Here is a 143,525-nt window from a genome sequence, read left to right on the forward strand (position 1 = left end):
AACACTATCCAGCAGAAGTCCCAGTAACTACCACGGTTTTGATGAAATGATCCAAATAATGTTATTTTGTGATTTTTTCCACCAGTGAAATAGGAAATGAGACTATCTGTGATTACCATTTGTGACAGTCTCAGATAAAGCTACTACACTGTGGGTTGTTGCCAACATTTGCAACAGAAGATCACATAGATGTTGGTGAAAATTAAGATAAAGATATTTTTTCTAATTCCTAATTCAGGGAGCCCCTCAATTTGATCTACAGACTGCAGGTTAATGACCTAGCTCTAGCTGGGTGTGGTGGTGCACGCCTGTAATCCCAGCGGCTCTGGAGGCTGAGGTAGGAGGATCATGAGTTCAAAGTCAGCCTCAGCGCAACTTACCAAGGCCCTAAGCAACTCAGCAAGACCCTGTCTCTAAATAAAACGATATTAAAAAGGGCTGGGGATGTGGCTCAGTGGTTAAGCACCCCTGGGTTCAATCCCTGGTAACTGAAAACACACACACACACACACACACACACACACACACACACACACCCTGCTCTAGTCTCACTTAGCTGCCTCTGACCTAGTACATGGGGTTTCTGTTTCCCCTTCCCTCTCTTCTCTCCAGGCTGGACTGAGACATGTGGGCACTCTAAGCCAGCACTGCTCTGGATCTGCATTGTCCCCTCAGGGTCACGTATTACAGACTTGGTCCCCGGTGCAGCAGAGTTCAGAGGTGGGGCCCTTGGAGAGTGACTGGATCACTAGGGCTCTGACCTCGTCAGTGGATTAACCTGCTCAGAGATTCCTAATTTGAATGGACCTTTAAGAGGTGGTGGAAAGTGTGAGAGGTGAAACCTAGTCGCAGGCAGTGGGTCCTGGGGGCACGCCCTTGGGGACCAAATCTTGTCCCCAGCCCTGTCCCCCTCTCTCTCTGCTCTCTGGCTGTCAGAAGCTGAACAGCTTTCCTCTGTCCTGTCCTTGTGCCATGAAGTCCTGCCTCACCTCAGCCCAGTACGGTGGAGGCTGCCACCTTGGACTGTTTTTCTGAGGGGTTTGTCTACTGACAGGAGGGTTGGGGGATGAGGGAGGATGGAAAGGAGGTTCGACCTCTGCTGGGAGCGCCCAGCCTCAGCACAGCTCTGCAGCTCGGTCAGGGTCAGCCCAAACTTCCCCCAGTGAGATCCCCACACTCTTTAGAAAGTAATTTGTGTTTCTAAATTGCCGCTTCCTGAGTTTGATCCTTACAGGTCCAGCAGTGGAGGGTGTTCTAGAAGTTTATTTCTTCTGAGGCTATGTCTACTTCCCTAGTATTCAAATCACCTTCCATTAGCCACCCAATGCCTGCCTTTCCTTCCCGACTGGAGCACCGGAAGACGCAGGCCTGGAGGTGGGAAGGATAAATCGCAAAGCCAGTGAGTTTTTCTTCATTTTCTTTGTCATAAGATGGGTCTTTCCCTCCATCTAGAGTGACAGTAATCACAGATCTATAGCTAGTTCTCCTCTGGTGGACTGAGGTTAGATCCCAGGGAACATGTTATATACCTAATATTTTGGGAAGAAAACCTTCTATGGAAAAGCAACAGTTAATGGTGAATATCTCAAGAATGAGGCCCTAAAATACTTGACGAGGCAGAGAATGAAGAAAAAATTCATTTAGCCACCTGAGAGGGAAGAAAATATTGGTTTTCATATATTTGTTTTTACCACCAAAAGGTCTAAAAATATTTACAAATGTATGCAGCTTATTCATAGTTTTAGCACGGGGCCCCTTTCACTCAGGCACTGGGGGCCTCTTTGGTTCCAATTTAATTTGGTGACTTTTGGACATGCTGCTCTTGTTCCAAGGATGCATTGCTTTCCTCTTGGAGCACCTGGCTCATGGGGGTTCTAGCTGTAGACTTTGGTTTATTGATGTTGGGAGCTGTAGATTGTGGGGTAGACCAGATGTCCTAGCAGGTGGCCGGTTAATTCTTCAAGATATTTAAAACTTTGAGAAAAAGAGGCCCATTTTAACATGTCAGGGAACTTTGTGGCAAAAAACTCTATATTTCTAGAGTTTTTGAGAAACAAGTAGGCTTGGCAAATGTGGGCTCATTTTGCATGTTCCAGTGCCTGACTGGTGTTGCGTGGAGGCCACCAACGTTTTCAGATGGGTCATGATTCTCTGCTGGCTGTGGTCACCCTCTGCCCTCGATGCTGAAACCCTGCAGCCTTCCCTTTGAACTTGGGAGACAAGGGAGCATTCTCTCTCTGGCCCACAGGCCTGAACAGTCTGACTTGTGCCTGCCTCTCTGATCTCCCCTTGGGCCAGCCACAGTAACAGCAAACACACACACTGTGCCCTGGGAGGGAGGCACCATTACCGTCCTCATTTCACAGGGGAAGAAAGTGAGGTATGGAGGGGTCACAGAACTTGTTCAAGGAACACGGCTGGGAAGAGCCAGGGCTGGGATTCGAACCCAGGCGGCCAGTGGCTCAGAGGCTCTGCCCTTCACCAGGCTCCTCCCTCCCTGTGTTCTAGTCTCTCAGTTCCAGCCTACCTCAGGCTTGTGGCCCCTGATCCCCCTTCCCAGCTCTTCTTCCTGCTGGACCCCGAGCTCTCGGCATCTGAGCTTCTAGGTCTCATTGTTTAGGTTCCTTTTCTCTCATGCAATGTCCTCTGACAGGGGCTTCTGTGATGATGACAATGCTCTGTTGCACCATCCAGCGTGGTGGCCATCAGCCACACTGGTCATGGGCACTTGACTGGTGTGATCAAAGAAGTGAATTACTTATTTTGTTTCACTTTAATGAATTCAGTTATATTTAAATAGGGGCCAGGGACAAGAGGCAACCCTACTGGACAGCCCAGCTCTGGGGTGTTCACCTCATGTTGGAGTCACCTTCCCTGGGGGGGTGCTGGCGGATTTTTCTGCTTCTCTCAACCACAGCCCACAAACCCCACAGGGTAGACAAGGCAGCTCCTGCTCCCTGGCCCATCTCAGAATTGGCCAAGTGGACAAACTCACGGGCTTTGGACTCCACAGAGGAGAAGGTGTTGTGGGGGGGGGTCACCTGACACCCTAGGAAGGGGCCGACATGCAATAGCATGGACATTGGGGTCAGACCTGTATTTGAACATGGGCTCCCAAACTTAGGAGCTCTGTGAGCCTCTGTTTTCTAAGAATTTTTCAGGAAAAAAAAGGAAAGCTTTCTGCCTCCGAGGATTGTGAAGAATCACTGAATCATTGGCGGTGATAACAGTCAGGATTCTTTTGTGAGTTGATGGTTCTGAGTTTCCCTTGTGCCTCTGCATTTGGCAATCTCTACGAGCTGTGACACAAGGGGTCAGGGCATGGGGGCGTGTGGGTGGCCCGCGGTGGCCGTTGCCTCCCCAGCACCTGCTCTCAATTACGAGTCTGAGTCATGAAACGCTGTGCTTCACCCTCCCTGTCCTGGCCCTTGCTGCCAGCTCTCCTTTGAGTCCAGCTGCAAGAACAGAGCCCACCCCACTGTGGGTTGAGCCCCTTCAGTGACAGCTCTGGGCAGCCGGGGCCTTTGTGGCATCCAGGGGGCCAAGCCCAGCAGAACCGGAGGACACCTCCTTCACAAGAGCAGGGCACCAAGTGTCCCTGAAGGGGCCGGTGACCCTGCCAATCGCTCTGGTGACCTTGCTGCTGCCCCCAACCTTGTTCAGCTCAACTGGTCACTGTGAGCCCAGTCCAGCTGTGAGAGGTCACCTCTCTCCCCCGAGGAAGGAGGCTTCCATTCACACTCCTTGGAGACTCCTCTTTGAGGGTCTTAGACTCTGAGGCCAGCAGGGGGAGGGGTGGAGAGGGGTGTGCAGGGGGAGGGGTGGAGAAGGGGGAGAGAACAAGCTCTGGGGGAGAGGGGTCGTTTCTGTTCAGGAACCAGGACATCTGGGGATTTGTAACCTTGAGGCAGCCCTTGGTTCCACGGTCACTCATACCAGTAGTGATCACCAACATTTGTCAAGCCTTCAGAGAGTGCTGGGCACGTTTAAATCACTTTATCCTTCAAAATAGATTCTATGATTTAATCCTATTTGAAACCTAAAGGAACCGAGGAACAGAGAAGTGAAGTAACTTGCTCAGAATCACACAGTAAGTGGTAGAGTCAGGATTCCAACTGAACAGTTGGACTTTGTAACCCAGGTCTTTATGAAGTGATAAAGCCAGATCCTCTTACTGTGTGGGTACTTATTGGGAGCATCTTTGAGGTTCTGGCACACCCTGCTCATTTCCTAGCTGGCACATTAGAATTCTAGAGAAGGAGTTTGGAGGATTTGTTCAAGGAATTGCTCAAGGAAACTCATGCCTGGAGATTTGATTGAGCTCCTGCTCCTGAAGGAAAATCAGGACATGTCTATGCTAAGGCAACCAGAATTCTGCCTCCAGGGTGCTGGCCAAGAGAGCCTCCAGCAGCCTGCGGGGAGATGCTCTGCAAAAGAAGAGTCCAGAGGGCAGGGAGGCTGGACAGCCTCTGGTGGACACACACCGTGCATTAATTGCTGACCAAAGGCGTGTTCTCTGCATCGGCCGGATCATGCGGTTTTGAGATGTCTGATCCAGGGAACTTACAGAGCGAGAGAAGGGTTAGCTGCAGCCCCTTTGAGAAAGATGGGGGTGGAGAGCTCAGAAAACTGGGAGGAGTGTGGTGTAGGGAGAGGCCGTGGACTCCAGAGATGTCAGTCTTGGGTACAGAGCCGGCTGCGGGGCTGAGGGTGGACAGGTCATTAGAGACCATCTCCTCGTGTGGACAGTGACAGCTGCCCCCGTGTGTGAGCAGACCTGGGTGGCGAAGCACCTAAACCCCTCAGGTCATCTCCACCTGGGGTGGCTAAAAACACTCTTAAAATGGTTAACTGTGGTTCAAAAGCGTATCAGGTGATGTAGACGCTGTGTGAATGAACAGGTACGACTTGGCAGAAAGATTAGAGAAGGCTTAATTAAACAGATGGACACAGATTTCTTTCTGCAGGACTTTTTAGTGTCTTTCGGTTCTGGATTCTTCTCTAACTCCATCTCCAGTGGAGTTTCTCAGGACTCCCAACTCTGACCTTTTTGAAGAGGACACTTTCCTTTTTATTTAGGTTTTGATAACTATTTTCCCCTTTATGTTAGAATCTAAGTCCTTGGCATCTCTTAGAGCACCTTGACTGTTCACTCCTGAGGTGTCTAAGCGAGAGGAACGGTGTGTGTCCCACAAGGTGCCCTGTGGATAGAACAAGCATCGGCAGAGCTAGCCCAACCGTGTGCGGGTGACTTCACACACACGACCTTATTTTATTTGTCCTGCGACCATGTGTCTTTGTGTTATCCTCATTTTGTAGACGGGGAAACTCCTGCTCAGAGAACTCCTATATCCAAAGCTGCCCGGGTGGTGTGTGTCCCTGCTGGGCTCAAAACCAAACTTCTGGTGGACTCTGCAGTCCACGCTCCTGGAGTGGTGGGCGAGACGTAGAACTTAGGGAGGCTAGAAATGAAAAGTGACCAAATATAGAAACGAGCAGCTGTTTGAGCAATGAAAAGCAGAGGAGCCCCAGAGAGAGAGAATGAGTTGCTGGCCCTGTGCGCTCTCCTGGCCAGAGTGCGGGGGCTGGAAAGAATTGAATAAATGAAGTTTATTCAAGTTTTCTAAAGTTGACAAGCCAATAAAATGACAACCTGCATCTAGATTAAGGGATGGAAAATGGGGGTAATTGAAAGAAATTGGCTCTTTCTGTCTCCTTTGGCTGCGTCCTGGACCTTCCATGCGTCCACTTGTGATCAACTGTGATATTCCTGCTCTGTTTCTAGTTTTTTTTTTTTTTCTCCTCTAATTTCTGAAAAATGACTTTGAAGCCATTTTCTGAGGAATGACTTGTTCCTTTTACATGGGGATATTTTAATGATTTAATATGACTTAGTGTCATTGACAATAATCCCTTGCATACTGGAAATCAACTCCTTTGGGGACAAAAATCTTGCTTTCTCTTCCATCCAGGGCTGATCATTCTTCTTTGTAAGAAGAATGAAATGGAACTTAGGAGAATTAAGAGAAGAGAGGGAAAAAATGGGAAATGCTGGAAGTCAAAGCCTTTGGGTCTAATCCTAACAGAGAAAAGATCAGAGGCACCACCTAGCTGTGTGTCATAAGGCAAATTTATTAACCTCTCTGGGTATTGATTTCCTCATCTGTGAGACCATCTCTTAAGATGTCTCTGTAATAGTCCATAACTATGAGCCCATTGTGTGTGCACAAGATTAAAAAAATTCCACAATACAACCTTAGGCAAGAACGGGGTCAGCGTATTGGGTTGGGGAGGGTTTGGGGTGGGGCTCTCCATAATAGCCCTCTTAGAAGATTAGTGATGCTCCCCAAACTCTGGGTCCTTTGCCTTGCAGAGGACACTGGCACAGAGGTTACAAGAAGGCTTAAGTCTCAGCCTGGCCACTTTTCTTGCTGTGTGACTGGGCCAAATGACATCATTGTGCTTTTAAAAAGTATCTTGAGTAAATAGACAGGATTCCTGCTGCCTATCAACTCTCAGGTGTTTTCTATCTCTAAGATGGCTCTAAATCAGTTATTTATTTTTTGATGCATAAAACTAAAATAATCAAACTTACTGTGTTTCGGGAAGGCTTCGGTGAGACCATATGTGAACAGTGCCCTGTGTGTAGCAAATGTTCAATAAGAAAATAACAGCCCAATGTAGGTGCTCAACAAACACCTGCTTATTGCATGTGTGTTACTGTGGCTTCCCACTCCTCCCTTGCCCCAGGCCCTTTCTGTACCACAGGCACCCACAAAGACATTCTTCTCCCTTGCAAATGTCCCTATGGCCCACTTGCTGTCTCCTTTGAGCCTTTGTCCCAAAGCAGCTGCCCCTTCCCTGGCACCTGCCTGCCCAGCTGGCCATTTGGTCTGGCCAGTTTTTCCGACATGCTCTAGTTCCCACATTCCCAGTGAGACTGGAATTCTGGAAAAAAGACAAAGAAGGAAAACATTTCAATCTTCATGAGTCTAAAACTAACAGCCAAATTCAGTGCCCATAAGTGCTTAGGTCATATTTTCTCCCATTCTTTATATCTACAAGAAATGTGTCGAAACCCAGTTGGGGTCACAGGACACTGATAGTTGTGCACCCTGACTTTTCCTATACTGTGGTAAGAAGCCCTTCAGTGTGCATGGTGGGCATCCACTACTCCATCAGAATGGATGGCCCACAGCTTCTCAGCTTTTTCCTTTTTGTCCATCTGGAATATGTTTGTGGAGGGGCCCAGACGGAGCCAGGCACCACTAGACACTTAGGATATATCTACTATTTCTAATATCATGCATGATCCTGGGTTAAACCATCTTGAACATAAGAAAAGTTTTTTCCAAGTTGGAGATTATCTTCTTAGGAGAGGTTCCCAGAATTTGGAGGCAGCTGACTATGGTTAGTGCAGAGATCAGAGGTCTCTGAGTCAGACCCATGGGCTCTGCCCCACTGACCAGGAATGGAACTCAGGGGCAATTAACCACTGAGCCACATCCCCAGCCCTTTTTAGTATTTTATTTAGAGACAGAGTCTCCCTGAGTTACTTAGGGCCTTTCTAAGTTGCTGAGGCTGGCTTTGAACTCCCAATCCTCCTGCCTCAGCCCCCTGGACTGCTGGGATTACAAGCATGCACCACCGCGCCTGGCCTAAGTTCTTCATGTTACACCCTCTTGCCTTCTTTTGAGATTTCTTGCAGCTGTCACCTCTTCTCGAGTTCTGCTCCCTGCCAGCCTCGTCTGTGTCCCCACACTCTCTGTTTCCCTCCGTCACCTCCAAGCATCACTTTGCATTAGCTTCGTGGGCCGCTTGCCTATCCCTCTCTCCCATTTGTCCCTGAGCTATCCATAGGGTACATTCCAAGACCCCAGTGGATTACTGAATCAATGAATATTACCAAGCCCTACACACAAGCACTGCCATACTGAGACAGTAGATCTAGTAACTAAGATGGCTACCTAGTGACTAACGGGCAAGTAGGGATATACATGGTGGACTCACGGGATGAGAGGGTGAGTCACATCCTGGCAGGACAGAACAGCATGGTGCAAGATCTCCTCACATAGAATGGTGTGCAATTTGAAACTTATAAATTATTTATCTGGGATTTTCCACTGAATATTTTCAGACTACAGTTCCCATGGGTAACTGAAACTGTGGAAAGAAAAATGGCAGATGGGAGGGTGCTATAGTTTGGCTCTTGAATGTTTCCCCCAAACCCATGTTTCAGAAGGTGTGGTTACCAGCCTGTTGTGTTGTTAGGAAGGGGAGTAGCCACTGGGAGATGGGACCTAATGGGCAGAAGGTGAGTCATTGGGCCATTCTCTTAGAGGGTGCTATTGGGTCCCTTCCACTTTCTCTCTTTCCTTTTAGGCCACCAGAGGTGAACAGACCTCCTTGGCCACATGCTCCCACCATGATGTACTGTGCCACCATAGGCTCACAAGCAATAGGGCCAAATGACCATAGACCAAAACATCTGAAATTGTGAGCCACAATAAACCTTTCCTTTTTATAAGTGGATTATCTCATGTATTTTGTCACAGTGATGAAAGCTGATCAATACAGGGGGACTACGTATAGGAAAGAGAGCAGCCACCTGGCCTGACTCCTTCAGTTTCCTTGGGTCTCCCACAGGGCTGGGTTCATAGAAGTGCACCCCCCCCCCCCAAATGTGTAGAATGTATTGATGAACCAACTCATTGATGAAGAGCAAACTCAAGGACTGAAGCAGGAAGAGATGTTATGATGGGAGCTTTCGAACTCCAGGGCCAGGCTGGTTAAAAACAATAACAAAAATCCCTGAAGCTGACTGCAGTGGGATGCCAGATGCCAGATGGTATTGTGAGCATCTCATCTCCGTCCCGTCCTGTGGGCAAGCAAACAGCCCAACAGCACTTGCCCGGAGGCTGCTATTCTGCCATCCTGTCATGTCTATGAGATTGTCATGCTCTGCTAAGTGAATAAGCCAATCCCCCAAACCAAAGGCTGATAAGTGGAAGTTGGTCCATAAGGGGCGGGGGCAAGGGAAGAAAGGAGGAACTTTGGATTGAGCAGAGGGGAGACAGAGGAGGGGAGGGGAAGTTGTGGGGGGAGACGGTAGAATAAGATGGACATTATTACCCCTATGCATGGGTATGATTGCACCCTACATCGTGTACAACCAGAAAAATGAAAGTTGTGCTCCATTTTGTGTTAAAAAAAAAAAAAAAAAAAAAAAGAAACAAGATTGTCATGCTCTGCACAATAGCTGTGCCCATGTACAAAGACAGGAAGAAGAAACAGGATACACATTACATTCATTGTTAGGACGGTCAGGATTCCCGTGAGGTTCTTTCCATTAAAAGACATATTATCATTATGATTAATAATTCTTTCTGTTATATTTTGATATTGCAAAAATCAGAAAGTTACAAAGAATATACTAAACCCCCACGTACCTACCGCCTTAGATTACTGTTAGTATTTTATCTAATTGGTTGCAAATGTCATCATACCAATGAAAGTTTAAAAGTTGAAGATAAAGTCCAAGTCCTCTTTCTCCTTCTTTCTCAACCCTGTTTACCCCTCTCCTCCCTCTGCCTTCCCCACCTCGTGTACCACGGGCACCTGTAACAGGCCCTTCGGGGGCTTCCTTCCCATCTGTCTTTTATACCTGACCAGTATACTCCTGTACGTCTTCTGCACTTACCTAAACCATAGAGAGAGTGAGAGAAACAAATAAGGTACTTTTCTAAGCTCCATTCCTCCTCTGTTAGATGGCAGAATGAGAGGCCACAAATCTCAGTTTAAGGGTCTAGAACTTTCCAGTAGGCATCCCTAGGAAGAGACTGATTGCTAGACCTGGAGTTGCCTCATAGGGCGGGGTTAACTGTCCAGTTGGAGTCCACATGTTGAGCACAACCAGACAAATGACAACACGATTGGCCCTCCGCATCCGTGGCCTCTGCCGTCTCAGATTCAACCAGCGTCAGACTGAAAATGTTTGAAAAGAAATCCCATCTGCACGGCACATGTCCTCTTGTCATTCTGTTCCCTAAATAATGTCGTAGCACAACATTTACATTGCATTGGGCATTGTAAGTAACTTAGAGATGATTTAAAGCACACAGAAAGATGTGTGTTAGTTATATGCAAATACTACCCCATTTTATTTAAGGGACTTGATCATGTGTAGATTTGGGTATCCATGGTGGGGCATGTCCAGAAACAAATCCCCTTCAGAGGCTGAGGGATGACTAGATTTATAGTTTACAGAATCTGGGGTACCTCCTTTATAGAATCTCACGTAATCTTCCCAGAAGCCCGTGAAACAGAATTTCACCCCCATTTCCTGGATGAGGAAACTGAGATTTAGGTAAAGTGACATCTCAGATTACTCCGCCAACATCAGGCACAGCTGGTTGTGAGCCTTTGGCTCCCAGGGCTCCTGAGATGAGGGACAGCAGCTCACTCGGGTCTGCGGGCCAAGGCTCTTGATCTCATTAGCGAGGGCTTCTATTTGATGTTCTGTTTTCTTACACTCACTCATAATTTTTCTGAAAATCTTTCTCCTGAGGGCAACATTTTCCATCACGAAAGGTGATTTGTTTTGGAAAAGTCTGAGCAAAAACAGCTCTTCTATTTCTTGGTTTTCAGAGAATGGAAAAACACATGCTCTTCAGTTGTATTTTTAATAGCTACTTTAAGAAAAAAGACACAGTCCCTCGTAAATTATTTCTTCTTTGTTAATCACCCCAAATGCCATCCAATTGTGTTTCCAGAGAATAACTGGGAATGTGAGTTAAGAAGCTGACTACTTTTTCAGCATATTTACTGTCCGTATGAAATCCGCATTCTCTGTTTCAGAAAAGCAAACGTGCTGTTTCTCAACTTTGAATTACTTAACGTTGTCCCTGGGCCAGGAGACTTCTGGGTGCTTTAGGGCATTTGGGTAGACACGGTTCTTACCTATGACATTTTCAACTTCCAAATCTGGTAAGATGGGCAAAGCCGTAGAGAGCTGCCTGAACTAATAATGACTAGTACTGGGATAGCGCTTTGCGACTCGAAAAGCCTGTTCACATAAAGGATTTCATCAGACAGCTCTCTTGAAAGGTAGGGGAGGGGCCTTTGTTGTCCCCATTTTACAGAACAGGCAAGCAGGGTGCTCAGGGATGGAGTGACTGGATGCGGTCACCTGGCACCCCCCAATGGAGGTCATCTGACTCCTGGATCTCGCTCATGGGGCGGGGAGGGGGGCGGATCAGGGTTGGACTCCTGTCTCTGATGTGGACCAACCGGGCATCCTTAACGAGATGGACACTCACCTTCTGTAAGCCACACGTCCTCATCTGTGGAAAGAGCAACTAGAATCCTCCCAGAAGGGACGTGAGAGGAATCAGCCATCTGGGGAGAGACCCCAAGAGCCAATGTCTCCCATCAAATTCAGCAAGTAGGGGCCTTCTGTGGGAGGACCCTGGGGTGTCTCAGGAAAACCACACGTGTGCACCCCTCCTCTCTCTCCTCGTCCCTTCCCTTCTTCTCTTGCTTCCTCCTTCTCTCTTCCCCTCCCCCCTTTCTTCTTTACTTCTCCCGAGGACCCTGAGGCCTCTCATCTCTGCTTCTTATTTCCCCCGTATTCTTCCTTCCCGCGAGTTTCGCCTGCTTCTCTGGACACAGGATACACAACTGCCACATCAGTTCCCTGCCATCTTGGCTCAAGGGCCAAAAGTGAAGAGGCAGAATTTCAAGTGTCAATGACAAAGGAAATCTCAGTTGACCCAGCTTGGGTCGGGGTTCATGGAGACGTGGCCAAGGTGGTGTGGGGCCGGCCTTCACAATATAAGCTACAGTGACTTGCTTTTGCAAGTCAGGTACCCTGCCTGCACCCCCGGGGTGGCATTTAGTCTTCACAGCGACCCTTGGAGCAAGCACAATGAACCTCACTTATATATAGGAAATACATATGCAAAACGAGGCTCAGAAAGATGAACCCATTTACCCAAGACACAAAGGTAATAAGAGGCAGAACCAAGATTCGCAGCCTGGTCTGTGTGACTCCACATCAGGCTGCGCTACCTAGGAGATAGTTACTGCTCATTTGAACATGAATGAGTGACTCCATCACATTATTTGAAGATTCCAGAGACCAGGGGCACGCCATGGTCCCTTCCCAAGCCGAGTGTGTTCTGATTACAGACGGGTCATTCTTGGGTCCTAGTTTAAAGCATCTCTCAAGCCTGTCTCAGTTCTGTATCTGCTGGCTTTCCAACTCCCCCATTCAAACTCCAGCACAGGACACCCACAGCTGGATTCTGCCCCCCAAAAGCTCTAGAGCTGGCACTAAAGTTCCAGGTAGCCTTTCTTCCCTCTCTTCCCCAACACAACATAAGTGACAACACAGGACTTCACCCACGGGGGGCTGTGTCCTGTGCAGACCCTCATGTGATGGGAGGTCTTGGAGGGACGGCACATGAGAGGCCTGCTCCTGACCATGGGGGGGGGAGTCTAAGTGGGCTGTGATGCTCACGGTTCCTGCTACGGCCCCGTCCTTTGCTGAGCTCTGCTTGGGTTGGGGAGTGAAGAGCTTGGCTTTTTACTTGCTTATCTAGGAAACAGGTGAAGTGTGTTATATCCAACCTGACAGTAGGGGGCGCCAAGACAGCTCCTGAAGTTTCCTGGACCCTTGAGGCAGAGACAGAGACCATGAATGAATGAATAAGTCCCTGGAAATGCGCACATAGGGACAGCATTAGCATCCTTTGGCTGGGCTTGCGCCTGTGTGAAGCAACCCTACAAGGACCCCAAGGGCTGGGGAGGCCTGTTTTACCTCTGGGTTGGAAACACAGCCTCTGCCTGGAATGGGAAGACCTAGCTTCGGCCTCTGTGACTCTTGCTAGTTGTGTGACCTCTCTGGTTCCTCCTTTGAAACGGAGACAATGACAGACACTTTACAGATGTGTCCTGAGGATGGAATGGGATAATGGCTCTCCATTCCCTCGCACAGGGAGGACGCTTTCTTCCCTCTCCTGCGATCCCTCCCCTTCCAGCCTCACTTTAGGGACATCTTCTCTCTCTCCCTGAGGGCCCAGCTCCAGTGTCATCACCTCCAGGAAGCCTGCCCAGATCTCACCACAGCTATATACTTCCCCTCCTTGGGGGCCTCCTGGTGAGGTATTCTAAGAGAGGCATTTGTCTTCCTGTCAAGTTCCTCAGAGTGATCGAACTTGATTAACAGTCCCCATCTTAACAAGAGGATGTTTGCCTGGTCAGGCCCTGGGCTCTCCAGGGTAAAGACTTCTTTCTTCAACCTCCTCTGCAGCTAGTGTGGCCGAGTGACCTCGTTATGTTATGGACAGAAGTTATGTGGGAAAATCTGGACCCTTAGTGAGGAGGGTCTGTCCCTTTCCCCTCTGTCCTTCTTCCTACCTGCTGGGATGCACATTTGGTGGGGAGCCATGTTGGATCACCTGTGGGAAGACCATGCCATCTCCAGGTACCAGAGACTGGGGGCCTAACGACAGAGACTCCTTGCTCCACAGTTCTGGAGGCCAGAAGGCTGAGGTCAAGGCGTTGGCAGGATTGTTCTGGGGGCTAGGATGGCTCTTGGGTGCTCATTTTCTCCCTCTGTCTTCCCTCTGGGCCAGTGTCCTCTGGGACACAGGCAGGTTGGACTGAGGGCTCATCCACTCTGGTCTGACTTCATCTTAACCCGAGTACACCAGCAATGATCCTGTGATAAATAAGATACTGAGGTACGGGGGTGGGGTGGGGACATACGCGTGTTGGGGCACAGTTTAACCCATGCTGGCCTCCTAGTAGAATCTGCTGTACCCCTGGGTGACTTCTCGGGGACCAAGGTCTTATTCTGCTAGCTCTGGGAGCTGCCTGGGCTGAGAATAGCTCAAGGTTGAAGGCAGTCTTTGGATCCGAGGTCAAACCCCTGTCCAAGGACTCATCTCTGTATGTTTGAGGTCTTACCTGATCTTGGACATCCTGGGCATCCTGGCTTCCTGGCTCCTCAGGTGTTGGCTGGGACCTGGGCCAGCTCAGCCCTGCTCCTCCCTCTCCTCAGTCTGGCCGCATACCCTCTTCCACAGGTGTGCATCCTGAGCACGGTCATTAACACACATCCTGCATGCGGCTCTCCGTCCACTTGGGGTCCACTTCTTGGAGCCCAAACTGTGACATACCATGAAGAACCCAAAGCTGAGACGCATCCTGTGTCCCTGACACCATGGAACAGCAGGTCAGCCCTGTACGGATCACATCCGGGCTGTAGTGTGGGGAAGGAAGACGGCTCCTTTGTTCAGGTGGTTGCTCTTCTCGGTCTGTCCCTGAAGGCCAGCAGGGGCCATGGGGACTTGTTGGAATCTGCAGACGGTCAACTGCAATCAGCAGATTGCAAAGACTCTGACGGTTTTCCTGACTTGGATTTTCCAGTTTTTCATATTCTGTGAATGCAGCACAGTGGACAGAGGTGTTCCCTAAGTCCCTCTGGGCATCTCTAAAAAATTCTCGTTTTGGGGTTTTATCTAAGACATCTTAACCCCAGGGGGTGACCCTGCAGCGAGCGGGGCCCCCATCTGCAGCAGGCATTTGGGACACACTGTGCGGGGGAGACTCACTGACCCTTGGTTGGGGCGTTGGTCCAGCTCTGCGGGCACCTCTTCCCACCTCGTTATTTCTCTGGGCTTCAGTTTCCTCATCTCTAAAACAGGACCGAGCTATTTGAAAGTGCCTTGCTCTGCCTGCTTCAGAAAGTTCCATGAGGCCAAATTGAGCCCAGATGAGGGCCTCGGAAAGGTCAGTAGCCCTGTCTAAATACACAAGGTGCCATTATCATGATTGGTTTTGACATTAAAAGGCTGTTTTGGTCACAGGTTGTGCGAACTGATGCTTGACAGATGGTGCTCCCAAGCGCTCCCAGGGGCCTGGTTACTGGGGGATTTTCCACTGAATGCAGTTCTCTTTCAAAGTTTTGTTTTGTTTTGAAACCAGAGAGCCAGCGAGGAGCCTGGGTTAATCCTGGATGCGGGCTGAGCAACTCAACTGGCTGAGTGGGGGCAGCCTTTGATTCAGAACAGAGCCTTTGGTTGACCTGGGGAGAGATGGTCTTTCAGTCCCTAAGACAGCTGGCCACATGTGAGCTGCAGGCTTATTGAAGTTCCCAGAAGTTTCTGGGCTGAATGGAGCTCAATTCTTTGTCTTGATATATTTTTCTTTGGGGCAGGTGTCAGGGAGGGTGAGATGACAGCATATTGGAGTAGGAGGGGACTTTTAGCTACTTAGCTACCTTACCCAACTTTTTTCATGTCACTAAGCATGACACATGGACCAGAGAGGTTTAGGATCTTGTCTAACATCACACAGAGAATTTGCAAAAGAAGAGGGGACTTCTTCCAGGCCTGGGGCTGTTAACCACCCTACAGAGGTTGTTGATGGCAGGTACCCAGAGGTCTCATCAGAACTGGGGAGGGCAGGACTGGGACTGGCACCTCCCTCTGGTGTGGTAGATCCTTGTTAGATGAGCTGATCCCGGGAAGTGGCCATGAGCAGTCACCCGGCTGAACCTGCTGTGAAGTAAAATAGAGAGTTGATGATGGTCTGAGGTCACGCCTGCCTGCAGATGCCCCAATGTTGACCTGAGATTCCTTTATTACAGCCCCTCTTTCGCTGCCTTTCTAAGATTCATCTGATGAAAGTGCAAACACACAATTTTTAAGTCATGCTCCAAGTAGGTAGGATATGTCCACACACATTCTGCTGTCGGATAACTCAAAAGAACAATAAAAATAAAAAATAAATAGATACAAAGAAGAAGAAGGAGGAGGAGGAGGAGAAGGAGAAAATCCAAATCCCTCTGGGAGCAGCAACTCCCCGCCCTGCCCCTGTCTATGTACCTCAGGATCACGGAGCAAGTCCTGCGAGAATCAGCCTGAGCACCTTTGGGAGAAGGTGGGTGAGGGGAAGAGTGCAGGTACGAAGAACTGGGTCGTGGGGATCAAACTTCTCCCGTGATGGCAGGCAGCTCTGTGGGGTGGCCCCGCCTGGGTGAGGGGCATTTACCCTCTCTTTCCTGGTGACCTTGGCCTGACTTCTAACTTGGTCTAGGAGCCCGGGGAGACCAGGTGCTCCTTAGACCTGCTTTGACTCCTTCCACAGATGTGGGGCAGAGCTTCTGGGGATCAGGGCATCTCCAAGCAGAGAGACCTCCTGCCCAGTCAGAGGGTCAGCTGACCATCTGGCCTTTTCAGGGGCATGGAATATGTCTTAAGGGCCCTTCCTAGGCACGAGGCCTCAAGGTGGCATTGGCAGAGAGCAGAGGTGGGGCTCAGCTACAGAGAAGGCCAAGAAGGGTGTGGGGGAGGGTCCTTACGGAGGTGGAGGAGGCCCCTGCCCCTTGGGTGATTTCAGGGGAAAAGAGAAGTGCCTCTTGGCCTCTAAATAATCCTGCCGCTGTTACCGCTGTTGACCGGTGACGAGTTCTTGCTTCCCCAATGTTGAAGAATAACACCAAAGAAGCACGCCGAGGCAAGGTCAGAGTAGAAATTAGAAGTTTATTAAAGGACAGCAGAAAAGACTTCTCCCGGAGGAAGAAGGGGACCCAAGAGGTGGAATCCGTGGAAGGGATGTTGTCTCCCCTTTTTATAGTTCTTTCAGTGATGGAATGTAGGTGGGAAGGACCGAGGGGTGGGACACGGGTGGGCCAAAGAAGTAATCTGGTCAGGAAGGACTTCTGAGTCAGCACCTTTTTGCTGGGGGCTGTTCATTAACATTTCTTTGAGGTGGACTTTGGCCTAGGGCCTTTTCGGGACTTCCATGAGTTGTCCTGTGTTTTCCCTGAGTCATTCTCCGCATGGTCTCCTCCATTTTAGATTTCACTCGATATTAGACCCGGATTTATCTAACTACACTGACTACCTAACTTTAAATCTGGCTTCACCGCTACCATGGGCTCTGCCTTCTTGTCAAGGGATAAGCATGTTTTGGAAAAAGAAAGAACACTAATAAAAATTTAAACTCATATATAACATAAAAAATTTAGAAATTCACTAAGGAAAAAACCCAATCAGAAAGCAATCTCCTATAATCCTGTTGCCCATAGAAAACCACTGTCCGCATTTTGGTTTGTTCCTCCTAGTATTTGTGTTGGTGTGCTTGAGTCTGACAAAAACTGCCTTTTTTCCTGTGCAGGTCTGGTCCCTGGAGAGCCCTGGCAGGAGGGATCCCAGGGCAGAGTGTCAAGGGATACAGGCGCAATGGAGGTGCAATGGCATCACCCCTGGGCTAGCGACAGTCCAAGAACTCACCTTACCTAAGGATGTGAGGAAGGTGGAGAGGTTCGATGTGGACAGGCTGTGGTCACACAGCAGGCCACAAGGAAGGCTCCATGGCCATGGAAGGAAGCTGCCAGCCATGGGCACTTCTCAGCCCCTGCTCCTCACTGGAGCCTCCCATTGACTGTGCAGTCCATGGGGACCGGCCTCTCTGGCTGGAGGAAAGAGAGGACAGGGATTGGCAAATGAAGAGTCAGCATCTTCTTTCTCTCCTGGGAGGAGCGCGTGAGGGGCCAAAGGGGACAGTGCCTTGGTGGGGCTACTCCACACTGAGTACAAGTCAAGGATGGAGAGGAGGCCCCTCCCCCAACCGCCTCCATCTGTCCGTCTCTCTCTATTGATCATGTGTGTCTGTCTATAAATCCTTCTAGGAGAAACTCAGGCAGCACAGGTAGCAGCTAAGTGCAGCCTTTGGAACCAGAGCTGGTGAGTCCTTGAGCGCTGGCTGGACCACCTCATGGCTGTGTGAGTTTGATCCAGTTATTTACCTCTCTGTGGCTCAGTTTCTTCACCTTGCAATGGGACCAGTGCTGGCTGTGAGGAAGAGATGAATGAACACTGAGAAGAAGAGCACCGGACACAAGGGCACACGGACACACGGACACACGGACACACGGTAGGTAGCTCTGTCAACAATTCGTCTTGTTCAGAATCAGCCAATGGTCGAGTACTTTCTGCTTCTCTCTCTCTTCTTAGGTCTCCCCCCAGGTTAGATGCTGCCCCCTTCACCTCCTCCACGGCCCCAGGGATGACCCTTCAGAGGGTCTTTCTTTGGACTTTTTCTTCCAGGTCAGCCTTTGAAAGTCCTCCTAAGGAAGGAGTGATTCTCACATAGGTGCCAGGAATTTGCCAGATCTTGGCAGGAAGGAGATATTTACTTAGCTCAGAGCCTGAAAAGAGAGAAAGGGGAGGGAAGGAAGAAAGGGGAGGAGGAAATCACAGTAAAATGCACTGAGGGAAGGTGGTGTTTGAGACCAAAGGGCCAGTTTGCCGGGGCCACCTGTGCACTCAGTTGGCCCCCTGGCTCCCTTTCCACTAACCCCACTCTCCAAACCGCCGTGTGGCTTAGGGGACCAGCCATCCTTGCCTCAAATCCTTCTCTCCCCCTCCTGGGTATGCCCTGGGGAAAGTTATTTTTAAAAGCCTCAGTTTCCTTACCTGTAAAATGGGAATAACAACCCTTCATTTGCTTCCAGCAAGATTAAACGGATGATGCATCTATGTAGTTGCTAGAGTGCCTGATTAAAAAAATGTAAAAACAGTACACGGCCATGAGAAATAAAGCCAAGTGACTTGAATGACATTTCTTAAAAAAAAAAAAAAAGAAAAAGAAAGGGCCTATGAGCATGTGACAATCTGCCCAACATTATTCATCATTTGGGAAATGAAAGGCAAAACCATAATGGACTATCACTTCATACCTGCTCAGATATTAAAAAAAAATAAAAAACAAAAACAAAACCCCTCCACAAAAACACAGAAAATAACAAGTGTTGATAAAGACACGGAGAAATTGGGATCCTGTGCACTATTGGCGGAAATGTAAAATGGTGTAGCCACTGTGGAAAACGGTCTGCTGTTTCCTCAGAAAAAAAAGAAAGAAATATGGGATGACCATATGATTCAGCATTTTGATTTTTGGGTACACAGGTACCCTGACGAAATGAGAGCGGGAACCTGGAGAGATTTGGCCCACCCACGGCCACAGCCGCGTTGCTCACAGTAGTCAACAGGCAGAAGCCTCCCAAGTGTCCGCGACGGATGATGCATAAACAAGATGTGGCTGATGCGCAATGGAGCGTTGTCCATCCTCGAAAAGGAAGGACGTTCTGACAAATGGAGGAAAGTCAAAGCTATGACGCCAGTTGATATAAACCAGACACCAAAGCACAATATGGTGTGACTCCACCTAGTGCAGGTGAATCCATGGGGACAAGCAGTTACCAGGGGATCAGGGGAGGGGCTGGGAGGGTTATTGCCTGATGGATACTGAGTTTCACCTGAGAAAGATGAACAAATTCTGGAGGTGGATCGTGATATGTTTGAACATCAATATGAATGAACTCACTGAGGCTGAACCTTAAAGATGTCCGTAAACATGGCAAACTTTATGTTGTGAATTTTTACCACCAAAAAGCAAGCACAAAGCAAAACCAGGAAATTATAATGATGATGTTACTAACAATAATTATGACCTCTTTGAAAAGCAGATCCTGTTTTATTTTTGCAGGGGCGGGGACCAGTGGCGGTGGTCCTGGGGATTGAACTCAGGGGCACTCGACCACTGAGGCACATCCCCAGCCCTATTTTGTATTTTATTTAAGAGACAAGGTCTCACTGAGTGGCTTAGCACCTTGCTAAGTTGCTGAGTGTGGCTTTGAACTTGTGATCCTCCTGCCTCAGCCCCCTGAGCTGGGATGACAGGCGTGTGCGCCACACCTGGCCTGATCCTGTTTAACGTTCTGTTCTTTCCCGCCTGGTGCCAGGCTGTCAGTACATAAAAGCTTAAAACAAGGCAAAACGAACTCCACCTGGCCAAGAAGCAGAGGTGCAGGGTAGTTATGTGGGTTCTCTCTTCCCCTTGTTCACATCCTTTTTTGCGTCCTTCTGAATGCAGATCCTGTGTCTTCTCACCATATGATTTCCTGGGCCTAGCCTTGGGGCAGCTTACCAGAATTTTTAAAATGCATAAACGACAAAGGGCTCTTCTTAAGAGCTACTTGAAGAAGAAAAAAAATGCACCTTGAGGTTATTGACTTGGGGTATATAAAAACAGTGCGGCAAGGCAGAGGCTAATAAAAAAAACCAGCCCCTCTTTCCTGGAGCATGGGAAGCCACCCCCAGTTTATTGAGATATCCTGTTGGGGAGCCACTCAGGCGGAGGAGCTGGGCTTGAGACAGCAAGGTTCTTCTGGAAATGCAGAGTCAGGTTGCTTCCAAAGGGACCAGCTTCATTCTGCTTCAGTCACCTAAGAGGCTTTCCTGGTTCTTTGCTTCCTTCATTGAACATTCTTTTGAAAGGTTCTATTTCTGGGATACACAATAGTCACTTCCTGGTAAAGCAAGATTTGTCACAGGTTTGAGAGCTGCTGCATTAAAACCCTTGGAGATGGAAAGAGAGACCCCTTTGCCTATTTGGAGCCTTCTGGGGTCCTTTTGCAAATCTTTTGCTGACCAAGAGACTTTGGCCACCAAACTTCTTCATCCTTAAGAGAGTCTCATAGCAACTTTCACGCCATCCTTATGCAAACCAAAGTTATCGTTTGCTAACGAAGGACTCTAAAACTTAGTGGCTTAAAGAAGCAGCCATTCATTTAAATCATGAGACAATGTATTGATTGATTGTTTTTCTTATCTGGGCTCACACACCTGCAGTATGACCCAAGGAATGGCTGCAAAATTGAACCATTTTAGGTTAATTGTGGCCATCAGGTCAAGGTCATGGAGTACAAATTTACAGGGGACCTCATACATATGTGTGAGATGGGAGGTCAAGAACAGTGGGTAGTTACCCCAACACTTATCTGTGTGGTATCTTAGAGCAGAGGTCCACTGGTTTAACAGGGACCTTAAAGAAGAGTTTAGATTCCATGTAACGGTCCAGTTATAGGAAGCATAGACTTGAGAGAGTAAAGCCACAGTACCAGTACCTGGATAAAACCTTGGTGGGCTGGTGTCTTGACATCCACCATCCTTAGGATTTTACCTTCCTCCCGTGGAGCATTATGGTCTACCGCAGCATCACCTTCCAGTAACAAGGTTGGGGACGGCTAAGAGAGAAGGAATATCATTCCCTTTAAGGGCATGACTCCGAAGCTGCCTGTATCTCTTTTGCTACATTGTTTAGAACCTAGTTACCTGGCTGGCTGGGCAGCAGGGAGACTGGGGGACACAGGCTTTATTCTGGGTGACCATCTACCCAGAATAAAAATTTAAAGTCTGGCATTCTCCCACTTGGAGAAGAGGAGAAGGGGAAGCCTGTGGGAACCATGAAACTCCTGCTACAGCATAATAATTCCTACAAGTTGTTCCGAGGAGCCATTGTTGGGGTGCAGAGAAACCAGGCAAGCACAAAATCAGTGCACCCCTCAGTCTTGGTTTTATGAGCCATGAAAAGCCTTCTTGGAGTGTTTTTAATTCTAAGGCTGGGGTTAAGAAGCCTCACTTCAGAGTCCAAATCTCACCACTGATTATTCATGTGCCCTGGGGTGAATCATTTAACCTCTTGGGGCCTCAGTTTCTTCAGATAAAATGGAGCTCATAATAGTGGCTACCTCACGCTGTTGATAAAATCAGCTAAGACAATCTGACTACAGTCTGGCGTGAATCAGCGTTCCACATGTTGTCATTATCTGTGGTCCCCACTACCTGACGGCCTTCAGCGCCTGATTCCCTAGTCAGACCCTAGCTGAATTTTAACTTCGAGTGGAAACCAAATCTCTGAGAACCTTTCTCGGCTGCCTTCCCATCCCCAACTCCTTTCCTCTTTCCTGCCTCCCACTGTGGGGCCTGGATATACAGGTACCCAGCCTGCTTTGCAGCTCAAGGTGGCTCTGTGATCCGGTTCCGTGGGGAATGCTGGGAAATGTTTCTATCGCTCCTAGAAGGACAGAATGACCCAGGAAGGGAGATACCCTCTGTCCTGGATGACCCTCAGCCCTACCCCTTCTTAGTATGAGAATGTGACATCCGAAACTATGGCAGCTATCTGTAGCCATGAGATAATGACCAAGGGATTAAGAAAAGCTAAGAATAGTAGAGAAGAAGAATAGAAAGAGCCCAGTGTCCTTGACCTCTTTGTTGAGCTGCTGAGCCACCTCTGAAACAATTTACCTCCGGGCTCCTTGTCCTGGGAGACAATGGCACCATCACGGTTTCAGGAACTTTTCCTTGATCCCGCTGGGCCTGGTTGCTAAAAGAATTCTGGGGTCCAGGAGGAAGGTGAACTTTTCCTCAGGCTGCTCAGAAGAAGTGCCTTACATTAAAAAGGCTCTTTCCTCAAAGGACCCACCAAGTGCACCCCCTTTTCTGGTGACTGTTTCAAAATGGACACCAATGGTTTGGATCTGTGCTTTCTGAGGTATTAAAAACAATTTAGAATCATACTTTTGGGCTTCAGTTCAGCTTTGTTCAACATTTATTTAGCACCAACTGCATCAAAACGGCAATAGCACTCGTGGTACACAATGAACAAGAGACCCAGCCACCGTCTTTAAAGAGCTCACAGTCTAGCTGGGAGAACAGGCAGAGAAGCAGATAATGCCAACAGAACATGGTGTCAAAATTCAAAGGAGGGGATCCCGCCGCAAGGCAGAAAGTGAGGGAGCAAATCAACGCAGGAGAGAGAACAGCTATTGAGCATCACGTTTTGGTGTAGATTGTGCCTGTGACATTTAACTTGAAGTCCCAGTTCTAAGACCAATATCAACAGGTGGGCTGCCTGCCTCCTGTTTGATCAGCTTCAGCCTTTTAAGGTAGCCTGATTCACACATCCATAAGGGAGAAAGAGAGACAGATGGAGACAGAGAGAGGGATGCGGGAACAGGGCCAGCAAGGGCACCAATCAAATGATTGATCTAGGATCAACATATTAGGCTTTTCTTATTTGCATATCATCAATCAGAGCAAGAGTGTGAACAGCAGTGCCCCAGGAAGCCAACTATAGGAAGCCAATTACAGGAGAGAAATTCCTCTCTACAGAAGCCCTGATGGCAGATGGCTCCAGAGCAGGGGCTGTGCTGACCCACCCCTTCACTATTTTCCTAGGTAACCCTTGAAGATCTTTGGCTAGAGACTCTGGATCACACTGCGGTAAGAACTCATCCTTATTACGAGATTCAGTCTATAACGGGGGCAAGAGAGCGTCCATTCCTGCAGTGATTCTAGAAACCTTCCTGGACATGAAGGCATGGACACGGCCTTTTACCCCAAAGCAATAAACTGGGTCTCCGCGTCCCTGGGTTGTACATCCATGGATTCAACGAGACGTGAATTGAAAACATTTTTAAAAAATCTATCTCTATAGAGTATGTACAGACTCTTGTTATTATCCTTTAAACAATGCAGACTAGTGATTTTTTTTTTTTTTTTTTGCATAGTGTTTACACTGTATTTCGGTGAGACCTGCAGGAATACTTAGGTAAAGATAGTGAGAGCCCAAGCTCTGTGCTTGCTGCATCTGTGCTGGGGCAGGTACGTGCCAAGGGGACTGCTCACCGACCGGCCTCTGCAGTAGGTCCTCGCCTGTCGCATGAACTACCTGGGGAACTGTCCACGGCCTCCTCTTTCTCAGTGCAGGGACCCGATCCCCGGGACCAGAGTCTATCATCACTTGCCCTCGGCCCCATAGGAGTTGCTGGTGCTGCCTGGAAGAGAGGGCTGTCTGCACACCCCGAAGCCCAGGAGTGAGAGCTGGGCACCAGGCTGAGGGACTGAGCTGTATGGACATACCCCAGGGACACATTCAGTTCTCTCAGTTCCCTTCCAACATGAGGAAGGCCCTGAGGTGGCTACTTTTTTTTTCTAAGTGTAGTTGTGTGATATGGCGGGAAGTATTGGAAGATCACTAATCTAATAAATAAGAATGACTGCAACACGGTTAGTCCTTCAGAGTTGGCCAAAAGTTTTTGCATCTGACTTTTCAACTCATTGACCTAACAAACCTGTTGGGGAGTTCTACCCTTACTCTGGTCTTACAGATCATAGGTAGTGACAGAGATGGCCTCCTTCTTGCTTCATATCTGTTTTCTTCCATCATATCACCCCCCACCCCCACCATTCTTCAAGGTCTTTGACTTTATTCTAGGAGTTTGTAAGTTTTTTGTTTTGTTTTTTTTTTTTTCCTAAAGGGCCAGATAGTAAATAAATACTAGCAGCTTTGGAAGCCGTCCATACAATTTCTGTTGACACTGCACCCTGTGCCTCAGGGCTCCGGAGCAGGCACAGAAGGACACAGATAAATGGCATGGCTTTAGTCCAGTCAGTCTTTCTTTATGCCACTCAGTTCTGAATTTCATATGATTTCTCAGTGTCATGAAATATTCTTCTTATTTGACCCCCCCTCCCCCCAGCCACTTAAAAATGGAAACATCATTCTTAGTTTGTAGAAGTCACAAAAATAGGTGGTGGGCCATAGTGGTTTGGCCCCCCATCTACCTTTATCAGTAAAGTCGGGGAGCAGTAACACCTCTGTGTTAGACATACATGAATCTGAGGGCATCCCACAGATCCACCATCGCCCTCCTTCAGACTTAAGAGCATGAACTTCTCTGGTCTCAGTTTCCCCGTCTATAAAATGAAGAGTTGGTCACTTCAGGCCTAAGAATCTGATAAAGTGAATTTCTGCCAACATCTTAATAAAGAACTTCCCTGCCCCTGCCCTGAGGGCATCAGGCCTGCTGGGTCTCCCCTGAACACCCACTCCCTGCCTTTGGCCAGCTTCTTTTTCTCAGTCCTGGTTGTTAGAGAAGTTTTGTGCTTTGACTGGCCCTGAAGCAAACTCGGTTTCTTCTGTCTCTTGGAGAAGTTTTTGGAGGGCAGAGACTCAGCCACTGGGTGGTGCTGTGGTAAGATGTTTTTCCTGGTAAAGGCCCTCAACGCTCCTCTTGGAGGAGAACTCGGGGGTTTAAAGACAGAGAAGACAGAAGGTGTGTTGGGAGGGCGAGGTGTCGTCCACACCTGTGTGCCCACGCCCTCTTCATGTGGGCGGTGGGCGCTCTGAGTCCAGATGTTTCAGAAATCCTGAGGAGGACGGCTGTTCGACAGGGTCCAGGAGAAGACGGGTCCGGTAAGGCCGATTAACCTGCATCCGCAGAAGTTTCCCAGTTGTCCCTGTCTGTCCTGGACCACCTCGTGTGTGATAGGTGGCTTTCTTTTGGAGCCATTAGACATACAATCCAGTGGCCTTTATCTTTTAGTGAACTGATTTTTCATGGTGTTTGTGTGAGATGTGACATAGCTAAGGTGTCACTAAAAGCTGCAAGACGTCAGGTTCGAATCTTAATCTCTTGGTATATCACGTGAAAAGTGGGGAAGATTAAAGTATCTAAGTCCAGATAAAATGTCCTTCCAAGGATGCAGAGAGACCACTCGGGGGAGTGTTTTGTGAACGCTGAGGGGAGGTGGTAGGACTCAGGACAGAGGACTGGCTTATGTCACCTTTGATCCCAACCCTGGCACCAGGACAGCGTCATCCAGGATGCTCAGTTCATACAGTGTTGAATGCAGGAATGAGCAGCTGGGGGTGGAGCACCATGAGGGGAGGAAGATCCAAAAGGTACCTGGGGGGCGAGGGGCTTCCAGGCAGGAGGCTGGGATGAGGGATGAGGCACACGCCTCATCCGCCAGGAAGCAGCTAACACGTCCCCGGCCAGCTGGCTGCCTGGGCCGCCTGGCTCCCCCCCACCCCCAGCCCATCTGCCAGGCCCGAGGCTGTCTTAGGGCTCTGTGACTGCTCCAGAGCAGGTGGACACAGAGCTTCTGCCGTCACGGGCGCTCTGGTGACCTGCCTGGAATGTTCTGCCTCTCATTCTTGCTTTTAGAGCCTTAGTCCCTGGTGACAGTAAACATAACGGATGTGGCCTGACACTGAGCTGCCCCAGGTCCTGGCAAAGCGGGACCAAAGGTCCTATCTCCCATGGATAAAAAATACAAATAAAAACAGAACAGACAGATACAGGCAGTTCCGTAGGGAATCCAGGTCCCTGACCTATGTTTTCCTGACCTAGTTTTTTTGTTTAGAATCAAATTACTTAGAAAATTATAATTCCTTACATAGTTGTTACAGACCTGGTAGAATAAATCTAATAATAGTATCCTTATTTAAGCAGTAATGATGGCAGTTTCCATCTTGTCAGGGCTCACCACGTGCTGATAAAGGCACTGTGCTGAGCATTCATGAACAGTGTCTTAGTCCTGTAAGGTATGTACGAACCCTGCAGGATTTTACCACAAGAAGTGTTCCTTGGCAAGTGTCACTGCTAAACCTGTTTTACAGATGAGGGAGCTGAAGATCAATCACTTCCTGAGGTCATAGAGCAAGCAGGTGGAAGAGCTACAACTCAAGCATCTGTCCATCCATCCATCCATCCATCCATCCATCCATTCCACAAATACTAATTGAACACCTACTACATGCTGGCTACCAGGGATTCATGTGAGAATAATAAAGATAACAGTCCCTGCTCTGTGGAGACAAACACAACAAAAAGGTAAATTGCATCCTGCATTACATGGAGGTAAATGCAATAATGAAGAATAAAACATCAACCGGAGGAAAGTGGTGGGAAGGATGGGAAGAGAGGGGACTGTGATTTTCAACAGGAAAGTCAGAAAGGCCCCACAGAAAAGGTGACGGCTGAGCAAAGACATGGAGGTGCTGGGTCACTGAACCACGTGGATCAGAGAGAATTTTGCTGCTAATGGGGAAAACTAGCAAATGGGTGCCCAAGGAAGGTTTCTAGGGATTCACCATTTCTCTAAGCTCATTTTCAGTCTCTTTCCTAGGATATGCATTTCCAGGTTGGGAAATAGAAAACTAGGGAAGAAGTTAAATGAGTTCATCCATCCATCCATCCATCCATCCATCTCTCCATCCATCCAGTGTTTGTAAAGCACACATTATAAGCCAGAGCTCTACTACCATTATAAAGAAGAGTTAAGATCTAGACCTGTACTTTAGGGTATAGTAGCCACTAACTACATGTGGCTATTGAGCACTTGACATGTGGCTATGTGACTTGAGAACTAAAAATTCTATGCAATTAAGTAAGATTTAAATTCAAATTATACAAAACTTGAAGCAGTGTAAAATGTTCTTCTGCTTAATACAACTTTATTGTTTTGCTGGGATTACATTTCAGTTTAACCACTGAAAATTTAGCTCTGCATTGAGATTAGTGTAAAATACACTACAGATTTGGAAGATTTAGTACAAAAAGAGACTGTGAAGTATCTCCTCAATGAGTTGTTTATATTGAGCACATACTGAAATGATGCTGTCGTGGACATATCTGGTTAAATTACATTTATTATTAGAATTAATTTCTCTTGTTTCTTCTTTTTGTTTTTTAACAGAATAGTTGGAATTATAACTATTAACAGAATAGTTGGAATTATACCTGTGGCTCACATAATGTTTTTGTCCTGGCCCTGGCCATTCCAGAGCTCTCAGGCGACTCGGGGAGCAGGGCACACAATGGAGTAATTGTAGTACCATGAGGTAGGTGCTATAATAGACCCAGGAACAGAAATGCCCTGGGGAATGAGGATTGAGCCTTCAATTCTGTCCAGTGCAGGGTCAGAGGGGAGGTGACATCTTCCGCCAGGTCTCCTCTTTACAGGACAGGAAAGGAGGAGTCTCAGGCATTCGGCACAGCACGTGCAAAGGCCAAGAGGCATACATTGGCAAGAAGTGCCCCTGGGATGCAGGGTGCTTGGAGGAAGGAGGTGGTGTGGGTGTGAACCGGAAGAGTCCTGGTGGGGTCAGACCAGGGAGAGAAAGAAAAGGGAGCAACACTCAACAAAGGACAGGAGTGCCATTGGGACCCCTTCACGCTAGCCACCATGCTTGCTCCCAAATCAGCCTATTTATTGACTCCATGCCTCTTTGTTGAATACCTACTATGTGCTAGGCATTGTTACAGGTTCTGCTCCAGAATTATACACCAGGGAACAAGATGGACAAACCCTGTTCTCACAGAGCTGACTTGCAGGTGACATTGCTCAGGACAAGGAAGAGAGAGAACAAATCAAGGTCGGAGAGGTTGAGTATCTCAGGTGAAGTCACACTCTGGTGAATAGTACAGCCAGGATTCCTTTTTATTTAGTCCTGGGGATTGAAGCCAGAGGGGCTCTACCACTAAGCTACATCCCCAGCCCTTTTTACTTTTTATTTTTGAGACAGGATCTCGCTGAGTTGCTGAGGCTGGCCTTGAAATTGAGATCCTCCTGCCTCAGCCTCCAGGATTCTAATCCTGTTTCTGCTGCTAATAGCAGTGCTCTTATTGCCCCGCCATGCTGCCCTGTGTCTGGCTAAGGAGTTTGGACTTTGTCCGAAAGTCACAGGTATCAGCAGAGTCGTGGGGGAGGGGGACACAGGGTCAGATGTGCACTTTAGGAATGGAATGTGGTGGAGGAGGGATGATACTGGGGAGATGGCCTAAGTATAGATGCTTCTTAGATTTATCACAGCTACCACCTCCTCCTCCACGAATCACGTCCCTCCTTGCCCAGGTTTATTTTCAATGCAGTGACCAGAGAAAGACTTTACAAGCCCAAGTCTGATTACGACACTGATCTAATCAAAATGGGCCAGTGGCTTTCTGCAGGACTCTGTCTTCCATGGACTGAACTCCTGTCACTCTCGTCCCATTTTGCTCAACCACAGAAGTTTTGCTTTTTTCTTTTGAACATGTCAAGGATATTCCTGCCTCAGGGCCTTTGCATGTACTAGTCCCTCTGTCTTGAAGATTATTCCCCAGATATCAAGATTATACACCCCTTGCTGTCTTTTTTGAGGTGTCTGTTCTAACATCAACCTTATCAGAAAGCCTTCCCTCCCCACCTCCATTATTCTCTATTCTCCTAAACTACCCAATTTTTCTTGCTGACCCTTATCATCATCTGACAGGCCAAGCATTTGGGTATCCGTGGCTCACTGTCTGTCTGCTACCCTAATGAAGAAAGGGACTCTTGGTTCACTTCTTTATCCTCAGTACCTAGAATCATAATGGGCCAAGGTAAGCCCTTCGTTAGTATTGTTGAGTGCGTTAGCCTCCTCGAGGAGGTAGGAAAGAATTTTTTTTATATTTCTTCCTACCCTCTGTTTAGCTCAGTGAAGCCACCAGCCGCTTCCTTGCAGCTGATTGGAGGTCTCCTCCCACGTGGCCCAGAACATCCTGCATGTGATCTATCCACTCTGGGGACTTTCTGGGGGCCACTCTTCCCAGGGTGGCACCGGGTTGTTGTTTTCTGTTCTGGAGTCCTGCCAGTGCTTTCCCGGTTGATGGGAATTTATCACATTTCAGTTTCTTTTTTGAATAATAAAGTCTCCTCATGAACCCTTGTTGTTCCTTCCCTTAGGAGGAAGCTATCTTGTTTTTCAGTTTGAAGTTCAGGGCAGAGAAAACAAGGTGGATGGAAGGGCTGCCAGTCATCCCGTTGCCCCGCCCCCTTCACATGTACACAAAGGAAGGAGGAAAAGAAGGAACGTGCAAGGAACTTAGAGCTGAAATCTCCAAAAGGAATCAAGAATGTCAGTGTTGGAGGGTCGTACAGATCATCTCCTCTCCCACTGGTTGTCCCCCTACTATGGTGGATACCCCAATGGATGCTCTTCCCCAGGGGACCCCTCTGCCATCACAATTACTAAATGAAGGACATAAGTGGCAGGAAAACTTAGTCTGGGTTATTTCAGTGGAATCCTGGTAGGTGACACCAATTCTATTAATAAAATTCTTGGAACGAGAAGTATTTCCGGTTTCCAACTTTTTTAGATTTTGGAATATTTTGTACATAATAAGCTATCTTGAGATAGCTTACGTAGAAGCATGCAGTTCCTTCACATTTCACATACGTATTCTACACAGAGCCTGTCGGTCATTGTGCATAGTATTTTAAATCATTTTGTGCATGGAACAGAGTTTCCCTTTGTAGCATCGTGTTGGTCCTCACAGAGTGTCAGATTTTGGAGCATTTTAGATTCTGTATTTCTCAACCTGTTCTTCTGTTTCCTGATGTCACCTATCAAACCTGTGAAGACTTTTTCGTTTATCCTTTCATACATGAAATCATTCCAGGGGAGAGGTGGTAAAAGGTCTTGACAGCTGCCATTATTGGGTGCTGTTGCATCTCTTGCTGTTCTAAGTACTTTTTTTTTTTTTGCAGGGAGGGCATTAGCTAATGTAGTCCTTGTGTTAGGTTTTCATTACAGGAAAAATATATGTGAGATAATAATAAAGTTATCAAGGGAAAACCTTTATCTTGGCTCAGTTTTGGAGGTTTCCGACTATGACTGATCAGCCCTGTTCCTTCTGGGCCTTGGATGAAGCAGCACATCAAGGTGAGGAGTTCCTGGTTGAACAAAAAGCTGCTCATTTCAGGCCCTGGATAGGAAGGGGTGAGGAAGAGACTGGGTTCCCACAATCCCCTTCGAGGACACCCCCCCCCCAGCAACTGACTTCCCGCTAGGCCCCACCTCTTAAAGGTCCCACCAGTCCCACCACCTCCTAAGAGTACTGCACTGGGCGCTGGACCTTTAACACCTGGGCCTTGGGCAGTATTTAAAATCCAAACTGTAGGAGTCCATCTTCAAGTAGCCTGGTTTCTTCCAAGTTTGGAGGCTGGAGGCCAGTTGAATGCTATGGACTGGACTTAGTACAATGGCATTTCAGGAAGAGGAGACAGTCCTTTACTGTGCCAGCACACCCTTGGTCTCCAATGCCTGGCACAGAATAGGAAAATATTATGGAATGAGTAAATTTGTTTTGTACTGTTTCAATAAGAGTGTTGGATATTCCTCTTATTTGATCTTTGGTACATGAAACACTGGAAAAATTCAAGGAAAACCTGACCCTGCCCTCTGTAATCGACTTTCCCTTGAAATAAGAGGATCGAAAATATAAAAACATCATTTTTGGTTCTCATTGTTCATGGGGTCGCTACAGTTTTCCACTTCCCATTTCATGTGTAGTACAGACTTAATGTAAGCTGTGTGTGTTAGTTATGGCAGAACTTGTGTAATAACACATAGAACCTCTAATTTCAGAGACTTAAGGAAACAGAAGTTGATTTCTGCTCATGTACCAGTACAATGTCCTGGTCAGAGAATGGTATTATTCTTCAAGGTGATGTAGGGACCCACGTTTCTTCTACCTTTAGCTTCACGATCCCCTGGGGACTTGGAGTCCTCTGTTTCCAGCTGAGGAAGGTGGAGAAGGCATAGAACTTTTTAAACAGCCTGGTCTCACTTATGCTCATGTTCCTCTAGCCGGAACCAGTGACATGGCCCATTTGGCCGCAAGAGAGGCTGGGAACTATATTTCTGGCTGAGGAGCTGTCAGCTCCCTATTGATGGAGGAACATGAGTCTTTGGTGGACAATTAGCTTTCTTTTGCCACAGTGAAGAATATGCGTGGTCTGATTGTTGTTTAATGTGACCTTGCCCACCACACAACATCAAGTTAGAAATGTCATCATCTAGGGTAATGTTCCAAACCTCATCTAGAAAGATGGAAGAACAGTATCAAGCAAAGCATGGGCATTACTGCACAAGCCTTGAAATGATAGGCAGCTTGGAATAGAGGTCAGAGCAAAGCTTTAGGATCAGAGACACAGGTTCAAATCCTGATGCAGGCAGGTACTGTCTGACCACGGCAACTTACTTAACCTTTTTGAAACTCAGTTTTCTCAAGAATGAAATGGGAATCGTAACACCCACCTTGCAGTTTCCTGATGGTTAGAGGTAGTATGTATAGGTGGATAAATGGCATTAGTATGTTTCCCGAACAAAGATTTCTCAAGAAAGCAAACACACCTTTCTTTTAAATCGATTTGAAATATCAAATGTAATCAAGGACAGGTAATGAGCCTTATGTAAAATATAAGATGTAGGATAGTGTGGATGTTATGCTTCCAGGTGCAGACGTTACAACTTCTTTCCTGTATTCAGCACAAAACCAGAAATCAGAGTCTAACCAAGCAGCATGATTGAATTGCTTGTAATTGCTCAGAATTCTAGGAGCTGTGGAAGAAAAGAAATAACATTAACAACTGTGATTCATCAAGTGTGTTAGACCCCTTAAACCCCACACCAACCCTGTGAAACATATGGTGACCCCAGCCAATGACACATATATTGTTATCATCATCTACAAATGAAAAAACTGAGACAGAGTGGAAAAAATAATTGTCCAAGATCCTCAGAGAAAGTGGTGGAACAGGGATTTAAATCCACTTCGTGTGACTCTGAAATTCACACTTGTAACCAAGGAGCCTGGGCCCTGGTTGGAGGAAATGCTTTCTCTGTGTGAAAACACTCACACAATGCATGATAACATCATGCTGGAGGAGAGTGGTTCAAATTATCAATGCTGTAGGAATTCTGGCTGGAGAGGAAGTCTCAGGGCTTGGGCATGACTGCATGCTAGGCATTGTACTGGGTGTTTTTTTCATCCTTCCCATTTAAGGAGAGGTGGCCTGGCATGTTTGGAAGTCAGGGTGAGCAAGAATTTTGGAACTGGAGAGGTAGGGTTTTGATCCTGGTGCTGCAAAGTATTAGGCCTTTCTGATATGATTTCCCCAACTGAATATAGGAATTATAACAGCTACCTTACAGAGGAGGGATTGTCATAAAATGGTACCAGCATAGGATAGGTGCAGTCTATCAACAGACATGGATTAAGTCCTTTGCACTTGGAAGTATCAATTAGGTTATGCCGCTGTAACAAACACCCATTAAATTCACTGGTTTAATACGAGAAAAGGTTAATCTTTACTCACCCGACTTTTCTAATACAAGCTACCTGGCAGTGTTCTACCACCTTTACCTAGACACCCAGGCTCTCTAACTCTGCACTCCCCTGATAGTCAAGATCAGAAAAGAGAAAAGAAGCTTTTTTTTTCTTCCTTTTTAAACATTTATATAAGACAGCAGAATGCATTACAATTCTTATTACACATTCAGAGCACAATTTTTCATATCTCTGGTTGTATACAACCTAACTCTGAAGTCTCCATGTGGAAAAAGCACAATTACTTGTGCCTTCATTCTACTGACCTCCGCAAGTCATATGGCCACATCTAATCTGAAGTGGGTTGGGATAGTAGATTTCTACCATATCTCAGGGGAAGGAAAAGAACAGAAGATACTCGGTGAACAATTTTAATTACTACTGCAGAAGCGATGTGTTTACCTGAAAAACCTATCAGGTAATTTCTGTTTTAAGAAGAGGAAACTGAGGCTTTGAGAGGTTAAGTCATTTGCCCAAGGTCATGCAGTCAATTCACTGGGAACCAGGACTCACTCTGCATTGATTCTTGAATTTACATGCACAGTTATTTGTATAAAACCAGAACACAGGGGTGGGTGAGAGTATAAATCAGTGGTAAAACATTTCATCCCAGGCACTGGGAAAAAAGGCAGAAACAGTTTAGGATGGGGGCAGAGAGGCCCTGCAAGTGTGGTGGACAGAATAGATTTGAATAAACATTAACTTTGCCTATGTATTATGTGGTAGCTCTTAGGGAAGACAGGAAGGGGCAGAGGGGTTTAACGTCAAGCATCAGTGGAAATAAAGTTTGGACAGATTGCTAGAATGCAGCAGAGGCACGTGTGTGGAGATATGACTGGGGTGTTTTGGGCCATTACTAGGGCTGCAGGGAGGAGTTTCCGGGGAGGAGGTTCCGGGGAAGGGCAGGCTGTTGCCAGAGCCCAGGGGAGTCCAGTGTAAGGTGATAAGGGGTAGACAGGAGTGAAGACAGCAGGAATGCGGAGGAAGGGATGAACCTGGGAGCTGAAGAGGAAGCTCCAGGGCGTTCACTGGTGGAAAAGTAAAGAATTGCCAGGGATTTGCAGAACGCACCGCTCTTGCACCATTTATTAAAACAACAACAACAACAAACCCACGCCTTCCCCCCCCCCTTGCCTTCTTCCTGATTTTTCCCTTGCCTCCTCTTTGGAGAACCCGGACAGCTCCCATGGTTGGAGGGTTCCTGACTGACCCTCACCTGGTGGGGTACGGTTGCTGTCGCCATCACGTGGATGTGGCCCTTCCAGTTAAAGGAAAACTCCCAAGGCTCCTTGGGGGCCAAGATCAAGAGGCCTGCAAGTCGCCTTTTGCGAGGCAAAGGCGATGCTCTGCAGGCCCGGGCCCCTGATCCATCCCAGGTCCCTGATTAGTCCACTGCTGATGGCTGCTTCGCGGCAGGGTGGGCCTCTACGCGGATCCAGCTTCGTCTCCGTGCCTTGAGCGCCCCATTTCTTCCACACCCCCAACTCTGCTACCCTCCCAAGCGGCTGTGCCCGCCGGAGTCCTGGACGGTGTTGGAGGGCCCCGGGTGCAGCCTCGTAGCCTCCCTTCGTCCGACTCCGCCTTTCTTCGGGCCGAAGCGCCCCTCCTGGGGTTTTCCAGGGCGCGCAGTGGCCCCCGCAGGACGGANGGGGACGGCCCCGACCTGGGGCTGGGGGCGCCGGGTTCTCCGCCCGAGGCGGCGGCCGGGGCGACTGCAGCTCCCGCGGTGGCTGCGGCCCCGGAGCCCAGGAAACCGCACGGGGTGAAGCGGCATCATCACAAGCACAACTTAAAGCACCGCTATGAGCTTCAGGAGACCCTGGGCAAAGGCACCTACGGCAAAGTCAAGAGGGCCACCGAGAGATTTTCTGGCCGAGTGGTGAGTGGGGATGTTCCGGGGGGGCGGGGGCGCTGGCTTCTTGCAGCTGCAGACCAAGGGCGTGCGGGGCGGGAATCTGTGGGCGCTGGGGCTCTCCTGCCAAGAGGGGGCTTCTTGAGGGTCCCACAGACAGACTCTTCATTTTCCTCCCGGGACCCCGTGACTCAGGCGTGTCTCTCTTGAAACACTTGTTACATCCTTTCTGCACATATTTTGGGGTGTTCTCCCCTTTTATCCAAACAGCAAAGTAGTGGCTAGGATATGTGAACAGTTTGCAGTTTTGGACAGTAGGGTCTGCCCCGCCGGACATATCAGATCATGCCCCCGAATGTCTTATTACTCAGAAAGACTTATCCTACTCAGCCCAGAGCTGGTCCCTCAAGTCTATGTCCTATAGTTGTCTCCCTGTCCCCCCGCCCCCCTGCCCCGTTTACCCACAGACTCTGCATCCCTCCACTGATTCCCCATCACCAGATGCTGTCCCTGCAAAGGAGGGCAAACTCCTGCCTGTTTTTTAAGAGAGAAGGTTAGGAAGCAGAAATGAAGGCTGCTACTGCATGCCTGAGGATTGTGACAGTTTGCATCGTGACTTCTGGGAAGACTGAAATGCCCCTGGCATGGTAGCCATTCAGATGCAGCACTGAGTAGTGCCGCAGGCTCCGTTGTGTTTCAGGTCCTGACCTCAGGACTACTAAATTGCTTAAGGGGTCTGGCCAGCTGCCCTGTGACAGCTGAAACCTTGCCAGGGTACCAGCACCATTTGCACAGCTCCAAGAAGTGCTTTGAGTGCCTTCGTTTTGTCCCTGTCTTGGTTTGTTGTCATTTTTCCTTTCTGCAGAACAGGCCCTTGAAATCCACACGGCTTGTGGCTAGAGAGTTGGGTTCAAAGTGACTGACTGTTGCAGAAAGATTTTGTGTGGTGTGTGGCAGAACATTAACATGGTTCTTTGATTTAAAGCAGATCAGATGTAATTTTAATCGATTTAGGGCCAAAGTCAGAAACTAATTATGAGGCTCCTTATGTGCACTTTTGGGGGTGTTTCAAGGCCCAGGGTCGATAATAAATCTAACAGATGGTCACAGGGAAAGCAAAATGAGCTATCAACTGAAGTGCCAGTGTTGACATTTTCCTTTTGCATTTGTATAGGGACAGTTCTGTTGGGAAAAAAAAAAAAAAAAAAAAGGCTACTAATCAGCAAGGTCCAGCCCTTAAATTCTCAAATATCTGGATGCCTGGATAACTCCTTCATTTCTCAGATTTGCAATTTGTGTCAATACAACTTAATCTTATAACTTAAAACAAAGTCTATTATTGATTAATTGGAAATTCAGGATGGTGTCCTTTTTTAAAAAAGCTTCCTCTTTAATAAATGAATTGTGGCATGCAAGTTGAAACTTTACTCTGCCCAGGCACCATTTTTGCAGGTTGAAAATCCTAAAGAGGATATGGTTGGGAAGATGTCCTTTGAAGAACTTCGTAGAAGAGACTGAGAAATGCGCACTTCATTCATGCTTTTCTTCTGAGGTGATATTCCCCAGGCTGGATGTTGAATAAGCAAAAACTAAGCTTAGTTCTTTGCTTGTGTTGTCTTAATAGCTGTTGAAGAATCGCACTAGGAAGTTGGAAAGCATGATAATGAAAAACAGATGCAGTTCGAGGTGCAGGTTGAGGATGTGAGAATGTGAGGGGTTGGTTGGGAAGGGTGTGTCTGGGATCTGTGAAGGGACCCCAACACCTAAGAGCTAGGGAGTCTGCACTCTTTGAAAGAATGCAAACCTGTCTTATGGCAGACGCCTTCCCGAGCTTCCCTGGGGCTTCCTGTCACGCGTTCTTCTAGCTATCTGATCCACAGACTAAGTTAGAGCAAAAGGATTTGCATCAGTAGGCAGGAGCCTGTCTTTCTCTTTTGGTGGGTGTCTTGCTTTTTGTTTGCAGAAACTGTGAGCATTCCTCCAGGATTTTTGTCTCATGGCCACTAGGGGGAGCCCTGAGAACGATAGAGGCTCTTTTCTCAGCTGGAAGATGAGCGAGCCCTTACTGCGCAGCCCTAGTTGACTTTTCCATCGTGCTATTAATTTCAGCTAAATCTCTTGTTTTACTCAAAAATTATGTAAAGATTTTGAAGCTGGCAGCAGATCCAGTCCCAGAAACTGGCAGTCCCCAAACTGCTTCATTTATCCATGGGACTGTTTTTTTTTCTGGATAGCTGAGCAAGATTCTCTGATGAACACCTTGCATTTAACAGATGGGAAGACTGAGGTTTGGAGAGGGAAAGCCTTGGACCCAAGTCCTCCCCCTCCTGAGCACACTGCTCACAGATGGTGCAAGAACTGAAGTGAGAAACAGGAATTGTCAGGTGGAAAATTTTCTGTGCTTGGCTGAACAGAAAATAATACGAAACACACAAACAAACAAAGAAAATCACTTATTAAGTTGTTCTGCCCATTCAGTGCCCAGTGATGCAGAATCTGTCAGGAGAAGCAAGAAATTTTGTCCAATGTATGAACATGGAGTTTTCTTCTGGTTCTAGGGATGCATGAAATATCACAACTTGCTCTTAAGGTTCAGTCGAAGAGCCTTGAGAGAGTGTGGTCTTAATTCTGCCTATTCCATCTCTGGGCACGATGCTGATGTAATGTCTTTTAAAACCTTTCTCAGAAGGGGCAGTGGTTCTAACCTGTCTTGCCAGTGAGTCAGGTGCTGGGGATCGCCAACATTCTTGTTGAAAGCAGGGCCCCTGCTCAGAAAGGAGAGACTTTTTTTTTTTTAAACATGAGAATATTGTTGCCTTTTTTTGTGGGGGGGGGGCGGGGTACCAGGGATTGAACTCAGAGGCACTCAACCACTGAGCTGCATCCCCAGCCCTATTTTGTATTTTATTTAGAGACAGGGTCTCACTGAGTTGCTTAGAGCCTTGCTTTTGCCGAGGCTGGCTTTAAACTCGCAATCCTCCTGCCTCAGCCTCCTGAGCCACTGGGATTACAGGCGTGCGCCACCGTGCCAGGCTAGAATGTAGTTGCTTTGATGGTACATCTGGAAGGGCCTTCTGAATAAAGCACACCAAGACCCAGCATCACTTTCTATGTTCTCTGAAATGCAGTTCTGAAGAGAGTTGCAGAGTCAGGAGCTTGGAGTCGATTGGTTCAGCCCTCCCCGTTCAAGTAGCACCCCTTCACATCCCCAGATGCGGTCTCGCAGCCACTGTTTAAGCACATTCATGACACAAGGACTCAGAGTGGGTTGTGATTATTGAGTCCAACATCAAGGCACTCTTGCAAAAAAGCTAAAAGCCCTGGCATGTATTCAAGCCTTCACTTGATTCTTTCTAGCTTTGTGACTTTAGGCAAGCTGTATGTCTTTGAAACCTCAGCTTCCTCATCCGTTAAGTGGGCCGTTAATAGTACCAACTTCTTGGACTTATGAGAGTTGAATAAAATAATCTATATAAAGCCTCAAAAGGGGGAAATGAACCATTTTAGTTCCTCTTTTTAGTAGGGTTCCCCCCCCCCCTCAAGATTTCAAGGCCATCAGAGAGACAGGATGCTTTGGACAATTAGCCTTATGTCATGAGGAGAGGGGTAGGGGAGATAATCACCTTCTCAGGGGTATTAAACTAACAGGCTAGATTAATTAGGCAGGTGCACACAAAGGAAGATGAAACAGTGAGATTTGGATAGGATCTGAACATGTTCCTGAAGTCTTGAATTTGGGCTTCAACTATTGCACAAGCTTTGTTTTGATACAGTTTTGGGCAGGGCTGTGGGTGAACCTCTGTGTCATCTTGTGGCATGTGCTTTCTTTGAGCCAAATTTCTTGGACCTTCAGGTTGCACAAAGCACTGCCCCAAACTCCAAACTCAAACCCACCCAACCTTTTGGGGAGAGGTGTCATGTGGTTGCCTCAGTGCCCAAGGTCAAGGTCAACTTTCTCCCCACACCAGTTTACCTGGTGTGTGGCAGTACACCGTGTGCCTCAGCTGGAGGCATGGTCTCTGGGATGGGAGGGGCAGGACTGGTGGGCAGAGGGTGTCCTTGTCTACCTGAGTGCTTCCAGCCACCAGAGAACTAGCTTAGGATAATAGGACATCCTCACCTAGCAAGCCAGGTTGAGTTGACCAAAAGTGAGTATTTTAAGCATTGACCCAAAGCTATTCATAACCTGGTGATAGAAAACTGGAGATCAGAGAAGCAAAGTTGACCTGCTCAGCCATGGGTGTGTGGCCATCATATGCACGGTGGCTGAGGTACCATTTTGCAGCTAAGGCCCAAACCCAATTTCAGAGTGTTAGGGACCTTGGCAAATGTATCATCCAAACTTCTCATCCTCATGGTGGGAAACACGAGGCACAGAAGTTTATTATCCAAGGTGGCACAGCTGGTAAGTGACTGAGCTGGGTTGAAGTTACTTGATTCATGGATTGGAATTTTTCTGTCATTCATTTAATAAATCTTTACTAAAGCAAGACACGGACCTAGCTCCTAAAGAATTTATAATCTAGTAGCAAAGATGTACCTACAGATACTGGACGAATTTTTATTCATTCCACAAAGATTTATGTCCGTCTGCCAGGTGCCAATGCCAATCACCTTGTTAAAGGTGGAGACATAGATACACGTAGGACCCAAGGAGCTTAGTGTCCAGTGGAAGAGAAAGAGTAAGTGGTCACCAGGCTGGGAATAACTCTTCCATAAAGGATGCGATCATTCCAGGTGGTTTTCAGGTTGGAGTGTGATGCTTTGAAGCTTAGTTCCCGGGATTGAGTTGACCCTGCGCCTTCCCAGGCTTTCAAGCTTCTGTGGTTTCTACCAGCTGATATTTTTAGCTCAGGTGTGTCACGCAGTGCGAAATGCTCTACTGACATTTCCCCTCATTGAGCCCTCGCCCTTGAGGTGTGCACTCCGATTAGGTCCATTTTACAGATGGGAGATATGACCCATCGGGAGGCTAGCGGATTTGCTGAGTGTCACACAACTGGATGGTGCCCAGCAGGCCTGTATTTTGGGAAAGCCATTGCTGCTAGAGAAATGGAGACCCTCCTTGTGCCGCCCAGCTGGTGACCTCTAAAGTCGGGCAGGTACTTTGCCAGTGATGCCTGAAGAGCGGCCAAGGGTGATTCTTTTCTGGGGTGGGTTTTTGTTGGTGCTCAGAAAGAGGATGTAGAGGATGACAGACGGATGAATAGGGAGGGGATTTCTCCACCAGCTGAGAGGAGGTTGAAGACATCCCTTGGTTTGGGTTTCAGGAGACTGAAATGTGGGGTGCTTTAGGCAGAGGTCAGGTTCATGCATGTGTGTGGGAAAGGGGAGGAGGCCCATGGGTGTGCAGTGCTGGGAGGCAGTGGGAGGCCAGTTTGGTGAGGTAGGATGGAGGCAATATGATGATGGTGATGATGATGATGATGATGATGATAACAGCTAACACTCCTCAAGAGCTTATGGCATGTGGGTATATATGAACTAATGGAGTCCTTGTAGCAATTCTGTTTTCATCCCCTTTTTCAGATGAACAACTGAACTCCAGAGAGGTTAACTAGCTTGCCCAAGATTCCACGCAGGATCAGAGCCAGGGTTGGGACCCGGGCATGTAAACACAGAGACTTGACCCCTCTGGAGGTGCACTGAGCCGGGTTCTGATCACAGCAGGGCTCCGTGCTCGTTGGTTTGGGGTGCTGGCTTGGAGCAAGGAGGTTTTCACAATAGTTGAGGTGTGAGAAGATAAGGATCAGGAGCAAATTAGAGGAGAGAGACAGTCTGGCTCTGGCAAGCTGACTGCTTGTTGGACCCCGAGCGTGATTTCATGAGTCGGGCCAGGGTGCGCTGCACCTGGATGCACACTACATTCTTTGTTCCCCAGGTAGCCTCTGACCCTTGGATCCCTTGGGGGCTTCAGGGGTGAACGGGTCCACTCCTTGCCTGCAAACAGAAATGTACCCACTACCCTGAGATGTCTTCATCTACCCGCTAGGAAGCAGCTGGAGGCAGGGGATGGTGAGCAGGGTATCTCCCTTGTTAGTCCAGGTCTAGCTGTCTTGAACTCCTTCCACATTGCCGCCTCCCATCAACGCCTTGCCAGTACCAAGCACAAAGTAGGTCCTCAACAAAGCCTTGTAGGATGGAACTAACGAGAATAAACTGAGCAAGGGAAGGTGGTGGGAGGTGTAGGGCTGCAGGTTATTATCCCTGACCTCTGGGAGGGTTTGTTGGCAAGAAGGATCAAGGCCAGAAGTGAATGGCGGGCTACATGGTAAGGTCTGCAGAGACAGGCAGACCCTTGCTGCACGAATTCCTTTTCTGTTACACTTGCTCATGCATTCATTAGGGAGAGATGTATATCCTGGGCTTGTAGGATTTCTGGCCATAGCTTCCTGTCCTCAGTGGCTCCGGAATCAGACAGCAGAAGTCTCATTTGTCTTTCCCACATGAAAGTCCTGGAGCATCTGTAAGTTATGATTTGTGAAGTATCTGCTTTAAAGCAGAATGCATTTATCATCTTCCTGGCCCAGACGACATTGGCGAGTGCAGGAATGAGAAGATCCCAGGCCCCAGAATGGGAGGGGCTGGGCCAGATGACCCACCGCAAGTGGAGTCTGGTTGAATTGATAAAATTCCCTGGAAACGGCCCAAGAGCAGCCAGATGTGGGCTTCATGGCGAGACTCTTCGATAAACTTTTAACTGCGTGTTAAAACCAGGGCTGGGCAGCTCCGCTCCTAGGTCTGCCCAGGAAAATGCAAACATGTGTCTGCATAGAAACCCGTGCACAATGTTTAGACCGTCGTTATTCATAAGAGCCCCAAAGGAGGAGCTACTCAAATGCCCATCAGCGGTGAATGGATACATAAAATGTGGTATGTCCATTTTACTTAGGGAATATTATTTATGACCTATTGCATAATTTGCTTATGGAATATTTATGGAATGTTATTTAGCAATGAAAAGAAATGAAGTACTTAATACATGCTACAACACAGATGAACCTTGAAAACCTTACGCTAAGTGAAAGAGATCAGTCACGAAAGAACATATAATACAATTCCATTTCTATGAAATGTTTAAAATGGGAAAATCCATAGAGACAGAAAATAAGATTAGTGGTTGTCAGGCCTGGGGGTGGACTTGTTAATAAATGGAGATTAGCTGTTAATGGGCATGCCTTTCTTTTTGGGGTGATGAAAATATTTTAAGAGTGTGGTAATGGTTGCACACTCCTGTGAATAGACTAATAACACCTGAATTCTACACTTTATCGGGTGACTTGCATGATATATGGATTATACCTCAGTGAAGCTGATATTTTTTTAAAAAGTGGGGGTGAGGGAGGGGGTAAGAGAGTAGAAGACAGTACCATCAGCCCCCCAGATGCCATCCTGTGGACTACAGAGCTCTCATTTTGTGTGAGAAGCAGTATCTTGCTTGCCCTGGTCGAGAGAGAGAGAGAGAGAGAGAGAGAGAGAGAGAGAGAGAGCGCCAGGAACAGAGCACCTGAATCAACCCCTCATCCCACCCCTTGACAGCTGGGTGACCTTGGGCCATATTTTACCTCTGTTTTCTCATCCATCTCTTATTATATGGATTATTGGGAGGATTCAGTGAGGCTGTATGGCTAAGCCTGTTGTCTAGTTTCTGCTACATGGTAGGTATACAGCAAAGGCTGTTGGGACCATGGCCAGTCTAAAAGGCACCATTGTCTGAATTAGCAAGAGGGTATATTTGTAAAGTCTCTGTCCTGCTGAAAAAGCAGCCCTCCAGACCAGTGGCTGGTTTGTGGCTCTGTGACAGCCCTGTGGGCTGATGCCATTCCTGTGCCCCTCAGCCATGTGCCTTGTGCATGGACTCCTTGAACTGGCTACCCTTTCTCCACTCTTCTTAGCTACCCTGGTCACTAAGACCGATGGCAGAAGCTCTATCATAAGAAAGACATCACACCCGGGGGCCTGGCGCACCTTCTCTTCTAAGCTAGCAGTTAACCAGGGTCTCTAACAAGGCTTACCAATGTGCTTAGGAGTGTGGACACTTGAGAGGAGATTAAGACAAGTCTTGCCATTAAGATACCTAGAATTTATTTGGGGGCTGTGTGACAAATACATCATGAATATTTTGAGTGGATAAATGAAGTGCAGAAGGAGAAATCCTGACTGTAGAAGAGACAGATGGTCCACCTTTCTACGGAGTAGCTGCCGACCCTGGGCAAACTGTTTTCTCTGAGATTCTATCTTCCCATTTAGAAAAGGCACCTGCCAGTATCCTACCAATTGGAATCACTCGCAGAAATAGGATTTGGAATCTTCCAGTGCAGAGCCTGGTGCACAGAAGCTATTGAAACGAGAGCTAGTAGTATGATTTGAGGGGAAAGTGTGGAGAATCTGATGACCTCGCTATGGCTCTTGGCTCTCCCTGTCAAAATCCTGCCATGGGTTTGAATGGGGACTGAGTGTGGATTTGCTCCTGCTCGGGTTTCCAGACCCTTCCTTCCTGATTCCTCTGCCCCACCTCGGTATCAGTGTCCCTCCACCTTTTCTCCCATGCCCCCCCATTAGGAAGAAAGCAGGGTGCTGTCTGGCTCTCGGGTCGCTGCAGCCTGGCCTGGTCTGGTGCTAGGTGTAGAGGGGATGCTCAGTGAGAGTGAATGAATGAATGGCTGAATGAATGGGCCTCTGCAGGAAGTGTGCATCAGCAGCCCGGAGAAGGAGAGTCCCTGAAGGCGGGAGGCAGCAGGGAAGGCCCATGCTCCTTCCTGTTCTCTTTTCCCTGGGTCATGGCTCTGCTCACCGTGCATGCACCCAGGTGCCTCTCAGTCACGCTCTGCGCCAGGCAAGGCTGGAGAGGAGGGGGAGGCCGAGCCCGTCCCCAGCCTGCCTCCCACCCTCCGTGGCTGCTCTGCAGCCCCCAAGGCTGGGCTGCTCCCACACTTGCCTGTCTTCCTCTGGAGGTTCCAGCCCTTCCGCCCCCATCTGAGAAGCCCTGGCGATCAGCTCTGTGGCATGTGCAACCTCTGGATGCAAAAGGCATCTGCAGGCTTTCCCCAGCCTTTCTCCCCGGGTTGTAAATCAAGTGCTTTAAGAGTTGTAAACCGGCTGGAGTGCGGAGTTAATGTATGTCTGGAAAAAACACCATCACGATTTGCCTTTTAAGCTCGAGCAAAGAATTCCACTTGGGTTACTTTCATGAGGGGCATTGAGGTTTCCAGTGGGAAGATGCTCAGAGGGGGCTGTGGTGCGTTCCGTGTCAGGAGCTGGTGGCGGTGGCCTTCCAGTGGGCTGGGCTCGACTTTCATCTTGGGGCTGAAGGGTAGTTTCCCAGTTGAAAAAGGGAGCTGCTCCCTTCTCTGACTTAGCATCTCTGACGAAGCCCGTGCCCTCCTCTGTGTGTCAAGCTTCCCTTACTCAAGTGGCTCAGGGGCCACGCAGACATTCGACTGCAGCCAGCTACAGTGCATCCCTGATGGATGTTGTCATTGTGCTATGAATTGGGTCCAGCTCATGTGTGCTTTGCCCAGACTGCCCAAGGATGGTCATGTCCCACTTTTCCATGAGATCGTGGTGGGGAAGTGGATGGTCCGCTCTGTGAGTGGAAAGGGAGCATGTGGGGCCTGGATTTGAGCCCACTTTGAGCCTCCTGTGTACTCCGGTACAGCCATGACCCAGTTTCTTCATCTGTGAAATGGGAGTGACTGTGTGGGTCAGTGAGGTGTGTGTGGTGTTCTAAGGAAAGTGTGTGGCCACCCCCGTGAGCATTATTCTTGGAAGGAACCCTCTTGGGCTAGGCAGGACAGGTCTCAGCCATCTCCAGGCCTCTGGCAGCCTGCTCATCCGGGTGCCCCTGTGTCCAGTGCTCTTGCTTCACCTGTAAGTCGGGGGCCGGAGACAAAACATGCTCGGAGACATGCCCCGCCAGCTCACAGGAAGAGAACCCCAGGACTCGCAAAACGGAATGGGTGAAATGCAGACTTCATTTCCTGTTGCTTGGTTTTTGGCAGAAAGACTCCTTGCGGGTGGAAGGGAGCAACTTCAGCTCCCAGAGCTGCTTTCCCAGTGTGCCCATGGTCTCTGTCTGTGGTCCCTGTGCTGTGGCAGAGGTGAGGGGAGGGTCCCGCCTTCCCTGACCCCTGGTTCAGTCCGGTGACATCCCAGGCTTGCTTAAACACGTCCAGGAGGTCATTCTCAACTTGCCGCTGTGAGATGGAAAGGGTGGCACTCCTGACACCTCCCTTTTCCCTCTGTGAAACAGGCTGGTGAAGTAGCCCTTGTCTCCCGTGCTGACACAGGGTTCATGACCCATCATGCTGAGGACCGTGCCTGACTCGGAGCCAGTTCTCAATGAATGTGAGCTGTGGTTACTGGAGGGATCTCTGCTCTGTCCCTAGACACTTAGAGCTCAGGGTGGCTTTGCAGCTGGTCTCGGTCAGGCCGGGGGCTCGTGGCTGCCTCTGCTCTGGCTGTATGTTCAGCTCTCCTGGCAGGAACCATTATCCTCCCTATGGTTTTAGCAGTGATTCTGGGGGGATTCTTCATGCAGGGAGGGCTTGGCTCCTTGATCCCTGGTAACAGGTACACAGGAGGTGAGACTCCAGGGATGAGGAAGAGACTAAGGAGGGGCCCTCTTAGTGTCCCTGGCCGTCTCCCTTATAGGGAAGACTCGGCTAGTTCATTTATTTCCACTCCTTTACTGAGCACTCTGTATTTACCGGGGCCTCTGCTAAGGGCTTTGCCTGCAGCATTACACAGGCTCTTAGAATGATCCTAAAAGGGAACTGGGCCCAGGGCCACAGCGTTTGCAACTCGGGATGGTGGAACCCAACCAAGGAGTAGAAATATCTCTGTCCTTTTTTCCTGTGACAAGTGTTCTTTCTGGCTCTTCCAGGTAGCAGGTTAAACAACATTTATTCAGATATTTATAGAGCTCCTCCCAGGTGCCCGGTACTGCGTTGGGCATGGGGGAGGCAACTGAGAATAAGAAACAGCCACTGCCCCAAAGGAGTTCACCCAACTCTTGATTCCAAAACGTGCATCTAACCCTCACTGTTTCTAGACCCTCAGTCCTTGTGGTCCTCACTAACTCTACTTGCTGGTCCATTTAAGGAGACTGATCCCCACCCCCCACCCTTTTTTTTTTTCTTTTTTGAATCTCTCAGAAGTTCATCACTTGGTGTCAAACCTCCATTACGCAGCCTTGGCTTCCTCAGTGTCAGTTAAAAGAGATGCCAGCAAACTTTGAAATGGTCCCTGAGGTCCTTGAGGCAACGTAATTACTTGTGTGCTTCTTGGTAGCTTTGAAAGTGAACTCTTGCCTCGGGTAGCAGAGGTGGTGGGTGGGAGGAGGCTAAGCGTTTCTCTGGTGAGCTCAGAGCCCTCAGAGTGATGGCGGGCTCTGGGGACAGCCATGGCACACTCCGGGAAAGCCGCAGCCTGCGTCTTGGTTAGTGGATCTCTGTTTCCCAGGCAGAGGCGGGCGGAGTGCTGGGGGGGGGGGGGGGCGGAGAGCTGCAGCAAGCTCTGGGAGCAGGAACCCTAGAGCAGAGAGGAGTTAAGGGGACTCTCACTTACCACATAGCATCCACCTTGGATGTGTAGGAAGGAGCAGGAGGCTTTCCTTTAACAACCCTAATAGCAGGGGACATTTATTGAGTGCCGAGTGTGTGCCAGGCACTGCACAGATGACTGTGTGTGTGTGTGTGTGTGTGTGTGTGTGTGTGTGTTGCTGGGGATGGACCCCAGGCCTTGAGCTTTCGAGGCAAGCACTGTACCACTGAGCCACAGCTCCAGCCCTTCACTCTTTCGTATGCTGTCTCGCCTTTGAACCTGCGTGATTACTATGGACGTTTTGCAGATGAGGAAGCAGAGGTTTTGAGGGAGCCAGTAGCTTGTCTGAAGTTACAGAGCCAGGATTTAGGGCTAGGCTGTGCCTGACTTGGGAGTTCAGGATCATGACCCTGGCTCCAAGGCCTCTCGGAATGGTAGGCATCTGATGAACCCACAGTTAAAGTTCAGAGAAGCGGTCTCTGTGCTTCTGAAAATAGCGGTTTGAGAACTTAGTCTCAAGATCCCAATCATGCTGTATCTTAAACTCACTTATGACCTCGCTGTGCCTATATCTGTGCCTGGCACACCATAAGAATGAAAAAAATGTTCAGTAGCCACAGAGTACTGTGTGTCGGAGAATGTCCTCAGGAGACGGTCCCAGTGTTGCCACAACCTAAATTGTGTGACCTTGGTCAAGACGTCCCTCTGTGACTTCAACTCATTTATCTGTTAGATGACAGCTCTGGGATAGATTTTTGTTGTAGGATTCATTATTCATTCAACAGTATAGATATTCATCAGCTTAAGATGATAAACTCATTGTAGTCGAAATCACCATAAATAAATAATAAATGTGTTGAGTATGTTGAGTCTCCCGAACATCGTAGTTTAGCAACACAGTATATGGATGAGTGTCAGTCACCTGCCCTGGTGATCGTGGGGCTGACTGGGGGCTGCTACTGCCCAGTATCACGAGAGAGGACCCTGTGTACATCACTATCTGGGGAAAGATCCAAATTTCAAATTCAAAGTCTGGTTTCTACTCAGCGCCTATTGCTTCTGTACCATTGTCAGGTCGAAGAATTATAAATAAAACAATCAGAAGTTAAATGGACTTCATTTATTGAGCGCCTGCTGTGTCTGATGCTGGCCCCAGGCAATAGCGACAGAGAGATGAGACAGACCAGGTTTCTGCTCCCGTGCAGCTTACTTTACATCCTCTTCCACAAACTGGGTTTTGGGAGTCTTTATGTCTTGTCCCCAGATTGCTTCAAAACGGTACTTGCTGAATCTCCTCCACTTGTCTTCCTCTGCAGAAGGTGAATTCTGGCTGAGCTAGGGTTCTATCAGTTCTGCTTACTGATGCATCCTGAGAACCTAAAACGGTGCCTGATTAATAAACACTGGTGACTTGCATGCACGAGTTTTTGCCATGTCCATTTGGCTCTCGAAATCTCAGCTTATAAATACTCTACTGCTAAAGCCCAAGGAGAAAAATTAAGGAGCCAAGGCCCATTTTTCTAGAAAAAATACCACTTTTACAAATTAAGATGCAGCTGAGACAGGGAAGGTTTCTGATCCCCGCTTACAGAAGGATTAGCGAGCTGGTCAGGATTCCTCGCTTTTTTGTCTGGTGGTGCTTTTTGCAAACCACAGAGAAAACCAAACAAAAACAAAAACTCCTCCCCCCCCCCGCTTTGCTTGAAGCAGAAAAAGCAGTTGCTTCTTAAAACAGCTCATGAAGGAAAAAATTATAACAAATATTTAGCATTTCTCTGGTGGCCGCACAGTCTGAATTCTTTTCAGCCCCACAATGAGCTCTAATTTTATGAAATGTTTGGATTAGCCACCAATTTTCCGGTGGAATTTAGGAGGCTTGTATCCGTACTTATGCTTGAAGTGAAGAAATCTCATAAAATCTGCTCGGTATCTCGGGCCCAGTGGGACATTCTAGCCAAGGACAAAATGACCATCAGCAAGTGATGGGGGGAGAAAGAGATCTCTCTGGCAGCTGGGGCCGGGCTCTGCTGACGGTGGAGTGTTCTTGAGCTGCAGTCCCCGGGGCTTGGCCGGCCTGCATACCACTTCCAACTGATCATGGGCTATAAAAATTCCAGCCCAAGAACAATGCCTTGTACCTGACCTTGTTCTTCCAATTCTCAGAGCCAGGGGACGTTAGGGCATCTGGTAATTGGGTGAGAGGCATTTGATAGCGTGTGGAGCTCTGGACGTCCAGCTCGTGGCACCAATGTCTTGTGTTCTGGTTTCCAATTCTCATCTTTCCTCCTGCCCCTTGACCTGTCTAAGAGGGACACACAGGGCTATTAAAATCAGTTACCATTCAGTGAAATGAAAAACTTCAGTTCTGTGGTTGCATTGGCCACATTTTAAGTGCCCGGTAGTCTACGCAGCAGTGGCTGCCATTGGATAATGCAGAGCAGGTCATTTTTGTTATTGTAGGAAGGTTTGTTGGGCGTAGCCACGGTTGGTGCTGAGTTTGATGAAGACAGGGGGTTCCCCCTTACCCTGTTTTATTAAGCCTGTAGCACCTGCTGCTACTTTTGAGCATCTCTAAGCATCATCTGGTGTTACGTTGCTGTGTCTCCCGTGTCCAGTGCAGTGCATGGGTGCTGTATACACCTGATGGTGATTTTTAGAGTGAATGAATGAAGTCATTCATCTGATTCAGTCTTTGTACGTGCCTGGCACACAGTGGGCCTTCAGAAAAATGGAATGAACACTCTTAGAGTAGCCATGACTGGGCGACTCTGAACTCAATTGTCGAGCACCTGTGTCCTCTGTTGTGCAAGGCTCCATCCATACGTGAGGAGCAGACAGATGTGGGTCCTCTAGTCAAGGAGACTATCCAGCCCGAAGGCTTGTAAATCTGGGGGGACAAGTGAATTTCTGCGGTACACCTGTTACTAAATGCATCTTCTTTGGCATTCGCCCTGGAAAGTCTGATTCAGCAGAGCTGGGGTGGGACTTAGGACACCTGGTGTCTTCTGCATTTCAATCAAGTAGCTCAGATGAGTGATGGGGGAGGTCCACAATGGGAAGCTAGCTGCAGCATTCATCTGGGAGACCTCAAGCCACTTCCTTCAGGTCACACTTTCCTGGTAGCCTGTCGTGTAGTAATGACAACAGCTGTGAATACAGAGCACTTGTGCACCAGGTGCTGCTTGTTCGAAGCATGTTCATCACTGACCTGAGTTCCTCCTCACTGAGAGCTGCACACTGTTCTTACCCCCATTTGACGGGTAGGTAAGGCAAGGAGGAGGAAACCATTTGTCCACATGGACACCACATGTAAATGGGAGTAGAACCCTGAACTGCTGGGATTGACGGATCACACCCTCTGAACTTGGAGCAGCTGCCTGCCTCCTGCATGCCAAGTGTGCCTTTTCTGCCAGTTTCTTGGAGTCAAGTTCAGGTGTATTTATCAGATGCTTGTTGAGGGGATTCACACGTGTGCATATCATGAGTTATGTTGATCTTCAGATGTCCATCTCTGGTCTCAAGGAGTGTCCTTAATTCATTCAGGGGCATTTCCCAGGTGGGCTACACCAGGATTGGGTGGACAGGAAGGAGGCCTAGGCAAGAACCTCCTGAGAAAGTGCCACTATCAGTGGAAAAGCCAAGCAAATCCTAAGGACCGAATTTTCCCTCCTTTTGCTCCTTGTGACTCAGTTGCTACTGTTTCACCCATTAGGGGGTCTGTGTGTGTGCACACCCGTGGGCTCTGTGTGTGTGTGTGGCAGGGGTCCAATAGCCCATTCTGTTGGGCTTTTGTTCCTGCTCACTTTGCAGGAGGGCTGTGCCCCTTCCCACCCTTTTTCAACCACAGGCAGGACAGGACACCCCTTAGACTTGGGAGTTGCCAGGACTTGAAGAGAGTGACGAGGGGAGGGTGGGGTAGGTGGACCCGTGACTGCGTGTCTTTTTCAAGGTGTGCTTCAGGAAGCTGCTCCCGTATTATCCCGAGTTTGTTTTCATTTTACAGCTCAAGAAATCAACACTCAGAAAGAGTGTTGAGTCCGCAAGGTGTCACCAGCCTTAGAACCTCAGGGCCGCCTCCCCTGCTGTCGGCTTTTCCAGCTGCATCACGGGGTCCCAGTCCTCACTGAGCAAAGGAGTGGGATCTTGGACAGAGGGAGGACTCAATGAGGCCATCTGGGGCAGGGGCCCAGGCATCAGTATTTTCAAGCAGCCCCCAAGGTCCCTGTAACGCACACTGGAGTCGAGAGCCCTTGGCTGTGGCACGTCTCCATCCACGCTGACCATGTCTCCATCCACGCTGACCATGTCTCCATCCATTTCTGGTTGGGCTGGGGCCCCGCTCCTGGGAAGGTGAGCCTCCCCTGCTCTGGCCCCAGTATGCCTTCTCCAGAGAGGACTGGTTGTCCAGAGCCGTCCCTCCAGGCCGGGGCTGGGACCTTTTGCTCTCTTGCATCAGAGGCTGCCCGTAAATCAGCAGCTGTCTTGTTTTCTTTCTAGGCCCCAGTTGTGGTGACCTTTGTCTATCTGTTTATTTCAGGGAAATAATTCCATCCTGCAAAATCGATTCCCTGGGGGCTATAGAAGTACATTTGGAGGGACGTCTTTTAGTGAGGTGACCTGAAATGGCCTCTCGGTAGAGGCGACAGCTGCTTCCTTTCTCCCCACCCCCTTCTCACTTTGCCCTCTGACATTGTCCTCGTGGTTGGAAGGCCTTCTGGGGGTGTTCTTACACTTGTCTCTGCAGAAGGTCTGCTTCTTCACAGTGATAACAAAAATCATAAGAATAGCTAGCACTTTGGACCCAGGTGGAGTACTCCTGTTGGGCACCTTTCTGGGCATTTTCTGTGTCATCTTGTGCACTCTGTTTTCTCTTGGCAGTACTGGACATAAACATAAGTCTAACATTGGCGTTTAATCCTGTCTGACCAGGGACATGTACAGTTTTGGCACCATTTTTGGCCTTGTTGGAGGATGAGGTGTTTTGAGAGTGTAGTGACCGCCATATTGGAGCAGTTAGGTTGCCTGGGATGGGGTGGGGGGCTGGATTACTGAAGGGAAGGGTGCAGGGAAAGCAGAGAGTGCCTTAACAGCCTCCCCAGGTTCAGTCTGCCATGAGCTTTAGTCAAGGGAGTGGAGGATATTGGTTCATCCTGATGTTTTGGTTAAGTGGAAACACTAAAAAGTTAACAGAAAGCTGTAAATAGATATTTGCAGGTGATCACAGCTCATGAGTGTTTATTTATGAACTAATGAGCCAAAGAGCCAAACCTTTTAAAAACTGTAGCCATGCATGGTGGTGCACACCTGTAATCCCAGCAGCTCCGGAGGCTGAGGCAGGAGCATTGGGAGTTCAAAGCCAGCCTCAGCAACTTAGTGAGGCACTAAGCAACTCAGTGAGACCCTGTCTCTAAATAAAATACAAAATAGGACTGGGGATCTGGTCAGTGGGTAAGTGCCCCTGGGTTCATTCCCTGGGACACCCCCCCCCCCCCACACACNGGGTTCATTCCCTGGGACCCCCCCCCCCCCACACACACACACAAAAAGAAACTGTAGACATTTCTTAAGGAAACCTTCCTGAGAGGTGGCTGCTTTCTTTCTTGCCTTGTTAAAACAAAATCCATTTTCTTGGTGTCTTCTGGTGAATTCTCCTAAATGGTCCTCAGTACTATGTTTGGGAATCTGCATGTTTGCAATTTATAGTTTGTCTGTCTTCTCCCTCATCAACTTGTATTTCTTTTTTGATTCTTTTAAGAGGTAAAATTTTCCTTTCCTTATAGCAAAAATAACATAGGCTTCATGCTGGACACTCAAGAGACAGAAAAATCTAAAATTAAAGGTGAAGTTAGTGCTCATGCCTTGATTCTGTCAGTGAGACTGTTTCTTGTTCTATTTTTCCAGCTTCTCTACAGATTTGTTGTGACTAAGCTTCTTCAAATTGTTTTGGTAGGAAAACAATGAGTGACCATCTGCAGGGACTTAGTATGTGGATTCTGTGGCATCTTTGGGGTGCCTTTTTTAGGGCTAAACCTCCTCCTCATACTGTCTTGAGAGCTGAACAGGTCCTGAGAGCCAATCTAAAGAAGTTCTGTTTTCTTGAGTAACAGGATGACCCTCCTTGTAGGGAGCAGGACTGGCCAGTGTCAGATAGTTAGCATGTGGCTGAGCTGGTTTCATGACTCAAGGTCAATTTCCTACCTGTTCCTTGTGTTTTGGATTGTGGGTTATAGATATGTGGTTTTGAAATAAAGGAGCTATTTCTAGGTTTGAGGACTGAAATCAGAAAAAAAAAAAAAAAACCAACCTACCTTTATCTCAATCATCTGTGTCACTCAAGTGACAGATTCTTTTTTTTTTTTTTGGTGGGGGATGGGGAGTCAGAAGCCAAATTTTGCCCCCTCTTTAACATTCCAGACCCAGCATCTGCTGGAGCATCGGTCTTAGATTAATATCGAGATGGACTCAGAAACACACTTGAAAGCAGCTTGCATTATTATCTGTGCATAGCTTTCATTCTATGACCTGCTTAAAGGTGCAGGGAGCATAAATCTTGGGAAGGACTGTCTTATTTACTTCTTCGTCTTTTCTGCAGATGGGATGTTCACATTAGAGACGGGCTGGCTTCAGAGTTCTGCTCCAGGATGTTTTAGCTGAACTGTATGAGTCCATTAAACAAATGTAAGAGTTTTGGGGAAAGAAGAGCAATGTCTCAAACCAAATGTTTTACATGGAGAACATCTGGGGAATATTGGTATTTGTGTGTATGGTACATCAGAAAGCACCTTGGCGGGGTTCCCCTGGGATGTTTCTGGCCCGTGGTTGCTGCATTTGACAGTATTGTTGTAAGGGAAGGGTTCCTATGAAGTATCACCATCGAGCAATGTGTGATCCAGGAAGGAGTGTCCTTGTTTAGCCGCAAGCTCGGATTGTTCTGATTAGCTCCTCCACCAGCTCTTCCACGGCACATGAACGATCCAATATCTGAGCTAGTTTTCCCAAGGCTTACACTCCAGAGAAAGGAAGAGTCACCATGCCAAGGCGTCACCCAGTGATTCCATAGGTTTGACCAAATATGGAACCAGGTGTGGCCCAGGGAAGCAGCTTTGGCCACAGACTCCAAGTGCCCGAGTTGAAACTTGGGCTTTGTGTTTATGATCTGTGGGAACTTGGGTTCAGTTTTCTTCTCCTGCAGGATAAGTAGCCTGTCTTGTGGAGTGGTGGGGGGAGTGGAATCAAGTGGAATGGCATCCTGTATGTTGGGGGGATCATTTATACCACACGGTACTGCATCTAACTGTGCAGAAGCAACGTGAGTCAGAGGAGTATCTGGGAGCGTTTTCTGACCTCAGCAATTTGTAGTTACTGGGCCAGGCTGTTAGTAGTGGGTGGAGGTGTAAGAAAGGATTAGGGCTTATAAAAATGAAGGCTTATGATGTGCTTGAGGCTGAATTAAATTAAACTCAGTCCATGCTGATTGCAAGTCCACTGTTGTGTCAGATTCTCTCCCAGATATTGAGGACTCAGAGGGGACAAGGCGGTGACAAATGCCTGCTACCTCTGGGACACTGACCATGAATAACCTTCACTTTTGCTAGGTTATGTATGACTGCCGTTTAAGTAGCATGGACAGTGACTGGTAAATATATTGTAGATGTGAACATTATTTGGCAGAGGACATGGCTCGTCTTCCTGTTCCTTTGGTGCGTAATGACCCCTCTACCCCAAACGCAAAAACCTCATGATAATTTAATATGGCCCTGCTGTGGCATGAGAGGAAGTTGTAAAAATTGCATCTGAGTGTGTCCCAAAGATAGCATTTTGATCAGTACTGGTCCAGTGAAATAGTCAGAGGCCCATTTCCTGGCAAGAAGGACCGAGTAGTGTGAAGTATGTCAAATGAGGAGACCAGGGGTGGGACACACACACACACACACACACACACACACACACACGATGACATTGCCTTGACAATGGGATGGGGAGTTAATAATGGAGCAAAGTGAGATCCAGTTCTGGTTAGAAATGAGTCTCCTTTAGGAGATGCAGGGGTGGAAATAGGGGCTTCTGAGGAGGCCCCCTCTGCACGTACGCCACGGTTTACCTGAGTTCCCCCAACCACCCCGAGTTCAGCACCAAGTCTTGCATATGCTGTGCTCTAGACACCACTTGGCCCTAGGGGTGCCATGGTGAATGAGAAGCAGCGATCGCCTCTGTGTAGATTATAGGTAAGCGAGGCAAGGAGAGCGGACCCAGGTGTGCATCCCGGAGACTTGTTGCCGGGTGGACCCTGTCCCCGGAAATGGATGCAGAGGATTCCGTCAGCTGAAAAAGTTAGCTGCAATGACAGAGTGGAGGGATTCTGGCAGAGGAAATGCCACGTGTGCATGTCCGGGGACATGGGCACATTCCCCCCTGGCTGCGCCTTGGGTCCCCGTGAGGGCTGCAGATCCATTCCCAGTCTCCTCTGGAGTCAGGATCGAGGATTGAATACTGGATGCATCTCACCCGCCTGATGGGGCAGCAGGAAATGCCCACCCAGGACTGAGGACCTCCGTGGGGGTCAGGCTGTCATCATTTGTAGCCAGAGACACTCCTGCAAGAGGCACCCTGGGCAGGTTTGTGGAACCCTAAATAGGCTGCTGACCAGCATCGAGGCAGTGGGGCCGTGGAGCAGGGAACCTGTTAACTCTCTGAATAATGAGCAATGAGAGCCTCCCTTGCAAGGAGTGAGGTGCTGCTGCACAGGGGAGATGACTGAGATCCCAGAGGCCCTGGGTGACAGACACTGCAGCCTCTGCCACCGCTCCCCCGCTCTGACATGCCTTGTGGCTGTTCATCAATTTTCCAAGCAGAAGGAATTCCGTCAGGATAAAAATAACTTCTGACAAATCCCTTTCACTCATCTGCAAAATCATCCGTGGTGAAAACACGAAATAAAATGCAAAGCCATGCCTCTGTTTTTACCTGTTATATTTCACCAGCTTAAGAAATTAAAAAAAAAAAATCAATTTCTTTGTTCTGCCCACCTAGACCTGCTAAATCCAACAGACTTATTTCCTTTCCCTTTGGAAACCTAATTTGGCTTCTTAGGTCTTTTGTGTCCCTTGCTCATTGTTCCCAAGGTCAGCGATCCAGTTGCAGCCTGAAGTTAATATTTAAAAGCAGTATTTGCAACAAATTAAGAAATAATGGGACAAAACCCTCCCGAGTATGCTCATTCATGTGTGATAGCCAAGTCAGGCTTCAGAAACTGGAGCGAGGTTTGGACTGAACTGGGCTGAAAACAGCGTGGTGGCTTGCAGTGTGGGGACAGCCCCCCGTGTGCCATGCTGTGAGACATGTCATAATTTGCCAGCACACTTAGAGGTATCTGTCGCTCTCCGTCTGGTTTATTAATAATTCAGCAGTTCGGGGACTTCGTTGCAGCTGGAGCCTGCCTCACATATAAATGTTAATAACCCTTTTGTGGTGGCTTCCATCCCGCTGCTAACTGTGGTTTAGCATGGGGTCAGTCAGGGCTCTCGTAGGCTGTCTTGTTACAATTGCAGCATGGCTGTTAATTTGGTGAACTTGGGCCTATCCTTTAACCTCCCCGGGACTCAGTTTCCTCATTTGCCCAATGAGGAGGTGGGAGTGGAGCATTGTAATCCACGCAGCTCTAATGTCTGCTGTGATAACGATGCTGTTGTGACTTCTGCCATTGTTCCTATGAACCTTCTTCAGTGTCACATACACAATCTGATAGGACTCCCAGGTCAGTCCTGGTGTGGTGCTGCAGGATAATAACCAGAGGGCATGCCGCTGTTATCCTCACTTGCAGATGGGGAAACTAAGCCTGTGTCTTGATTAGCTGCGGATGTCTCCTTGGAGCAGGTCCCTCCTCCAAGTTGCTGTGATTGCTGATAGGACAAGTGCTGACACCAGGGTTCAGAGCGGTTCTGGCCAGGACTCTGCTGGGTTCCGAGGTCCATAAGTACTAGTCGCGCTGCCTTGGGCTTATGGAAGTTGCTGAAGAGCAGTAGCAGGGGATCTGGGGCCAGCTTAGAAGTAACCTCAGCCCCTGGCTCATCCCTTTCCTTCCCTCTTTGGGACAATTGTAACCTGGAAGAAAAGCAGTTGCACTTAGAATTCTGATCTGGTGTTGAGTTTGGCTTTTGGAAACGTGCAAGGCTAAAAATAAACAGCAGCTTGGCAATCCCAGCCCTAGCTCAGCAGCCTTGCGTTTTGGAGCCTGGGAGTCGGACGCCGCCTATGTTAGCATCTCATGTGTTACCAGGGGCCTTTGACATTCCCAGTTGTGTGCAGACTGTGACATACATAACCCATCCCAGTGGTTTCCCAGGCCTCGGGGCTACGACCAGGGAAGTATTTATTGGAAGCGAACTTGCCATTTGACAGGGGTCAGTTAATCCTGGTCACTGAGCCCTCTGTATCGGTGGCGTCAATTGCATTAGTCACTGAGTGTGCAATGTGACTGTCTTATTTAAGTTGCAGGATGGTAGGAACTGGCAGGGGCACACTGACTTTGGTTTAAGGTGGCGGTTCTCAAACCTCAGCATGCCAGGTCTTCCCCGAGTCCCCACCACCTCCATTCACTGCATGCAGGTGACCTGCTGCCCACACTTTGACAGAGCACCCTCAAGAGTCTGACTATCCTTGGGCTGGCTGGCTGCTCTGTTTAGGTATTCACCTGGCACTAACTTTCAGCTGGCCTTCTTTTCCCTGGGTCCTCCCTGCTCAGCTGTGGTCACTATCTCCTGGTGCCATACAGGGAGTGTAAATCTGTCCTGAGAGTTCTTCGTCGTTAGTTCCCTTCCTCAGTAAGGACGCTCTCCGTGCAGTGCTTGGCGGGGACAGGCTGGGGTGGGGGGAGTACTAGAGAGTGAGGAACAGCTCTCCGTGTCCTGGCTCCTGAGCAGGCCCTGGCCCGGTCAAATGCAAATCGGCTTTGCTATTTAAATCTGGAAATAGAACACATTTTTCATGGCAGGAGAAAAATCTGCCTCATCTGAGGAACCATCATCTCTTTTATGGGAGTTTTGGGAAACAGAGGATTGAGAAGCGGGTTATGGTGAATGATGTTTACCAGAACCTCTGACAAGATGAAAGGGCAGCTGGTGGCCGATGGTGGGTGCCCCTCTTTGAAGGCAGAGCTGCTCCCTGGCCTGGGGTGCCTCTCCTCTGAGCCTGTTCATACAACTTTGGCTTCCAACCTGCTCCGGTCTGTGAAAACATCCAGGAAACAACGTGAATCAACAGGCCAGAGAGGAAGAGAGGAGCCGTGGGCCCCTGGCGGAGCTGGCGTGGGCCCCGTGGGGCCTGTTGTGTCCTGGCAGGTTGCTGCGGTGTTGTCCTGAGTTGGCCAGGCTCCTCCACAGAGAGCGGGGGGTCATTGAATTAATTAGGGTCTTTGGTTGCAACACAGCCTTCTGGGTGGCATCGCCTTGGTGATCCAGGCAGAGGCTTTCTGAGTAACAGCCGTAACGTGGCCCATGTGCAGCGATGCCTCGCCCCAGACTCTGCCCAGCTCCCAGAGGAGAGCAGGAACCCTGCGCTCCCAGCCTCCAGCTTGACATGGCTGTCCGCCACCCCCTGCAAGTGGCCTCCGGGCCCTTGGTAAGAACAGATTCCCTGGCTGCCTCTGACTCGGTGCCCTGCAGCGTGGTGGTGGAACGTGGCCGGGAGTGAGGTCACACCTTGTGAATGGCAGGGAGGCTGCCAGTGCGTGTTGCTGGGATTAGAGCGCAGGCTTGTTCTCACTAAGTGAGGCTAATGCCCTGTTTATGACCGTGTTTCCTGCGGCTGTGCATGTCCCCAGCCCTGCCTTCCAGATCCTCAGGCCCTGCAAAAAACAAAAACAAAAACAAAACCACTTCACGGGCTTGGGCTTGGAGGAAGTCCAAATCTCACTGGGCTTTGGGAGCCCTTTTGGATCCTTCAGGGGACTCCTGTCACCTGGCGTGGTTACTGTCCGTTCCACCTGTATCTGTGCCTCAGGAGGCCGTGTTCTCTGGGCTTAGTCGCCTGCCCTCAACTCTCAGCTCCACATTTGACTTGCAGCAGTGTTTTTTCCTCCGTGCCTCAGTTTTCTCACCTGTAAAATGAGGCTGTAGTCAGGACTAAAGGGAATAAGGTCTTCCTGCCTACAGCGAACACGTGCTGAGTATCAGTTATCACTGTTGCTGAGGATACAGTCATGGACTTAAAACGTTGACACGTGGGGACAGTTCCTCAAAGTATTGGACCTGGACCAGCACGGCTGGCAGCACCTGGGAGCTTGCTGGAGATGTAGGATCCTGGGCCCCAACGCACAGCCCTGGCTTCAGGATCTGCATTTTAACAATCCTCCCAGGGGACTCCTATCGGAGAGTTCTAGATTATTGTCTGCCGCTGCCGCTGCCTGCCGGGTGGCAATGAGGGAGGTGGCGGGGGAGGGCCGTGAGCTGGGTTTTAATTCTAACCTGCGTTTGCTGCCGTCGCCACGTAGGGAGTAGTAAACCCTCGGTTTCGTGGGAAACTGAGGCCTGCGAGGTTTGGGCTTGCCGGAAGCCACCAGCCAGGACAAGTCTGAGCGTTGACTCTGGCCCCTGCTTCCCCTGCCCCTGCCCCACATGCACAGCAGCCACTGTGGGAGAGAGTGCCCAGGAGGCTGCTGAGCAGGTGGGTTTTGGGGATCATTCAAAAGAGGAAAATCTGCCAACCCAACAGAGGAGGCTGGGCTGGTTTCGGTTAACAAGAGGTGGGCACTGGCCCGGCCAAGTGTGCCTCTGAAGCAGGCGGCACCAGGGGCTCATTCACAGGGCCGTGGCCAGCCCTGCTGCTGCGTAAGGTTTAAACATTAAACTATGGGGTGGCCTTATTTAAAAGCAGACCATTTTATAAGGCACACGGTGCCGTCTAGACTTGGGAACATTTATGGAAGTGGCCGCGCCGGTCGGGCTCCAACACCTGCCTCCCTGCCGCAGCCTTGCTGTGTGTGGGAACGAGGTGGATGGTTTTGGGGTGGGGCGGGATTTCAGACATTTGGTAATCTCTTCCTGCTGAGCCCTTTCCTTACTTCCGTTTTTCTTTGTTGATGTGAGAGTGGGAAAACTGGAGTGGGGTTTCCTCCACTGGGCGGGCGTCTGCACCTTTCTGTGGCAGCCCGTGGCCATTTGTGCTTATTGCACAAAAGTCCCCTGGCCTCTCCCCCGACTCCCACCTGGAGGGCTGGGGCAGAAGCACACTGCTCTCTCCATGTAGGGTTTGTCTGGCCCAAGGCAGGTGCTCACAGGGAGCAAGTGGTGCCCCGTCCCTGACTGTCGAGGCTGAGTGGGTGTCTTGGGACAGTCTTTTGATTCTGAGCAGCGATCCTTTGTTTCCCCATTTACCTGAAGGGGCAGCAGTCAGAAGGAGATGGGGGGAGATGGACCTGGGGCTGCTCTCCCTCCAGCCTGGCCTGGGCCTCATGGGTCATGGTGCCAGTCGTGGTCCAGCCGTTCAGAGCTTCCTGCCGTTTCCAAGGAGGGTGCTGTTTAAAGACGGAGGACTGAGATTGGCTGGTCCTTTATGAACTTGGGGAATGAATGTGGTCTCTGTGCCTAAGACTTGCACTTGCTGTCCCTTGAGGAATGAAGAGGAGGAAAGGAAGAAAGGAAGGGACACTCCCCCCTAGGTCAAAAAATGATCCCTGGCCCAGGCTTGTTCTTAAGCACCTGGCCTGCAGTCCCAACAGGGATCCGTGAGGCAGGCATTGTTGATGTTTACTTGATGAATGAGGAAAACTGGTGCACAGAGAGGTTGTATAACCTGCCCAAAGGTCCTCAGCTAGAGAATGGTTTTAGTTAGCCAGCACTCAGAGCCATAGTCCTAGCCATTAGGCTATACTGCCTCTCAGTGTGCTGGCTCAGTTTATCCTTCGGTTCTGTGAAGCAGGAGCTACATTTACAGATCGCCTTCCAACCCTCTGAACATGTCTGAACCTTTCTTAGCTCTCAGGTTCCGCAGAAACAGGCTCAATATGCTGCAAACACACAGAGAAGAAAGATAATTTTAACTGGTGTCAAATGCTCTAAAGAAGATAGAATGGGAAGGATGCAGAGAGAGGGCTGTGGGGTGAGAGGGGTCAGGAGGGGCCCTGGGGAGGTGGCAGGAGGATGAACCTTGAATGACAAAGGATGCAAAGATCTCAGTGTTTGCAAGGCCTGTCACATGTCAGGTGCTTTATGGAGGCTGGCTGTTAGGATTTGTCATTGTGTCCTTGGTTTGCCACTACTGGCTGGCTGACCTCAGGTGGGTCATGCGTGGCTCTTGGGAGTGAACCGAGTCTTTTCCCTCCAGCCTTGGCCGTGGCAGGGTTCTAAGTGGCTTTCTAGCATTGGTCTCTTCCTAGGCTACAACTACCCCTCTGATAGGGGAGCAGAATGAGCCCTCTGACGTTTTCATTGTAGGGAGAGGGCAGCTTTTGTGGAGGGACGGCCGCTGTGGTTATTAACATTTATGGAGCCCTTTTAGTTACTGCAGTGCTGTGTGGGATTTGATTAGAATGTGGGCACTTTCCTTTTCATACCCAGCTAGAAGCATCTCCCGGGTAATTGCACCGTGAGACCATCACCCCTCGCTCTCCACTGTCAGTGGGGAATTGACAGTGGGCTCATTTTCTTACCGCTAGAATGTTGCTACCCTCCCCTGACCCTGGATGGTGAAAGAATTTATTCTTATTGTAATTTGACAATAGGGCCTCCTGGAGGCCAAGTTCAGCTTGCTGCATAATCAAAGGGGTGGTTTCTACCCTTGGCCCATCTTTAGTTTATGGAGGAATGTCGGAGTTGGTCCAGCAGCCACCCACATCCTCCCCAGCCTGTGTGTGTTCACTGTCTGCTTCCTCCAAGAGCAAACTCCCAGGATGCAGGCCTCACTCAGACAAAATAAAGCCTTCCAGTCATGTCTTCACGTTTGACGTCAGCAGAGGAGGCTTTTCTTGCTGCATGCTGAATGGGGCTCTGGTGAGGGCCTGGGGTAGCGCTGAGCCTGGCACTGTCGTGAAAAGGGACCTTTAAGCTGGACGGCTCATTCATATCTCTGCAGCTCCCTTAGCCAGGCACGGGGTCCAGCCAGGATGGAGCCTCCCCTGGGTCCCAGCAGGGTGTCCTGTGCTTTATTTGTGCTTTTTCCATGCCTTGATTGCCATTGTAGATAGGGTGGCAGAGGAATCCGAAATCATCTTGCTAGCATGCCTGTCTTGGCACTAGTAGTTTAAAGGGGGGGGTCCCTTCTTTTTTTGCCCCAATTTCACTATCCACCATGAACCCCACTTCCTTCTTTCTTCTCTCCTCTCCTTCCCTTGCTCTCTATCTGCACTAAGTGTTTTCTCAGGTCTACTACGTGCCAAGTACACAGGGTAAGGATTTGGTGATAAAACAAGTGGTGAATAAGATCTCTGCTACTCCGGGGTCCAGAAGAGACGGAGACCCTGCCTTAGTTACAGGGAAGGGACGGATTGCACAGAGTGCAGGGAGCTGTAGGTCGGACTTGTTCTGGTTAAGGTCAGCACATAGCAAAAACAGCAGCTTCCCAGTTCTCTTGGAGTCACAGATGGACAGACTATAGTTGAGGAGTGATTGGGTTCCAGTGCTTGATGGAGAGCTAGCCCCTGTCGGAAGTTACAGATGTTCCCAGATATGAATCCATTCCTGCTGTGCTGGACCTGTGGTCTCAACCCTGGGAGAGTCAAGGTTTAGCTGCAGCTGCTCATAGAAAGGGGTCCTTCCTTCCTTCCTTCCTTCCTTCCTTCCTTCCTTCCTTCCTTCCTTCCTTCCTTCCAATAGCTCCATCCCTTTGTAAATCAGAGGGATGGGTGCTACAGGTGAGCTTTGAGGTCACAAGAGGACCCATTTGAGAGGGAGCTAAGGAGGCTTTGGGAGAGGGTAGTAGATTGGTGGGGGGCTTCCTTGTTCCCCATGGGTGCCCCTCTGCTGTGTATTTTTGCTCCCTTAGAGCCATGGTGGATTACATGACCAACCAGCATGTGTATGAGCAAAGATGAATCCATTGGTAAATGTATTTTTCCCTTACTAGATTCCTGTTTTTAATGCCTTTTGATTTATTTGCTTCTTTGAGTGATCGTTCTGTGCCTTGGCCCTTGGCAGCTCTCTGCAGTTTGGATTTGCAGACTACATTGGCAGAAGGCTTTTGGAATGGACTGGGCCTGGGCAGGGAGACTAGCTGTCACTCTCTTTGTCTCATCCTGATTTATCCCTTGAGGAGCCCATTTGTCACACCACGTGCAATTGGAGATGCTTGGGCTGGAGGAGGGACATAGGAAGGATCTTGCTTCCGAGCAAGTGCATAACCACCGCACAGGCTGGAGTGTTGAGACCCCAAAGTGTGAGGCAGGACTGACCTCCAGATTGGCCATGGAATAGTGATTTTTTGAATCAGTACTCTGTAAACCAAGCTTGCCTTTCTTCTCTTTTCGAAGAACCCGGATTCCTACACCAAATGAATGGGTCCATGTTAAGCAGCGTCTGCTTTATGAAAAAAACAAAAACAAAACAACAACAACAACAAAAAACTCTTGATCCCAGACCTGATGTTTTTGTTGCCTGGAGAAGGGGTGTTTCTTCTAGAAATGAAAAACCTGATAGGGGGTATTTCGAAGCTTTGTTTTGGTGATTGTCAGTTCTGCCAACAAGTAACATCTGTATTTATTTTCCAAACTCCCCCAATGGCTGATTTGCATCTGTTTAGTTCTCCGAATAACATTTCATTTCCTGACTTTATAGGTTGCTATAAAATCCATTCGTAAGGACAAAATTAAGGATGAACAAGACATGGTTCACATCAGACGGGAGATTGAGATAATGTCATCCCTCAACCATCCTCATATCATCAGTATTTATGAAGGTCAGTGGTTTCTTCCTTTCTTTTTTTTTTTTTTTTTCCACTCCTGTATCAGTTACCATTTCTCATACCATGGGGGCCGCCAAGACTTTTAGGTAATTGCCCTTCTGGGCCGGAGCCAAGTATTTCATGATGCAAAAATAGTCGGGTGTTATCTTTTATTTGGTTACCTTGAATGCAACCAGACACACGCAGGGCAGCTCATTTTGGTCATAAAACATCCCTGGCAGGCGCCTTTTTTCCATCTTCCCGGTTCTTTGGCTGTTGCTAGGCAACCCACCTTATTTGAAAACCGGTCTGTAAGACGGCCACGGTTTCTGAAAAATGGCAGTTTGCTGGGTGACCAGGAAAGGCGGACACGTCTGCACTGTCCTTCTCCAGAGCCGATGGTTTTGCTGGTGGCATGAAGAGTTTTTTCCCAAGTTGGGCTGTTGGAGTTACGAATGAACCTAGGGCCGGTCCACGAAGCACCGGGGAAGAGGATCGGTGCCGCAGATGTTGCAGAAGTGGAGTCCAGATTGTGGTTGGTGTTTACACAAGAGCAGGCTGGGGGAGAGCCTGTAAAAAGCCAGTGCTTCAGTTCAACCCTGTGGTCCTTCCCGGGAAGAAATGGAAAGTCTAAACCTCCCACAGCCTGTCATTTTTTTTTTTTTTAATAGCCGTTAAAGAAATTACACAAGCAACATGTGTTTATTACAGAAATGCTCAAAGGATAAATGTTAAAATTTTAAAAATAATTTTGTTCTGAACTCACAAGTATAGGTAGTGTGCTACACGAGGGGCAAGTTTTTCACGAACACTCCATTCTGACCCAATGAGTGGAGTTTGATTATGTAATCCTTGCTACAAGTAAAATGTAAAAAAAAAAAAACAAACCCAAAATAATAATAATTACTATTAAAATAATAATAATAATAATTATTATTATTTTGTTCTAACTCGCAGTTTAGTAAATAACTCTGTGTCTACATTTTAAATCTGTTTTTCTGTATATCGACTGTATATGGTTTTTATCCAAAGTTAGATTATACTGTTTATACCATTTTTTAGCTTACCTTTTTTTCATTTGTTATAACACGTTTCTTCCTATGTCAATAAATACTCCCCGAAAGGACATTTTAAAAGGCTTTATAATATTCCATTTATGGACGTACCACAATTTATTGAATCTGATTCCTTTTGCCAACCATTTAAGTTGTTCCAAATTTCTGACTGTTATGGACAGAGTTTTATTGTCCCTGCTGTGCATTATTTTCACTTTCACTTGTAATTATTTTCTTATGAAAAATTCCTAATCTTGAGCTTATTGAGTCAAAGTGTTTACCCAGAATATTTTTTATTTTGTGGTGGAGACAGAAAAAGAACGTATTTTTAATTTCTGGTTTGACGATAAGAAGTTATCAGGTAGGGCTAAAAACCAGATGGTAACCTTAAAATTTTTAGTTTTCCTTCATCTGGTTCCTTGATCTTTTTTGCCATTATTTTTTTCTGCTGTTTCTATTTTTGTTTTTTATCTAGAAGTCAATGTTGATAATATGTTTTATCCTGATCTTTCAAAAGCTCATTTTTTTGGAGCCCTTGGGTGATAGCATTTTTAAGGGAGATTTTCATTCAATCATATTTTCATTCCACAAACATCTCTTGCAGCGATTCTCAAAGTGTGTTCTCTGGGCCAGCAGTGTCAGCATCGCTTGAGATGACGAGAAATGCATATTCTCAGGCCTTACCTGAAACCTGCTGAAGGGGAAACAGTGGGGGGTGGGACCAGGCAGTCTCTGCTTTAACAAAAGTTTGAGAACCATTGGTCTTTCGAGTGTCTACTTCCTGTTACGCTCCCTGTGGGTGAGGTTGCAGATTTAAAGATGAATTTGATATGGATCTCATACTCAAGAAGCAAGTTGACAAGGGCAGGACAGAAAAAAGTATCATGTGACAAGTTTTGGTGGAGCTGTGTGGCATCTCTACTGGGTCCTGAAAGAGAGATTTTTGCTGAAGAATTTGCAAAAGTAGAATCCCATGCTGGTAAAGCCAACTGAGTAGCTTTGCCTGGGTAGCATATGCCTGGTGAATGAGTGCAGTTTCTAGAAGTTAGAAGTGAGTGGAGATGGAAAATGAGCGCGGGTACATACATTCTGAGGGTTTTTGCTCTGTGTGGCCTGGTTACCAGAGAAGCCTGGGGCCAGGGTGGGTCCTGCCCTCTGTGAGCTCTGTGTGTTTTGAGACTTCTTGGCTTAACTCAGGAACCCCTGTATCAGGAGGGCAGAGGTAGCCTTCTTGCAGTGCGAAGCCTCCAGGTTCTTTGTTGGGGAGGCCGGCTGTGGTACTGGAGGCCGGCTATGGTACTCGAGGCCTGGCATGGGGAAGCCTGACTTCTGGAGCAGCCCTGTGCCCTCCTTGGGAACCAGACAGGATGAATGGAGAACAGGAAACCATCCCCCTGCTAAAGGGAAGGCCATAGAGGAACCTTAATAGAGGAACATTCTATTACCAAGGTTGGATTGGCCTCAGTCCAGCCCCTCTCCCTGCTGGAAACTTTGAGAAGCCCTTGCTTTATAACTTTATAAAGATGGGCTCCCGTGTGAATTGAAGTCATTTTGGTGACTTGAAATAATTTCTTTCGAGGCCTCAGGAAGGAGTGTGGGTCTGGTTTTGTAAAACCCTTCAAGCAGGTTTTAGGGAATCAGAAGAGCTGGGGTTTGCACTTTGCTCGGGCTCGGGTTTCAGGTTCAGATCCTGCACCGTGGACCAGATGTAAGACCTTGGGCAAGATGGTGGGCCTCAGCAACCACACCCATAAAATGGGAATGACCCCTCTATCCCTGTCACAGAGCTGTTGATAGCATTAAATAGCATGATACATACACTGCTAAGCTAAAGAAAGATCATCCTGAGGCCCTACGATCATCACATTTCAAGAGCTCAGTAGCCTCCTGTGACTAATGGCTACCATGTTGGACAGTGTAGATCTAGAACATTCCTTCACTGCAGAAAGTTCTTTGGACGGTGCTAGCATATGATGTTTTGTGTGTTATGTGCGTGGGTTCACCTTTTTCCTGGGCAGGAGGCACATAGCTTTTACCAGAGTCCTAAAGGGATTCCTGGTCTCAAACTGGTTAAAAAGAACTCATTGCTTTCAAGTCTTTCATGACCTGCAAGGACCATCCTAATAAAAGGTGTGTGTGTGTGTGTTTTTTTTTTTTTTTTGTCGTTGTTCAGAAAACTCCCAGGGATTTAAATGTTAGTTTCTTAGAGATTTCTGGTTTCTGTTCTGTTCCCTTTCCCTTCTCCCACGCAAGTTCTGTTTCTCCCACATCCACTAAATAATTGTGGAGGAGGGCAGCTCCCCTCCCTTCCCCGGGGGTTAGGAGCAGGCGATTGCCAAGGCTGCGTTCCAGCTCTCACACCTCTGCCTGTGACCCCACCACCCCCAGCCCCGTGACTTGAGCTGCTGTACTGCCTGGGTCTCAAGGTCGGCCCTGAGAGGAGAGCTGCTGCTCGGCCCCATCCTTGGCTGGTAGCTGTCTGCCTTCTCCTGTCTTCACAGCATCTCCCTCTTCTCAAGGACACTGGTAGATTGTCACAGACTGTGTGCTTGGGCCCCTGCCGAGGACCTCATTCTAACTGAATCATCCCTGTGAAGACTCTGCCTTCAAGCAGAGTCCCCTTCTGAGGACTGGAGGTCCTGAATACCGGGGTATTTGGAGGAGGGGACCCAGGTCAGCCCATCACACTGGGTGTCCCCGGCAGCCTGTTGCCTGACTCCCAGCCGACCTTGGCCTTGCCCTGCTGGCTCTGCCGCCAGTCCCGCCTGGCCTTTTCCGTCCTGCCTCATGGCCCTTTGTGCAGACCTGGGCGTGGCAGGGGCAAGGGTGGTAGCCACAGTGGTGCTGGGACCCGAGTCTGTGAGCTTGTGTGCTGGTCTCCCCGTCACTCACAGAGGTGAGGGAACCTTCACTCGGAGCCTGCTTGGTGACAGGTCCCTCAAGAGCCCGAGCTGAATGCAGTAATGCATTAATTTGCTTAGTGGAAATCCATGCCAAGCACCTAAGTGGCTGTTTGAACATTAGCCAAGTGAATAGAAGCTATTAAAGAACTTTACAGTTTTTCTTCAGTAAGGACCTTTATAATTACACACACACACACACACACACACAGCAACGGCACGCCTAACCTTATAGTTAAGAACTGTGGGTTTTCATGAGGGAAAGGCAGTACCAACCAGTGATGTTAGAATATGAGCTCCAGAGAAGAAAGCAATCCATTATTCAAAAATGCCTACTGTGTGCCAGGCCCTAGTCTAGGCATTGGGGATATAAAGGCAAATAAAACAAATTCCCATCTTTCTTGGAGCTGATATTCAGGGAGGGGAGACGGAAAATCATCGAGGTGAATGGATAAGGTGGTGAGGAGAGGTCTTTCCGACTGATTCTTGAGCCAAGTAAGTGATTTTTGAGCAACTGATGTTTGAGCTGAGTCCTGAAAGAAGCAGGGTCTAAGCCTTTGGGAGAGCTGGTCCTTTCCCTCAAAGGGAACGGCATGGTGCAGATGCTCAGAGGAGGGAAGGAGATTGGGTTGGTAGAAAGGACACAGGATCTGTAAGGCGAGGCAGAGGGTGAGGAGGGGTGGAGGAGAGAGGAGGTCGGGGAGGGCCAGATCCTGACCACAGGAACTAAAGAAGTGTGGGTTTAACCCCAGGAATGATAGGAAGCTACGAGAAGGTTTTGAGAAGGAAGTGTCATTTTTAAAAATTGACACTTTAAAAACAATAATAATAATAATAGCGAAGAGCTATTGAGCGTTTACCCTGTGCTAGGAGGTGTGCATGTATTGTCACATTTAACGTTTTTCTCTTTGAACTATTGACACACCTGTCTTAGGGAAAGTTAGGCTTAAAGGCACATTCGTTTTCCAAAGTTACCAATTAATAAGTGGTGGATCGGATTGTTGAATCTGGGGAGTGATGGTCTGAAGCCTGTGCCCCTGATATTAACAGGGAACTTTGGTCTGCAGTGATTCCCCATCAGAGAAAAGTATTGTCCTAGAGCCTGTGATGCAGAGAATGCTGATCTTCACAGAGGTTGCTGTCTCATGTATCTGGAGCATTAAGCCCAGCTTTGTAAGTCTTTTAGAAAACATTTCTGCCAATATCTCAGGAAGAATCTTGTGGTCTACATCCCGTAAACTCATAGGTTCAGTGTTTTCTGAAGTGCGGAACATCAAGAAAATGTAAGTTCTGTCTATATCATTCTCATTACCCGCAGGCCCAACAAACCCGTGACTTGACTGATTCAACTCTGCTCATTCACTGGATCTCAAAAAATGTGTCTTTGTCAAAGCAGACCCAGGGGTGAAGGTGATTAACCCTCAGATTTGTCAACTCGGGGTGGACACAAACCCTAACCGGCTCATAATGCTAAGTAAACAGGAGAGGATAGACATATACCCTCCGCTGTGTGCTAGGGTACCCTCATCAGGAGGAAAAAAAGAAGTCTCAGCAGTGTCTCTGGGGTGGACCCTGGTTCCCTTCAAAGAAATTCCGCTCCCTCAGCAGGGAGGTAATTGACAATATGAAAAAAAACAGCGCAAAGGAAGTGCCCTCCAGAGCGTTTGACTTGGTTGCCTGGGATGGAAGAGATAAAAATGGTTTTGCCTGAGGTTTTGATTTCAGGACAGAGTTTAAACATCAAAGACACATTGTCTCACACATTTCTCCTTTGAAACTTTAGAAGATCCAACGGAACATCTCTGCTGCCCAGCGCTTAAGTGACACTGCAAATCCCATCTGCTAACAGCCCTGCATATAAGAGCAAAGGGGGGGAGGGCTTCACTTGTATACCCGTGGTCTTGCTTTCTGGAAATCTCTTCCTGGCCCTGAGAGATTACGTCTCTAATTGACTGTTTGCTTTGTGATAGGCTGCAACTGGGTGATCCTTTCCTCACTTCTCCTATCTGAAGTAAGGGTGGTCCTGGCTTCTGGGACCCGGTAGGAAGCCTATTTGGCATTTATTAGCTGTGCTCACTCTCTTTGTTGGAAGAGTTTCTCAAACTGAGAAAAAAAAAAAAATGAAGCAGACAAACACATATGCCTCCTTTGGTCAATTTCATGCCCTCGCCCACCCGCCCTGGGAGCCTTACACATGCTGCCCGTGAGAAGGTGTGAGTCTGTATTCTCAAGGAGTCTCGGAATTCCTAGGCACCTTGGATGCATTTCCTATCCGTGAAAAGTTTCTCCTGTCTTTGTAGAAATTGAATTAAAATATGCTCTTTCCAGGTCTCTGTGCCTCCTTTGATTGTGATAGATTCTTCTGGAAGGGGATAGATATCACTCTTGTTTCCTGTTGAAAATTTTTGCTCTAAAACTCCAGAAGAGCAGAGGAGAAATCAAGAGACAGGCTCGGTGGAGGAGCCATAGCACCTACTGTGTGCCACAGGCCCGCTAACCTGTGGTTGGGGCAGGGGTGCTTGTGTAAGATAGGTCCTCAGGATCCAGCAGAGGTCCAGAAGTCAGAAGGTGCTCTGTGCCATGCCCTGCTCTTGGAAAGTAACCCCTGAGAATGGCAGGACCCTGGTAAACTGCCTGGGGTTGCATTTGGACAGTATTCTCAAAGGACAGCGATCCAGCAGCATCAACATCAGCTGCGCCTGGCCTAGATGTCCTGAATCAGAGTCTCTGGGTGTGGGAGCCCAAGGGGTGGGCCCAGCCCTTGGAGAGCATTCTGATGCACTCAGAGAGAGAAACCCCTCCTTAGAAGGTCAGAGACCAAAGCAAGGCGGCTTTTGCTTGCATCAGTTATTTGGAAATGCTGACAATGGAAGCAGGCTTGGTTGTGCAATCTGGGGTGTTCAGGCAGAAAGACTTGCAAGCAGGTCCTGATGTGGGCTCTTTGGAAGGCAGGGGATGGTCAAGTTGCTCGAACAAGATCAGTGGTCAGGAATACTCTCCACTGCTCTCATTCGCTCATTCACTTATTTAGTCATTCATTCATTCACTCAGTCATTTGTTTTGCAAATATTATATTGAGCACATGTGTTCTAAGCGCTGACCTAGTAGGGCAAGTATATAATTTACCAGTCAAATAGGCTTAGGTTTAACTAAGCCCTCTGAGGCTCAGTCTCTTTGTCTATAAAATGGGCCAATATCTGGCTACTCCGGGATTAAATGAACTAGCCAATAAAATTGCTAAGCACAATGCTGGGGTCATGGGTAAATGGTATCAGTTAATCCTGATGAAATGTTTTGGCGTCTGTGAGTCGTCCTTTCTGGCTAGAGCCGAAAGTTCTCTTGGGAGGTGGCAGGAGAGAAGGCAGAGGCCAGATCACCCAGATCCGTGATTCTTGGGTGCCGGATGCACTTTGGAATTTCATGAGGAGTTTGTAAGAGATGCTGATGCCTGGGCCTCATCCCTATGGATTTCAACTTAATTGGCCTGACCAAGAAATATGGACTTAATCCTGTGATACTAGGGGAAAGGAGGAGCCCTGTTCTAGAAACTTGTCTTGGTCTGATCATTTGTCATGAGCGAATTCCAGAGAAGCACACATGTCTGGCAGCGACCACCAAGGAGCAGGGAGTGATACCTCTGGGCCTGGGTTCACTTGGCCATTGGGTTGCTGCCCTCGTCAGGGACCCAGAGCCCCATGAAACAGTTTGTTGAACTTGGCAAGGTGGTGTGTCATGCTTATTATGTTTACTCTTTGGAACCCATGGCGAATGGCTGAGCATTGGAGCACTCTCGAGCTCTGCTGCCAGATTCCCAAGTCCCACATGACGTCCTGCAACTGGACCCAAATTAAAGACTCGCCCCTGTTAGCCCCACAGAGCTCTCTTCACTTCTCGTCGTAGGAACCAGCTCTTCAGCTCTGAGTCTGTCCAGCCACGTCTCTAATGAGTTTCCTATTAAGTTAGCTATTTGACCTTCGAGTGTATTATTTTCATTGTTTTCATTTGATTACACCCAAGTCATTTTTCTAGGGGCCGGAGATTAGAAATAAAATAACCCCAAACTAATGCTACTCCCTGGCTGTCCAGCCTCACCCTCCTGGGTTTCCTGGAATTCAATATCTTCTAGTGCCTTAAATAATACCACTTGTACTTGAAGCTCATTTTTAAAGAAAAAAAAAAAGATTGCATTTAATAAAGGGTATTCTGAAATGGACTGGGTGGCTGGCCTGATTTGCTTAGGAAGAGGACAAACAGGTATTTAGGAGGTTCATAGAATACCTGAGAGGGGCCTCCATAGGGACCAGGCACAACAGGGATTTGGGAATTAAAAGGGGAGATGGGATTTGATGACCTGTAACTTTGTTAGAAAGTCTGAGATTCTTGATTAGGGGGATTGGTGCTTCCCCCGGGCCTCCCTGATTCCTGACAGTGGGCTTATCTGACAGGTTGGTATCTGTGCTGTAGATAGCACTGAGGCCTGGGATGGACACCTGCGGTTTGGACAGGACTCGGGATTGAAGCAGGTTCCTGGTTAAGGAGCTGGGCCTGCCTTTACCTTGGCCTCTGGGGTGGGCCACGCCAGTCCTTTGACTTCTGTGAACCCTGGCTCACCATCTTTGCCATTTCCCGCGTCCTTCTGTGGGTGCCCATCCACCTCGAGGGCCCCAGTGCAGTCTCAGGTGTGGATTCTGCCAATGCAGATCCATGCTCCTGGTGTTGGTCCAGCAGGTCCTCATTTGTTCCGCTTGCTCAAACTAAGACTTGCTGCCTAACAGTGGCAATACTTTGGATTGTTGTTGCCTGCTCTGTGCCGCCGCCATCCTCACAAGGATGACTCGAAATAGAGTCTTTGTTTTAACCAATGAAGACACGAAGGCACAGAAAATGCCAAGTCAGATGCCCACATGACCCGGCGGGTAAGTGGCAGAGCTGGATTTGACCCCACATAGTCCAGCTCCATGACTAGGCCCTTAACTCAGTGAGGAGGGCTAGAATTTAGAGTTGACAAGACTGTCCTCAGAATGGCTGAGCTGTACGTGATGGGTCAAGCGGTGGCCAAATCAGGAGGTAACGATGAAGATAGGCCTGGCTTTTCCACCTTGGCCAGGTGGTTGAGGGTAAGACCACCCTCCTCCCCCCACGCAAAGTCCTCTGCTGGGGCTTCCAGGGGAGAAAACTGAGGCTGTCCGCCCAGAGGGATTTTGACCCTGTGGCTGTTGGAATTGGGGATGCATACAGTTTTCAGAAGTTCCCTTCATCGGGTTCAAGAGCCTTTGCTCCAACCTGGGGTAGTCGTGAGAGGTTCTCATTAATTTTCTGGGACTCTCCCGGGTTCAGGATTGTGCCAGTGAGCGTGGGTGCTTGCAAGAGATTGGGGGAAGGAGAGAAGAGCTCTAGAGAGGGACAGAGAAAGACAGGGAATGATATCTGGATGGTTGTGGAAGGACTGTGGAGTCCAGTGGCCAGGCCAGTGTGGTGCCCTTGAGTCCCCTATTCCTTCAAACCCTGTCTATATCCTGGCCAGGTCCCCTCCTTCCTAGGATTTGTGATTGGGAACCCACACAGCATGGACAGTCTTAGCAGGAATGAACGGTCCTTAGCCAGCCTTCAGCTTCCCCTCTTTCGCGGGAGCCTCTACCCTCGCTTTCCCTTCCTTCTGTCTTCCATGAAGTCCGTTGCTGGTGGTGTGTGGCCCTGTTGGCCGTGGTTCTTCTTGGGCGTGCCCGACGACATCCAGGAAGAGTTGAAGAAAAGACAACAAGTGAACCAAAAAGCCCTCCATTGTGCAAACCAGGAATCCCAGGGACCCAACTCTGACCACCTTGTTGACCATGGCGGAACTTGTAGTCTAGTTGGATCTTCTTGGCAGGCCGCCGTGGGCTTCCAGGCTCCAGAAGTCAGAGGACCATCGTATGAGACCGTGAGTTCATGAGATGTTTGAAACTGAGTTGTGGCGAGGAGACATTGGAGGATTAGCTTCTGCGTTGTGTAATTGACTTAATGAGGTTGCAGACAGCTCTTTCTAGGAAAGGTCACTCTGTTTCTGAGATGAAAATAAGCTTCGTTCAGTGAGGATCTTCCTTGCCTTTAGAAAGAAGTTCTGTCCAAGAATTAGGGCAGTAAGAACAACACTGCTGCCCCGTGGCTGAAATAGCATCTTGGAACTAATTTAGGAGATAGAAAGGGAAGCTGTGAGGAAAATTCTGACTGGTTCTCTCTTAGGTCTCTGGTGTTTTTGTTTAAAACCAACAAACGAATCTTCCTCCCTTGAAGTTCCATGTAAACCAGACCGCTGTCCTCTGTTTCCACAGAAAGAAATCCTCCATTTTTCAGAACCTACTCTTCTCGAGCATCCCATACCTTGGTCCCCACTGTCTCCTCCTTTCCTGCTAAAAGGCCTGACGTGCTTTGCTCTCAAGTAGCCAGTGGATGGTTAAAAATCCCAAGATGTCCTCACTCATCAGCATGTCTCCCGGGCCAGGTCGTTGTTTTTATAATACCCATTTTTCTCCAGTTATACAAGTTGTGTTATTAACCCCGAGGGCAGCAGTCGGGAATCGTTAGGAGTCAGGTAATTAGCGTGGTTGTGAAAGCCAGGCAATCAGAAGGCAGAACTGGACTGTCAGAGGGAACATCTGATGAAATTCAGAGTTAATTTGGAGAGGCAGCTGTTGCTATAGCAACCAAGCCCCACTCTCCCTTTAAATGGAAAATAAACAGAAAACATGAAAAGTAGTTAAAGTTGGTGTCTGGGAAGAAGGAAGGCCCTTCTATAGAAGAAAAGGGCGAGCGTTTGGGTATTTCAGGATATGCTGTAACAATGGTCAGATTATCTCGTGAGAGCAAAACCTGGGTCATTTCGGATGGCTTGGTTCCATGCCCGCTTTTTCAAGACATCTTTGGGCTCATTTCGTTGATGTTTCTCTCTGGTCATCGAGGTGCTAAAAGTCTGAGCCCTGCAGGTTAGCTTTTGGATGATGATTTTTTGTAAGTTCTAGTTCAACTGGAATCAGCCCAAAAGTCTGCCAGCAGTAGAATGGATAAATAAACCCGAGTTTAGCTCACAATGGCGTTCTCTATCTCAGTGAGGATAGACCATCTTCAGCTTCAGGACAACATGGATTATTCTCTCAAACGTTATGGTGAGCTATTGAAGCCAGACGCAAAGATATATATATATACACACTACGTGTTGCATTTTTTTTTTTTAAACTTCAAACATAGCAAAACATCCATGATATTGGCTGATATTCAGCATATCCAGACTGTTGGCTTATTTTCATCCCTGGGCAGGGGAGATGGTTAGTGACAGAAAGAGGACATAGTCGGGGGTTGATAGGGTGCTGGCACCGTTGTTTCTTGATGTGAGTGCTGGTTCTGTGTTTGTAAAGTAGGGATAGTATTGATATAAGTTGAGTATCTAACAATCTAAAATCCAGACTGCCCCAGAACCCAAAACTTTCTAAGCACCAACAGAACTCCATACATAGAAAATTCTATACCATGAAACTTTGTTTCATGCACATAAGTATTAAAAATAGTGCATAAAAGTACCTTCAGGCTTTATTTATAAAGTGTGTATAAAATACAAATAAATTTCATGTTTAGACTTGGGTCCCATCCAATTATGTATATGCAAATATTCCAAAATCTGAAAAAATCTGAAACGCTTTCGGTCCCAGGCATTTCTGGTAAGAGAAACTCAGCCTGGACCTGTTTCATAGGGGTCATTGTGAGGGCTGACCACTTGAGACCATGGCTTGCAGTCCTTGTTCACTAACAGTTGATTGTGTGTTTAGGGAAGGAGGTTCACTGTCTGGGGATCTGGGAAGAAGTGACCCTTGGACTGTTTCATAGGTCCAGGATCCTGGATGCTCTCCTGGCTCTCGCCTCCGTCTCTCTCATCATTCTGGGCAGTGTTTGGTCGACTGACTGCCCTGGGGCTTCTGGTGGGCATGGAGGCCTCCCTGTTCCATTCATAGCGCCTTCTTCCCCCTTCTTGTTCCCTGGCACCTGCCAGCGGCTGGGAGCGCTCCGCTTGTTCCCTTCCTCTTGCTGCCCCTTAACCCTGACTGGTTTTCCCTCCCTCTCTCAACCTGGCAAAGCCTTCTCTTATTATCCCCAATGCCATCCACATAGTAGGTGCTTTGCAAAACTTAGTTGCTTTACCAAAACCCAGGCAGCGCCCCACATGGACCTGGCCTGGGCCGTGGCTGATTCTGGCTGAGCCAAGTTTCTATTCAGGGCCCTGAGTCTCCTGGTAGGCCTGGCATGTCAAGGGCCACAGTTTTCCTTACCATTCTGGAGCCGCTGGGCTTCTGGGTAAAACTGTCTGGCCAAGAGACACAGACTTTCATTTTTTAGAAAGGAAACCCTTCCCAACTGGTGGAAAATAAGCTTTTGCTTAGTGACTAATAACATAAACACAGACAAGATTTCTGGGCTTATAAATAACCAGTTGTAAAAGTGCCCAAGGGAAGCAGCCCATTTCTCCAGAAGAATGGCCGAGAGTGTTCCTACCACCTCGCTGATAGTGACCTTAACCATGGGCAAGGAGCCTTGGGCTGAGGGTGCGGAAGCTGGTCATTCTTCAGTGCGAATTCCCAAGGCCTTGCTCTTATAAATTATATATCCTAGACTTCTGGAAAAATAATAGGTGATCGCGACGTTCCTTCCTGCTTGAAAATCCTGTTTTTCTGTGGCAGCCATAACACATTTTAAAGAGCCTCGCGGTCAGGGAGAGGAAGATCTTAGGGATTTTGTTCTGCCATAGCTGCCCAAGAGGCAGGTGAAGTATGATGGGAATGGCTTCCATTGACTGAGCACAATTTGGGAGGCGCCATGCTGAAGACAGACTCATTGAGTCCCCCTAGGACCATGTTTGGAAATTAATAACCTCATTGATCTGATGAGGAGAAGTCAGAGGAATTAATGTGTATGAATAATAATATAGAAGCCAAGAGCTTGGAGTCTGCAGTCAGACTGCTGGGGCCCAGTCCTGGTTCTGGCTGTGCTCTCTGAAGCTGTGCCCATCAGTCATTAGCCTAACTGCCCCCAAGGGTGGCGATCTATACTACGAGGATACTCAGAGGACCACACCTGTATGGCAGAACTCACGTAAAATGTTTATTAGCATGGGTCCTGTGCATAGTAGGGCTACAACACATGTTGCTATTATCAAGAAGGAACTCAAGAAGCTTCATCCCTATCGCCACACACCTCCAGGTCTAGAATTCTTACTTGCATTTAGCTCACGTAGGTTGCCTTCAGGACCGTGGCCTTGAGACTTGGATTGCTTCCTATGAGCCCGGGTGAAGGGTGAGAGATGCTGTCCCAGAGCCAGGCCCAACCTGGTGGGGAGTTCTCTGACTGGGTTGCCAGCGCATGACATTGAGGGGCTAATTTTATCACTGGGATGCCACCTGCTTCCCACAATGGCTCCTGACTAGGTTTTCAGGGTGTCAGTAGGAATACCGAGGTGGCCCAGTTGACCTGCCGAGGTTCAGTTAAGGAAACCAGACTGGGAGAGGGCAACCAAGGATCAGCATTTTATTTGTGTTTGACCCGGGAATCTTCTTTGCCAGGGAGATCTTACAGAAGCTGTGCTTCAGTGCATGTGCACGTGATGCTATTCCTCAGCTTCCTCACCATGCAGCCAGTAGAGAGAAAGGCTGGAAACTAGTGAGGATGGGCTGGGGTGGTGAGTAGGACTCTTGTACAGGTGGGACCCACGGGACTTGATGGAACCTGTTTTCTAGGGGGTTACCATCCTATTGAGCTGTCCTGAACTGGATTGTGCTTATGTCTGCTTGATGCCTAGCCAGCCAGCTGGATAGGAAGGAACCCAGTCCCTGAAACAGCCTCAGGGTCTACACTAGGCTGTGGCCTCCACCTCCTGGTGACAGTCACCAAGGGGCCAATGATGACTTTGGCCCCTTTAAGGATGCTCCAGACTCGTTGGGGTGTGAGGCCCTTGTTTATTTTCCGGTCAAAGTCTTTCCCTCTTTCTACATTTCCTGCCTTTTTAGAATGGGAAAACCTGCTGCCTTCTCTGGGGCACATCACTCCGTCATTTTAGAGCCTGATCCACACGTCCGAGGCAGCCTTTCCAGTTTCCAAAGTTTATTGTTAATGGAAAGTGCACACTAGGCTGAAATGCTGGCAGGAGCCGAAGCTGCAGGGTACAGCGGGGCCAGCAGACGCCAGAGCAGCCGGTTGTATCTGGCCGCGCCCTCCTTCTCCTGCCTGCCTCTCCCCCTTCATTGTATCATAGAGGTGGCTGGACTCAGAGGGGCCAAAAAGGAACCGCAGGGGCCTGAGCTTCTAGCAACCAGTGACAAGTGTGGGTGGAGGGAGACCCAGGCCTGGGACACATTCCAGTTCAAGTCAGTTGTTCATTGGGTGTGTGCATGTGTGTTTGTCTGAGAGTCTGTCTGTCTGTCTCAGTGCCAGGTGCTGGGGATGCAATACTACTAATACCGACAATAATAGCTCACATTACTGAGAGCCTCCTGTAGGTTCAGGCTTTGCTCTGAGCATTGAACTTAGCTGGTCTCAATAGGATCCTCCCAACAGTTCTAAGAAGTGCTTACTAATGTTATTCCTATTTTATAGTTGCCTAGCCTGAGGCTCAAGAGAGGAGAAGCAACTTGCTCAGAGTCCCACAGCCAGTCAGAGGCAGAGCCAGAATCCTTCTTAGGAGTATCCGATTCCCAAACTACAGGTTTTAGCACTCTCAGGGCAGGTTCACATTCTAGGGGGAGGCATTTCCCAGAAAATAATTGAGCGTGTTTTGAAAGTGCTAGGGGGTGGGTGTCCGCCTGGCAGAGTAAGAGGCGGAAGGAGACTTGCGGAAGGCACATTTGAGTGCGGTCTTGATGGATGAGTTGGAGTTTACCTGCAGGGAAGACAGGTAGGGGGAAGGCCAAGGGCAGAGTGGGAAATAGCTCAGAGTGTGTGTGTGTGTGTGTGTGCACATCTGTGTGTCTGAGCAATCGGTTATGCATTGGCAGGTGTGGGGGGGCCTGATGGGAATAGCAGAAGTTGATGAGGTGGAGGAACATAGGCTGAGGTCCTTCAGGGAGGGTCTTGGGTACCCCACAATTTTATTCCACATCCCTCTCGAGTGATGCATTTCAAAACAATTGTTATTTCTCTTGTTGTGGCTCCGAGGACATCTTGGGTGGAAGCCCAGAGCACAGAGCAGGTAGCAAGGTGTAGGTGGTGCTGAGGACCTAGAGCCTGGCCTTCCCTCTGCCCCCCTGCATTGGTCGTGGATGTCTGCCTGGAACCCCCAGTTTGAATGTGACTGCTGGAGAGCCCCAGAGCTGAGGAGACCAGCACTTACAGACATTGGGGGAGGTGCTGACTGTGGTGCTGAGGAGGTTGGGAGAGAAGGGCCAGAGCTAGAGGCAGGGACCCGGCTCAGGGGCATCCCAGACTGTGGCTCTATGGCTCCCGTCCTTGCCAGGAGCCAGAGCCAGCCTGATTCCACCAGCGCCGTCAAGTAGCATAACCTCCACGGGCCTCAGTTTCCTCGTTTTTCAAATGGCAAAATGACAGATACTTCCCGAGAGCTCACCATGAGGTTCAAATGAGTTTGTGCAGGTCCTCAAAACTTACACGAACCTGGTGCACAGTCAGCACAACATGATTATTTTCTGCTGTCCAAACACCAATTATGAAGTTGGAGTTTATTCATTAAATAAAAATTAGGGCTGGGGTTGTAGCTCAGTGTAGCACTTACCTAGCATGAGGTGAGGCCCCAGGTTTGATCCTCAGCACCATATCAAATCAAATAAAATAAAGGTTCAATTCTTAAAAAAAAAAATTACTTGGCCCTATAGTATGGCAGAAAGATAGACCAACCCTCGTTACGTTCAGGTGGGAGAAATACACAGAAAGGATGTGAAATAGGGGTCAGAGGGGCCCATCGGGTAACACAGGACTCAGTGACGTCCCCATTGAGCAACTTTGGGTTTTATTTTGAATGAGAAGGGAAATCCAGATGGTTTTGAGCAAAGAGAGGACAAGATTGGGCACCTGTTTAGGGGTGAGGGTAGGCGTCAGATCCAGCACCCGGTCCTTGTGGAGGGGCTGGTAGGTGACAGCTGTGTGTTTATTGCCCCCCCCTCTGCCCACAGCAGAGCTCCTCTGGTGGGAGGGGGTTGTGAGGAATGATCTTGGCAACGGTGGTGTTGGTGTCCTCAGAAAAGAACCACCTTTCCCTCGATGCTGCGAAGGGGTGTCCACTGACGCAGAGAAGTCCGTTGTCCACCCGGCTGGGAAACTTGCCCGAGTCCTCGTGGTGTGGGGTGGGGTGCGCTGGTTTGTGTCCTGACCCCTTGATCGCTGTTTGGCTGGCTTCACCCCCATCAGTGACATCGCCACCGTCCTCTCTCTCACTCTGCGGTCACAAGTGGGCTTGCTGGATAAACGGGGTATTTATTTATCGCTTTTCCCCCCACCGCAGTGTTTGAGAACAAAGATAAGATTGTGATCATCATGGAATATGCCAGCAAAGGGGAGCTGTACGATTACATCAGCGAGCGGAGACGCCTGAGCGAGAGGGAGACCAGACACTTCTTTCGGCAGATCGTCTCAGCTGTGCACTATTGTCACAAGGTACGGCCCAGCCTGACCGGCAGCTAGGGCCACGCAGGGCCCCGTGGATGTGTCATTCTTTCCAGATTATACAAATGATACCTGTTCATTGTGATATAAGAAGAAAATCACGGCTATTCAGAATCCCAACTCTAGACCTCTCTTGGCTGCCTGGAAAGGCACTCATGGTTCCAGTCTTTCCGTGCTCTGTATTTTATTCTTAGGTGCCATTGGGAAGCACCGCTGATGCTGTTTTCATTATTTGAAGTGTGTGAACACTTGGATTCTGTATGAATGGGGCTTTCTTATGTCTAATTAGGAAAGCCAAGAATGTTACAATGTAAACCAAACAGCTCCCAGGGTTTAGAACCAAACAAAAGCAGGCACCTTGTATTCCATCGTCCTCCTCCGGGAGACGTGGTTTTGAGCATTTCTGAGTTCAGAGTGCCTCCCTGAAGGCTTGGATTAGGACGAGAGTAGCAGAAATACATGTTGTCATTCCTCTCCAGTCAGTGCTTTTGGAGATATTAGGAAATGTCACAAGGAAAAGAAAACAAGCAGCCAAGATCCTACTATAAACGTGGCAGCCGGTGTGCTCCTGAGCGCGGCTTCGGCTGCACACGTCCCTCCTGCGGAATGATGCTCAGATCCACACAGCTCCCTAGAGGACAGTTGGATCTATTGCCAAACGGCCCATTCTCATCTTTCGGCTGGTTCTGTGTCACTGCAGTTCAGCTTCCAGTCTTGCCAGTGTGCCTGACGGGAAGCTCGCACAGTGTGGCAGTGACCCGCTTAGGTGAGGCCAGTGTCTTTGGTCTCATTCCTCTGCTCTGTGGTTCACCTTTCACCCGCCCCTAGTCCTGCCGAGCCCAGAGGGACTGTCTTCCTCTACCCTCCCAGCTCTGTAGGAAGTACCCTGTGGTCCTCAGGGCAGGTCTCCATCACTTTCATGGGTCAGAGGACCTTGGCCCAAGCGCCTTTCCAGCGGGGGATGCACACAGACAGGCGCGGCCTGGGAGCCCCGCACTCGGAGCTGCCTGCCGACGCTCTGCGCCTTCCCTGGGAATCCCGTCTCAGACAGACGTGGTCTGTGCTGCCTGGGACGTTGGGCTTTCACACAGCGGAATTACATTCCGACGAAGAATCCCCCTGCTGGTTTACAGGCGCTGGGGGAGAATGGATTCCAGTCATTTTTCCCTTAACCACACAGCAAGTGACTAATGCTCTCCTGTCCTTGTCGCTGGCGGGGGAGCGTCATGACAGCAAGAGCAGCCCTGAAGGATGGAGGTGCAGACCACCGGGCGGGCGCACTTCTTTCATCTGTCAGATGTTTCCACTTGCTCAGCCTCCTCCTTCCTCTTTCTCTCTCTCTTCCGGCCGCTCCTATTCAGTTCCCCTCCTGTCTTCTCATTTCAGAACGGTGTGGTCCACCGGGACTTGAAGTTGGAAAATATACTGCTCGATGACAACTGCAATATTAAGGTAAGGCTCTTGCCTCGCTGATTGATAGGCAGAGTCTGGGTTGCAAGGGGCTGGGGGCGGAACCCCCTCTGGGCTGCAGCCTGGAATGAATGAGGCAGCCACTCACTTCCCTTGCTGCAGGCAGATTCTGGAAGAGCTTGGCTTGAGCTCTCAGTTTAGTGCAGTTCTATCCGACCATCATTAATTGATCTCCTACTATATGCCAGACTGTGCTTGCTGCTGGGGTGTAAAGAGATGACCGAGATACAGTTCCTGCCCTCAGGAAGCTCCTAGTCTAAAGTCATCCCCCCAAAAGTACTTAACATCAACTAACACATATTTCATATGTATTTCACATCCTGTTTGACTGATATTCCCTTAAATTCAGTCTTCATGACACCCATACATCATTTTGCAGATAGGGAAACTGAGGCACAGGAAAATCAAGTAATTTACCTACCCAGAGTAACACAGTGGTAAGTAGTGGAGCCATGAGCCCAAGTTCATGTCACCAAGTTGGTTTTGCTAGCAGGGCCCCACGTCTCCTACTTCTCCCTCCGACCCTCTCACCCCTGACACCAGCCACAGAACTGGGAGGCTGACCAAATTGATGGTGGTGTTGGCTGTTGGGAAATTGCAAAGGATGGAGTTTACTTTTATGGGGAGTATTATTGCTGGCTGCCATCGGAGCTGGAGAAAGCTCTCCTGGCCAGCAGGGTTCAAGTGCCTCCTGGGGAGCACTGTGAATGTCCTTTTGATCACGTCTACAAAATAAGCAAATACGGTTTCAAAATAAATGGAGCTCGCTGCATGGGTTTCATTATGAAATGGCCTCAGTATTACCAGCACCAGCAGGAGCCCTCCAATTGGCCACTTGTGACGTTAGTGCCTTATCCCTGGTCCCCGGACAAAGCATGGGAACGGGTTTGCACCCTTGTCTCTTTTGTTGTTCTTGGTGTCAGTGGTGGGGTGTGCAGCGAGACAGTTCCCAGCTTGGAAGGATGGAGTTGCTTTTGTAGATCATGGTGGCAACCTCTGGTCACCACCACCCTTTGAGAGCCCCTGGAAGCCACATCCTGGTGACCTCTTGTTCTCCCAGAGTAGCTGACCTCAGTTGTACATTTCCATATAGTCCGTAGAGTTCAGAGGAACTACTGGTCAGTTTCCTTAGGAACAGGAAGTGAATGCTCAGGATCTTTCCATTTTGGGCAAAGTGACTGGATTATTCTAGAAGGAGCACTAGATGTGGTGTTAGAAAATTCTGGGCTGTGTGACTTATTAGCTGCTTCACGTGGGGAAAGCCACACAAACCTGTTTCCTCCACTGTACAGCGGGCAACAGTAATGCCCAGCGCGTTTGCTGTGGGCTATGAATGAGATATTCTCTCTGTTCAGTTCTATTAACTGCTAAGAACGGTGTACAAATGAGTCAAGTAGTGGCTTTGGGGATGGATAGCCCGGGTTTGCATTGCAACCCTGCCCCTTACTAATGGAGGGTTTTAGGTCAGTTATTCATTGGTCTAAGTCTTTGTTTTCTTATCTGTCAAGCAGGGATGCCTCTTCCTATCTCTGGGGATTATTGTTTATTCATTTTGTTCATGTGCATTATCTGTGTAGTTACTGTGTGCAGCGCCCTGTGCCCAGTCCTGGGGCATCAGTAACAACATGGAAAATTTAGACAATACTATAGTGAGAGTGTTGGCGCTTACCAATGCTAGATGAGAGCCACCAAGTGTCTGGGCCCTGGAGAGGGAACCGAGAGGAAGCCATCTGGCTGACGGTGCTGGGTCCTGGGGAGTGGGTGTCAGGTCCTGCTGCAAAGTTGGGTCCCGGCCTTCTAAAGGCTTGTGTCATCAACCTTGGTGACTTTCTCTTCAGATTCTTCCTGCCACCTGCCCCCGGAGCCCTCAGAACTAAATCCAGTCTTTACAAGGCCTGGAATGTGATCCTCTGCCTGGGGATTTTGTTCTGTGCTGCACTGTGACCTCTTTGTCCTATGATATAGTCCCAGAAGTGATAAGGCACATAGCTTCCTGCAGAGTCATAGAATTCCCCAGTGGAGGAGAAGAATGGTTAGAATTCTGACAGCAGTTGTGCAGGGGACAATGGGGCAGGAGCCTGGAAGGATGGCCCATGTCCGTAGTAAGCAAGATGGCAGTGACAGGGGACCAGCTCCCAGGGACCAGCTCCCTCTATCTAGGACCCTCGTATGAGGTAGGCAAACAGCACATACAAAGAGGAACAATAACATTGAAGTTTGGACATGTCTTTGTCTTTTCCTTAGGAATTTCTACTCCTGGCATTTCCCAAGGTAGAGTATGTGTGTGCGTGTGCATGCACACACACAAACACACACACATGCACACAAATCAAATCTCTCTTTTTTTTTTTTTTGGTTCTTTCTCTGCTTATTCAAGGAATCCTAAGGTCTGAGAATCCCAGAGCTTGAAAGGTTGTCGAGAATCACTTTCCAACCCCTTGCTTTAGTGATCAGTCTTGAGTCTCAGTGACGTGTTCCTGATCACGCTGTCAGCCTGAGGTAGCTGTCTCTGTTTCCCTGGTGTGTCAAACAGTGCTCAGCACACAGTAGGTACTGAGGAACTGTCGGATAATGGAGTGAAGGAATAATGGATTAGAACTCACATGTTTGACTTCCAGACAAATTCTCTTTTTCTTCCTCTCACACCCACTTCCAAGGTTTATGAAAATGGACTTCAGCTGGTGTTGATTTGTCTTCCGGCTGTATACCCTCAGCACTTCCTGACTCAGCGTTTTGGCGAAGCATATTTAGAAAGGGCACTTGCTGACAAAAGCAGCCAGACACATGGCCACAAGCTGGCCTCTCGTGTCCATCCCCGCTGGACTGGGGGCCCAGGGCACAGATGGGCTATCCCCTGGGGATGGGAGCGGCAAGGTCCTGCCTTGAGGCTCTGAGGGTGCCTCTCTAAATGCGGGTCCGTCTTCTGTGTCTAGAGGGTGGAGGGCTTGGCCCTCTAAGGAAGCCACTGGTTTTAAACTTGTGACACGTCGCTGCCATCTCGGTGTGGGCCATGTAGCTTGCGCCTCTCCTCTTCCCTGCCTGATGTTGATTTGCCCAGAGCACATCTGGCCTTGGAAATTATTTATCTGGCCAAGGCGAGAGGGTGTGGTTTCTAAAAATACTCACACAGTCAGTCGGCAGAAAGAATGAGAGCAATGCGCTGCTTTGGGTCGCATTCCGTGCTCTGTGGAAGCATGGACTAAAATAGCACCGGCGTAGCATTAATTTGCAATTAATAAAAAACGGGCCAGATTCACATCCCACTCCCTGGGAGAATGGAATGCTGACAATTCCCAGAGAAGACTCCTGTACAGACTCCTCCCAGTGAGAAGAGGGCCCGGCACCAGGGTCAGCTGACCTCCTCAGAGAGGGCTGGGAATCTGGTGAGCTCCCAGGGCTCGGGGTAGAGGGGCATAAGGGAGATGGCCTGCTGCCCCCGGTGACAATGGAAGCGCTGCTGTGGCTAAGAAAAGAGGCTTTGAATGGCCAGGGACAAGATGAGATAGAAACCTCCGGGTTTTAACAAGACCGAGGCTTGGGATCACTGGGATCACGGGCCTCTGGGCTTTGATTATTTGAATGCGAGAACTTTGCATTCCTGCACTAATCAATTCATTTGTTCATTCATCTCTCCACTGTGTGTGTGGGCGTGTGTGTGTGTCCATGCATTCACTCACGTAGTTCTGCACTTCCTCATTGAGCAGTTGAACATCTGAGTGATATTTGATCATAAGTACTTAGCGAGTTCGCCCTGTGTTTTTGGCCTTGTGCTGGATGCTGGGGATTTAATAGTGAATCAGATGACCAGGTCCCTGTCCTCTTGGAACTCAGAATCTGGCAGTTGTTAAACCGGCAGTCGTGATGGACACAGAGGTAAATGAAGAAGCTTAGGTGCTTCCCCTCGTGGATTTAGGATTTCCAGTCGGGGGTGCAAACCAATAAGTAAATGACGTCATTGGTGCAGAAAACCCACTCAGGTGAGGTGGAGCATGCAGGTGCTGATTTAGCTGGGGAGGTCAGGGAAGGCCCCTTAGGTGGGACTTGAGCTCCTCGGCCCACCGAGCTTTCTCTGGCTTCCTGACCCTGGCGCACATGGTTCTGTCTGGAAGGCCCTCCCCACTCTTCTCTGCCTGCTCTGCTTCCGGGAAGCATTTTCCAAATCTGATCCCTTGTGCCATGGGGTGTGAAGTGCTGAAGGAGCTAGTGGGTCTGTCTGTTCAGGGGAAAGGACCAGAAAGCCTTTGTGGAGGAAGTGGTAATGGAGCTGGGTTTTGAAGGATGGATAGGAGTTCAACAGAAAGGCCTGCGACAATGGCCCTTCAAGGGAAGAAGCCACAAGCTCAAGCATAAGGCGTAGAGAGTGGAAAGGAAATCAAGAAGCCAGGTTGCTCCCAGTTGCTTACTCCTCTGATCCCCAGGACATCCCCACCAGGATGCTCTGATCACCCGCATCTTGCAGATGAGGAGCCTCCTGCAGTGAATACGTAGTGGGACTGGCCACAGCCGTGTAGCCAGCACTTGCCTCTAAGGTTCTACCCTTTACTGCCAACCCCCCAATTTGCCCCCGGTCCAAGAGAGCCCTTCGTAGGAAGGCACCTTTTAGTACTTGCTGTAGTCCGCCTTACCAGGAGGCTTGCCGACAGCTGTCTCTGGGAGAGAATCTCCGAGGGCTTGTTGTGGCAGGGGAGCCAGGCGTCCTGAGTCGCAGTGGCTGGAGCAGGTGGAGGATGCCAGAGTCCTGTGTGCACTGAGCCGCAGGACTGCTCCTCCGCTCCCCTGGGAGGTGGCCTCCCGGATGTGCCCTTGGGCAGCAGCTTCTCCAGGTTGCTCCCGGTTGCTGGTTGCTCGTCTCTGGTCTCTCTGGAGAGGCGGTGTGAGCGGAGACCTTCTGAAGACGAAAGCCTCTCGCCTCTGCTCATTGCTCCACTCCCTACCTTCAGTTCCTGACTGCAGCTGTCATGGTGAAGCCCAGCAATTAACTCTGAGGCCGGAAGGGAGCTATGAGTGTGTCTCCCTGGATGGAATCACCCATATTCTCATCAGCCACCTGAGAGCAGTCACTCCCCTGGGTGTGAGCTTTAGGGCCAGGACGGCCCTTCCCCCGTGCCTCAGGCGAGCCATTCGACCCCTGAGTGCCTCGGTTTCCTCATCTGCAGAATGAGGAAGGCCTTGTCGTAGGTTATTTGTGAGAACTGAGTGCACCGAGGTATGTGGCACTCACAGATGAGCATGTGGCTCTCTGAAGAGCTGTCACTATTATTATTCTTACCTCATTTAACCTGACTCTGGTTGTCACAACACTGTGCTTAGTGCTACTGCAGTTCCACTTCCCAGCAAAGGAAACGGAGGCTGCGAGAGGTTAAAGTCGTAGCAGCTCCCAGTTACTGAAGGCCTGCTGTGTGCTGGACATGGTGTAAACACTTTCACTTGGCTTCCTACCAGTCCTCCTGGGTGGGTTACATGATCATCACAAACCCATTGTACAGATGGAGAAACCCAGGCTCAGAAGCGCTGGTGGGCAAGTGAGTCCCCTGGAACTTGTGTTGAAATGCAGGTTCCCATTCAGTGTGCTAGGGCAGGACCCTCAGTGCCCCTTTCCCGGATGCTCCTAGCTGATGCTGATGCTGCTGGTCCAGGTACCTGATTGGAGCAGGGCAGACTGACTGCAGGTTAGCTTTGGTAAGAGGTGAGGCTGGGATCTGAACCCAGGTTCTGAAGCTCTCCATCCTACTACACAGCCTGTCCCGACGGACACGCCTGTTTCACACATGGGTGATGATAATATTCTGTGGCTCTAGTGCTTTCAGTACAAAGTTTGCCCTGCTCAGCAAACAATGGCTAAGTCAGTACAACCGTCGGTATTATTTCGATGTCTATAATTCACAGTCAGCCGGTGCCAAGATTGTGCCAGAGGCCTTACTCGAGTATTCTGCAGCCCACTCAACACCTTTATGAACCGAGTTCTGTCATGAGTCCCATTTTGCAGAAGGGGAAATCAAGTGGCCTAGCAGGTCCTACCGATGACCTAGGAATGACGAGGCCGAGGCTAGCCCCAGGGTCCCCTGGTTCTGATAGGTCAAGTGCCACAACACTTCCTCTTAGACACTACAAGTGGCCGTCAGGCTGTTGTGTCTGTTGTAAGCACCTCCCTTTATTGGCTGTCAGTATCAACAAGCTGATGCTCCCTTTCTTACCAGGTGAGCTCGTTATTCGCAGTGATCTGCAGTTAATCCTTTTTTCATGGTGGTAAAATATACATCAGGTAGCATAAAACTTACTGTCTGTAGGTGCACGGCACAGGGCATGAAGCAGGTTGACACCCTTGTGTGACCATCACTGCCCCGTGGTCCATCTGCACGGCCGAGTCTCCACGCCCATCCAGCACTGAGCCTTCTGCTCCCCGCAGCCTGCCGGCCACCATTCTGCTTTCTCTCTCTGAATTTGTCGACTTGAGGGACCGCATATCAATAGGATCAGACAATATGTGTCTTTTTGCATCTGGCTTGTTTCACATGTGCCCTGTCTGCAGGGTGCCCCTGGGTTCTAGCGAGGTTAATCCTTTTGAAATGTGACAAATCACTCCCTAATTTGTCTTTTAAACTCCGAGCTTCATGAGCTGGGCACCCCTCTAGCGAGGATTGGTAGTCACTAAAGCTTCTAAAATTTGGGCCAGGGGCCTTGACTTTCCCATTCCTCTGCAGAGAGGTGGATGGGCAGCGCCACTCATAGAACCAGGAGGCTCTGAACCAGGACCAGGCAGGGAACAGGCCGCACAAGCGCGGGCAGAGCTGGTACCTCTCTGCAGACCTCGCCAGGGTGCGGCAAGGCGCTGCTCTCAAGCAGAGCCTGGTGGCTTCCCAGCTGGGAGTCCCTTCAACACACAGCTCACATTCTGTCACAGAGAACCTGGACAGCGGAGACCCCCATGTTCATGTGCTTGGTTTTCTTCTTTGTGACCTTCAGCAAAGCATCTTAGGACCCTGAACTGCTGCTTCATTTCCAGAGCAAAAGTCAGGATGAACATCATCAGGGCCCTTTCATGTGGAAACCAGTTCTGGGATGATTGTTTTTGTCTTATTCCGTTGACATTTAATATTTCCAGGACTTCAGCTTTCCCTCCCTCTGCCTTTTCTAATATCCTTTTTGCAATTTGACTTGGTGTTTTCACTTAGTTCAGGTGGTGCTTTCAAGTGATATTTATTGGGAAAAAAAACCCTAATTAATTACTTGTGATGGAAAAACCAGTATCACCTATTAGGAATAGAAGACAAGTTCAAAAATAAATATAACAGAAACCAAGAGCATCATTAAATTCCAGCTTGATCCGGTTGCTGTGAGGCGGAGGCCTGCTCTCTCTGACACCTCTCTGGAGGGGCTCCAGACCCACTGTGGCCCACCTGAGGCCTTCTCTTTGACTCAGGTCAAAGGACAGAAAGAGAACCCAGCAATGATTAATGTATCATTTTGCAATTCAAAGCTGCTTAATTCTGTGATGGTTTGGCATCTAACCTTCTCTATTCTGTGGCTATTCTGATATTGGGATAAGCTCTGCGTCAAATACATTAACTTTCTGGATTTAAAGGTGGAAGGCAAATATTCATTTAGTTCCAGTTCTATGTCAGTTACTGCTGTAAGCATTTTATGAACTTTGTGTCAGCTTCACCACGTCACTGTCGGGTGGATAATTTTCCTGCCCTCATGTTACAGATGAGGAAACTGAGGCTTTTAGAGTGGCCACATCCCCTCTGGTCATGGGTGCTCCACATGGCATTAAATCTTGGAGCTAAAGCCCACGTTTGACTGGCTCAGGGTTTGAGAACTCTGCGTGTGTTGATTAATACTGCTTTTCCGTTCAAGTGCCAAGAACATGGGCTAATCTAGATTTCTATTAATCTTGTGTCAGCAGTAATGACAGTTTTACAGGAGAGGCTGATAAACATCAGTCTGTGAGGATGGGAGTGGGCCACAACGTAAACACACTCTCCAGCCCAGCAAAAAGGGTGCCCAGACCCACCGGAACCTCCCTGTTCGGTGCCAGTGTGCACGTGTGCCGCGGGAGCCTCTCAAACACACGTGTGTTTGGAAGCGCCTACGTGCCCTGGGCCCCGTGAGCTCCTCTGTGGCTGCAGCCAGAGCGAGGCTGAAGCCTGGGGACCTCTTGGGATCCCCAGGACTGCACTCATTCCATTCCTCTTCTGATTGACAGGGCACACTTCATAAAGCTCCCAACCTACTTCCTGTGAGCGAGTCAGGGGCCTTGATAAGAAAGTGGAATTTGGGGCAATTAAGTGCAATCTGAGCCCCGAGAATGTGTTTTTCTGAGGGTGGCTGTACACCAGCTGCTTTCAATGACATTCCATTCATTCAAGGATGACTTTTTTTTTTTTATAAAATAGGCTTATTCTAGGGGCTTCGTTCAGAAAAGAGCCTCAGTGGTGTTCAGGCTGGGCTGTTCTCTGGGCACGCGAGTCACTCATCTTACTTATAAGCCTCCAGTGGAAACCAGCCTGGGGAATGGCAGAAACCCACAGGGACTCTGTGTGCAAGTCTGACTTAAAATGTGCAGGTGGCCCCAGGGCAGCGTGGCCCAGAGACATAGGTGTTTACATTGCCGCTTACTAGTTACATCTTAGAAGGAGAACCTCATCTCCTTCTTTTAAATTGTGGCAAAATATCCATAATGTAAAACTGACCATTTTAAAGTATTTTTGTCTGTACAGTTCAGCAGCATGGAGGACATTCACATTGTTGTATGAATGTAGTTTTTATAGGATTAGAGAATACAACAGTGCCTGTGAATCATGATTTGTTCAATAAGCAGTTAATTTTATTATTATTACTATCTTTTTGCATTATCTGTTAATTAGCTTGTGATTTTCAAAGTAGAATGCATACTGTTCAAAATATAATGCTTGGTGGCAAGTGTTTCTTGGGTAGGGACAGGTGCTAAGCACTGGGTGATGACAGAGATGAGGGGAAGATGTGGCACCTGCCAAGTGCCTCAGGGGACTCAGAGTCTGGTGGGAAAGGCAAATATGTGTATGTAGGTGTATATACGTGAGTATAGTGTACAGATGTGTACGTGTGTATATATGTGTACACATGCTCTATGTGTACATAATTACATGTGGAAGTGCAACTGTAAAGATAATAAAACACTCCCAGAAACCCGAGAAGAGAATGATCCCAAGAAGCGTGCGGTACAACTGATGTGAGGTGAAGTGCACAAAACTTGGGGTTTATGAAGCACTTTTGTTCTCAAGGTCTTGACTTGCTTTCTTATTCTCACATTAATTCCATGAGCTAGAACAGGGTAGGATCATGGATTCCTATTTTCTGGTGGCTCAGCAGAGGTTCAGAGTTGCTGAGTGACCTGCTCAGTGACAGAGTTTAGGCTGAAATATGAGGACTCAAAGCCTGATGCTCTGTGTGCACATTATATTGGGTCAAATAGAGCTCTGACCCGAGTGTGGGTGGATAAATAGTGCTCTCAGTTGTGTAGGTCAGAATTTCCCACAGTGTGACGCCCATACTACCACAGATGCAGTGTGATTTGGGATAGACCATGGAGAGATAATTTTTAAATTAATAGTCATACAATAATCTCCCCTCGTTCAGGGTTTCAATTACTATGGTTTTAGTTACCTACAGTGAATCAGGGTCCAAAATCATTATATTGAAAATTCCAGAAATAAACAATTTTGTGTATTTAAAATTATGTGCCATTCTGAGTATTGTGTTGAAATCCTCTGCCATCCATTTGTATCCTGTCTGGGAAGTGAATCATGCCTTTGTCCAGTGGATCCACACTGTATATGCTACCCATCCATCATTCACGTAGCCATCTTATTTATCACAGTGACTATTGTAGTGTTGAAATGTCTGTGTCAAATGACCCTTACTTTACTTAATCATGGCCCCAGAATACAAGAATATGATGCTGGCAATTAATCTTATTACAGTATATTTTTATAATTGTTCTATTTTATTGTTAGATATTATTGTTAATGTCTTTTTGTGCCTGTTTATAAATTAAACTTTACCATAGGTATATATTTATGGGGTAAATGCAGTATGTATAGAGTTTGGAGCTGTCTCAGGTTTTAGCATTCACTGGGGGTCTTGGAGCATGTACTTCACAGATGGTGGGGAAGCTATAAATGCTTTAATGTTCATCAGAAATATCAAGCAGGTGACTTTGTGGGAGTTATTTCTCAGAGCAAGTCTCAAAGTTCAATAGAGAGTCCATATGAAGAGTAATTGTAAGTAACAGAGCATGCGGTCTGCAGATGTGGTGGAGCTAGTAATGGGTGCTGGGAAACCTTGGCCCTGTAGTGCTGAATTGTCCTTGGATGGAGACTCAGAGTAGAGAGGAAATGGCCCAGGTGCCCTCATCTGCTCTCTTTTGAACTGGTTTAAACTGGTTTGAACTGATGGCCAATGCTAACAAGTCTTGTTGGGTCTTCTTCTCTTTATAGATTGCTGACTTTGGGCTCTCCAACCTGTACCAGAAGGACAAGTTCTTGCAAACATTTTGCGGGAGCCCCCTCTATGCATCCCCCGAAATCGTCAATGGGAGGCCTTACCGAGGGCCAGAGGTAAGCAGGCTGCCTGGTGTACAGGGGGTGAGGCAAGAACTGGATCTGGGAAATTCCAGAAGAGAAGCAGAGAAAACTTGTCTTCATATGACGAAAAAAGCAATAAAATCTATACCTGGGAGAAAATTTATAAAATCCAGGAAAGCCCAAGAAAAACTAAAGTTGCATGCCATCCCCCACCAAGAGACAGGAACTTAATATTTTTGCGACTCTTCTTTTAGAGTTTTACAGTGTAGACCTCTGCACTTCAAGAATAATTGAGATCACAGAAATAATTGGGATCATCTAAAAATAGTTGAGATCAAGTTAATAAAGGGCAAGATATCCATAACGTGACATATATATACACATAAATAAAGTCTATCTTACCCTTTATTAACTTAAAATTATATTGTGACATCTTCCAAATTTATTATCATTAAAAAATGATTTGTAATGACATAATGTCATTTTGTATGAATATGACATATTATATTTATAATCTCCCCTAGATTTGGATATTTAGCTTTTCCATATTGTATCAAAACAAACAGAACAAATGAGCAAAGAAAGAAGAAACCCCTGACTCTTCAAGTGAATGTTATTTTGCACATAATTTTAATAGCATAAGTATTTCTTTCTTTTTTCTTTTTTTCCACATTTTTTTAATTGGTGCATTAACACTTCTACATATTTTGGGGATTTGCTGTTACATATTCATACGTGCACGCAATATGACAAAGTAATTTGACCAGCATCCCTCCCCAGCGCTCCCCGCCCTCCGCCACCCATTCTTGGTTTCTTTCCTCTGTTGATCTCCCCTTTGATTTATTGGAGATCCACCTCCACCTTTGTTTTCCTTTTCCCTCTCTAGCTTCTGCATATCAGAGAAAACAGGAACCCTTAACCTTCTGAGTTTGACTTATTTTGCTTAACATGATGGTCTCTAATACCATCCATTTTCTTGCAAATGTCATAATTTCATTTTTCTTTATGGCTGAATAAGACTCCATTGTGTATATGCACCACATTTTCTTTATACGTTCATCTGTTGATGGACACCTAGACAGGTTCCATAGTTTGGCTATTGTGAATTGTGCTGCTATAAGCATGGGTGTCACTGTAGTAAGATGACTTTCCTTCTTCAGGATGAATACTGAGAAGTAGGACAGATGGGTCCTATGGTGGTTCCATGCCTGTCTTTCAGGAGCCTCCATACTGATTTCTGTAGCGGTTGTACTAATTTACAGTCCCGCCAACAACAGGACATGTATTTCACTTAGGAAATATGTTTTAATGGCATCTTCTATTTCAGGAGAGATGTATTCCTCTGTATGCCTAAAGCTTTCAGGGCTGCTGCAAGATGTATACGTATAAAATGGTTATTTTGAAAGTAGGTTAGTTGTGGGTGATGATTCTCTTTTAAGATGGTTCTCTTTACAGAGAGGTTCATCCACTTAATATCCTTTAAATAGCAGCTGCTCAGTGTGTGGAAATGTTTTCTTCTAAATATTTATCTATTCCAGAGTGTTTGGGGCAGGGCTGGGGGGTGAAGAGAAGGATACCAGTGTCTCCACCAATTCCCAAAGAGAAAGTCTTTTAAAACTAGACTGTAAGGGAGGAGCATGGGGTTTAGTTTACAAAATTGCAGGAACTCAATGCTGTAAATTTATCTTAGGCAATGAGTGCTGCTTTGGTGATGATCGGTATCCGAGGTTACAAGCTGGCGATCTCTGATCTGGCTTTATTTGGCCACATTTGTCCTTATAAAAAATTGAACAAACATTTAATAATTGGGAGATTTCATAGAAAAGTGTGGTTTCTGACTTTTCTTTGAAAACAAAAGGTGGTGGTGGTGGTGGGCCCTCATTTCTACATGGCAGCAGTGATCCAAGGAGAGGTGGCCTATCCGAGATGGGTGGGTGCCTTCTACAGTGAGTGTATCTCCAGCACTGTGCATTGTACCCCAAATTCTTTCTTCCTCTGTTCATGTTGGTTGTGTGCCTGACTCTTGTAAGATTTCCACTGGAAGCCTCCCCAATCCATTTGAAGAAGAAACAGGAAGGAATTGATTCCCATATTAGGAATGAAGAGTCACATGTCCCAGTTTTACCCCATGGAGAAACCTTGTAGCTGCCTTGTGCCTCTGTATTCTCATCTGTCAAATGGGGCTGAGAATAATCCAAGCCCTGCTTGCCTCACTACAGTGAGGATCAAAGAAGATAACCTACTTAGGAAAGTTCTTCAATAGGTCAGGCCTGCATTATGATCAGTTGTCAGGCTGTGGTGGGATCCTGTCTGCCAGGGGCTACATTCAGTTCCTGGGGGCGTTGGGGGTGACTTCTCTCATGCTGTGATGCTGATGGTCTGGAACGCATCCCAGGAAACTACTTCTCAGCTCCTCTGTGTCCTGTTTCTCTGCTCCAGGTGGACAGCTGGGCCCTGGGCGTGTTGCTTTACACCCTGGTTTACGGAACGATGCCCTTCGATGGTTTCGATCACAAAAACCTCATTCGGCAGATCAGCAGCGGAGAGTACCGGGAGCCGACGCAGCCCTCAGGTGCGTGCCCTGTGGAGGGGGTCAGCTCACCTGCCCGGCTCACACTCTGCTTTATCTGTGTGTCGTGAGTCGCCCGCCTTCCTCATTCATCTTTCTGGAGAGCTGTCTTTGGCACAGCTGGCTCGTGAGGCTGCTTTATCAGACTTTCCCAGGTGAACTCTGCTGAGCAGATGTTCCGCATAGCAGCCCGGGGGCTGGTCTCACTGTGTGAACTTGGGCAAGTCAGCCTCTTGGATTCAGTTTCTCTACGATATATGAAGTCCCTTCCAGCCATGTAGACATAGAAGCCACCCTCCCTGGACTGTTAGTGCCACGAGGGTGCCCGTCACCTGACTGCTGTGCCTCTGCCTAGGTTGGCTTAGGGTTCTGTTTCACTGTCTGTGGTTGCATCATGACTCTCCTGTTCCCCAAAACAAACTCAAACAACTGCTGTGTGATCTTATCCCCCCGTCTCTGGGTCAGGCAGGGCTCTCTGGCCTTGCTCGGGGCTGCTGCTGGGGCTGACTATCGCACCCCTCAGTGCTTGTCCCCGTGGTGTCTCCCTGCGGCCTGTCGTTCCAGGATAGAGCCTGGACGTGGCAGCACCGGGCTCTAAGAAGGAGGGAGCTTCCCAAGGAGGGAGAAGGAGCTGCCAGTGTTCTTACTGACTTGGCTAGGAAGCCAGCAGGCTCTACTGGTTAAAGCAACCCAGGTCATAAGCTCCATCTCTTCATGGGAAAGCCACATGTGTGGACAGTAAGAGCATACAGGCGGCCACCGTGGAATGAAGTTAACGCAGGCATTTCAGTTATGTACATAATGTACACACAGTCAATCCTCATTATCCACAGTAGTTACGTCCTTAAAGTTGCTGCAATCCCACCGAACCACTGCTTCTAGGGAAAATACAGTCAGATGTCCGTGAACTTCCAACCACAATGTATTTGTCTGTTGATCAATGCTTATCTTATTTTTGTATATTTATTTATTTATTTATTTATTTATTTTTTTTATTTTTTATTGTGGGTTGTTCAAAACGTTACAAATTTCTTGGCATATCATATTTGACACTTTGATTCAAGTGGGTTATGAACTCCCACCTTCACCCCATACACAGATTGCAGAATCACATCAGTTACACATCCATTGATTTACAAATTGCCATCCTAGTGTGGATAACATCTGATGTATATTTATTTTTAAAGTCCCTAATTTAATACGTATTATTGATTCATTAACCTCAAACTCCATGGCCAATGGCACTTTTGCTCCTGTCTGAACAAAGTATGTAATGTATGTTTTTTTCCCTCTCGGGGCACAGGACAATCTTTTTTGCACTTGGGGACACTTGCACCTGGGAACATTAGAAAACACTTCAGTAATTTGTGTAGGTCCATTTTAAGTGGCAGAATCACAGCAGAAAGTGCAAAAATGTGAAAAACATGGCATAAGTAGGCTGAGAAAGGGACAGTCGTTTATGGTCCAAAAGCTGGCACATGTGTGCACGGGTGACAAATGCTTCACGCTCCGTGTGTGTGCAAAAACAACGGCCACGGAGCTGCGAAGTTTGATTGTGGGATAGATACATTTTAGTGAGTAGGAGAATTGGCAAATATGGAATCCGTGGATAATGAGGACTGACTGTTGTCTATATCGATATGCACATGTCTATCTGTCTGTGTGTTTTTTCAATAAACCAGTCTGTTCTTTTTGGGGGAATTTCAGGGTGACTTCTGTGGCGGTTCTTATTTACCTCACTAGCTAACTGGTGCCAGTGAAATCTCTGGCACGTTGTAGGGGTTTAGGAAATGCTTTTTGAATGACTGAAGGATCACTCTATTGCTTTTCAGGGGTGCCTCTCACCCCAGCCCCATTGCTGGGTCTTTGCCAGCTACTCATTGCTGTACAAGTGGCTCAGGGAGGCGGCAACTTCCCAAGATAGAATTCATCTCCTGTGGGGGGCTGCATGGTTTGATCCTAAATGGGCTGTGAACACCTAGTAGCAGATACAGGTCAGCTGCTGTCTGACCCATAGCTCGGTGGATACAGATGCCACTTATGTCAGACAGGGAAAGAGGTGAGCTCGTTGGGTGTGGCTCTCAGAAGCTGGCCAAGACCTCAGGGTGAGGCCAGTTTTGGGGACAGCGGCTCTCCCTGTCTAGGTGTGTCAGGTAAGAGCCACTCCTGGCACAGAGGAGCTCCTCTCCGTGCTCTGCCTCCAACTCCTTTTTCCCAGTGACCACGAGCGCTGTGTTTGGATGAGTCCACCTTCAGAGGAGTGACAAAAGCCATGGTGATGGACACCTTTTCCTTGGAGTAAAATGGTTTTCACCAAAAGAGTAGGGGTCCCTGCTGGGTTGGGTTTGAATTCTTTGGCACTTGATGAAGGCCTGAGATGACAGAAGTTCAGTAGTTCCATGACATTCCTTCACTCATGGAAGAACAGGCCAGGATGTCATGGCCTGTGCTTCAAGTCTTGATTCTGCTTCTGATGTGCAGTCTGAAAGGCTTGGGCTTCTCGCTCCAACATGTAGCTGGACCAGACCTGCAAATGGATTTTTTTTTTTCCTGGTCAACTCCAAAGCCCCCGCGCAATGGCCTGACTTTTTCTGTCTCTCGTTCCCTAGATGCTCGAGGACTCATTCGGTGGATGCTGATGGTGAACCCCGATCGCCGGGCCACCATTGAGGACATTGCCAACCACTGGTGGGTGAACTGGGGCTACAAGAGCAGCGTCTGCGACTGCGACGCCCTTCACGACTCTGAGTCCCCGCTCTTGGCGCGGATCATTGACTGGCACCACCGATCCACCGGGCTGCAGGCTGAGGCGGAAGCCAAGGTGAAGGGCTTGGCCAAACCCGAGGTCATGCTGGAGCGACAGCGGTCACTGAAGAAATCCAAGAAAGAGAATGACTTTGCCCAGTCTGGCCAGGACTCGGTGCCTGAAAGCCCTTCCAAGCTGAGTTCCAAGAGGCCCAAGAGCATCCTGAAGAAGAGATGCAACAGTGAGCACCGCTCCCACAGCACGGGCTTCATCGAGGGGGTCGTGGGTCCCACCTTGCCCTCCTTTAAGATGGAGCAGGACTTGTGCCGGACTGGTGTGCCCCTCCCGAGCTCCCCCGAAGCAGATGTGCCAGGGAAACTGAGTCCCAAGCAGTCGGCCACCATGCCCAAGAAAGGCATCTTGAAAAAGACCCAGCAGAGGGAATCGGGTTACTACTCGTCCCCAGAGCGCAGCGAATCTTCAGAGCTGCTGGACAGTACCGAGGCCATGGGCGGTGGCCTCCCCTCCCCCAGCCCCCCGGACCTGGCCAGGGTGGCTTCTCACAGCCTGTCCTGCCGGAGGAAGGGCATCTTGAAACACAGCAGCAAATACTCAGCAGGCGCCACCGACCGGGCCCTCGCCAGCCCCGAAGTGCCCACACTGGAATCCTTGACAGAGCCCGGTGTCCCCGCTGAGGGCCTCTCCCGAAGCTACAGCCGTCCCTCCAGTGTCATCAGTGACGACAGTGTCCTGTCCAGTGACTCCTTGGACTTGTTGGATTTGCAGGAGAACCGCCCCGCCCGCCAGCGCATCCGCAGCTGCGTCTCTGCTGAAAACTTCCTCCAGATCCAGGACTTTGAAGGACTCCACAACCGGCCCCGGCCCCAGTACCTGAAGCGGTACCGGAACCGGCTGGCAGACAGCAGCTTCTCCCTCCTCACGGACATGGATGACGTGACTCAGGTCTACAAGAAAGCGCTGGAGATTTGCAGCAAGCTCAACTAGCCCTCCAGGGCACCGGGGATGGGGTGGGTGGGGGCGAGGGAGGAAGGGCCGCAGGGCTTGTGCTAACAGGCTGGTTACCTCTCTGCTGGCCGGGACAAGAGACTGAAAAGGGATTGGCGCCGTCTGGCTTGGCCAAGTTTACAGCCTTGAGCCAGCACCTAAAAGGGAGAAGCAGGCGCCCAGCCAGTTCTGCCAACCGCTAGTCAGAATTTGGGTCCTAATTGGCATTCGCATACGGCACCTCCTAGAGGACCAGCTGCCCAGGGAGGGTGGTGTTGGCTGGCGCTTGGTGGGAGTGGGGAGCAGACGGGGAAGGGGGCATTTCCCTAGAAGTCATCCGAAGGCTTTGGAGGAAGGCAAGAGAAACCAGGACCATCTGCTTTGGATGAGCCCAAAGAGCTTGCTCCTTTGCTTCTAACATTAGCAAGCTTGATCTGACTGCATGGGGCCGGCAAGATTTCAGCAACCCGGGCTTGAATTGGTGATTGATTGATAATGTCTATTGGGTGTGTTGGTTTCAGTAGCAGCAGAGTGCTGTGATTGAATAGTGATGGCTGCCACGGGAAGGGAAAGGGAGGCAATAGCATTCATGCTCCGTACTTGTCATCTCTGACCTGGGTGAGCCCTGGGAATTAGGTTAAAGCATTCTGTGGGATCTACATTAACTCTTCATGCCACTACTGTGGCATTTGTTAATTTGCTACTCTACCTTGAATGGAAAACAGGGCTTTGGGCAGAGACTGCTCTGAACTCTGCTAGGGACACAGAGTCAGCCCATGGTGATTGTGTCTCCTTGCTGTGTGTCTTGCTTTTCAGCAAGAGAGTGGACAGGGAGAAAGAAGGCGTATTCTAGTGCACAAGGCCTTCTGTGGCCTTTGCACAGTTGAATGGAAGAGGAAGTTCACTTGCAAGGGGCAGCTTGTCTCTTCTCTCATGTCTTAATAGTAACTGGAACGCTGCCTTTTGCTTTGGATTGGAGGTGACATTGTCCACAGTCTCTAAAGGATGACTGCCTGGCTCAGTTACTGGCTCTGTCCACAGATAGCAAGTGGTCTCCCATGCACCCAGTAGAGAACCCTCAAGGTGGAGGAGTTTGCTTCTGGGAATTAGCCCGTAGGTGGAATATTTGGATGAAGAAAGGAAAGTCAGACAGAAGGTGCTTTATTCCCCAAATCTAAGTATTCTGTCATGGTTTTGAACTTTGACACCAACTCCTGGGCTTTAGGGAGAAAGAAAGTTTGATCCATTTAAACGAATAAGGTGTCAGAAGAGCCGAGTGGGTGAGAAGGAAGCAGAGAGGAGAAGAATATTTCTTTAGGAGTCATCCAGATGGTTCTGGAGGAGGCAGAAGAGAGGTGGCAGGACTCCCTGAGTGCATTGGGAAGCCAGATCATAGCTGACAAGCACTCCCACAGGGGACATCTCGAGGGTACAGTCTCTGAAATTACCCGTCTCTCTGGGATGACTCTAGTTTCTAGAGGCTTAGGAAAATCAGAATCCTTATTTCAAGGTGGTTGGTTTCATAGCCACTTAACAGCTGTGAGGACTGATCTTGGGATATCGTTAGAAAAACCAGAATTCACTAAGAACATTCATTAGGATGACATCGCCCTTGCCTTCCGGAGATGGTTCTGGCTTGTGCTTTCCTTCAGGTTGGGCTGAGCCATGTGCTATGAGAAGCTGCTTAGTTTCCTTTCATTCAGTTCCACCCCTTGCTCAACTCCAGTAGAGTTTAAAAGCGACAAAGATCTATAGAGGGCCAGTTGTGTTTGGGAGCATGGGGGTGCGTGGAGGGCACCCTGCAGCCTCTGAGCACTCTCTCACTCTCTCTCTCTCTCTCTCTCTCTCTCTATCTCTCTCTCTATCTTGGCCTCTGATCTATAGTCTTTTCTGACCAGCCTCTCCTGCCAAACTGCTGGTCCCAGATCACACCCGGCCTCGCTGACAGCTGGTGTGTGACTTAGGTGTTAACACCCACCTGCTTACCGGCCAATGTGTTTTTCCCTTTTGCCAAGTGATTGCATCTGCTTAGCATTTTCCATGATTCTAATCTTTAAGTGAAAATGACACTATTAAGGAAAATCATTCTGCTCCTGCCTCCCAAACACCTGCATGTTCTCTTTTGTCAATAAACTTGGTGCATCGTGGCAAAGGATATCCTCCCTTCAGAGGCAGAGACTCGGAGTCCAGACCTGGTCTGCTGCTAGATGGCTGGTGGCCTTGGGCACTGCTGCGTGGGGGCTGTTCTCTCCAGCAGGGCTGCAGGGTGGGTGGGGTTGGTTGGTCTCTCAGGCTCTGTCCAGTTCCGACATTCTTCTGACATCCTCTGGTTTCTGGATGTGATGTCAGCTCTCCTTTCAAGGAAAAACTCTGAAAGCTCTGCTTCCTGACCAAGCTCTGTCACCCCACCAGCCAGTCCCCAGCCAAAGAAGTTGTGCTTGGACCATTTCCATGGAGTCACAGGCGAGGACAGTTTGATGACCTGCTTTGGAAGCAGGAGATGGGACGTCCGCTCTCCTGGTCCTTCCTTGCCTCTGTGGGTTTTTTTTGGCGTCTTAGTTTACACATCTGCCAAAGGGGTAGAATTATACTTCTTTTTACAGGTAAATTTCAAGGCAAGATCAGTTTTCAGGAAGTGCTTCAAGACCCCAGGCAACAGGAAAATACTAAGTACCCTCTGAATTTCCATCCCTGTTACCAGGTGCTGCTTCTTCGAGGAGCACTTTCCAGGGTGAAATTCAGGCGTTTTGCCCAGGCCTGCTGTCTTGAATACAAATGTGAATGATCGACTGACTGCTTATTGCCAAACTGGAAATGTTCTGTAGGGATTTACTGGCATGGTATCATTCCTAGGAGAAAAAGGAAAAAAAAAAAAAAAGGGGAGAGAGAGAAGGAGAAACTTGACTGCACATTAAAAAAAAAAAAAAGAATCCGTGTTGTGACTTTTTATTTAATTTCTATTTTTTTGGTAATAAAAAGTTGACTTTTTAATTTGAATTTGTCTTTTTTTTAATTTATTGGTCTGAAAGGCATTTCAAAGGTATTATAATAATATATTGGTGTAATTTAATTGGTGCAAAGTGCTTTACGGCTCCAGTCAAAATTGGTTTTCACTCGTTTGATTGGTTTGAGAACAGCCTATGGGGAGGAAAAAAAAAAAAGCTGGATAACCACCCAAAGTGTTTGTATTTTTCATTGGAAACTGATTTTTTGTTTTGTTATTTTTTTTTTGGTTGTTTCTGTTTTTATTTTTAAATTAAATAAATGGCAACGAACTGAACTGGGACTTGCTTCTTTATTTACTCGTCTTTCTCAGTCAAGGAAGTGACACAGTGGATGGAAGTCCTGGAAATCGACCCAGGTGGGCTCAGTTACCAAGGGGGAGTTTATTCAGAGTCCTCAGAAGGGACCGCAGCCCGCCACGTGCTGGAACCAAAACTGGACAGCAATGGGAGCCTGGAGAACTCGATCCTCTCTCTCCTGCTCCTTCCACACCGGCTTTATTCTCCTTAATGTCACATGACATCCAACCCTACCCTAGCACCAGCGGGAGAGAGTCATGCTCTGCTGGATCCATGCAAGAAAAGTCTGGCCAAAGAAATGACAGCACATGTGTCCTTTTCTGGTCTCCTGGAGGAACATCAGATGAGCGTGGTCACATGTTTCACGTTTCTCCTCCCTGGTTGTGTGACCACCTTGACTTGCCCAATAATTTCCCAATTGACATCTTCTCGGTTATAGTTTCCAAGAGGGGTGAATGGCCAGGGTCCTTCAGTGTCATCGAAAGCTAACCATTTAGCCAGTGTGCTCCTGAGCTTCCCTGCCCACCCCCTCCCAAGCACTGTCCTCTTCTCCCAGGGCAGACGGATTGTTAACTTGATTGATCAGGGTCAAGAGCAATGGCTATGTCTTCTTAGAAGCGGCCACTGTTGTGCTTATAATAGCATCTCCAGTCTCATTTTGCCACCATTTCTTACATGAATGGACCCCCTAGAAAGTTCTTGGAAAGAATGAGCAGTAGGGTGAGGTTGAGGAGTCCCTGGATCCTGGCCATCCTATCAAATGGAACCAAATTCTACCCTGACGTGAGAGTTGTGCTCTGCACCCAGGGGTGGTGTTTCCAGGTCTGTGCAAGCAAACTCTGACTTTGCAAAGAGATGACAGTTCATCTTCTGGAAGAACCTCAGTCACAGCACAATAGCAAACAAAACTACAGGATGCCCAGTGACATCTGAACTCCGGATAAATCATGAATAATTTTTGAGGGCATTTTTTAATTAGTGCATTTTAGTTAAACATAATATTAGGGTTCATTTAGACATAATTATACCTAGAATATCATTTGCTCTCATTCAGTCCCCAGTACTTCCTATTTCTCTGCTCTTCCCTCCCCTCGTTCCCTTTCTGCTGACCTTTCTTCTATTCATTTATAGTTGTTTAAAATTACTGCATTATGGATATGCAAAAAGGCGAGATTCACTGTGATGTATTCATGTATGTATGTACGTAGGAAAACTGGGTCAGATTCATCCCACTGTTCTTCCCTTTTCCCATTCCTCCTTCTCCTCTTTCATTTCCTTCTAATTCACTGGTCTCCTATTTAATCATGAGTAATTTTTTAGTGTAAGTGTACCCCATCCAATATTTGGACCATGTTTATACTGAAAAAAATTCATTACCTGAAATTCAGATTTTACAAGGCACCCCATATTTTATATGGCAAGCTAATCTGATGGAACTTCATTGGCTAAGTTGACCAGGTGCTGGGTATCATCAAGGACTGGGGAGAGGATGCTGCTGATGGTGGCCTACTGGATCAGAACATGTCGGTGCCTCTCATGGTGGGCTGCAATGGAAAGGTTCCAATTCCAGTCTGGACTTGACCTTACTGAGTTGAATTGCTACAACTCCTTGGGCCTCAGTTTTCTCAACTGTCCAATTAATTGTTCTCTTACCGATTTCTAACAGGGATCCTAAGGAATGAGAGAGTTTCTGTGAAGTTACCTATTATATCTTGAGTCTAAAGCTCATTATGAATGGGAAATAGTAATCCTCTTTATTACAGGGCAATATGCATTGACTTTTTGACATGTATTTAAAGGCAACGTGTCTGATCTGCAGACTCTTAATTCTCGCTGCAGTCTCTGCCATTATTACCGGGGCAGTCATTTGCTGAGGAAGGGGCTGGAAAGTGAGACCTTTTGGAAAGACATAATTCTGCATCCAGACCAAGGGAGCTGCTTGGGCTCAGCTCAGTGGCTGGACCAAATGGGAGGTATGAAGGTCAATAAGGGAATGGGGTGACCACAGTGGCAGAGGTTGACATATTGTCAACTGTTAGTGGAGTTAATGGACAGTGGTTACTTAAAGGAGGAAAATTGAGAAAACATTTGCTGAACTTCTGCATGATACTCACTGCATCTGTGGTGACAAGTGGCAGGAACTCACTCAGACCATGTTAAGTACCAAGAGGAATTTCTGCTTCACAGAACTAAAAACTCCAAGAATTATGTCTCAGGCACAGCTGGATCCAGGGGCTCAAGGGAACTCATTGGCTGCATCATTCACTCTCACTGTGAACTTCCTTCTTAGCATCTCTCCATGGGGTAGCAAGATAGTTCTTAGCCACAGTAAGTTTATGAGATCCTTTTAGAATGTCATCTGGAGTCAGGGGGTTCTTACTGTCCTAATTGTTATGGAACAAGGAAGGACTGTGATTGGCTTTCCTTGGGTCACATGGCTCCTTCTGGCCCAGTCAGAGTCCAGGGGAAGAGGCACTGTGATTGGCCAGTGTGGATCATGTGCCTAGTATTTTGTGGTGTACTTGAATGACATCTCCTTTAGAATCACACACTGGGAATGCAGATCCATCAAAGGGATGCAGAACGGACAAGGAGTAACCCACGTTAATTACAGGATTTTAGCATTAATATACTCAACTATGAAACAGCATTAAGCAATCCCTAACTTTTAGAGTTACTACAATGATTACATTAAATAAAGTACGGAGCAGTGCCTGGTACATATAAGATTTTAAATTCATATGGCTGACCCCAGTGAAGACAACAGTAGTAATACTACATAAAGTAGATATATTTGTTAGAAGGTCATCTATAAAATCATAAAATTCAACTGAAATTGGTTAAAACACTACCTGGGCTTTATTAATAAAGCTCATCTTGGGCTGGGGATGTGGCTCAAGCGGTAGCCGCCTGCCTGGCATGCGTGCGGCCCGGGTTCCATCCTCAGCACCACATACAAACAAAGATGTTGTGTCCGCCGATAACTAAAAAATAAATATTAGAATTCTCTCTTTCTCTCTCTCTCTCTCTCCCTCTCTCACTCTCTCTTTAAAAAAAATAAAATAAAAATAAAGCTCATCTACCTGGAATCCTAAAGGTGGGATAGATTTCATGGTTACTAAGGTCTGGTGGGAGAAGTGCACAATAAACAAGTAAATGAATAAAATATCCCAAATTACATGTAGAAATAAGTGCTGTGAAGGAAATGAATGGGGTGCAGGGATAGAGAAGGGAGAGGTTACTTCCCGTGGAAAGTGTTGTCAAAGAAGGCATCTCAGAGGAGGTAAACTCTGGTCATAGATCTGAAGATAAAGAACTAGCCATAGGAAGTGAGCACTCCAGGCAGAGGGAGTTGTATGTGCCAAGGTCCTGGGGTCTTCAAAACACAGTTTTGCAGGGTTAATTTCTGGTTCGTTGACATAGGAAAATCACAGTCCAGGGAGCATGGTGTTTTGTTAAACATGTGTGGCCACAGTCTAGTATGGTCTGACTGTGATCATTTATGACTTTGGATCCTTAATTACAAATGGCGGCTTCCTTCAACAGGTGGTCCCCAGACGAGACATATGCTGTGATGTGCAATTTTAAATGAGAATATGTTTCCATTGCAAAAATTCACTGCCAATTTATTGAAATTTATGGAAAGGATGTTTTTAATCCACAACACAATCATGCAAAGCTTGAGGCATGGAAATGGAGCAGCAGTGATATTATATGAAGACACACAAAGTTCAGAATAATGTTTTGGTGTCACTAGATCTGCCCGTAAGAGTACCATTGTCTGATTCCATTATGAGATTGTAGGGGAGGATAGCAATTAAATTTACTTTAAAATCGTGACAATTATTTTTCTCCTGATGAAAAGTTCATGGTGCTCATCTCTACCTGACTGGGGAATGAGTGAATATTCATTACATCTTGGCCTGCATTCTTTGGCCCACACTCTGTGCTAGTTTTTTGTTGGTGAATTAGTCTGGATAGGCTCTGTTATGCTGAAGTAACAAATAATCCCCAAAATGTCAGTGGTCTAATACAGAAAGCAATCGTCTCTTCCTTTCACTAAGTCCAGTACATGTCGGGTGGCTCTCTTTTCATGTGGCTTTCAAGTAGGCCCACGGGTACCTGAGCTTCTCCCAGCTTCGTCTCTGCCATCACAGGGTTCTACATGTGTGACTCTGTGACTGAGAGACAGCACATGCTGGAACCTTTAAAGATCAGGGCTGGCTGTGGTGTGTGTCGGCTATTCCCATATCCCACTAGCCCCAACGAGCTTCACGGACAGTCTTCCTGTCTATAGAACCTGAAACATGGAAAATAAAATGACATCAGAGGAATACTTATAATATTTCTGTCTCAGCTTATTTTTGCTTCCCATAAGGAGCTCTCAGCACAAAGAAGAGGGATTATTGTTTGTATTAATCAAGGACTTCCTGAGCAGTACTCTGTGCCTGCCCTTTAAAATGTATATCATCTCTTTTAATGTTCCCTTATCTCCATTTGTACAGAGGCGGAAACAGCTTTGAGAAAGTGCAGTAACTTGCCCAAATCGCCCAACTCTCAAATATGGAGCTGGATTCAAATATGGGCCTGGCTGACCTCCTTCTGAGCTCATGCTGTTAATTGCTCTGTTGAGCATCTGTGATGATCCTGCTGCGACTCAGTCTCCTTGACCATGAGCCCCAGCCTGTCACCATCCCTGTTCATATAAAAAGCATTTTCCTGCAGGATCTGAGCAGATCAGGAAGGAAGACACTGGCCCAAGTTAGTACATTCTCCAAAGAAATATGGAGAGCAGAACAACTGCCCCTTACTCCCATGGATGTCACCTTCTAGAAGACCCAGCTCTAACGGGTGGATTAGTGGAATGATTTGAGTTTTGTAGCCACTCTGGGGTGGAGTAAGGTGAAAGGGCTCATCTTTGTCCATGAGCATCTGTAATGGCTCAGAACTCACTAGAGGGGACCCGGGGCTTTCAGGGTCAGGAGCCTTGAGCTCAAAGCTGTGTATTCATATAGCCCAACAAGGCTCCACGTACTCTTTCCTGTGCCCCAGCTCACAGCAATCTGCTCAGAGCCACGTGGAGACAGGATGCCGGGCTGGGCTGTGCAGACTGGCCTGGGGTCAGGCACCTGGCCATTTCCATCACACAGGAAGCAGCACAGCACCTGGTCTTCCCAGCCCAGAACAGGGGGATGTCCCAGGCATTGGCTCAAGTTGGTCCTCCAGAGGAACACCTCGCTGTCCTGCGAAACCCAGGGTTGGGGGCAGTCCATTTCAGAGGCAGCTGGAGAAAAGGGCTCCAAAGAACAGCTAGCCCGAGAAAGTTCTGCAGATTGGAATTTGTGAATCACTGAAGCTGAAAAACATCTGATTCAGCATTCCAGAAGCTTCAGCCATCAGGCTTTGGAGCCCAGACCAAAGCCTGTGTGCAAAGCAGAAAGCCAGATGCAGACCTCAGAACTGGCCCCGCTGGTCTGCTCCAGAGGAGCCCTGGCTGTGGGTTCCATCACTGTGAAGTGCAGATGGTCCCTGGCCGGGGGCCCTGCCTGGACTGACTGCTCATAAACACATAGAGCGGGATGCCATCATGATGGAGTGAAGGGACACGGAAGGCTGGGGGTCAGAGGAACAACCCGTAGCCTCACACTCAGGTACCTTCGGGGTTTGGAATGGTGGAACGTGAGGCCACGTTGGCTCCTGATTGGAAGAGGACGCCCAATGGAGTGGAGATCAGAAGAGGCGAGTGCTCCCCAAGGCTCCAGTGCAGTTGCCGTCAGTGCTTCCACGAGGGTCTGCCTGTCCTGTGTCTTCCACACTGGGCAGTCTCCCTGTGATCCCAGGGATGCACTCAGTGCCCGCCAGGTTGCTGGCAGCCCACAGCCTGCACCTCGCGGCTTCCTTTCTCCCTCTCCTCCCTGCCAAGCCGTCTCTGCCTTCTCTTGCTTTGCCTTCATTTTTAGCTTCATGCTCATTCCTTGAGTGTGACCACCATGGCATCTTCTGGCATGGACCCCTGGATCAGCCCGCACCCTCTGCCCACCTGGATGGTCTCCTTGTCTGGCCTGGTGCCAAACACACCAGGTTTGAGAACCATCCTTTCAAGCCATAAGAAGCTGGCGGGCTTGGTCCAGCATAGATGCCCACACTGAGCCAGAGTCAGGGGCTCTCGGTTCTTCTGTTTGGGATTTTAATCCATTTATTTTCCCCCTCTGGACTCCATTTCCCTCGTCTGCCAAGGGAGGGGTGGATTGGGTCAGTGATGTTCGAACACTGTTCTTGGAGTCCTCCTAAGGGATAATCACAGGAGACGAAGTGGAGAGGAGAAAAGAAACAGTCAACCGGGTCGGTTCCACTTGATGTGCGTTCTGTGCCTCTTAAGAAGACTTCGTTGGAAGAGTAAGTCATGGAAACCCCTTTAAGAGAGTCCTGAGCGCTATAGCCCTTGCGAGGGGTGTGCTGGCCAATGCTTAGCACCTAGCTCTCTGGGGTCAGAGCATCTGGGTGGCAGGGCCAGGATGTGAGGAGATAGCACTGGTATCTGTAGGATGTGCCAATTTCTGTGACGTAGATACGCCCATGATGGCCAATTTCAAGATACTAATGTGGTACCAACCAGCTAAAAAAGTTTCTGGAAATATCAAATTTGGCTCTGGTGAGGCCCAGCCCCCTGCTGTTCTTCCCAAATGCTGTGCAAGTGGAAATAGCTTCTCCAAGGCCCCTGGATTTTCACTGCATAAGTAGCAGGTGTATTTTGGCTCATTTTGACAGTCCTGCTCCCTATTGCTTTTAGGCTCAGAAGCGCTCTGCCCCTTATAAGAAATGCTTTTTGCCCCGCTTTATTAATTGAGTCACTCAAACAATATTTGCTACAACTGCTGTTGGAGGTGTAGGGTAGTTCAGTGGGGACTAGAGGTGGTCCTGGACCCCGGGAAGACCACTCTAGGGATGAGCAAAGGCAGCAGACAACACACAAATCCTGCACCGTGTCGGACGGTGATGTGATGAACACACAAAGCAGGTTGGAGCAGGTGGGCACTTGTCATGGAGTGGTCCTCTTTTATTCTGGATTTTACTGGACTTGGGCCTGCATTTTCTTCTTTTTCTTTATCACAACAACCCATACGACTGCTAGCACTACTACTATGCTACTACTATCAATGATAGTATGCCAGGCACCGTGGTGTGCGCCTGTAATCCCAGTGGCTCTGGAGGCTGAGACAGGAGGATTGCAAGGTCAAATTTGCAACTCAGCAAGGCCCTCAGCAACAACCTTTTTTCAAAAAAAAAAAAAAAAAAAAAGAAAGAAAGAAAAAAGAAATAGAATAGCTAAAAAAAAAAAAATGGCTGGGAATGTGACTCTGTGGTTAAGCACCCCTGGTTCAATCCCTAGTACAAAAAAATAGTATTATTATTCCCAGTCTGCATATAACTACGAGGAGGTTATGTATGTGTGCCTTTCAGGAAGCGGAAGTTACCTACCATAAAACACACCCCTTTTTAAAGTGTTCAGTTTTGAGGAGTTTTGAAAATATAGACACCAGTGTGACTGCCACCACAATCATTACATAGGAAATTTGCATCACACACCAAGTTTTTCTGATGCCCCTTTGCAGTTAATGCAATTTTTTTTGGCTGCAGCCAAAAGGCTAACTTGCTTTCGGTCACTTTGGGCTAGATGATCCATTTCACATGCATGGAAGCATGTCTTCTTGAGTCCTGCCCATCTCCCTTCTTCAATTCAGCACAGTATTTTTGAGATCCCTCTGTGTTACTGTAAGTGTCCGTAGTTCACCGCCTCTGGCTGCCGTGGGGTTCCCCATCGCAGGAGTGACACCACACCACTTTCTCTATTAGACTGACGTAGTACTTGTCAGAAACTTAAGCCTGGATGTGTGGGGTCTATTTTAGACCCTTTGTTCTTTGTCAGTAATTTAGCAACCATTTTGCCAAAATCACACTGTAGGTTACTGGAGCTTTATAGCAAATCTTGAAGTCTCATAATTTTTTCCTCTATTAAAAATTATTTTGGATCTTTCAGTTCTTTTGTATTGCCAAATAAATTTCAGAATTCACTTGTTCATTTCTACAAACCAGCCTAAGGTTTTGACTGTGATTAAAATGAATCTATGCATCATCTGTGGAGCAATGACATGACATGCTGACAGTATTAAGTCACGCAATTTGTAGGCTACTTATTTGTATCTTTAATTTCCCTCAGCATTTTCCACTATGGAAATCAGTATGGAGCTTCTTCAAAAGACTAAGAATGGAACCACCGTGTGATGGAGCTATAATACTCCTGGGTATCTATCCTAAAGAATTAAAGACATCCTTATGATGGACATACGTGCATACCCGTGTTTGTAGCTGCACAATTCACAACAGCCAAAGTCTGTGCGGCTAGTCTAGGTGTTTGTCCGTGGCTGAATGGGTAAAGTCAATGTGATATACATACACAATGGAGGTGTATTTGATCCTAAAGAATAATGAAATCCTGTCATTTGCAGGAAAATGGAACTTGAGACCATTATGTTAAGTGAAATAAGACAAATTCAAATTCAGGAAGTCAAGGGTCCCACGTTTTCTCTGATAGGTGGAAACTGGAGAGGAAAAAGAAAGAGAAAGTTCCAGGGGGATCTCATGAAAATCTAAGGGAGATAAGGAGCCGAGGTAGAGGAAAGGGGGAGGCAAGAGGGGAGGGAGAGGGGAAATACCATGAAATGATATTGGCCAGATTATTTTGTTTTACTGTTGTGTGCATCTACAAATATGTAACAGTAAATCACACCATTATCTATTACTACAATGCACCAAAAAATGGAAAAATATAGTTTAATTTTATGACTATGTTAAATTCACTTAATAGTCCTTAGTAGTCTTTTGAAGTTTTAGAATTTTCTTTGTATATGGCTGGGTTTTCTACATATAAAGTGTGTTCTACATCTTTCTTTCTAATCTATTAACCTTTTCTTTCTTTCCTTGCCTCATTATAACAAAACACATTTAGTGCTGGAACTTTCAATATGGTGTTGAATCAATACAGAGTGAGTGAATATCTTTGCCTTGTTCCTGCACTTGAAGGACAACACTCGTCTTTCACCCTTAAGCATGGTAGCTATGGATGCCCTTTACCAGGTGGAAGAAGTTCCTTGCCACAGTCTGGCTGCAGCAAAATAACGGGGGGTGACGAACGACTTGTGTTGATTGATACAGCAGGAGTAGGAGCCGTAGGAGTAGGAGCCGTTTATTGTAGGACAACAGAGGTATTTATACATTCCACACAGCTTATCTTAATTAGCATAAACTAGATACATCTGTCAACCAATAAGGAATCTCCACACTTAATGGCTCGCTGGAGTTACTTCACAAACCATTCCCTCTGGCAAAATGCCAGGCGCCATCCAGACTTGTTTACAGACTCTAACATTTGCCAGGCGCCATCCTGACTTGTTTACAGACTCTAACAGTTCCTCTCTATTCCAAGTTTGCTGAGAAGTGTTTTGTTGTGGTTGTTATAAATACTTGTAGAAGCGTGTCAAGTACTTTCCTTGAATGTATTAAAATGACTATATGATTCTTTTTCTCCTTTACTAGGTGATTGTATTGATTGATTTTTTTGAATATTAAACCAACCTTGCATTCCTAGGATAATTTCCACATTATCAATGTTGTGTTGTTCTCCTTATGTATCACTGGATTTTGATTTGCTAATATTTTTAAAGGATTTTTTTTAAATGTGAGATATTGCTTAATAGATCTCTTTCTGTCTCTCTCCTTTTTGTTACATCTTTGTCTGGTTTTGTTATCAGCATAATGTTGACCTTAAAATGGGTTGGGCTTTGTGCTCTTCCTTCCTATTGACCAGAGCCTTTGTGTAGGACTGGTGTTATTACGTCTCTCTTCCTACCTTCTCTGGTGCAGGGGATTGAACCTAGGCCCTTGTGCAGGCGAGGCCAGCGCTGTATCTTGAGCTGCTGCTCCCCTCGCCTGGTATTATTTCTTCATAAAATACTTGGTTTCATTTCCAGTGAAGCTGTTTGGACCTGGAATTTCCTTCACGTGGAAAGGTTTTAAATTATGAGTTGAATTCCTCTGCTTGCTCTAGAGCTGTTTAGGTTTCTGTTTCCTCTTGAGTTGCTTTTGATGACACATGCCTGTCAAGGAATTAGTCTGAAGCATTTAGGTTTTCTCAATTTTTGGCATGATTTTTTTCCTTAAGACTTTATTATTTTCCTTTTTAATTTTTATTGGATTTCTAGTGATAACCTTCTTTGTTTCTTAACATTTTTTTCATTCTCCCTCTTCCTATCTCTTTCCCTCTCTCCCACTCCCTGTTTTCTTACAATTTTATCAATTCTATTGTTTTTTTCTCAAAGAATAAAATTTTGGATTAATCCATTTTTAAAATATTGTTTAAAACAACATTTATTTTCCCCTTCCACTTGGGTTTTTTTAAATATTTATTTTTTAGTTGTAGTTGAATACAATACCTTTATTTTATTTATTTTTATGTGGTGCTAAGGATTGAACCCAGGGCCTTGCTCATGCTAGGTGAGCGCTCTACCACTGAGCCACAACCCCAGCCCTTCCACATGGGGTTTAATTTGGTGTTTCTTTTCTTTTTTGCAGACTTTAAAAAGCTGAGGTCATCAATTTTGATCCTTCTTTCCACATATCAGTGTTGAAAGCTGCATGTTTTTGTCTCATAACTGCTCAAGGTGCATCCCACAGATCTTGACATGTTGTGTTTTAATTTTCATTTGGTTATAATATTTTCTGATACCCTTGTTGATTTTTTTTCCTTTTCTCTATGGGTTATTTAAAATTGTGTGGTCTAATTTCACAATATTTGGGTTTTTTCCTCCAGATAACTTTCTGTTATTGATTTTTAAGTTAATTCCATGATAGAGTAGCACTGTTTAGTTTGAATCCTTCTGACTTCATGGAAACTAGTTTTATTCCTAATGTCTAGTCTAACTTAATGAATGTTCCAGGTTCAGTTGAAGACTATTCAGCTGTTGTACTATTGATCTAGTAAGTGTCAGTTAAGTACAGATGGTTACTGAATTTTGGTGCTTTTCTTCTGTCAACAAAGAAGAACCTCTTGAAGCATCTATCTATTATTATGGAATTATCTACTGCCCTTATTCTTTTAATTTTAATTTTATTTTTTGAGGGATATGGGGGATTGAACCCAGGGTACTTTACCACTGAATTACATTCCCAGCCTTTTATTTTTTATTCTGAGACAGGGTCTTGCTAAGTTGCTTAGGGCCTCACTAAATTATTGAGGATGGCCACAATCTTATGATCCTCGTGTCTCAGCCTCCAAAGTTGCTGGGAGTACAGGCATGCACCACTTTACCTGGCTTATTCAGCTTGTTCTTCTATTTTGAAGCTGAGCTATAAGGTGCAGACATTTATGATAGTGATGGTATCCTTGTTAAACTAATGCTTCAACATTATAAATCAAGTAAGAAATACTACTTTCAATGAAGTGGGAAGATAACATGGCCATTCTAGCATGTATATGACTAGTGTTTGCATAGTAATAGCCTTTTTGTCCCCCCACCCCCTCAGAACTATGGATTGAACCTAGGGGTGCCCTACTACTAAGCCATATCCCCAACCCCTTTATTTTTTATTTTGAGGCAAGATCTTGCTATTTGCTAAAGCTGGCCTCAAACTTGTGATCCTCCTTCCTCAGCCTCCCTAGTTCCTGGGGATTACAGGTGTGTGTCACTGTGCCCTGCTTTTATTCTTTAATTTGTGTCTAATCCATGCTTTTATTTTAATATGGGCTTCCAAGAGATGGAATATAGTTGGGTATTGCTTTTCATCCAGTCTGAAAATGTCCTTCTTTTAATGGGGCTATTAAGACCACTTAATGTCATTACTGATATATGAATTTAAATCTACCATCTTTCACTTTGTGTTTTGGCTCCTTTACCCCATTTTTTTCCTGTCTTATTTTGGTGTAGTTGAGAGTTTTTTTAAGCATTCTACTCTCTCTCTACTGGTTTGGGTATTAACTATTCCTCAATGCTTTGCCCCAGGGCTCACAATACCCATCTTTAACTTATCACTATCCACTGTCAATAATACTATGCTACCTCATGCATAATGAGGAACATCGTGTCATGGTACACTTTCATTTCCCCTGTTATTCTTATCATACATTTTGCTTATGTTTTAGACCCCACAAGACATTGTGACTGTTGTTTGTTTTAAATTATTACCTTTTAAATGATCTTTTAAACAAAATAAACAGAATTATCTTGAAAATAGATGGAGGAGGGGCTGGGGTTGTAGCTCAGTGCTAGAACACTTGCTTAGCAAGTGTGCGGCACTGAGTTTGATCCTCAGCACCACAGAAAAATAAATAAGTTAAAGATATTATAACCATCTACAACTAAAACAAAAATATATAAATGGAGGAAATATCTTCTATACTGTCCACAATCTCATATTTGCTGTGTTTTCACTCCTTTGTGATCCGGATTTCCCCTGTACCATTTTTCTTCTTCTTGAAGACCTGCTGACATTTCTTCTTGTAAAGGTCAACAACTTCTTTTTAGCTTTTGTGGGCCTTTAAAAATTTTTATTTCAACTTCATGTTTAAAGGACATTTTCAGTGACTATTAAATTTCAGGTAACAATTTTGTCCCCCCAAAAATCATTCTGTACCTCCGGTTTGCGTGGTTTCTGATGAGAAGCCTGCCATCACTTTTCTCTGTGTTCTCTGTTTACAACAGGCCTCTGGTTCTGTGCAGCAATTTGATTGGAATTTTTCTTGATCAGGTTTTCATTTTCTCCTGTTTTTCTGCATCGAAGTTTTGACAACTCTTAAGTTTATAGTTTTCATTAAAATTTGGATTTTCAAAATTTGGATTCAAAATTTGCCATGTTTTTAAATTATTTTCCCCTTCTTCCTTCCCCTCCTTATAGATCACTTGGTACAAGTATGCTGTGCTATTTTTTTTCCTAGTGTTTCTTCTGTTCTTAATTCGTAGACTCAAGTTTTATTTTAGGCATTGTGTGTTTTTATCCCTAAAAGTTCCATGTGGTATATGTGCATATGTATTTCTTCATTTTGGTCACTTTTCTATTTCAATCTTTGTTTATTTTATGTACACTGATGTTTTGAGTCATTGACAGACAATTCATTCCTGTTTATAATTTGTATATTTTTCTGGTGATTGATTTTCCTCTTTTGTGAATCAAATGTTCTTGTTGTATCTATTAATTTTTTCGTTGTGTGCTGGGCATTGTACATTTTGGAGTGGTTCCTGTTGTATCTTGTTATATCCTTTTCAAGTCTTAAGTTTTATATTTACAAATAAGTAAGTTATTTGCAGTTCAGTTTAATTATTTTGATACTCAATTTTGATTTTTTTCTTTGGTACCAGCAATTGAACCCAGGGGGGTGCTTAACCACTGAACCATATCCTTAGTTTTTTTTTTTTTTTTTATCTTGAGACAGGGTCTTGCTAAGATGCTTAGGGCCTTGTTAAGTTGCTGAGGCTGGCTTTGAACTTGCAATCCTTCTGCCTCAGCCTCCTGAGCCACTGGGATGGTATGCACCACTTCACCCCACTAATTTTGACATTTTTTAATAGTTAACCTCTCCACTCAGTGCTGAGTTAGCCCCTCTATTAAGGTGTTACTAAATTCCCAGTCCATTCAGCAATAACTCTTTACTCTGGTTGGTGAAAAGTTGACGATTTCTCCTTGTAGATCAGCTCTGGAATTGTTTGGTTCAAGTGCCTGGTGATTTGTCTTCTGTTGTATTTTTGTCCAGCCTTATACTTGCACAGATTAGTATTCACCAAAAACCAGAATGGCCCTATGCAGATTTCTGAAGCTCTTTCTTTAGTACCCTGTGCCTCCAAATCCAGCTACACTGGCCTCTTTGACCTCTGTCACCTGACCTGGTTGGATTCATCCTCCTGGTCCATCCGTTCAGAAACTGATTGGAGGTTAAGCTGGAGCAATTGTAGGATTTACCTAATTCCCCCCACCCCTAAATACTGGGGATCATGGTCCCATGTGGGTGTTGTCCAGAATTTCTGGAAACAGTTGTATAATATATTTTGTTCTGTTTTATAGTTTGTTTTTTTCAGTGGACATGGGAATTTCACAGGTAGAGGCAAAAGTTGAGGTTCCTTTGTTCACTCATAGAAATAGCTGATGACAGGCTGGGCGCGGTGGCCCAAACCTGTAATCCCAGTGACTGAGGAGGCTGAGGCAGGAGGATTGAAAGTTCAAAGCCAGACTCAGCAACTCATGGAGACCCTGTCTCTAAAAAGGACTGGGGATGTGGCTCAGTGGTTAAGTGCCCCTGGGTTCAATCGCTGGTGTGTGTGTGTGTGTGTGTGTGTGTGTGTGTGTATCTGATGTCAGGAACCGAGGTATGATAGTTTGTAAGTTAAAGTGACAAGTTACCATGTTCTCCATCATTATCAAGGTTTCCCTCTTTTTGAATCACATTCTAGAAAGAAGGCAGATAAGGATTAAGTCAGTGAAAAACCAATTGGTAGTCTTGTTGGAGATTATGGTAAAAAGGACTAGCTGGGGAGTTGGCTGTTACAGTGGGCTTCTTCTCAGAGGTACCCTGCTAATGTACCTCTTTCTTCCTCGTGAGTGAGTAGAGAAAGCTGGGTGAAGCTCTTAATTTATTTGCTCGCTCATTCATTAATTTTATCATTTATTCATCCAAGATTTTTTTTTCAAAATTTTTTAAAATTATTTTTTAGTTCTCCATGATAGTGGGATACATTGCAATTGTTATTGCACACTGTGCCCCAGGAACTGGGCTTTGGCTTTTTCCTTTCCAGACACTGGCCTTTCTATTGTTTGTTTTTTAATATTTATGGAACACCTACTGTGTTCCAGGTATTAGTTTTTCTTTTGCTTTCTTCTTCCTCTTCTTTCTTTTCTCTATTCCAAACCTTCAATGTGATCCTGTGGGCAAGACCTGCTCAGTGACATTGTAGGGATGTCCCCCAGGACCCTGGTGGAGGTTCTGGGTAGTCAGAAGAGCAGTTAGTTTCTCTTTTTCTATTGAAATAAAATCCCAATACCCCTGGGAGGAATCACAGTGAAGTCATTGTCAAGGTAAACCTCAGCCAGTCATTCATGTTTCAGGAGAGACCCTGCTCAGTGTTGTTTGGAAAAACCCTGGTGGTAGGAACTGATTGCCAGAGATGGAAGGTGCTGAGAGACCAAGGGAAGGTGGATGGATCCAGGACTGCTCGGAGTGCAGTTCCCCAGGGATTCATGGACAGAAGCATGGCCTGGGCAGCAGCAAGACAAGGGGATCCCTGCACCCCAAGGCTGGAGGAAGCGGGGTATATGCTAAGTTAGTCAAAGATGAACCTTGGGCAACTGGAATGTATCTGGCCTTCTTCAAAAACCATTAACAGGTTTAATATCAGTTAAGACACAGTCTGAGCATCAGTAACCGAGCACAACACGTGCAGTTGACCATCTTAATGAATTTGCCCTGTAAGGCTTGGGATGCACACCAGGGTTACCTGGTGGTCAAGATCCTTACAACCAAGATGGCTGTGGACCTGGGGTTTCTGTGGATCCCTACAAACATTAACTGAGAATGAGAAGAGAGAGCAGCAGAGACCTTGTGGGAAATAGGAGAGGGTGAGAAAACAAAGGAATTCTCACAGGACAGGAAGCAAGAGACAGACTCTTATCATTTTGCCTTTGGCTCAGCCATTACAGTGTGTGTCCCTTTCCAGCATTCCTTGGTCAAGGATTCAACTAATAAAACTAAGTGACACTTTCTAGGTTACCTTTGGACTCATTTTGTTCCTTGAAGCTTCTCTGCCAATAGACTTGGAGGTCAGTATTAATACTGCCAATGGAAAAGAAGGTTTGAGAAGGAAGATTACGGGCTCAAGTCATCCAGCTGGTACTTGCATGGTCTGAGTTTGAACTCAGGCCGTCCAGATTCAGAGGTTCTGTTCCAATTCTATTCTGTCATCCAAGCACGCAAAGTTGCCAGCTACGGCCAAATACTTTTTGTCCTCATGACTGCTGCCCTCAGTTAAGCATCTTGCACATGCAACCTCTCTGCAAAGCACCGGGTCTGGGTTCCAGGGTCATTTGTACTCTTTGCATGTCATCCAGATGTTTGGTGCCAACTTTGGGAATGATTTCCTCCCCTTTGTGGTTGGTTGATTGGAATAGAAGCGAAAAAGCGAGTGGGGCCAACTACTGCCTGGAAGATGCAGAAATGACAAACAAAAGGACACAAAGATGTTTGCTGAAAACTCTGCACAACATCTGGGCAACTGAACTTTAAAGGAAGGGCTTTTTGGGGGAGCAGGAAGTCAAGGATAGTGGATGGTTGGGTTGATGGCTGCTGGAACATAAAGTAGATTGTGCTCGCAGGGAGAGGTTTTAAGGCTGTCCTTAGGAGAGGAGTGGTGGAAGTAGATGGGTAAATGCAAGTAATGCATTTCCTGTCTCCCCATGATTTCTGTTTCCACGGCTCACTATGTAGTAATTCAATAAAGCTGAAATGGCAGGAATGTCTGAGATTTTTTTTTTTTTTTTTTGGAATAGGCTCCTTGGCTCCTTGTGGAGGTTCCATTTCAGTGCTGGTTTGAGGGTGAGATATGAAGGGCCATCAGAAGCCCTGTTTTCTCTGTTGGCCTCTACCACCTCGCACTGCCTGCTGCCTCTCCACTTCATTCACGTCAGTATCATAGGTCATTTACTGAAGGCTTCCTGCACCCAAAGTTCTGTGGGAGACCACGGGGGTTTCAGGGCCCACCAATCCTTGTCTTCACAGCTAGGAAGCGTACGCCTCAGTTAAGGGTCTCTCTTTTCCTCTTGATGTAACAAGAGACCTTAACTCTTTCCCCGGGGGTCAGGCTGGGATTAATGCTTGTGGCCATCTTCCTGTGTTACAGCCCAGAGACCATGGGAAACCTTCTTCCTTCTGTGTGTGTGTGTGTGTGTGTGTGTGTGTGTGTGAGAGAGAGAGAGAGAGAGAGAGAGAGAGAGAACAAACTATGTGAGTGCTGTGTGTACTGTAGCATGGCTGGATCTCTGAGTCTAGAGTCCTTACAGCAAACAGACCCAAGGCTTTGTCCTGCTGAAAGCTACCCCTTTGGGGGGCTTCATTTGCTTGATTTGGCCTCTGCCTTCACGTTGCTTATGGTCCCAGGGGGACGTGCTCGCCACGGCTGTCTCCTACTGAGTTCTTAGCTTCAAACACTGGAGGCAAATTCTGGTTCTTTCAAGCAGAGATAGAAGTAATAGAAGGCTCTTCAGTAAACACAGAACTTTTAGGAGGGCCCCATAGACCTAGAGACTACGTGGGCGGAAATAAAATTCTGTTGCAGAACTGAGTACCAAGGGGAGACCTCACTGGCAGCCCAAGTGGCCATAGGTATTGTCCCATTCATTGCCCACATGACAGGGTGGTGAGCACAGGACAGTAATGACACAACATTTGTCATGGCTGATTCTGAATATTGGAGACATATCCATTGTCTTTCCCAAATGGACTTCATGTGGGATCTGCCTCAGGGTCTGAGTGTGACATGGGTGTGGCTAATTGAGGACACTGGATAACATGGCTGAACCCCAGTGGCCAGGGCTGGGAACATCTCGTTTCTATAGTAACCTCTACCTTGTGTATGCTTCACGGGATAGGAACTTTTTCAGACACAGGAAGGATGACAAATATCCACGGTGTTGACCCTATTAGAGAAGGAAGGTTTGAACTTATAGCCTCAAGGGGCTTCAAGTTCCAGAACTATGGAGTGGTACAGACTGGACAGGCTTTCCAAGAAGGCTCATGTGACACATTACTCACAACACTCCACGCAATTAAGGCTGCTTCTCTTTTGTTTGAAAGTTACCTTTTAGTAGAATAATAATAAAAAATGATACAAAATAAGCTTCTAATCTGAGATTCCTAATAATCTCACTTTGCCCCAGTTCCGACTCTCTGGAGCGGCCAATCCAGGAGTCAGCCTTGTTATTCACTTAATTGCTAATAAAGCAAAATTAGAGAGGGTGGCTCAGACTCAGGTGCAGCAGCCTTTTGGCTCCTCCCTTCCGGTGAACTCTAGTAACAGGCAGAGAAGGTGGATAATCCTATTCTCCCCACACGAGGCACCGCACCTGGGCCCCAGGAAGAAGCCAGAATTCCTGCAGAGGGTGGTGCACTGGAGAGCAGCCCGAGATGGTCTTGGGTGGGCTGGCTCTGGGCACCCTTCCTGCTCTCCCCAGACAGATAATCGCTCTGTTCCATGTGGGGAGCTAAAGTCAGGAGGAGCTGTGTCCTTCACACCAACCTTCCCTCCTGCCAGCGGGGGAAAGGAGTCCCCCAGCCTTGGTCACAGCAGGTGGAACAAACCCTCTTCTGCTAGTGTCACTCACTGAGGTTTTAGTCTGGGTCTGACAGGGTGCAAAGCACTCACACAGATGATCTCGTGTAATCCTCATGACGATCCCATGAAATATCGTAGGAAGCAGAACTTATGTAGTGTCCACTCCTTGCCGGAACATTCCTAAGCTCTTGGCTTGTATGTTTTCATTCATTCCTTACCAGCTTTTGCCTAGATGTGGCATGAAGTAGGATAGGGTTTTAATAGGACCATTGGGACCATTAGGAAGGTGTGGGCAGGGAGCAGGGCAGCTGTGGGGGATCTTCAGTACCCAGGAACAGTGACAAAGCTGTGAGGAAGGAGCAGCCACTGGACTCTAGAAGACAGCTGTGTCCACAGGACCTCCAAGACCAGAGCTGTCCCCAAGAGAAGCAGCCAGACAGAAGCCACCCTGCAGGGAGGGAGGGAACCTAGGAAATGACTTCCTGGGTCTCTGGCTTCCCTCCCTCTGATCTGCCAGTGTCCCCGACCGACTAAGCCTCCAGAAGAGAGTGGGGAGGTGGGTAATCTGTGGGTGTAGTTGACATGGGTCAGCTTCCAAGCCCCATGGCAAGAGGAAGGGTGGGAGCCCTGCTACAGGAGCCAGGGGAGGTGCACAGCAGAGGAGCTGGCCCCTGTGCAGGCAGAGCGAGCCCAGTCGGAAGCCCACAGTTCCAAATGCTCCCGAATCCAAAGCTTTTTGAGCACCTCGATGCTGCAAGTGGAAAATTCTACATCTGACTCATGGGTCAGTTGGAACATAGGTTCACTAAAAAAATATTGTATAAAATTATCTTCAGGCTGTGGATAAGGTGTTTATGAAACATTAATGAATTCTGTGTTTGGACTTGGGTCTCATCCCCAAGATATCTCATTATATATCTGCAAATATTCCAATAAAAAAATCTGAAATTCAAAACATAGCTGGTCCCAAGCATTTCAGATAAGGAATATTCAACATATATTCCTATTTTATGGATGAGGAAAACAGGGCTCTGAGAGGGCACATTATGTCAATAAGTGGCAAAGTCACACGACAGCCCTCTGACTTTATAAAGCTCTGGCCCTGGGGACTTTGGCTGAGTTTGTTTGTTTCCGGAAAGAGTTCCGCAGACTTGTGTGTCCAGCTGCAGTATGGAGACCCACGTTGATGGGGCTTCTTACTTTGTGCCAGGCCTTGTGCTAGGAATTTTACCCACAGCAGGCCTGTGATAGTTATCCCTGCTTCCATTCCATATGGGAATAATCTGAGCTTCAGGGAGGTCAAGTGATTTGCTGAAGGCCACACAGCTGGTTAGGAAACTAGCCTAGGTGTTTCAGATTCCAATGCCCATCATCTTTTCACTGTATATCTGAGCAGGAAACCAAAGAAGGAGTGGAAGGGGTGAGCGGGAGCTAAGGAAGAGCTGTGGTGGGCACGTTCCAAGATGGCAGGCACGAATGGGGGAGAATTCAGATGGCAGTGCCCTTTTTGGGCCTGAAGAGCATAAGGCGTGTGGGCAGGAAGCCCAGGGTGCCATCTGGAGTTTCCTAACACCCCTGAGCAGACTTTATTTTTGCAAACTTAGGAGAGCAGCCTGTGCTAGGCTGCAGCCTCACGCGGGGAGGGGTGCGGTGCTCAGTCCTGTGCTCCAGAGGCAGCAGCTGGCATCGAGGAGGATTTTGCAGCAGGTGGAAACTGGAAGCCGCGTGTTGGGCTCAGGCGCTCTCCAGGCTTCTCAGGTTCATCGTGTTCAAATCAAGATCATTTTCTCCCCCTCCTCCCCAGCAAACCGATTTCCCCTCCTCTCCTCACTGGCTTTCCATTTTGCTCACTGGCCCAGATGCCCAGGATGGACAGCTGGGAAGAGCCCGCCTCGCCCCCCCACCCCCTGCCCGACTCCAGCTGGCTCCGACCCCTCTCCACCTGTCCTGGTCCTCTGCCTGGTTCACCCTCCTCATCTCTCTCTGAGATCCTCCAAGGCTTTCCGAGCTGAGTCCCTGAAAGGGTTCTCAGCACCCGGGGTCGGAGCTCACTTGGAGTCGTTTTCTAGTCAACACCAACTGTGGTCGCAAGGAGAGGAGATGGAAGCATTTGGGGCACTTCTGGGAAGGAGGGGCTGGTGGGCAGATTGACAGCTCCCCCGAGTTTCCAGGCCTAATCCCCGGGGATCTGAATGTTATTTCCGTGGCTAAAGGGACTTTGCAGATGTAATTTAGGCTGGTATCAGTTGACTCTAAGATGGAGAGATTATCCTGGATTACTTGGCTGGGCCCCGTGTAATCACATGAGCCCTTAAATGCAGGAGAAGAGGGCAGAAGGGAAAGGCAGAGAGAGCTGCAGTACGAGAATTCAATGTTCCCTTCATGGCTTGAAGGTAGCAGGGGCCACAAGTCAGGGAAATGGGAACCTCAGTCCTACAGCTTCAGGGAACTGAATTCTGTCAATGACACCCGTGAACTTGGAAGTGGGTTCTGCCCCAGAGCCTGCGACAGGGAATGCAGCCTTGATTTTGGTCTTGGGAGGCTCTGAACAGAGAATTCAGTTTTGTTAGATCAGACTTCTGAGCTACAGAACAGTGAGATAACCAAGAGGTGTTATTTTTCAGCCCCTAAATTTGTGACAGCCCCAATGCAAACCAATACAAATAGGAAATGGATACAGGGGGACACTCCACGCACTGCACACCTGCTGCTGCCCGGACACTGGGGAAAGTGCCTTTGATGGCCAGACCAGACAGGGCTCTGAGACACACACCGCAGAAAGGAACTTTGATTGATTTAAGTAGAAAAGAAATTTATGAAAGAATATGGGGGAGATCTCAGAACCCCCAGGAAGCCTGGAAAACAAGGTTTGGGAAATAGCTGGGAACATGAAGAGAACAAGGTGGCCAGAACTTGGCTGGAACTGGACCAGAGAGGCAGCTTACTATGTTGACCACAGCGGCCATGACACAGCACAGGCAGGGGCTGCTACAGACAGGTCAGGCCACCTGACACTACTGGGGACCTGCTGCCTTAGAAAACAGGATGGTCCTGCTCAGGATTGCCAGAACAATTCACCCTTGTCCGTTGTTATGGTTTGGATGTCAGGTGTCCCCCAAAAGCTCACGTGTGAGAAGGTTCAGAGGAGAAATGATTGGGTTGTGAGAGTGTTAACCCAATCAGTGAATTAGTCCACTGATAGGGATTAGCTGAGTGGTAACTGAGGCAGGTGGGGTGTGGAGGGGAGGTGGGGCACTGGGGGTGTGGCTTGGGGGTATATATTTGTATGTGGCCAATGGAGCCTCTCTCTGCTCTCTGATCCTCACGTGAGCTGCTTCCCCCGCCATGTCCTGCCTCACCTCGAGCCCCAAGCAATGGAGCCTGCTGTCCTATGGATTGAGACCTCTGAAACTGTGAGCTTCCAAATAAGCTTTTCCTCCTCTATAATTGTGCTGATGGGGCTAGAAAGCTGACTAGAACACTCTGCTTCTGTGGTTCATGACTTTGAGACTTGAAAACCTGAGCAGGTGCATCTCTCCCGGCTGGCCAGAAGGTTCCAATGCTGGGTGGCCACCAAATCGCTCACCACAAATGACACATCATCCTCCATCATCTCGTCTAAACCACAGAACAACCCAAAGAGAGGCCACCATCAGCCTCATTTCACAGGTGAGGACCCTGAGGACCCAGGGAGACAAAGCTACTTTCCCAAGGTCCTGAGTTTCTCCAGAGCAGAACTCAAACTTGAGCCGTGGTTGTCTGAGTCTTGAGCATATCACATTGTCTGTCCTTGCAGTGACTTCAGCAGGGTGAAAGTTCAAGGTTAAATCCTTCTGAGGAAAGAAGAGGCATCTGGATCTCCTCTGGTCCTTGGCTCTGGGGAGATGGGTTGAATGGGGCAGTGGCCAGGTCCAGTTCTGATCTAGTTGCTTGTGAGGCCTAGGCCCAGCCAAACCTTAAGCCTTTATTTTTTTGGTGCAGTATGCCTTCCATCATCTGTTCTGAGTGGTCACTTTTGTGACTATACAACCTGAGACATGGTGTCCACTGTGTCAGGATGAAGCATAGACAAGGGATGATGAGGACCTGCTGATGAGGCTGCTGTAGGGGAGCCTCATCCCTTCTCTCCACCCTCCCCCTGCTCCCCTGACAGCTGCCCTGCTCCACCAAGCATCGCAAAGGAAAATGGCAGGGGTCCCACTCACCCCGGCCACTGCTGCACATGCCGGACTAGAATCAGAGCCAGCTGTGTTCCCAGTGGGTGGGGCTCCACCTGGTGCGCCCCACCTAGCATCCCAGGTGCACTTTCCGTCTCCTGCCCCACGTCCTTCCTGCTCTGAGCCAGGCTAGCCTGAAGGTCAGGCTCAGTGGAAATAGCCAGGCACAGACCCCAGAGCAGGGAAATCCCGCTCAAAACTGCCTCTGGATGACCCTCAATCAAAACCATCTGTGAGTGTGACTTAGTAATGCTGATGAGACGTGGTTCATTCAGGCCTTATTCATGATAAATATGCAACATGCACATTTAATACAGACTTTCGACATTCAAATTTAGAAAGTAAATGTTCAAGAGATAAATATTTGATACATGTTGCACACACTTAGGGCTATGTAGTGGGGAACAGGAATTAAACAAATGGATTGTCCAATCCCTACTCTGAGCTGGGCATCTGACACACATGGTCTTATTCAATGTGCTCAGCGGCCTCTGAGGCGGGCCTCAGTGTGAATATTTATGATATTTTACAGTTGATAAATGGAGATGGAGAGCAGAGATAATAGGAGGGAGATTGTTTTCATACATTGTAAAGCACAGTGGGATAGATGATTATAATTACTGCTATTATGAGTAATCATCGTCATTAGGATTAGTGATGACTGAAATACAGAGGATTCATGATAACACATGTTGTCTGGGCCACAGCCTGTTGGGGTGTCAGGAGGGACTACAGGATGAAGCACAGGGTCCTTTGTCCAAAATTCACTTCCTGTACCTCTTTCGATGCCCTTGATCCTGGGTATTTTGCTAACATGATTCTTCTGGACCTGAGAGATGAGAAACTATTACCATCCAATGGGAGAAATGGATGCACAGAAAGAGGCTAAGCCCTCTCTCAAGTTCCTGCAATCAATGGGCTTTTGTACCCTGACAGTGAGACTCTAAACCTGTCTCATTTGCTGTACCAGTAAGCCTGCTTGACATTTAGCCTTGGGCACATCCTGAGGATTTAAGATGGACAGATTTTGCAGAATAACAAAATACAGGATCTCCAATTCCATTTGAATTTCAGATAAATGACAAATAATTTTTTTTTTTAGTATCAATGTGTCCCATGAGCTGTGACCATGGGCCAATTCATGTAAACAGTTTGATAAACACCTGGCACATACCTGGTGCCCCCAAAGACCGGTGTTCTCCTGCTGCCCAGGCAACTCCTGCTCGCTCTCTCTCCTAGGTAATAAATCCCACCTTTGAACTGGGCACACCATTCAGCTATGCTCCCAGGGTTCCCTTGCTGCCGTCATTACTAGATGTCACCAAGTAACTAATTTATATCAAATGAAATGTAATCACAAGTGTCCTTTGGTGTTTGTGGAAAGTATCTTTAAAAGAGAGGAGACCAAGTATTCTTTTCCTTTCATTTCTCATGTTTCCTGCTTTCTCTGGCTTGTAATACAGATAAAATGACCTGCAGCTATCTTGACCACAAGATGATGGCGAGGACAGAAGCCAAAGGACAAGTGAGTAGAACAGAAAGCCAGATGCCTATATCCCTAGTTACCGGAATCCAGCCTTCTTCCCCTGGTCCGCCTGCTTCTAGATACCTTTTGTTCATGAAAGAAATAAGTTTGACATGGTAGTAGCAAATGCAGTCATGACTGATATGTATCCATTCAGTAAATGTTTAATGAATGTCTATTATGAACCCAACCCTGGTCCCATGTTTTTGGAGGTGTATTTTCAGGGTGGATTCCCAGGAATGGACTTGCAGGGTCAAAGGACAAATGCGACATCATTTTTTGAAGTATCTTCAACGCCTCCTCTTTAGAGGTTGTGGCACTTGCATTCCTGGCGATGTATGAGATGCCCGTGTACCCACAGTCCTGCCCTGGAGTGAAACTGAGTGAACACTGATATTTTTTAACAACCCAATAGGTGAGAAGAGTATCTCAGCCTGGATTTGATTTGCACATTTCTCTTATTGTGAGTGAGGTGGCGCCTCTCTTCACGGGTGTCTGGACTGCTTGCTTGTTTTGCACGTCAGTACCACACCTTTAGAATCTATCTGCATTGGTAGAGTTTGGTGCTTATTTTCGCTGCATGCACCCCATAGACTGCACTCAGCATGTTTAACCTTGCTATTTCTCTTCGCATCTCCCATTATCATAAACCATTGCCATAATCCATGGGGAGAGACAGCATCCCTCGGCTATGTATGAGAGGACATATGCACCTTTAATTTCACTCAGGGGTGACGGGTGATTTTGAAAATATCTGTAATCATTTATCTTTCTACTAACATGGTTGTAGGAGTTTTGGCTCTGAATCGACTTACTCTATAGTGAAGACTTGATGGGGTCACAGACTTAGCCATGGGAGCCAGGATTTGAACACTGCTCCTTTAGGTCCCTTCCTGGGGGTCCATTGGTTGGCCAGAGCCTGATCCTCTTAAAATGGAAGCACTCAATATGAATCTATGGTGTGCTCACTGTGTGGCAAGATGGGCATGGGAGATACCAGGGGGAGTCTAGCAGTCCTAAGGCGTGGGCTGGGGGAAGTCGGTAATAAGCAAGGATTTGCTTATTTTCCATTTGCACACACACACACACACACACACACATGTCAGGTGCTTGGGCCATGACAGCTGGCCCCTCCTGCCTTTCTTCTCACCCTTGGCCAAGTCTGAGCAGGATGGAAACTGGTGGTTTTGCTCTTTGGCCTTCTCCATGTTCTCCTGCTAGCCACAGCTCATTTAAAGAGGCTTGTTAGGAACATCTCATATCTAGAAATGCTGGCCAAAACTCTGCCTTGTTAAATTGTTCTTTAGAAAGTTCAGTTCACACATAATTAGAAAAAAAACCAATACATGAGTATGGGCACATCTTCCTCAGGAGTATGAATTTCTGATGAGAATTTGGGAAAATCAAGTTTTTCCGTATGATTTTGTACAGCTTGGCTCCCATACTTTCCTGCCTCCATTGGAAACGACAAGATGGAACTGGAGAAAGTCTCCCACTTTTCAATTCTTGGGGCCTTCTTTTTTAAGCCTTTTCTAGATGTGTTTTGAAACACTGTCTTTGAAAAATTTGTTCAATGACAATCAATTTTCTTTCCCTGCTGCCGATGACTCGGATATATCCATATTTTTTATTACATAATACAATGATATTTAGAAATTCTTATGATGGCCCTGACTGTCAATCAGAGATTCCAAATACTACCCGTTAAGCAGTGTTGGGATATTTGGTTTCCAGGACCTTAACAGTATTAAAGACCATTTAGGGCCCTGTATCTCTGATTTCGATGTGCATAGAGTTGTGCTGGTTACCAGTTCCCTTGAGAACACCAAAATCTATGCTCATCTCATAAAGTAGAATAGTATTTGCACTTAACCTATGTATTTCCCCCCATATGCTTCAAATTATTGCTAGATGACTTAGAACACAATGTAATTAGTTGCTCTACTATATTATTTTGGAAATAATGACAAGTCAAAAGGCCTGTATGTTATCAAGACAGATGTGATTTTTTTGAATATTCTTGCTCTGTGGTGGTTTGAGTCCATAAGATGCAGAACCCTGCAGATATGGAGGGCTGATTATGTATCTGTATGTATGTATGCGTGCACACACACAGACTTGTATTTCAGGAATTACTTGGATATCACCTATGATTGTGATCCAATAAATTCATCACCCAGTTAATGGAATCTCAGGCAGAACCTTAGCATGCCTCCTGGTTAGAAGCCTGGATTGCGAAGTCAGGCTGTCTATGTTTGAATCCCAGACATGCCTCTGGCCTTTAGGTATCTGGTGGCTACTGTGAGCCAGGCATGACTCTAAGTCCTTAGAATCTACATTAAATTAAATGCTCTGTTAGTTCTTTTGGTTACAAGTTATGTTGTACACTGGCTTTAGCAGAATAAAAGTAATTGATTTGTAGCTGAACATTTCTGGGGCTTTAGGTCTGGCTGGGTCCAGGGATCTGCCAGTGTCAAGTCCCCGTCCTGTCATCGCATCCCTCGTGTCTGCTCCTCCATCAGGCTGCCTGCTGTGACGACCTTTCGTTTCTTCCGGCGGCGGCTTCAGTTTTATGACTTATTGACTTTGCAAACTGAAGGGAAGAGAGTCTCTCTTCTTGAGGGTTTCAGTAAAATCAGGATAAGATCGTCTCGCTTGTTTATTTCTGAGTGACCCGCGGTGGCCGTAGGAGTTGGATGCTCTCACTTCACCCATCGGTGGCACATACCCACCTTGGACTTGGGGTGAGGCCTGCTTTACGGCAGAGCCTGAGGATGGGGGAAGTGCTGGTGGCTCCTCAAGGACAATCAAGATGGTTGGGGCCTGGATGCCAAAGAGCGGACGCCTCCTTCGTTTCTCAGGCCAAAAAAATTAGCCACTTCCCCAAGTCACAGCTAGTAAACTGGCTGCCAGGATTCAGATCCAGGCCCCCTCACCCCAAAGCCCCCACTCCTGCTAAGCAGGGCTGAGGCCACGAGGTCTCTGACCCTTTCTGTGCCCTGTCCTCGTCAACCCCTGGCTACTACTCCTCTCATACCCAGGGGGTAGGTATCTGCATGTTAATCACCTCTCCTCCCTCCACCCTGATTCCCAGGGCTGTGTGGCCCAGGGTCCCCCTTGTCATTCATCTTGTTTTAGCTGGTTCCCACAGTGCCCTGGAGAGGAGGCGAAAGGCTAAGATCAGTGATTCAGTGGTCACCAGGGTTCAAACCTCAGCTCAGGGGACTTGGCAGAGGCCCGTGGTTCATGCTGGATGCAGTGGGTACCTAATAGAATCATCACATCCTTGAACATGAATTGTCCCCCTACAAAGTATCCTCAGAGAGCAGCGAGAATGAGTTAGCTCTGGATCGCATTGGAAGCAGGTGGGTGTCCCCAGGTGAACCTTGGAATCCACAGACCCACCAGCCCTCGGCAGCTCTGGGCCACCTCTCCCTGGGCGGCCAGATCCTGCCTGGGGCACTGTCAGCATGCGGTGGGAGAGCAGAGCAGTTTCGTGTGGACCATGTGGTTCCACCAGGAGAGACGGGATGGTGAAAGGACTTCCGCTCCACCTCACTGGCCCTTCCTTCTGTGCCAGTGAGGAGCGGGCAGAGAGTGGCTGAGAGTGTCACTTCAGGGATGTCCTGCCACTGTACAGAAGGCACCGTTGGGAGGAGAAGGTGTGTGGACTCAGACCTGGGCTCTGAGGTCCAGGTTCTCAGGAGGCCGCCTTGCCCTGGCCGTCCAACTCGTCACCTGCAGTGGCTGCTTGAGGGAAGGCACAGGAGGAATGAGAAGGGGCAGGCAGTTGGGGCTGTGCAGGGGAGCAAGGGGTGGGAGCCCAGAGACACCGTGACCACTGAAACCCTGAGCTCACCAAGCAAGGTGCAACGGTCAGCTGCATGGGCTTCGGAGTCTGAAAAACACGGATGTGCATTCCAGCCTGCCATTTTCTTTTCTTTTTAAAATGTGTTCTTTTTAGATATACACGACAGTAGAGTGTTTTTTGACATATTATACACACATGGAGTATAACTCTTCATTCTCGTGGTTGTGCATGATGTACGGTTACACTCGTCATGTATTCATATGAACACAGGAAAGTGTGTCTGATCCATTCCACTGTCTTTCCTGTTCCATCATTTCCGATTCCCCTTCCTTCCCTTCATTCCCCTTTGTCGAATCCAAAGAGCTTCTATTCTTCCCTCCCTGCCTCCCCTTATTGTGTTAGCATTCACATATCAGAGAGGACATTTGGCCTTTGGTTTTTTGGGGATTGGCTTATGAACTCAACACAGTAGTCTTCAGTTCATCCATTTATCAGTAAATGCCATGATTTTAGTCTTCCTTATGGCTGAGTAATATTCCATTGTGTATATGTACCACATTTTCTTTACCAGTTCATCTGTTGAAGGGCACCTAGGTTGGTTCCACAGCTTAGCTAATGTGAATTGAGCTGCTATAAACATGGATGTGGCTGTGTCACTGTAGTAAGCTGATTTTAAGTCCTTTGGGTATATTTTGAGGAGTGGAATGACTGGGTCAAATGAAGTTTCCATTTTAAGCTTTCTGAGAGATCTCCATGCTGCTTTCCTGAGTGGTTGCACCAATTTGCAGTCCCACCAACAGTGTACCTTTTCCCTCCACATCCTCACCAAATTTATTGTTACTTGTATTCTTGATAATAGCCATTCTTACTGGAGTGAGATGGAGTCTCAGTGAGGTTTTAGTTTGCATTTCTCTAATTGCTAGAGATGTTGAACATTTTTTCATATATTTGTTGATCATTTGTATTTCTTCTTCTGTGAAGTGCTTATTTTGTTCCTTTGCCCATTTATCGATTGGGTCATTTGGTTTTTTTTGGTGTTAAGTTTTTTGAGATCTTTATGTATCCTGGAGATTAATACTCTATCTGAAGTGCAGGTGGTAAAGGTTTTCTCCCATTCTGGAGCCTCTCTCTTCACATTCTTGATTGTTTCCTTTGCTGTGAAGAAGCTCATCAGTTTGATACCATCCCAAATATTGATTCTTGATTTTACTTCTTGTGCTTTAGGAGTCTTGTTGAAGAAGCTGGTTCCTGAGTTGACATGATGGGGAGTTGGGCCTACATTTTCTTCTATTGGGCACAGGGTCTCTGGTCTAATTCCTAGGTCCTTGATCCACTTCGAGTGGAGTTTTGTGCAGGATGAGAAATAGGGGTTCAATTTCTTCCTGCTGCATATGGATTTCCAGTTTTCCCAGCAGCATTTGTTGAAGAGGCTATCTTTTCTCCAATGTATGTTTATGGTGCCTTAGTCTAGTGTGAGGTAACTGTATTTATGTGGGTTTTCTCTGTGTCTTCTATTCTGTACCATTGGTCTTCATGTCTATTATGGTGTTAATACCATGCCATTTTTGTTACTATAGCTCTGTAGTATAATTTAAGGTCTCGTATTATGATGCCTCCTGCTTCACTTTTCTTGCTAAGTATTGCTTTGGCTATTCTGTAGCCTGCCATTTTCTATGGGATACAAAACATCCTATAACCCCTGTGTCATATGGCTCTCACCTATAAAAATGGTGGTCACTGTATCAACCTTCTATGGTTACCAAGAAGTCTTAATGAGAGTGCTGTAAAATGTCTGGAGCATAATAGGTGCTCCACAGATAATGGTTATGAGGAAAATCCAATTGCTTGACACTGTCCACAGCCTGTGATCTGGCCCCACTAGGGGTAGATCCTTCCGCATCTCTCATCCTCTCCCCGCAGTTTTTCACACACTGTGCAAACACACCGAACCTCTTTCTGCCCCTCAAACATGCCAAGCCCATTCCCACCGCAGACCCTTTGCATGAGCTGTTCTGGGTCTGGAGAACCTTCCTCACATATCTTCTCTGAGTTGTCTTATCTCTCGTGTAACACCTATCAGGATCTGAAAGGATCTGAAATGTTTTGGTAGCCTTTCTTGAAGTACCATGCGGGCAGAAACCCCCTCTGTGTTCCCAGTGTCTGGCCCACGGTAGGTGCTCAATAAAATTTCTGGGAGGAGACAATGATGAGGGTGATGGTAGCAATGATAGTGGTGATAAGGACTTGTTAGTCTCCTCCTTCTCCTAGGGTTCAGAAATAATTTTCCTAGGTTTCAGCACTGTTCCTCATATCTCACAGAGGTGTTATAGATAACAAGCAGGGAGAGTTTTAAAGAACAGCCCACAAGTTGGACTCTTAGAGGCTCGGCCTCTTGGAGAAAGGCAGGGCCCGTGGGAGACAAAACGTGAAGTAGTGGTGTTTCCTTGGCCGGGGGCTGTGAATCTGGGTGAGTTTATAGTCTGCCATCCAGTTATTATGCTTGTTACTGAACATTTACGGATTGCTCAATGTTGTCTGACGTTCTTTACGGTGTTTTTTATCAAATTTGCAAACAGCTTTACAATTTTTTTTTTTTTATCCACTGTTTGTTATTAGCCTGGTGGTGGGTACACCTGTGTCACAAAAAAGGAACGTGTGCATTTTGTGGGACTGGAATGCTTTTCATTCTCCCATGCTGATTTCCCATTCTTCCATGTCTCCTCTGCTGGCTGTTATAAATATCAGAAGACAGACTGTCATGGCAACTTTTGATCCTGCCCCTGGACTGGGGTGGAGAGGGCTAGATGCGAGGCCGCTATGGTTTGGATATGAGGAATCCCCCGAAGCTCATGAGTGAGACAAGGCAAGAATGTTCAGAGGTGAAAGGACTGGGTTAGGAGAGCCTTGGCCTCGTCAGTGCATCAATCCACGGATGCAGATTAGCTGGGTGGTGACTGTGGGCAGACAGGATGGGCTGCAGGAGGTGGGTCTCTGCGGGTGTGCCTTTGGGGTTTATATTTTGTCCCTGGTGAGTGGGGCTCTCTCTGCTCCCTGATGGCCACGTCCTGAGCTGCTTTCCTCCTCCACGCTCTTCCACCGAGAGGTTCGGCCTCTCCTCAGTCCTAGAACAATGGGGTCGGCCCTCTGTGGACCGGGACCTCTGAAACTATGAGTCCCAAATAAACTTTGCTCCCCCCTGTTGTTCTTCTCAGGTCTTTTGGTTACAGCTCACAACCAACCAGACTCTGAAGGCGATCTGGAGAAGAGATCTGCCCCTGATACTCAGAGAATGTCCTTGCTTGAACTCTTGGTATTGTCACCATTCCTGACCTTGCATCTAGCAACGACTTCGTCATTGCTCTAGGAACTTTTGGTGGCAGGGGCTACCTCTGCATCATCCTTTTAACATTTTTGATAATACACTTATTAATGGACTTGTGTGTGTTCCCACAAATGTGTTCAGCATGCACTGATCAGACCTAGCCTCCCTTTATCTGGCGTCCCTCTGCCCCTTCCCAACCTCTAGGACTCGTGAGTCTGCCTCCAGGTGGACCATGGGTAAAGGAAATGTGGTCTATATACACAATATACTATTATCCACCCATAGGAAGAATGAAATTCTGTCACTGCAGCAAAGTGGTTGGCACTGAAGACATAAGGTCAAGTGAAACAAGCCAGACACAGACCGGCACCACGCTCTCCTTCATATGTGGAGGTTAACAAAAATGTCTACGCGAAGCATCTTTTTTTATCCTTAACCCAGTACCTGATGTAGCAAGTACTCCTTGTCCTTCTTGTCTGCAATTCCTGGATTCAGTCAGTGATGGATCAAAAATATTTGAAAAAAATTTGCATTTTGTACTGAACATGACCAGACTTTATTTTCTTATCATTGTTCTTTAAGCGATACAGGGTAATGACTATTTACATAGCTTTTACATTGTCTTAGGTATTTATAAGTAATTTAGAGATTAGACTGCTAGAAGGCTGTGAGTAGGTTATGTGAAAATACTATGCCATTTTATGTATTTATGTTTTATGTAAAGGTCTTGGGAATTCATGAATTTTAGTATCCTCAGGGATTCTAGAACAAATCTCTGCAGATGCCAAGAAACAACTGTACTTAGATGTTTCTTGAATTCCCAGCACTGCAAAAAAAAAAAGTTTCTTGAAAGCATAAATAGAATGAATATAAGCAAATAAATGATTGAGAATTTCCCCCCAGTGTAGGCACACACCACATGGGAAGGGACGGGGTAAGTTCTTCCCTTTGTTCATGGGTTGTTTCTCTTTTTATCTTCATCCCTCCTCCCTGTGAAAGCCAGACCAGGGACAGGAAGGACAGCTAGGCCCTACCAGTGGTAAACTTGCATGTCCTACTCTTTCCTTGACATCAAAAACCTAAGCCCGGGTCCTTGGGATGATAATGCTCATTTGTTATCTGGCTGCCAACCCATCCCTGGTATATCACGGTTGTGGCAACAATTGTTGGAATGCCAGAAGATAGGATGATCTTCCTAAAATAAAAACATCTTGAAAAAATGCGCCCCAAAAGTAGGATAGTTCATCAGTATAAACAAAAAATAAAAATCACTTATAATCCTATCATCCAAAATTATGGATGAAGCAAATGTATATTCATACAATATAATATCATTATATATTATTAAGTATTTATATATATGCATATGTACATACAAACTTGGGACAACTAATTACTCATTGTAATTGCTAATATTTATAGAGGGCCTTTTAGGTACAGGTATGATCTTAGTATCTTTTTAATGTTCTAGCCACCTTCATCCTCATAATAACCCAATAAGGTAGGAGTTATTATTATCCCCAATTTAGAGATGAGGAAAGTGATGGACACGTTAAACAAGGCAGCATTGCAGTAAGTGGTGGGATGGGTACTGGAACTTGGGAAGCTCGACTCCAAAATTTTCTTGTTTAAAAAATAGGTCAGAGAGCCAAAGGAATATGTTCCTGTAGCTGTTTCTGGAAAGTTTTCTACTCCACCACAATCCCTTTAACCCAAGATGGTAATCAGGGTTCCAATTAAGTATCATCAAGCATAAACAAAAATAAATGGTCATTTCAGATTAGAGTCCATCCTGGGTGACCACATTTTAACTTGATTATTTCTGTAAAGGCCCTTATCTGCACATAATACCACATTATATGTACTGGGGATTTAGGCTTCCAACGTCGTTACTTTTCTGGTGGTGGTGGGGTCGGGGTAGGGACATGATTCAATCCATAACAGTTTAAATTGCCACGATGAGGCTATTGGTTCATAGGATTTCTTTTTTATCGGTCTCAATGGAAGTACTGATGTTTTCAATTGTAGCCTGTTGTGCAAAATAACCACCACCACCATAATAAATGCTAAGGACTTTTAATATCAGCTGATGCACCAGAATGACACAGGTACAGGAAGTTGTAGGTAAAAGGATATGTTTAAGGTCTTTGGTATTCATTGCCAAATTTCCTCCAAGAAAGGCTGACTGTAAAGTTCTCCCTGAGGGCCACAGCAGCATCCCTCAGGGGCTGGGATGGTGTCATCATCTTGGTTTACTGTGGCTGGCTGCCACCTCGTAGGTGTGCGATACACATTTCAATGTAAAACACAGTTTCTTCATGGTGCTTCATTTTTAAATAGTATAACTGAGTGCCAAATATTGCATGGGATATACTTCAACTGAAGAAAATCCCTTTTTTTTGGTCTGAAGTTCAGAGTTAGGTAGGCAGCCTGTGTTTTCATCTGCTCAGTGTGGTGACCCCTCTCCCTTATACCTGGGGGATAATAGTCATCTCTCTCTCATGACTTCAGCATGATCACCAGGATCACTCAGGACAGTCACTAGCCCAGCACAGAGTAGGCCAAGTAACTCAAAATAGAACCATTTATTTCCCTCTACAGTTGCTATTGCAGGCAGCTGCCATTCCTTTGAGCACTTGCAAGGTCCCAGGCATCTTCAGAGACATTGTTCCTAACTTTACAGCACCCAAGGTCAAGGCCGTCCGATTGAGACTGAGGAGTTGAGTAAACTTCTGGCCCAGGCCACATGGAAATGGAACTCCACTGCAGGCTGCTTTGTTGAAAAACCCTGACTCCTGCTCCAGGTGTCTTGGAAGTCCCCAGGTCCCCAGGCGAACAGAAGCCTGGAGCGGAGACCATTCCTGGCATAGTCATTCTCTGGCTCAGCACTTCTTCACGGGGTCCCTGCTGGGTTCTGGTAGGGAGATCAAGGCCAGCCAAGTTCCTCTGCTCTTCATGTTTGCCTTTTAGCAGGGAAGAGAGATGATAAAGGAGCGAATCAATAATATAATTCTGGATGATACCAACTGGTTTAAAGAAAAAGTCAGACAAAGGGGCAGGAACTGATGGGAGGCTGGGCTCTGGAGGGGTCGCTTGGATGAAAAGAATTCAGCCTCTGAGAGGTCAGAGGAAGAGCCTCCTAGGCAAAGGAGCCGCCGGGGCCGAGGTTCTAAGGCAGGAGGGTTTGGGTGCTCAAGAAGCAGAAAGAAGGCTGAGGCTCAGCAAGCTGGGAGTGAGGGGCAGACGGGCAGTAGACAGGATGGGCGATGTGGACCAGGACCACACTGGGAGATCCATAGCACAAGGGCAGAGCCTGTGGGACTGTCCTCCTCACCCTCTGCACACGCAACCACATGTCCCATCCTTCCTTGCAGCCATGCAAGGCTACAGGATCAAGTTCTGACCATTGGCACCTCCCGAGCTCCATACTCTGTGCTTTTCTCCAATATGGTGCCATTAGAAGCTGCGTGCTTGAGATGACGGAGCCAGAAGATTCAGGAACGAAGATGAACCTCCGTGTCCCTACTTGGAGGCCAGCTGCCCCTCAACCAGGATCACTTGCTTGGGTTCAGATGCTCAAGAAGAAAACTGGTATTACATGTGGCCACTGAGGTTTGGGGATGTGCTTCATGTAGCTGCCGGTGTTCCCTTAACACCCGACTCAGGGGTAGGATGGGAAGTAGAAGCAGAGGAGCATCCAGCTGAAGTCCTGGCCGATCGAACGCTTCTGATGTATTTGTTAGTGGACTTAGCAATGGGGTGGGGTGGATGGAGCCAATGAGAGTTTCATCTGTCAGCTCCTCTGTGCACGTCACACTCTGCAGTCAAAATGTCAGTCAGCATATCTCTGGGGTCGGGCAGCCGGTGGGTGAGGGTGAATGACTTTCCCTGGGCAAGGGGTCCAAGTGTCAAGGCTCCTAACAGTCCTGACTGTGAGCTTGGACAGAACTTTCCCTGTTCTTTATCTCTATCCCTGCTCCATCTCAGTAAATGGTACCCCATGTGAGGCCCTGAGACGGAGTCATTCAGTGTCCCGCCATGTGGACAAGGCCCCCGGAGAGCCTGCCCCTTTCTGCTCTCCTACATTTCCACTTTGACCTCCACAGTGTTTTCCTGGCTCACTTGACTCCGGTCACACCAGTTTCCTTTCTCCCTCTCAGACAAAGGCCAACCCGTCCGGGCCCTCTGGGTCTTTGCATGACTTTTTCCTCCTGCCTGAAACACTCTTGCCCCAGCCCCTTTGCACGACCACTTCTTCTTATCCCTCAGATTCCATGGAAAGACATCACAACTACCCACGACAGTGGCCTTCCTCTTGTCCTCAAGTTCCACATGTGTCATCTTGGTGTCTTCCTGTCTGCTGGACACCCCCCACTTCCTGAAGAAGTGTAGATGCAGCCACACTGGGGACCTGGTGCCTCAGGACAGTGCAGCCCCGTAGCCTTGAGAGGGGCTGGAATGCAGAGTGGAGCTGTGAGCTGATCCAACCCCTAAGGACCAGGGAGGTCGGTGGGATGTGAGGCTCCCAGGAAAGGGAGGGGCAGGAGAGGTCACGCCTGGGGCAGGAGGGAGCGAGCCACTGCCACCTGGTGGCTGGGCGGGGAATTGGGGGAGACACCTGGACCCTGAGCACTCCATCCTTGAGAGGAACCTGGTGGGGGTTGGGCTTCCCAGACCCTGCAGGGACGGAGCCAGAGAAACTGTCGTCACTGGTCCTGCAAAGTGGGGAAACTTGGGTGAATATTACGATCCTCTTACTCAAAGAAAGTGGGTCTAGCTAATGGGACTAAGGCAGAGAGAAGGTGTAGAATGCTGACTTGCCCGGTCCCCCCAGCCAGGCCCACAGGACATTTTTGGGGCTGGCAGTAAGGGTTTTGATCTTATCAGGCTTCCGGCTGCATAAGTCCTGAGAGCCTTTGGCGTGTTGGACACGTGTGGTGGTGTGGGCAAGAATCTTCACTCCAGCCAGCGAGCAGTTGTGTGCTTTCACCCAGACAGTCCTGCAGGAGAAATTTCTTCCCTTATTTTCTTGTTTCCACGAGGAAACTTTTCTTCATGTTCCAGGAGGTGACGGTATTGGGGAGTAATGCACTCTCTGTGTTCTGCTCACTGAATCGTCCCTCAAGGGATGATTGGTCAAACTGGGAGAAGGAACAGACTATGTGTGCTCACGCTTCTCTCTCCTTTCATGATGCCCTGTCTGCGTGATACAGGCCTTTCCCCAGAGCCCGTATGGATAGCTGCTCAGGTTGTGCACTGCAAAATTCCATTGAGTTCCATATGAATACAGAAAGCAAATGGTACCCCTTAGGGATGAGCAGACACAGGCCCTGAATTACCCTCCAGTTCCAACCCCCATGGGGTAAACACCTTGGGATCAAGATTCAGAGGGAGGTTTTGGAGGCATATCTCAAAATCAATCTCTTGTTGTCTCTGTGATAGGCAGAATATTGATATCCCTCTCCGCAATGTGTCCATGTCCCAATCCCTGTAACTTCTGAATATGTCACTTTATATGGTTAAAGGGACTGTGCAGGCATGATGAAGTGTCTTGAGATGGGAAGCTTTTCTTGGATTATGTTGGCGGGATCCATGTAATCACAGGGTCCTTAAGAGAGGAACGGTGCATGGTGAGACTTCAGAAGGGACTGCTTTGCTGATGGCTTTGAAGATGGAGGAAGGGCCGTGAGCCAAGGAATGCCGGAGCCCCTCCCTTCTGGAGCCTCTGGGGGAGCCCAGCCCTGTGATGCCAGGATTCTAGCCCAGCGGGATTATTTTTTTATTTTTATTATTTTGGGGAATTGAACTCAGGGGCACTTGGTCACTGAGCCACCTCCCCAGCCCTATTTTGTATTTTATTTAGAGACAGGGTCTCACTGAGTTGCTTAGCGCCTCACACTGTTGCTGAGGCTGGCTTTGAACTCGCAATCCTCCTGCCTCAGCCTCCCAAGCCGCTGGGATTACAGATGTGCGCCACCGCGCCTGGCTTCATGTTGGATTTCTGACACCCAGGACTGGAAGATGATAATCTGGGTTTCCTTAGACCACCAAGGTCGTGACGACAGGAAACTAACACATACACAGAGACAGCAGTTCCCACGCCGGCTCTTCTGCATGGGGTGTACACCAAGGTCTAGGCTTGTGCTGTCCAGTCTAGTGGCCACTGGCCTTATGGAGGTATTTAAATCAAAATGCACTAAATTTTAATGCATTACATCTCAAATAAATTAAATAAAAATTTAAGACTCCCTTCCTCAGCTCCACCAGCTGCATGTCCATGGCTCAGAAGCTCCATGTGAGCTTCTAATAGAGTCCACTCCTATCCTCACATACAGGACAGCTCTGGGCTAAACCTAGGGAAAGTCTCAGGAACCGGCAAGCCAGAAAGGACAGCTCTGTTCTCCAGTTGGGCAATGCCCACGTTGTAGCCGACAGTCTGCCCTCCACGGGCTTCTGTATTTGTAGTTCTAGGTGGATTTTGTTGGGAAAAGTATAAACGGCAGCCATACCCCAGAGAAAAAACCCCAACATGGCGCCTAAGCACCTCTTCTTCCTACCTTCTTCTTTTCTGCAGTGGCGGGAAAAGTTCCCGCCCGTGTGAACTCTCCCGCCGGCGCCAATTTCAAATCTCGCTGGCGGGGAACCTTAGCCCCAATGAACTAATTCCTGGGCTCCGGAGCTGATATCTGGAAGAACTTGCCAATAATCGGGTTGCCTGCCATTTATCTAAACCCTACCATCTCCCCTTAGTTCTATATAAGCACACTGCTTTTTGCAATAAAATTGGAATTCTCCCGGCGAAGTGTCTTTGCGTGGGGAATTCTTTCAGATTTGTCCTGGGGGCAGCGGGGCAGAGTGAGATGAGTCTCTTTAAATCCCAGCCCATGCCAGGCAGGACAGGTGTGTAATAGAACCGGTCCTGGAAAGGGGGACTGGGAAGGAGGGAGCTAGCGAGGGTTCAGAGCACGCAAGCTCAGTGTGCACTCGGACTAGGGAGGTGGTACAGTCCATCAGAAAGGTAACCCAGACAGCCAGCTCCAGAACACGGGCAGCTGGGTCAGTGTGGCTTGAAACTCATTCCACGCCCTGAGCAGTCCAGCTCTCCAGATTTCTGAGGGCTCTATCTGTCTGTCTGTATTTATTTATTTATTTGCAGGGCTGGGGATTGAACCCAGGGCCTAAGCACACCCAGCCTGGTAAGTGTTCTACTGCTGAGCCACATCTCCAGCCCCAGACGCCTGAGTCTTCTCCACCTTCAAGGTCACGCTCAGCACGAGGCTAACCTCGCTGTGCTCCAAGAACCCGACTTTCAGCTCCTTTGATTTCCGTGCACACCCTGCCTCCTGCGCCCTGGGGACAACCGGGACCCTGGACTCAGGCAGCCTAAGCCTGTCACATAGTATCTTTGGACCTGGGGCTTTGCTATGCCTCAGTTGGGAAATTGGGATCGTGATTCACTTGGGAGGATTCAAATGCGTTAACTTGACGACCTTTCAAGACGATTTCTTAGCACGTAATGGGTTAATTTGTGGAAATTCCCAGAACAGTTCCTGGCATATCAGGAGTCCGTAAAAGTGTTAGTTAATAGTCATATCAGACCTTATACGTATTTATGTACATCAGACTTTACTGAAAATTTGGGGTTCGTAAAGAGAAGTCAGACTGTTGGAAATAACCCAGAATATCCCGTTAGCCGTTCGCGGTCTGACTTGTCTGTGCAGCCGCAGGCCCTGGGAGTTCTGAGGGGCCCCTGCGGCATGTGGCACCCTCTCCCTTCCGTCTCCTCTCCTTTCCTCCCTTTGGCTGCAGTCTCCAGGGTGGGGGTCCCTGCTGCTCTGGGGGTCTATAGAGCACGCCCCTCTGTGCTGGTTCCCGGGAGGGTTTCTCATTCCAGGTTCAGTCCTCTTCCTGCAGGGCCGCCAGTGGCCTTCCAGCTGAGAGAGCTGCTGCGATCCATCTCAGAGGAAGTGGGAGACGAGCTTCTAGACGCTTCTAGACGCTGCCCTGAGCCGTGTCTGCGGCTTCGAGTCAGCCTGGTTCTTTCCTGCAGTCTAGGTGGGGGGCTGCCCTGGGGCTGGTCTAAGGCTTGTTCTGGGGGGTTGCCTGAGCCCCGTGTAAGCACACACTCTCAGAGAAAATGGAAGGACCTTGAATGGCCAGTATGGGAGGAGCTGACCTTGACCTGAAGGTGGAAAGGACCCAGGTTTCAGCCAGCTCTGCCACTTTCCAGCTCTGTAACCAGAGGATGCCGAGCCCAGCACACACTCGGACTGGGTCTGTTTCCTTACACACAGGGCACTACCTGAGGCAAGACGCCTACCTGGCTATGGCTGTGCTATGTGGCTGTGTGTTTAAAAGGCATCCAAGCATTTAAAAAGCCTGGTATACAGTGGGCGCTCAATAAGCAGTAGTTATAACTGACTTTATTCAATGCTTCTAATACGATCATCAAATTGCTGCAGGTCACAAAGCTAATGAACACCGGACTCAGGACGGCAGCCCACGTGCTCTGATTTTCTTTTATGCTCTACGCAGAGGAAACCTGGGAATGCGTTTTCCTTGTAGACACCGTTAACCATGAGAAGTGCCCAGAGTGAAACATCAGCCTCCGCCTTCTCCTATCGCTGTGGTTTGGGTAAGTGTCCCTCAAAGGCCCATATGTTGAAGGCTTGGTCCAGGTCATGGAATTGCTGGGTGGATCTTCCGGAAGTGAAGCTTGGTGGGAAGTTTCTGGTCACTGGGGAATGCTTTTTAAGGGGACATTGGGACCCCAGCCAGTTCATTCTTCTTCCCTTCTCTCTTTTATGTCCCAGCCTCGGGGTACATGGTTTTGCCATGTACTCCTGCCATGGTGTACTGCTTTGCCACAGGCCTCAAAGCAATGGGATTGACTGACCATGCACTGAAACCTCCAAAATAAATCTTTCCTCTTTTTAAGTTGATTATCTCAGTTATTTTGTTGTAGTGATGGAAACCTGACTGACACACCTTATTCGCTTCTTTACGGAAGAGTTCCTTATGTGTGAGTCCAGTCCATATTCTATGATAGCTCATAATAACTTCCATTTTAAAAAACTAATAGAATGAATCTACCTACCTATCTTAGGTAGTGCTGTGACTCATTTTTGATACCCACCTCTGTCTTAAAGATTTTCCACACCTGTCCATGTCACTTTGTTTGACTCTTTGTAACCACCACTTAAAATTCCATCAAATGGCTGCATGATAAATTATGTAATCAAGACTATTAGTGATTTCCCCACTTACTGAAAAATACTTGGAACGTTTGTAGTGTTTCACCTCTTAATGTTATTTGTTGGTGTTAGACAGGACGTCAAATTCCCATGTAGTCACACCTGTCCTGAGTTTTGCACCTTGCTTAGGAAGCCTTTCTTCCTATTTCAAGGGGGTAGAAAATTTTCTCTGCTTTTTCTTTGAGCATGCTAAAAATCCTACCATGATTCTACAAATGGAGTCCAAAATACATACTGTCACTTAGAAGGCGGGGTTGATGTTACTGAACTGTAGAAGATGACAACTGGTTCTCAGTCGCTGTCTGTGCTGTCTGTGTCTGACTCCATCTGTTGTGGAGTGCGCTCCCTGGTTTGGGTTTTTATGTTGAACTCTAATTCATTCAGGACTTATTGTTTGGAAGAGCATGAAGCAGGTTCTAATTTTATTTTCTCCCTTGTAAATGAGCAGTTTTGTCAATACCAAGTATTGGCTAATCTTTCCTTTCCCCTTCTCATTTAAACGGCCGCTGTTATCACTGAAGTGCATCTCTATTTATGGGTCTGTGTCTGAAGTCTACTTTTCCATTAATATATTTGTAGGCTTAATCGTACCATTCATCTTTCTGTTCCGCTGCCCTGTACTTGAGCCAGTATTATACTGGCAGAGAGCAAGTGTTCAAATAATATAATAAATACTTTTGAATGAGTTAGTGTAGTGAATTACAATAATGGGTGCCTTACTTCATAATTCTGGTATTTCTTTTATTATGCTGCAAATCCGATCTGTGGACGTAGATTTGGGACATTGCATCTCGTGGGGTGAGGATGGAGGATGCTCTGCTGGCACACTCCCTGTGTCTGGCTTTGGTAACAGTGAACATGTCCCCTGGCCTTTCTTCTGGCTCACACCTCCCCTCTATTGATTTCCACATGTGTTAGTGACAGATTTTATTCTGGCTCTCAGGGCAGCACATAGCCCCGCAGTATCAGTGAGAGACTATAACAGCAGCAGCAATAACAAGAAGTCAGATCTTGGTCGTGGCAGAACTTTCTGGAATCTGGGTGTTGGGTATTGTTAAGAGAGAGCGGTAGACTGGACGGCTCAGCCCATTGGAGGAAGATAGATGTTGGTTCTAGAGTCCGTACTGTGAACTTGAGGTGCCAGGTGCTAAACTCCTTATAAGGTGAGGGCAGCAAGGAAGATCTGCAGCTTTTGAGTCAAAGGAAATGTAGGAGAACACTGCCCAGCAGTGACCAATGCTACCAAAATGGTCCACCAGGACATTTCTCATAGGGATTAGACTAGGACTCTTTAATATAAATAACAGAAACAAAACAAAATACCCAAGCCAGATTAGTTTAACAAAAAAGTAAAATTTGTTGGCTTAGATCCAAGGTAGGTTTCAAGGCATAGCTGGATCTAGGCTTCAACCATCTTGAGAGAGCCCTCTTTTTCTTCATCTCTTTGTTCTTTTCCCCTCTGTACATTGGTTGCATTCCTTCCTTCTACAGTGGTTACTCTGTTGGAGAAAGGCGGCCACCAGCTCTGACTTCACATACTCCCAAGATCCTCCTAAACAGGAAGTCATCTTCTCAGATTGTTTTAACAGAAAAGTCTCAGTGAAGACTGATTTGGTCGGTTCAGGTCATGTGACCACCTTGTCCAATCACTTGGCTAAAGAGACATATTGCTCTGACTGGCA

General features: G+C 47.6%; 1 protein-coding gene and 1 long non-coding RNA gene across 9 annotated transcripts; both read left to right on the forward strand.

The window, feature by feature from the left end:
• The first annotated feature begins 24,925 nt into the window (after positions 1–24,925).
• Positions 24,926–30,066, forward strand: LOC107139781. 8 transcript variants are annotated; one of them, XR_007347405.1, is made up of 6 exons: positions 24,926–25,116; positions 26,326–26,539; positions 27,405–27,549; positions 27,962–28,092; positions 28,234–29,068; positions 29,412–30,065. It is a non-coding gene; the product is annotated as an uncharacterized LOC107139781 (long non-coding RNA). The 8 variants fall into 8 exon arrangements; XR_001503195.2 differs by having other exon boundaries at positions 24,927–25,116; positions 27,974–28,092; XR_001503196.2 differs by having other exon boundaries at positions 24,928–25,116; positions 27,962–28,394; positions 28,960–29,068; positions 29,412–30,063.
• Positions 30,067–30,338: 272 nt separating this feature from the next.
• Positions 30,339–101,327, forward strand: Nuak1 (NUAK family kinase 1). Its single transcript, XM_015482577.2, has 8 exons — positions 30,339–30,390; positions 34,342–34,718; positions 62,999–63,119; positions 79,532–79,683; positions 81,079–81,144; positions 91,641–91,760; positions 94,167–94,299; positions 96,906–101,327. The coding sequence occupies exons 1-8, from the start codon at positions 30,339–30,341 to the stop codon at positions 98,045–98,047; spliced, it is 2,163 nt and encodes a 720-aa protein (XP_015338063.2). The 3' UTR covers positions 98,048–101,327.
• The last annotated feature ends 42,198 nt before the right edge of the window (positions 101,328–143,525 follow it).

This window comes from Marmota marmota, unplaced genomic scaffold (genome assembly GCF_001458135.2).
Source record: "Marmota marmota marmota unplaced genomic scaffold, marMar, whole genome shotgun sequence".
In the NCBI taxonomy this organism is placed as follows: domain Eukaryota; kingdom Metazoa; phylum Chordata; class Mammalia; order Rodentia; family Sciuridae; genus Marmota; species Marmota marmota.